Below are 127,911 nucleotides of genomic sequence, written 5' to 3' on the forward strand. Positions count from 1 at the left end.
ATTAACTAAAAATTTTGTTTTTCTTGAAAATTCAGAAGACTAAAAAATATAAACAAAAGGTTACAGAAAAGATTTATGAAAAGTTTAGTTTGCTACTGATGTTCTTATAAAAGCATTTGTAATTCTCAGCCTTAGGTGTGGTGACAGTCAAAATCGTGTCATATCAGTGTCCAAGCACACATCCATGTCCATGCATGCCCACATGGATACGTTGACCAAGAAAAAGTGTCCACGTGATTCAGTTTCTAACATATCACATCCCATCTTTGTCAATCTTGTGAAAACAAAATCAAATAATAGTTGAAGATTAGGATTCCATGCTCATAAATTATAAACAAGTATAATGAAGTATTGAACATTCTTATATGAGAATGGAGCTTTGAATATGCAGTAACTAGGTTTTTTATGAGATGTGAACATGTCTGCAATAAATAACAATGGAGAGTTTTGTGGTATTATATGCCAGATTGTAGAAACCTATTGCAGTTAGATTCACTACATGTGCTCTGGAGGGAGTGAGAGAGGGCATCAGGTTTGGGAATTCTTATTACTGTAATACAAACTAGTTTTAGTATCCGACAAATGTTTGTCTGAGTTATACTTTTTCTTATGGTCCCAGTTAAAAAGTCAATTTTTATACTATACGGTACTTCTTTCTTGCCAGAAAACAAAAATCGTCCCGATCAACAACATTCATATTTTTAGTGGTAAATACCCAGATGCCCTTTAACTTTTGAAATTTTTGTTGAATGTGCAATGTATACTTTGATTGAAGTACTTGTGAATGCCCTGCCAGGTTTACTAATCCAGTGAGGAAATGGAAACATAGACCAGTTCATGCAACCACCTTTGCATTTGGGAAAAAGAACGAATTTAAGCAAGAAAACACAATTGGTCCATACCCATGTCTGAAACGGCTATTGTTTTACTTTTCTGTGTGATAGGGAGATCCTGTAATAGAATAGGCCATCTGTGGTGTTATTCTTACTCTAAACTCTAAAGGTAATTTTTGAAAATTTATGATTACTGCTGGAAGGGTTGATGTATTTACAAGTAACTACCTATTGTGTTTGAGAAATTACAAAGAGCCACCTGTTTTATAGAATATTTCACTAAAACACACCTTTTAAATAAAGATATTACAATATATTTTAAAGAACTATTTTGCTTTTAAAATAAAACATAACATAACATTTGTTAAGTCAATTGCTCTACAATTTCACATCCCTCTGTCTTTGTCATGCACACACACACCTTTTGTCTCTACAATCACAAGGAAAAAGCAAAATTATGGATTGTGGAAAACTCTTTACTTGCATTCCTCCCCATAGGGTAAAATGCTCTTTCTGAATATATTTTCATGTTTTCTATTCATGAAGTGTGAATTGAATTATGTTATAAAGTGAGGCAGTTTTTTGTAATTTTTTAAATATTAGGAGGTTATTTTAGATGTCATAAGTTGAGCAGTGAGTTTGTAAATTTCTCTTACTTTCAGGTGATTAAATTTAAATTCTATGTTACATGATACCGCAAAATCCTGTGTCAATGCAGCTGAATATGGTTGCAGCCGTGCAGGAACTTAAGTTGAAACCCAAATATCCATAAGAGTCTAAGACATGCTTGCCATGATTATCTGTGAAAATTTTAAGTGTGGTTACTTTCTACATTTGGAATTGAACCTTCAAAAACCATTTGTCGCATTTGAAGATAACAAGATAGACTTTTTGTCTATGCGAAGAAAGTGTAGAGCAATTTACAATATATTTGAGGACTAAGTATGACTTTTATAAGCAAAGAGATAAAGAAAAAAAAATTATACCAAAATGAAAAATGTTTTAGGTCATCAGAAGCAGGTGTATAAGTTGGCAATTATCTATTTCTTATATGCTTTAACATATTGTATGGGATAATAGAAGTTTCATACATCTCAAGTGTGATGAGAGTTGCTTGCAAACACTCTCGTGTCTAAGAGCTCGAGATGTAGTGGGGGGCATATATATGCTTGAGTCCAGTACTATCTATTCCCTGCTTGATAGCCTTTTTTTTTTTTGGTAGGGATCACAGCTTGGCTGTAGGGCAAGTTTTGGCAAGTTTTGATTTCCAGACTGGATATTTGAGTCAATTATAGGTCCAATCATTGTGATATTAAGTTCATATTTGGTGCCTGGGATCCAACACATAGAATGGAAATAAGACAGAAGGGAAAAATTAAAATTAAAATAGTAAGCAGCTGTACCTACATACACAATGTCATTGTCCTACATACCGACACAGGTACTTGGACCTTTCATATGTACCTGTGTGACATAGGAATTGAAGATGTATTGATGACAATATCCACATGGTGGTTTCTAGTCTTGCTCTAACATATAAGACATATGTGCCTAGTAGTGTTGTGTTATTTTTCTCTTTTCACAATTTCTTTTAACTGTGTATACATGTTTTGTCTGACTATATGTTGTGTACATGTTTTATTGTGTGTAATATATCTGCTTTAACATTTGGAAATATGTATTATAATTTATAAATTATTATTTTTCTTGTGTTGAGGAGTGTATGTCTGTGTGTGTGTATTTATGTGTCCTATCAGTGACTTGGAAGGACTCAGATTTACTAGTCCTGATTACTCCCTTTCAGGTCTTGATCGGACGATGTCCAACTTCTGATTTTGACAACTACACCATGCTACATGATGTTTTGATTGAATGTAGTTGGCTAGCAGTGGATTTGCATGCATCAAACTCACCAATGGTGTCAATTTCAAAATAATCATAATTTCAATCTTAGAAATGTTTGAACTGCAAAAAGAAAAAGAGATTTGTGAATAACTTTGTTATTAAAAGAACTAGGCGCAGCCTAGGCAGTGTAACACCCCAGAAGTTTAGTCATGTATCGAAGATTGTGAGGGATCTTCAAGGACTTATAAAGGGAGGCCATTAATGAGATGATTGTCCTGGTTCCTAGCCTTTTTAGGATTGGGACCGAAACTGTTGGGGGGCTGGTTGGGATCCGTCGAACCAGGGGCCCGAGCCCGGGAGTGGATCGGGTTGTAGTATAGCGGTATCAGAGCAGTTTCAACACTCGGACCTGGGGCCCCTCACGCGTGGACGCGTGTGCTTTAAGGGGGTTGCATTGTAACGCCCCAAATGTTTAGTCCTGTATCGAAGATTGTGAGGAATCTTCAAGGGTTTGTAAAGGGGGTCATTAATGAGATGATTGTCCTGGTTCCTAGCCTTTTTAGGATTGGAACCAAAACTGCTAGGGGGCGGGTTGTGATCTGTCGAACCAAGGGTCCGAGCTCGGGAGTGGGTTAAGCTGAAAGGGCTGGGCATCGAAAATTAATTAACACCACTACCATGTTAGTACTTCATCACATCATTAAAAGTTTGACAAAAAACTTAACAATGTTGATAATCAAAGTTTAAATGTTATAGAGCACAAAGACAGCAACTTTACTTACTATTTCAACCACTTTGTTCAGAAGTTATTGAGGATGTTAAATAGTCTTATTTCCTAAATATCATTAGATCTCTAATTCTACAAGTCTACTATTGCTCATCTAATATTTTTAAGAAAAAGGGAACATAAATCTTCAACATAATCACATCCTCCCTGTTAGCGTTTCTCGCCATAAAATGACCTTCTATCACCATTCTAATAAGCTGAATAAATAAAAAGGTAGTACACACAACACTAGTGTGCTTCCCAAAGGAAAAAAGAAGAAGAAGAAGAAGAAGTAAGACTCAGATCATGAAAGATGAAGAAGAAAAAAGAGCAACTGTCAGTCAATAGAAGAAAGAATAAGAAGAAGAATCTACGTTGCTGAACAAACAAAACTGAAGAAGAAAGAGCAACTGTCAGTCAATAGAAGAAAGAATAAGAAGAAGAATCTAGGTTGCTGAACAAACAAAACTAATCTGTTAAGTGCTCCTAGTTGATGGCTTAAGCATTCAAAGATGGCATGTTACTTAGGAACAGACAGCCTTGGCATCCAGCCAAGCCTGGGGGCCCACGCATGTTTCGTACAACATATTTGAATAGAAAGTAGCATCTTGAAACATCATTGAGCACTTCCGATGGCAAGCTTGCAACTTTCATGAAATGAATCCTTTTGACTGTTCAAATAATGTACATATTACCTTTTTCAATGTAGTGAAGAATTAAAGTTGATATTGAATAAAAGAAAGAAAATGATGGTATGACAATTATGACAAGAAGATTCTGGCCATAGACCATGCACTGTTTGTGTTTGCATGAAAGGAACAGTTGCATTTATGCAGGTGTGCTCCAACGACTTCCACTCATTTGAGTGGAACGCGTGATTTGTTAGATAAGGAATGAAAGAAGCATGTTATATGTCCAATGTTTGCATTTCGGTTGGGGGCCCATTATTTTGCAGTGTTCTTGGAGTATGGTATTATGCCAAAGTAAACGAGTTCTAAGGATTTTCTGCTATGTTGCATGGAAACATACACAGGTGTTGGTGTTGGACATGGATATGATGTATAGGATGTGAAAAACCTTAAAAAAAGGAAAGAACACTTGGAGGCAGCTATGCATAGAAACATTATGCATTGTTGCTTGTTCATAGGCCACATTGACCATTGTCACAAATATCACCATTTAAAGATAAGCTAGAAAAAAAATGGGAAAGTAAACGAAAAAAATGAAAAAAATCACAATATTTGAAAAAATGCCACAATGGAAATATCGTGTTTTCATATACACACACACACACACACACACACACACCATCATTGTGCCTCCACCGCCACTCAACCCCTGTGAGATATATATATATATATATATATGTGTGTGTATGGATATATCTACCCCCCCCCCCCCCCCCTCTTTGTTGCGCCTACACCTGCACCCAACACCTGTGTAGACATAGTTTTGAAATGCTGAATAGTTTTATATTCTTCCAATTTGAAAAAAAATGGTATTCATATATACCTAAGCCTAATTACTAGCTTTTTTTTTTGGTCATAACCCTTTGGATGCTGAGCTAAAGCGTGCTTTTGAGTTGCTTGGGATCTGCAGATCAAGTGCTCAGATTAATTTGGGCTAGGTCATTATATCATGTGTTTGAGTCATGTTCTAGGGACTTTAAATCATAATCCGTATTCCCTTCAACATTTTTAAGCGACACATCATATGGTACATGCAACAGACAGCTGGTTTAATCTCAAATGAGGCTAGTTTTTGAGGTGTATCATTTAACTATAAAATCTGCATTGCACCATCGAAATTAATGGCATTTTTCTAGTGGTTATTTTTTGAGTTTTAAAGACGTTGCTTTTCAATTTGAAGGTCAAGTTTGTAAAATATAGCTTTTGATAGATATGTTCACATTCAAGGGACCTACTTCGTTTCTTTGGGTACTTCTCACATGTAGAAGCAGGTTGGAAAGGAATGCCTAGTGCGGTTTTTACTGGACCTTGATTGTGTTAGTTCAGTCATTTACTTATTTTCAAGTGTGTGGTTGTGGTTATTGTCAACATCATGAAATCTGACCTTGTCACTAGTTGGCTTTCGAAATAGACTCTATTTCATGGTAAGTTGGGGCTCCAGCCTCTAACTAGTGAGCATTAATCTAGGAGGCAGTCTTACGGCAGGTTTCCAAAATAAAAGGAGCTATGTGATTCCCTAAATTTACTCGTACATGCCCTTTCTTTACAGCTTGTTTTTCATGTACTTGTATCTATCTTTTTTAAAATATTGCCAGGCCCCTAGACTGTCCAACGGTGGTGTCTTGGCTTGCCTTGGCACTTGATTTCCCCTTGTCTTTTGCTTGTGACTTGTGAGCAAATATTTTTTTCTTTTTCTTCTTTGAAGTATTTCGTTCTTTTATTCTGTTTTTATTAAGAAATTTTTTTCCTTATTTTTTTTATGTTGCTCTAAAGGTTTGCTGGTCTTTCTAATACTTTCTCTTGTTTATTTGAATTATAGTAGACGACAGTTTTATAACAAGCCATGTTAACATGGAAGTTATAATTATGTTGAGGATGTATGTTCATTTGGGAAAAAGGTTTGATCAATAAAGTTACTTTTTTGGTTTAGGATTTTATTTGTTTCATAAATTAGATTAGAAATTTAGTAGTTAGTGTTTCTGAAATTTGTTTTTTGTGTGCTTTGTAATATTGCGAGCAGTGGTGCTACATTCTGAACTTGTTGCTCTCTTTATGCCATGTAACCATTAAAACTTAGTTCAACTTTATTAAATTTCTCTCTCAAAACACTTACTACTGAATTTTCTCTATTATGATAATGTGGAATGTTCAATGAGTCTTATTATGCATTTTGCTTGATTTCTTTCAAGCTACAATAACAAATGCTTCTGTTTTGTTGTTAATTTAAAAAAAATATATTATTATTATTATTATCAATGTTGTCAAAAGCGTATTATAAGCCGTATCGGTCTGGCTTTAAGATACTTTGTATCGTAAAATATCGTAACGTATCGTAACTGTATCGTTTTTTTTTAATAAATCATAAAAAATAAGAAAAAAATTCAAAAAATTCATAAATAATCAGTAAAAAACAAGAATAATATGTTCTTCATAAAAAACACATAGATTTATATGTCATAAGGTCCATAAGTCTATGAGATACCACATCAAAAAACAAGTTTTAGATGTATGATAATGAAATTGTGAAAATGTTCAATGTCAATACATATAAAATGAAAGCACTCTCGACTCTCATTCATAATCTTCATCATATTCATTCTCACCCTCATCTCCATCTTCTTCTTCATTTTCATCTTCACGATTTAAAAAAATGTCTTCGTCTTTCCTCCCAACGAGAATCAGCCACCCACGCATAAATCCATGGTTTAATCAATGATTTCATTTTGAAAATCAATAATTTCCCTCCACGGCGACACAATCTCTAGGTTAAAATTGAAGAATGGCCGGGTTTTTATAAAAAAAACTCGAAAAGGGGGGTTCCAGCCCCCATTTTTTGAAATCGATACGGGGCGTATATCGTATCGTATTTTGTAAAAAATATGTATCGTATCGTACGTATCGGCCACGTATCGTATGTATCATACAACACTGATTACTATTATTATTTTGGGGGTTTTTGTGGGGGGGTGGGGTGGTGGAGGAGGGGTGTGTGTGGGTTGGTGGGGCATAGTGCACAAAGTCCGCGTAGGGTTTGAGTTGACTTGTTGCATGGCTGAGCGTAGTACCTTAACAACGTAGCGTTCTCAACTTCTATGACTAGTTTAAACAAAATGTTTATGGCCTTGATGAATATGTATTTTTTTAGTTTTAGACTAAGAAATGTTAAATTTCATCAAAAAAAAAAAAATGTTAAATATTTTTCTGTTATTAGTTTTGTCCCCCCCCCAAAAAAAAAACACACACACACACACAACACGTGTACACTGGGGTGTGCTTTTTTAGGTTGAGACCTAGGAATGGTGCCTCTATAAAAACATTTTCAGCCTCAATCGTGTTTCTGTGGATGAATAATTTAATAGAAATACATTTATTGAATGGTGAAATCATGCTTGCTGTTCATGTTTCAATCATTCTTGTGCTGTCGTTGTAGAAAACGCCTCTTCAGCATGATCAATGATTTGCCAACTGTCTTTGAAGTGGTGTCTGAAAGAAAGCCAGCAAAGGAAAAGCTAGCTGCTGATAGTGGAAGCAAACCCAGACCATCGACAAAGGTAAACAGGAGCTATGGTTCTTTCGTTCTTTAGGTCGATGTATCAAGTTTAACCTGATTCTTGTTTTCAGCGTTCAAGTGATGGGATGGTGAAAAATAGTTCAAAGCCGGCAGACGAGTTAGATGGTTATGATGAAGATGATGAAGAACACAGTGAGACTCTTTGTGGAAGTTGTGGAGGTAACTATAATGCAGACGAGTTCTGGATTGGGTGTGATATCTGCGAGCGGTGGTTCCATGGCAAGTGTGTGAAAATAACACCTGCCAAAGCTGAGAGTATAAAGCAATACAAATGTCCTTCATGTATGAAGAAAGGCAAGTAGAAAGCACAGAAATGACATCTTCGTAGCAAACGTGAAAATGAGAATTGCACTGATTGGATTTTCTAAACTCGAGGTTGACAGATTACTATAGAATGTTTTTGTGCATTATTTAGAATTAAAAAGAATCCTGTTTCTACTTTTAATCACTTTCGGATATTTTTCTAACTAATGATGCTGGGCTAGGGGTGGATGGGATCTATGGAAAGTTTTCTGGTGAGTTACTGTGCTTCATGGGTAGTGATGTGTGACCGTCCTGCGCTAAGACGTTTGGACGATTGAGCTTCACCCTATTTGTCCACTTGCTGGAGTCTGCAATGGATGGCTCTGGAAAGTAGTGAGCTTATGATTGACATTTATAATTCTTTTACTGTGTTTTTCTCCCAACTCTGCACGCATTGTAGTTTGTGAAAGCTATTCATATGCAGCATGGACTGTCGAGGTGGACGGCTGCCTGAGATCCTCGTCGGTCTTTGTCATTTGTTTGATTGACATTTGAAAATCTTTTGTAGTATCGTTGGCAGTGAGGAATGTCTGCATAGAGTAAATTGAGCGGCTTTCCGCTTTTTGACTGAAACATATTTGTGCGGTAGCGTACATGATCTGGTCCTCGAATCTCTAGGTTATATGACAAACTAATTATTTTTCTATTTAAGTGGGCAGCCTTTTCCAAGTAAACAAGGCGCTCGTTGCAAGAAAATAAGTATTTCACCTGAAACGTTTGGAATATAGTATTTAAATTTTTTTTTTAGGAAATTATCTAATAGCATAGTCATAAATAACATCTCCGATTTTTAAATGTCGAATTTTTTTTTGGGTACATTACGGCGAGTTTGAAAAAAAAAAGTAGTAAATTTTAAAAATTTTTAAAAAACTAAAAATTGGAGGAAAATAAAATAAATGAGAAACCACAAATAAAAATAAATGTATCAATTGCAACAAATAAAAAATGAAAAAAAAATTCTTTGACATTAAAAAAGCTGAAAAACAAAACAACTGGAAAAACGTGAAAAGAACGTGTTTTTTTTTAATTTTTTTTTTCAAAAAATGTGTTTCTTTTAAGTTACGGCTAGTTAATTTACGCCTTTTTTGTGACTATAAATAGTGACATAATACCACAAGATTATCTTAGGTTTTTGCCATTCTTTATGGTTTAAAGGCATATGTATCTGTATCTAGGTAGTTATTGACAAATCTATCCCGTCCATTTATACCTTCTTAAATATCCCATGTCACATGTGGATCAAGTAGAACCATTTTCATTACGAAACAACTAAAACGGTGAAACAACTGATAGTATCCTCAGAAAGAGAAACGTTGGAGTGGTCAAGATGCTAATAAAGGAGTGTATTATAAGTGGTGGTAGGTGTGGCGATTAAAGTGTAACTCCAAAATAGCTTTGATACATCCTAATCAACATTAGCACAAAAAAAGATGTTAAGATGCTTCAGATTTGCACTAGTCTCCACCATACCGAATGGGAAGGTCCATTCAATCAAAAGGTGTTTGCTTAGGCATATGGAGATATGTAAAGGCCTTAACCCTAAACTGGTCAAACTCCATCCGATTCTTAAGCTAAACTACAAAGCGATCAAGCAAAAGATCTGAAAGTTAGACCCCACATTAGAAGACAATGTCAAGGGAGGCTGAGTATGTGGGTCAGGTTTGTTTGAACAATTGATTATCTTAAGTGGTTGGCTAACATAGTTGTGATAAAAAAAAAAAAAAGGGGCAAGGTATGGTTCTACATTGACTTTAAGCACCTCAACAAGGTGACCATTAGGGTGACTATCCTTTTCCAAATAGTGACTTGCTAGTCGATAGTACAGCTGGACATACTGTGTTCTCATTAATTGATGGCTTCTGGCTATAATCAAATTAAATTGCCTGTCGAGGATCAACTAAACACTTCTTTTACACTCTAATGAGAAGGTTTTGTTATTTTCTTATGCCCTTTAGCCAGAAAAGTGTGGGGGAACATGGCAATAGGACACAACTACTATTTTCCACAATCAGATGCATAAATTTATGGATAAAATATAAAATAAGGAATGATCATATTAGTATTTTTTCAAACCTTTGCAAGTTTATTACTCTGTAAGTTTACCTTAACCCACAGAAGTGTGTCTTCAGGAATGTTAGGGTATATAGTAAGAAAAAAGGAAATATAAAAACATATTCTATGATGGATAATACTTGTCTTGCTTTAGTTTAGATGTGTCAAAGGTTAACGCACTATCTTCTGTTTTGTAAGGTCAAGAGCTTATCAAGGCTCAATTCCATGAAATACATCATTGAACGACTGTTCTTTAGAGGACGCATTGGCAAATAGTAGGTTTTATTGATGCAGTTAAGCAGCCTTCCGTTGACAAAGGAAATCAAGGCAGAAGATTACTTTTTGGATGATCATATCTGAATAAACTCAGCCCCTTATTCGGAGTCTATTCTTCGATGGCTCTAAAAATATTCAAAACGCAAGAATCAAGCTTCTAATCATCTCGCTTGAGAAAGAAATGATCTTGTACTATATCCAGTTGAGCTTATACAAAGCTTTAACAAGGGTTATATATTTTGCTGGAATTTTAAGTTAGCAAGAATCCATGCTGTTGAAGATTCCCTACTCACAATTAACCAAGTCAAGGAAGAGTGGCATATTAAAGGCTCAAAACTTATACCCTAGTCAGGTCATTGCATTGTTACATATCAAAAGCTTTGACAAATTTTAGATCTTTCACATCCAGTCAGAGTATAACCAGATTGCAAATGGTTTAGCTAGCTTGGGGTCCATTATTTCTTTCATATGCAGAGAATATTTCCAATCTATTGAGATATGAAAGCAGAAGCAGCCATCTCTCTTTGTAACATAACAAATCAATTAGGTCCAAACAAAGGCAAAGCCTTGGTATAAGACATGAAGAACTATTTGGAAACAATGGGATTCTTACCTGACATGTCAAAGAGGGAAATGTTGGTAATTCAAAAAATTTCAGCATGATAATTTATTCTAGTGAGAGTTCTTTGTAAAATGGAATTTAGTTTAGAATATACCCTATATGTTGACAAGGACAGCTGAAAGTCACCAAAGAGGTCCGTGATGGGATCTACAAAGTTGTATAGGCTACCAAACTTTGTTCAAATAGATCATTCACCCTAGATAGCACCAAAATACACTGCAACAAAACTACTATATTTATATCAAGAGGTGTATTAAAATGCCACATCCATGCATCAACCATTCATGCACTGTTGGCCCACTTAGCTCAATAGTATCTCTTGGTCATTCTTTATGTAGACACTTGTATGGTAGGTCACATCAATTTGTCAACATCGAACAATCACAACTACTTTCTAGCAGCTCTCATGTACTTGTGGGTAGAAGTTGTTACCCGCATAACAGTTGAAAGAAAACATGTTGTCTTCTTCATTCATAAAAATATTATGTATCACTGCAGGGAACCATAATATTATATTTGAAAATTGCATCCATGGTAAGAATAAGAATATGAAAATCTTTTGCATAAAATTATGTAAAGTACAATTTCTTAGCACCACACCATCCATAGGGCAACAAGTAGAACACAAATAAAAGACCTTATCCATATTTTAAAGATGACAATAAAAACAGGGCAAGACGAGCATGAGAAGATCCATGATGTATAGGCATACCAAACTACCATTCCCACTCATACAAGTGCCACTCTACTTGAATTAGTGGATGGTATAGACACTGTTATATCATTACATGTACAAATGTCTGCTCTTAAGTTTACATCATTGGTAGAACTACCACTCGATCAATACGATAAACATATATTGTACAGCTTGACGTGTTGGATGAGAAGATGTGGAATTCAGTTGAATATATGGAAGCGTATCATCAATTGGTAATTCACTATTTTGCTCAGTTAGTTATTGAGAGAATTTTGATTTAATGACTTGTGCTAAGATCAACTATCCTGCTGAAGAGTAGACAACACAGAAAGTGGGCTCCCAATGGAAGGTCCTTGTGCAATTAAAGAAGACCTATCAGGCAACTCCGACAAATTAATTAATACTGATGGAGTAAAAGAGGGATAAACAACCAATGAAATACAAGCAAATTTGAAATTGGAAATAAATGTTCATATTGGCTAGAGTTAGGTGGCTGATTAACGTATGGCACATGCGGATATAGGCCTCCCATTGGTCGAGTTCTTATGGGCAGCTACAAATGAGGAGCTTGCCATTTTGCAAAGGGCAGGCAGGCTTCTAGTGTCTCAACTGTGGTGGCACCACGTGGTACCTGTCTGGTTGGTGCCACATGCTAAGTGGAGGTGTGTTGGTTAAAGGTGGAAGTCCACACAAGCAAGGAAAGTGTGTCAGGCTTGTGGCTTTCGTGCACAAAAATATGATAGTGCAAGTTTGCACACATGTAACTGATGCTAAGTTGGGTCTGCTAGTGGGCACGAGCTAGGTCTCTAGCATCCCGGCCTTCTCCCACATTAGGCTTGGGTCCCTGGTCTGACGAATCCTAGCCTATTCCTTAGCAGCTTTGGTTCCAATCCTAAAAGGGCTAGAAACATTACAAGAATATTGATTTTTAGTGGCACTCATCAAGTGTTCATTTCATGGGCAAACAATGGGCTGCTGAAAGGGCAATGACAGTATAGCAAGTCATTCTTCTTAGAAGAGTCTTTTAGCGGCATCTTCAAAATGCCATGGATGGCTTGCAATGGTAAAAAAAAATGTTAGCGAATAGTTGCTTGTGGTAAAGAATAAATGCCATGGATGGCTTGCAAAGTAAAGAAAAAATGTCAGTGAATAGTTTCTTGTGGTAAAGAATAAATGCCACTGACACATTTAATATGTCATCATCAATGGTCTACGGCAAATAGATGTTGTCATGAAAGGTTGTTTAGTGAAACACATTGTATGCCATTGTTAATGTTCAATGTCAAATAAAATATGCAATAAAATCTTTCTAATGACATATATTTATATGCATTGTTGATATTCTATGGCAACTCAAAAGTGCCACAAAATTCCCTTTAGTGTCAAACCTCATATGTCATTATTTACATGCGATGGTGGATAGAAAGTGAACTAAAGATCTGGTGGTGGCACACATTTATATGCCCTTCTTGATGTTTTATGTCTGAACATCCATTTTGATGCACATAATTGATTAAAGCGCTAACTAAAAACTTGCATGAATACAATCATTACATCATTAATTCCAACATATCAAGTGATTCCAATAAAATGACTTAATTTGGATTTTCAAAAATTAGGCAAAGGCAACTTACACAAAATTTGTTAAGTGAAGTAAAGTTGGTCTCTTCATTCAAAGTACAATGTTTCGGAACTAACATAGCAATACTGCAACTGAGATCCTAATGACTTGAACTAGACTAACCATTGCAGTAAAGAACTGATGGTCTTTGATGACCTCCTGAACAGCTTCACATCATGCAAGGGAAACATGAGCATGGCTTGCCTTGAGGCATGGCAGGAAAGCTGCTTCATATCTGCAACCATTAGATCTTAGGACTGAAGAGATAAGTCTAACAAAAAAGCAAGTTATTGTAGTGACCTTATGGACTCAGGGAGACTGATTATGAGATTGTTCAAATCTAAGGGCACGAACTGACCTTGATTAGAGGAGATACTAACAAGACATGGAACTTGGGGTTGTTGTTATCAGCATCATATTATACTCCCTATTCAGCCTTTCTTGCAACAGACTTTAAAAAGGAAAAAAATATGATCTTCAAGAAAGATCTTTGAACTCTTACCTCTATTGAATTAGAAGACTTTAAGTTTTTAGGTGGTCCTTTACAATATTTAATAATTAGGAGTTCTTTTTAAACATTCCTCTATTTTTAGTTAATGTAATTTGTAAGTCTCTACCTCTGCCCTAATCTCTTTATTATGGAGATTAGGGTTAGTAAATCAAGGAAGATTCTTTCTCTAAGACTGTCGGCTGCAACATAATATCAGAGCGGGCAACGTGAATCTAGCGACGTGACTCAGGCTGTCGATGACCATCCTTCTCTTCTCATGTGATATCTCTTCCTCTTCTTCTCCTCTTCTTTCTCTCCCTCTCCTCTTTCGTCTGTTCTGGTCGACGACCATCAACAAGGAAACTGTGTGAAGGAGTCTGTTCAAGCTCTGAAATATGCATGAATAGACTCCAGCCATGGATATCAATAGAAATATATATTGGCACAACTGTTTGGGAGTCTGTGTTGGTTAATGTCTTATGGACTGACATTGTTCTATGATCAAAGCAGCCAAGTGGAGGACTGCTCTCTATGAATGCTGCTGCGTTCAATGCTGCAATTTTTTTTTTGTCGTAACTCATGATTCGTGGAGGATAGGCAACAATAATCTACTGATGCATCAGCATTAGATGCATTAAAAATCAAGTCTTTGTTGGAGGAGATAGCACAAGTGGTTGTGGATTGGTCATGGTTATTCATGGTGTGGCTGTTAGCAAGTGGACAGCAATCTGTTGTGCAGTGTTGCGCATTCTGTTAGCAGCTGGACAGTAATCTGTTGTGGAAGTATTTATGCTTGTTTGGAAGAAGTGTTGTTTCATCCACAGGATATCGTTTACTTTTACTGTCTGGTTATTTATAATTTTGTTTGGAAGAAGTGTTGTGCATCTACGTGATAGTGTTTGCTCCTATTGTGTGGTATTGGATGACTGTTTATTTCTGATCAGCCTCATTCTACTCTATATATTTCTCTCTATTTTTGGGTTGAACTCTTGTGGACAGATTTACAATGGCTGAAAATCCTAAACCTGATTCCTCCCATGAGTTTAAAATTAGAGGAAATCCATTCTCTTATGGTTCTACTGTAAAGTTAGATGGATCTAACTATGAGATTTGGTCTCGTGTGTTGATGATGTCTATGATTGGACATAGAAGGAGCATGTTATAGAAGGAAATGAACCTGTAGAGAAAAGTAGAAAATATAGTTCATGGAAAGAAGATAATAATATTTACATGTCATGGATCATGAATAGTGTGCAACCACAGATTACCTCTAATATTGCATACTATACCTCTGCCAAACAAATGTGGAATTTTTTGAAAGAAACATACTCTAATGAGAAGAATGTTAGTAAGAACTTGTAGGTGGAGGATGAATTACTTAATTTGCAACAGGGCGACCAAAGTATTGCTCAGTACTTTGCTTCCATCAAGTCAATCTATGAAAGACTTAATGCCTTATGTCCCTCATGCCCAACAATCCATAAAACTCATGGTGAACAATCTATGGTTACAAAGTTTCTATAGGGTCTCTCTTCCGAATACGCAGTAGCAAAAGTGAAGATGTTGACTGGAGCAGAAATCTCTGACCTAGCTGAGGCTTACAACAGACTCAACCATCTTGTTGTGACCTTTTCTCTGCCTTTTAGTGATGCTCCTGCCTCTGCCTTGGTGGCTTTAGGAGGCCATGGACGTAGTTTCTCTAGGGAGAGGGGCATAGGTTGAGGATCAGGAGGAGGTTCAGAGAGATTTTAATGCACCTACTATGGAAAAATAGGGCATTTGGAAGACAGATGTTGGAAAAAACATAGTCGTCCTTCCGCGGCATCCCTAGGAAGAGGTGTTGCATCTAACCAGGGCAAGAATTTGTTATAGACTCCTATTGGATCTGTCTAGGCAGCTTCATCAATAGGAGATGGGCCTTTATCTTCTTCCCATCCTGAGACTGTGATTGTGAATATCAAGTCAGAGTATGGGCAGTTCTTAGCACACAGATTTATTCAGCCGTCGGCCTCTACAGTTATGATAAACAATGCTATCTATGTCAATACTACTTCACATGATACATGTACTACTTGGATTATTGATTCAAGAGCATCGAGACACTTTTGTAGTAGACCCTCTATGTTTACCGTGCTACACACACCTCAGACACGTCATGTGAGACTTGCAGATGGTAGATGGTTCCCTATTATGGGTTATAGAGATATTAAGATTTGTCAGTTCATGATAGTTCCTAATGTGTTATATGCCCCTAAGTTTCTCACTAATCTTTTATCAGTCGGACAATTGACTAATGATTTATATTGTTATGTTATATTTGACTTTGTTTTATGTTCATTTCAGGACTTGCAAACTGAGAAGACGATTGATAGAGGCTATGAGAAAGGGGGGCATCTACATCCTAGCTGATTCTATGGATATTGCAACCTTCTCGACTTCTTCATTGTCCTACTCCTTTCAGTGGCATCTCAAATAAATCTCTATGTAACTCACCATGTGTTTAGTTGTGCCACATGTAAGGACATGTTCAGCCAGAAAAGCAGAGTAACTACCTTTATTTGAAAATCTTGAGTGAACAACAAACACAAATTGTTGTGAGTGCAATAGACAGTTCAAAATTGTAGAATTTGGTGAACTCTAGGTATCCTTAACAGAACCAAAGTTTATGGTCCTCATTTATGTAATGCCACTTTGTTTAGTTATTCATATATTACATGCCACAATGCATATTCTTCAATTAAAGGCATCACTTTGAATTTTGAAAGAAACAATCACAAAGTTGCTGAAAATATAGCCCAATAGAAAGCATAGAGTTTCACCAGGAAAAAAAATTACAAAGATTTTTTCATTGAAGAGTAAATTGACAATATGATAGTTTTCTCTTCAAAATGTTTAACAAGTAGCATAACAGAAGCAAAAGGCTAGCTTAACTTTGACATAATTAGCATGTTCTGATAAGCATCTTAAGAAGACAAACAAATTATATGCAAAAGCAGCAAAAAGTGTGAAATAAAGACCCTTGACAAAAAACCAAACTCATAGATTTGCAGCATCAACTCAAAGGATACAAAAAAACACTTTTTTCACAACGTTAAAAGCATTCTGCATTTTTAATGCATAATTTGATATTGTTATTATTTTATAATTTCTTTTCATAAAAATAAGAAAAAAAATCCTAGTAAACTAGAAACATTTGTGACTTGAATTTGAATTTTTTAGGTCCCAAAAATACTGCACACTAGAAAATCTTTATTGAAGTTGATTTTTTTGTTTCCATTAGATGATAATATTATCTACTGAAAGGTCATAGGATTTAAATGATAAAAACATGGTAATGATAGGTTGTTTTATCTTGCACATAAATTAAATGCAAAACTTCATTATTTTTATAAATGATTTCTTTCAAAACCTTATAGATCTTGAAGCACTATTTCTAACCAAAGAATGAGGAAGAGCATAGAGAGGAAGTGCACAGTTGCAAGAGGAAAGTCAAAAGAGCAGAGAGGGGTATATTGGATCATCTGAGATTGTCTTCTTGAGTTATGAGTCAGATAAAGAGTCCAAATATATGTATCCACCATAAATTGGAGGCCCCCTATCTTGGCTGTTTTCGATGTGGTTCTACAATACCTTCAATTGGGCAAGATTGTCATTGGGAGAAATCTAAAGTGAATAAAATGGAGTAATGCATCAATCATTCAATTCCATTCAAATAACTGAACCTTGAGAAAAATAAACCTAAAATTGATTTTGAGTTGTTTCATCTTGTCTTCAAGTTTTGCAATCCACTTAGCTTTATCCTTGTAAATTTCATTATAGCGACACAGATGCTCCTCAAACAAGACTGTGTTGATGACAGTGGATCCACATGACTCCAAATTATCATCAAAACTTGATACTTGATGAATGAGGCAATCCAGAAAACTGTAGAAAACTCCAGTAACAAAGACAAGATGAATTATCAGGGAGAGAGAAAAAGAGAAAGAGTGGCAACGGTTGGTACCAAATTTAATATGGATTTAAGTTACAAGTAAATATAGGAGCCCACAAATGAGGAATGGCACTAAATTTTGTAGCCTCTTCACTGGCGATGCCTTAATGAGAGAAACCGTGGTCTATCTTCAATGGCATCAGGCCTCTTCAATGGCAAACAATGGCCATCCTGTCTTTAGATCCTCATGGCGATTATTCCCCAAACACTAGAAACAAAGTGGACAATTTCTTCTTGGCCTCGATGTCAGACAAAAAAGACTCTTCAATGTTAAACATGCGTTCCCATGTCAAAAAGTCATATTCTTATAATAGAAAAAACATGTGAGAAAAAGGGATGTTGGTGAAAGGTTACTTTACCAACATTCAGCTTTAAATGTCAGTGAAGATCAATTTTTACCGACGTTCGGCTTTAAATGTTGGTGAGTGGATACTTTTACCAATGTCCAGAACATAACGTCAGTAAAAAGTAGTCTCCCCTGATGCGTCCTGCTTGGATGTCATTGAAGTTGAAGTTTTACCAACGTCCAGCTCGAAATCATCACTAAACATATTACTTTTACCGACGCGCAAAAGAGAACATTGGTGAAAACGCTTTTACCAACGTCTGTCTCATAGGCATCGATAAAAAAGAAGTTAGTTTTACCGACACATGGTCATACTCGTGTCAGTGTAATTGTTTTTTGGTGAAGAATTACAGACGTCCGCTCACACGTTGCTAAAGTCTCTTTCACTAACATGCATCAAACGCTGGTAAAAGTTACCGCACAAATTTTATTGTCATTTTGCTTTTACCGACTATTCCCACTCGTCCGTAAAGGCTTGTCCGACTTTATAACTCCTTCCAAGCACTTCTTTTCCTTTCTTCTTCTTTCCTCTTTTCATGTCTCCTCACTCTTCTTCCTACCGGCATTTACCAAAGTTTTTGGGTAATTCCAAGTATTCTTCATCAGTTTTTGACGTTTAAATGATAAAAAGGTAGGTTGCTCAAACTAATGAACCACGTGAGAAACTCTTTTATAAGTTCTCTAATATTCTTCACAATCTTAGATGAAAGACTAATCTTTAAAAGTGGAGTGTTACAATTTACCTCCTTAATATACACATTTGTGTGTGTTGGACTCTAGATTCAAGTTATTAACTTGCTTTGATATTACTATGACAACCAGGTCTACTCTTGGCTTGGTAGATTCCAACATGCCTCTTAACAGTTTCAGTTTGAGCCTTTGAAAAGATAAGAACCAAAGCAACCAATCACTTAAGTAATCACTATGACTCCCTTATAAATCCTCTAAGACTCTTCACAATTTAGATATAGGGCTAAGCTTTGTAAGCAGGGTGTTACATGGTTTAAGGTGGCTAGGGCTTAGGGGCACTGCTCAGGTTTGGCCAGATCTCTTACTATGCAATGGAGTGGTGGACGTGGGTTGTCAACCATGGATGGACTGCAAGAGCTAGAATCGGCCACGATCAATGCAGGTGCAAGCTAGTGCTTAATGGCATGCAGCATGCAGCTAGCTTCCTCCTAAAGCTCGGAAGCATGATATAGTAGGGTGAGGTCTGCATCACCCCAAAAGCCCCTTTCCCTCTCGCCCTCTCCACTACTGGTGTCCATCCCTCTACCAAAGCTGCTGATGTGCTGCTAGTCTCTCATTCAATCTTCTTTTTTTCCCCCTTCAATGGCCATCGACAAGAGGAGGGATTTTGGGTAGAGGAAGAGGAAAAAGGAGGGAGAGAGCATAGAGCCTTTAGGTATGGAGCAAGAGAGAGAGAGAGAGAGAGTAGAGGAGAGAAAAAAATGATATGTTTGTCGATCCCGTGTGACTCAACAAGCTGATATTGTTGAGAGGCTTCTTGTTGGCATTCTAAGTCAGCAATCATTTCTCTTAGGGGCCGTTTGATGGCTGAAAACCATGGAAACGAAAAAAAATTTCCAGAAATATATTTCTGGAATTGAGAAATAGGAAAAAAAATTTCATATTTCCAAAACAAGCTTGTGTTTGTTAAGTAAGAAATATTTTTCCGGAAAGAAATTTCGTCGTTTGGTAAAAATGGAAGAAGGGAAGGAAAGGGAAAGGAAGGGAAGGAGGAGGAGGAAGAAGGGAAGGGAAGGGAAGGGAAGGAGGGAGGAGGAAGAAGGAGGACGTGGGGGCGGTGCCATCGGCGGCGGCGGCGGCGGTGCCATCGGCGGTGGCAGGGGACGTGGGGAGGTGCCCTGGCGTGCCCTCCTCCCCTTCTTCCCCTCTTCTCCTTCCCCTTGCATGCCCTCCTCCCCTTCTTTCCCTCTTTCCCTGTTCTCCCTCTTTCCCTTCTTCCCCTCTTCTCCTTCCCTCCTCGTGCCATCCTCCCCTCTTCTCCCTCTTCCCCTTCTTCCCCTCTTCTCCTTCCCCTAGCGTGCCCTCCTTCCCTTCTTCCCCTCTTCTCCCTCTTCCCCTTCTTCCCCTCTTCCCCTTCTTCCCCTTCCCCTCGCGTGCCCTCCTCCCCTTCTTCCCCTCCTCGTGCCCTCCTCCCCTACTTCCCCTTCTTTCCTTCTTCCCCTTCCCTCCTCGTGCCCTCTTCCCCTCTCCCTTCTTTCCCTCTTCTCCTTCCCGCCTCGCTGTGCCCTCTTCTCCTTCCCTCCTCACTGTGCCCTCCTCCCCTTCTTTCTCCTCCATCCTTCCCTTCCTCCTCCTCCTCCTCCTCCCTCTTTCCCTTCTTCCTCTTCCCTCCTTCCCTTCCTCCTCCTCCTTCCTCCTCCCTCCTTCCTTCCCTTCCTCCTCCTCCTTCCTTCCCTTCCTCCTCCAACGGTCACAAAAATATTTCCTGAAAAATTTTTCCATCCCTCTGGCTGGAAAAAATTTTCCAGAAATATTTTGCCGTTTTCACTTTTAACGGTAAAAAAAAAATTCTAAGTTTGATGAGAAGGAAAAATTTTAAAATTTTGAAATTTTTTTCCACTGCTACAGTGGATTTCCAGGGCATCAAACGGCCCCTTATATATATGTATATGTGTGTGTGTGTGTGTGTGTGTGTGTGTGTCTTTGTGTGTTTGTGTGTACGCTCCAATGATTTTGTGGAACAACATCACTAGTTGAGGTAGAACACAACAATACAACCTACAACAAAATTTGCCGAAGCAGAAGCAACAATGTGATTTCTGATGTGAAAAGAGCATTGGTCTTTGGGATTTTTGTTGTATATATATGTGTGTGTTATGTTATGTTGTTGCGTGTTGGATGTTAACCAGATGACTAAATTAAACTCTGTTGTAGAAAGCACCATGAATCATTATTAAAACCACTATGAACAGTTTACTACATCATAAATCATCAGTAATTCTCTTATAGTTGTTTTTTTCTAGAGATATTTTTTTACTTTTATCATCCAGCAACATCCGACTCATGATAACATATAACCCTCTTTTCTATTTCTCTCTAAGCATAACCTTCCCCGATTGGGTCAAGGGGCTGCGATGGCACCCTCCTTCCCTGCTCCACTCCACACTCACTCTCTCTCTCTCTCTCTCTCTCTCTCTCTCTCTCTCTCTCCCAATATGCTTGAAGGAAAAGAATGTGAAGGTGCTTAGAATTAGTTTAAAGCTGCCAGCAAAGTTCGAAATGTTTACTCCTTGGCATCCAGAACTTACCAACCTATTTGTTGCTTAGTTCCAATTAATTACACTGCATTGGCAACTTGATGTGTGTTTCTTCAAGCAATTGAAAATGGGTACTAGTTTTTGTCTACTCCAGTGAAATCAATTTCTCAACGTGGTTGAAAAATGAATAACTCTACATGCTCCTCAAAGCAGTTGTGTAGAAGATAATATAAAGTTCCCAAATCCTTATCATTGATAACCTGTCAATAATATGACATACTAATAAAGAAGCTGGCCCTAAGCATTTGTGCATATTACAGTGATATAAATTAAATATTCCTATTTTATGTGAAACTTGAATTCCAAAATCAATGAGTTGAAATTCCCCAAAGTATGTAAACAAGTGTGAAGGAAATTTAAATACAATGTGTTCTATAATGCTTCAGTTTCACATGTTCATATCCATAATAATATCTTTATATTTTAATATGGCATTTTATTTAAAAAGGTCAAGAGATAAAGCATGGTTAATTCCTTTGGCATTGCAGCAGTAGGCTTCAAATTCTTCATCCAACCAAGAATTAATGGAAACCCTTTTCTACATAGTTGAAATTTTCTTAAGTTCCATGTTTAGGAAACATTTGCACAAAATTATATATCCTTGCATTCAGAAACGAAGTACTAGATGATTTTTCATTTCTAGCTATACGATGGAAAGCATTTCTAGGTATCGATTTCAATATATTAATAATTTCTCCAAAAAAAGTAGCATTGATTCCTGGCATTTACTATTTATGTGGTTACTTACACCTCTACTTGTACTCATTCTCATGGCATTGTTTGGCCCCAACATTAATCTCACGATGCAATCTATCATATCAAATATCTCAAACCAACTTCTAGGAATCATGCTAATTTTTGCACTCCACTTTATGGATCTCACTATGGCATGTTATTTGTCTCGCTGCAATTCTATTAGCGTGCAAGTTCCACACTTGCCTAGACATGGTAAGCAAATGACCAGTTTTAGCTTCCTTTAGATTTTAACATCAACATAATAGACAAACGGTAGCCACAAGGGGTGTACAATAGCTTGGTATGGCTGGTGGTTCAGTAAAATCTTGGTCGTCAGTTTGATTCCTATGGATGCAACCCTTCTGGATTACAAATGGTGAATGCTCTGCACATTAATTGACAGGTATTCTGTTTCCCACGCAGGTTCCGAAGTAGCAAAGAACCCCATAGGCAGGTGAAAAGAGGGGCAATTTTGACTTCTTATTTACTGACCAACTTAATAAAAGACAAAGGGTGTGCATATTTTCTGACTATAGGAGACAATGTGAATGAAACATTCCCCGTAATGAGCTCTCTGATGTGAAAATGAGAAATCTAACAAGGTTAGAAGAAAAAGAGTAAGAAATCACACAAGAGGAAGGAAAGAGAAGACAATAAGAGACTAATGTGGTGCGACTCTAAGTCTATGTCCATGGTTCAAAGGTTTTCACTCTCACTCTAATTGAATTATGTTTAGAAGAGATGTTCCCTCAAATAACAATACATCCCATATCTTTCTCCTTAATTTTACGAGATATACATAGTATCGTCCCACCCTTTTCTAACTTGTTGCTTGCTCTTCTTTCTTTATCATTGTCATCTTTTCTGTTCCAACACTTGCCTTTATCGCTAACGGTTTCCATAGTTGTAGTTAACATACCACATTTGCTTTGCGCTCTAATATCCCCCCTCAAGCTCAATGGCTAAAGTAAGGTGCTGAGCTTGACTCTGAGAATTGCAAACTGAAGGGGACATAATGGTTTGGTCATAATATCAACAAGTTGATCTTTAGTATGAACATGAAAAACCTGAATGTGGTGATGTTGCACATGGTCACCAAAAAAGTGAATGTCAATTTCAATGTGCTTAGACTGTTGGTGGTGAATAGGATTGGAAACAAGATGAGTAGCACTCAAACTGTCACATAGAATAATTGGCGTTGTGGAGAGAACAACTTGTGACTTCTTTAAAAATGAGTAATGGAAAGGACTTCTGCAACTGTGAAGGCCAAGGCACGATATTTTGCGTCAATGCTGAACCAAACAATTGTGTTTTGCTTACGAATAGACTAGGAAATGAGAGAATCACCAAGAAAAATACTGAAACCACTTGTAGATCTCCAATCATCAACATTACCTGCCCAGTCAGCAACTAAGTAACCAGTAATATTGAAGGAGGATGATGGGTGTAAAAGAAGTACATCTGTAATACAGCAGAGAATTCTTTTGACTGCATTCCAATGATATGTGGTGGGCTGTTGCATGAACTAACAAACTTTATTAACAGCATATGCAAGATCAAGTCGTGAAAGCATGAGATATTGCAAGGCACCAACAACTTAATGATAGGATGTAGGATGTGTGAGAGGCTCTCCATCATATTGGACAAAGGCAACCCCAGGAGCAAGGGGTGTAGAGGTAGGCTTAGCATCGAGCATATTAGTCTGCGTAAGAAGATCCATCATATACTTATGTTGTGTGAGAAAGAGCCTTCCAAGTGTGTGCTGTGCATCAATGCCCAATAAGTAATGGAGAAGGTCTAATTTTTTCACAGCAAATTTTGAGCTTAGTTAGTGAATGCAGGAGGAAAGCATAGTAAAGGAGCTGCTTGTGATCAAAATATCATCCACATAGATAAAAATGAACAACGTACATGGTGTAATTTTTAAGAATAAAGAGGTAGCAATCTTGGAGCCAACAAATCCTATAGTGAGAAGGAATGAGCTCATTCGGTGGAACTATGCTTTGGGAGCCTGTTTGAGACCATATAAAGCTCGATTGAGCTTACACACATGATGCAAAAATCGAGAATCATCATATCCTTGTGGTTGAGCCATTCTTCAGTCAACTCACCATGGCAAAAAGCATTATGGACCTCTATCTATTGAACAGACCACTGCTTAGAGATAGCAAGTGTAAGAATAATGTGGATACTGGTAGGTTTAACCACAGGACTAAAAGTTTTTGAGTAGTCAACACCCTCTTCTTGTCTATACCATTTAGCAACAAGTCGAGCCTTATAACATTCTAAGCTTTCATCAACTTTTCTCTTGATTTTATAGACCCATTTATTTCCGATTACATTATATTGAGGAGCAGATGAGACAAGAGTCTAGGTATTATTTTTTTATCAGTGCCTGCTAGTCAACATTCATAGCTTCACGCCAACAACACTGTTTAAAGGCTTGTCAAAAGGCAGTAGACTCTTTGTCTATGGTGACTTCACTAATGAACATAGATGGGAATGAGTGTTTCGAGGTATATTAGGTTTTAGGTTTGCGGGAACCAGTTTGGGATCAGATAACCATGGTGGGATTTCGTATGGGTGGTGGTTGTATTGTGGAATTTTCAGGTTCAGGGATGTCCTCACGGCTAGGTTCGACATTCATTGGAGGTGGTAAGGGAGAGGGTGAGGGTGTGAAAGGAGAAGTGCTTGAAATTGGTGTAGGTTTGGATTGTAGAAAAGGCATAGATATGGTGATTGGTAATGGTGATGATCTTTTTGTTTCCATAGGCATTGGTTGTTTGTTGGATAGTGGCCATTGAGCCCTATCTGGATATCTCGTAACTGTCTTGCAGTTACGAGATTCACTCAAAACTTCTCACGAGATAAAGTTCATCTTTATCTCAACATTTTCCTAAAAAATCTCTCACGTTAACCGCTGCTGGGATTTGGAACCTAAGGGGCTGGCTATTTATACCCAGCAATGGTTAATGTTTAATCACTCTCTAGAAGAGGATCGTGAGGAGACCCTTAGAAAGAAACCCATAAATTTGACTTACTCTTCTTCTTCTTCCTCCTCTTCCTCTTGCTCTGTTGTTTTCTACAGGGGACAGTCACTGCTTCTCACTTGAACACTGGAGCCGTTGGTGAACTTACTGCGCAGGCGATGGCTGCAACTTCCGCTATGACTTCAATTGTTCCAACAGTGGTATCAGAGCCATACTTGTTGAACACCAGTAAGTGGAATTCGATCTCTATGGTGCCTGTCAAAAATATATTACTTGAGTATGCATGTGTCGTCTATGTGTCAAGCATGTATCATGCTATTTGAAAATCTATTTCTTGAAAGTAAAGCATGCTAGGCTATACTGACTTGAAGCGTGAAGCATGCTTGTTCTAATTGGTATTGAACTCTCTGGTTTCTATATCATGTCGCTCCTTTTTTTCTTTCTTTTCCTCTCGGTTTCTGCGAGAGATTGAGATCAAAGCTCAGCCTAAAACTGAGCAGGCATATCAATGTTAAAGACTTTGTCAGAGGGTTCCGAACCTAATGTAGGGAATAATCTTATACCCAAACCCTCATAGAGGGTCTGTCCACAAACGCACCATTGCTAAAAGCAAACTAAAACTGACCTACGCCTTCATCGATAGTAGCAGAGCATGTTCTGCTCAATATAAAACTCTCGACCACTCTGTTTTTTGTTTCCCTTTGTCAATAAGTAATAGATGCACACCGAACTAGTCGTCCTCTGTGTGGTGGGAGCAGAGTGGGAGTTCGGGTAGACCCCCAGGATGGAAGGGTGTCCGCACGTAAAGCTCATTTTTCTTTTTTTTCTTCTCTCTAATGACCTCTCTCACAACGACCCAGATGCCCAAACTAGTTGAAGTTTTTCTTTTGTTCCCTGCTGCCTGCTGAGGATAGCTCCATCCATCTATCCCGCAGAAAAGATCTTCTGGCTGCTGTGGTAACAACAAAAGATTGGGAACTTGAAAGTCAATGGCTAAAAGCGCCGAACTGCGGAAACAATAACCCAAAACCCAAATGGAGGAATAGATGCCTCATGTTGCTCGCTGCCAGTCGGACTTGGCTGCTGCCGCCTTCTGTGTAGTAGAGTGGAGGAAACCGGGAGAGGCACAGTGGTGGCGGCAGAGGCGGGATGAGGTAAGTCTTAGCGACGAGGAAGAACAATGGTCGGCCAAACCCTAGCAGAGCAAAGGTTTGGCGAGCGAAGAGTCGAGAGGAGAGAGAGTATCAAGCAGGAAAATGAGGAAAAATCGAGCGAAAGGGGCTTTATAGTCTAAGTTTGAAAATTACAAAAATAGTCCACCATTTATGCGTTATTTTCAAAAGGGCAGTTACATTTATCAAAAATTAAAGTCGCAGCATTTTTGCTAAAAAGTTTTTCAAAAAGAGGCTCGCGAAAGTCATTTTCATGAGAAACCTGGAACTTTATCAGAAATTACTTTGGGGTAACCTTAGAGTTATTATAAATTGCTAAAAATGGGTTCCAAAAAATTATATTTTGCAATTTCGGTGAAAGATTGCGCTTTTAAGCAAAATTATGTATAGCACTCTCTAGCTTGTTAAAAAGTGTAGAAAGAAGGTTCTGAAATAAACTCTGAAAAGAGATATGCATGCTCTAAATTTTAATATAAAGTCTTCTTGTTCTAAATGTTATTTTAGAATGTTGTTTGATATTGATGTACGTGCTCTAGAATATTTTCTTTAAGACCTCTGTGATATTTATTGTGAATTTTTCCCTTTCGTTATTGTTGTTCTTTACTTGCCATGAGAAATTAATTTAGAAATAACATCAAGAGTGAGAGCCTCAAAGTTAGCTAAGACAGAGAATTTGAATGGGACAAACTCCCATGCATGGAAACATAGGATTATGTTGACCTTGACTTTGGAAAGACTCATTTATGTGATCAACCAGCCTTCTCTCACTTTAGGAGATAAACCTACAGATGAGGAAAAAAAGGCATATGAATCCTTTATCACTGATGACCTGATGGCTAAAACCATCATGTTAACTTTCATGGAAGATGATCAAATTAGGGTATTTGAGGATTGTCCAATGGCTAAGGAAATGTTTGATACTATTTCTTCCAAATACGACACTACTACTGCGATGCACGTACAGTTACTGTTAGAACAATATAATTCCTATAAGATGAAAGAGTCAGACAATGTAATAGACCATGTTAATAAGATGTTGATCATGGCTAAAGATTTAGCCGTGGTGGGAAATGTTATATTTGACAATATGCAGATTAACAAAATCCTGAACAGCCTACCTCCTTCTTGGGATATGGCAGTTACTGCCTTGAGTCTCCAATTTGATAATCTTACTTTAGAAAAGCTTTCTATATAGTTAGCTTTACAGCAATAACGTCTGGCCAAGAGAAAGAATGTAGAACTGATGACAGCCTAGGAAAAACCAGCTAGTAGTCATGTGCTTGTAAGACCCAAACATTTTAAAAATCGAAACAATGGCAAGTTTAAGGGCAATTTTGCAGGTACTATGAAATCTCAAGAAACTATAGTAAAATACTACAGATGCAGAAAACCTGAACATATCAGGAAGAATTGCTGGATAAAATTCCCGAATAAAAAAGATAACAATGGTTAGGACCACAACAACAGAAGGAAGCCACAAGGGGGCTCCGAAAAAGAAGTCATATGTGTCGTGTCAGAATGTTTGTTTGCAGATGGAGATTTGACTGGTTGGTGGGTTGATTCAGGAGCTACTCGTCGCATTGCAAAGATAATGGAAGGCGTGATTCACATGGAAGAACTGAGTCCTAGAACAGACAAGGTCTACATGGGAACCAACTCATACTGTGACATCATGGGAATTGGGGCATATCGACTAAATGTTAGGGGTACTAGTGTCCTACTCAATGAGGTTTTGTATGTCCCTTCCATGAGAAGGAATCTTGTGTCTGTTCTTGCACTGACTAGGAAAGGTTGTAAAGTTCGATTTATTCTAGATAAAGTAACCGTGGGAAAACATGGAAGGTCCATGTTCCATGGAAATTTTGTAAAAGAACATGGTATGTTCAAACTTAATGATATGAATGAAGCTTCTAGTTTTGCTTATTACGATTGTGCAATGAGTGTCAATGTAAACTTATGGAATGAAAGATTAAGTTATATAAGCATAAAAAAGATGAAGAATCTAGCACAACAGGGTTTAATACCTGACATAAATACAAATGATTTCATGAAATGTGAGTCATGTGTATGCGAAAAGATGACAAGGAAATTGTTTTTGTCTGAAGTAATTCAGACCACTGAACTATTGGAGATAATCCATACTGATATATATGTGGACCTTTTAGAGTTTAAAATCATAGTGGCAAGTTATACTTCATAACATTTATTGATGACTTCTCAAGATTTGATTATATATACTTGCTTAGACACAAGTCAGAAGCACTTGAGAAATTCAAGGAATACAAATCTGATGTCGAGAGACAACTTGGGAGATATATTAAAGTTGTAAGATCTGATCGAGGAGGATAATACACATCTAATGAATTCTTCGAATACTGTAAAGACCTTGGTATTAATAGGCAAAAGACAATGTCTAAAACACCACAACAGAATGGTATGGCTGAGACAGAACCCTCTTGAACATGGTGAGATCCATGTTGACAAGTGCACAATTACCAAAAATTTTTTTGGGTGAAACTGTGTTAACAGCTAGGTATACAATAAATCGAGTGCCCTACAAAGCAGTCCCAACCACTCCTTATGAGAGATGGACTGATGTAAAACCAGATCTGAGGTATCTAAGGAGATGGGGATCTGTAGCACACGTGAAAATTGTAGATCAAAAAATGGATAAACTAGATAACAAATCAGTAAGATGTGTATTTATTGGATATCCAAAAGGATCCAAGGGCTACGGATTGTATCATTCAACTATAGGACTTATCGAAAGCATTGATGTAGAGTTCATAGAAGAACTCAATAACAAAGATTTTGATCCAGTTGAATATCGAAATGATACGTTGGACTATCCGATTTATTCAGAAGAACAGTCTGGTAACCGACTGGAGATCAGTTTGGCAATGAACCAACTGAGCAGGAATTGTTTAAGGAACAGTCTGGTAATAAACCGACTGAAGATCAGTTAGGTAATGAATCAACTGGTTTGACTACCTCGTCATCTCAGACGTTATCAGGTCATAAAAGACCTAGAGCTCCTCCTTCATATTTGAATGATTATTATGTATATTTGGCAGAGGAGCTATGCTATTCAATAGATATTGACGAAATGTCTGACAATCTGACATATGACGAAGTCATAAGCTCATATGAATCGTCAAATTGAATGAATGCTATGGATGAAGAAATTAAATCCATAGAAAAGAATAAAGTATGGGAATTAGTAGATCTTCCTAATAATAGAAAACTCATTGGATGCAAATGGATGCTGAGAAAGAAATATAAAGCTGATGGATCAGTGGAAAAATTCAAAGTCAAACTGGTGGCAAAAGGTTTTTTCTAAAAGGAATGAGTTTACTACTTAGAAACCTATTCACCAGTTGCAAAGTTTGCATCAATTAGAATAATTTTGGCTATCGCAGCATTCAATGACTTGGATATTTGTCATATGGATGTGAAGACTGCTTTCCTGAATGGTGAGCTGAAGGAAACTATATATATGACTCAACCACATGATTATGTCATCAAGAGAAAGGTAGACAAAGTGTACAAACTGAATAAATCATTGTACGGATTGAAGTAGTCGCCGAAACAATGGTATTTTGCTTTTCACAAAGCAATTACAAAACTTGGGTTTGTTGCAAACCAACTAGACCATTGTATACATGTCTGGAAAAGTTGGAGTCTTTTCTGTATTCTATCATTATATGTTGATGACATATTACTAACAGGAAATGATAACGACATGATATTCAAGACGAAGACATGGTTAAACATGAACTTCGAAATGAAGGACTTGGATGAAGCATCTTATATATTAGGAATAAAGATCACTCGAAATAAAAACTCAGGAATCCTGAGTTTAAGCCAAGAATGATATATTGATTATATCTTGAAGAAATTTCGTATGTTACACTGCAAACCAATTAGGACTCATATAGCTAAATAAGCAAATTTAAGTAGGAGTGATTGTCCTAGTGAAGGACAACAAAAATTAAATGTTCCACATGCACAAGTTGTTGGCAGTCTGATATATTTAATGTTTTGCACTAGACCAGACATAAGCTTTTCTATCGGTCTGGTAAGTCTTTATCAAAGTAATCCTGGATGGCCTCATTGGGAAGCAGTTAAAAGGATTTTTCGATACATTAAATGAACAAAAGGACTGAAATTATCCTATCAAGCAGATGAGCTAACTTTAGTTGACTATTCCGATGCATATTTTACAGGCTGCAAAGATGACAGTAAATCCACTTCGGGGTATGTTTTCCTCTTTGGAGGTGGAGTGATAGTCTGGCTCTATAAAAAACAGGGATGTGTTGCTCAACACACTCACGAAGCAGAGTATGTAGCATGTAATGTTGCAACTACTTTTGCTATCTGGATAAATCGGTTTTTGAAAGACTTGAAATTAGATCTTGTTCATGAAATAGTTCAACTGTACTGTGATAATCAGACAGCAATATCTCTCATGAAGAATGGAGCTATTAACTCAAAGAGTAAAAATATAATGGTGAAATACCATTATGTTCATGAAATGATCGAGAAAAATAAAATCTCAGTCGAATATTTGTCTACCAATGATATGGTGGTTGATCCCTTAACTAGGGGAATATTTAAAGACTTGTTTACAAAACATGTAGTTCATATGGGGTTAAGATATATTTGAAATGTTGCGAAAGACAAACCATTGAATGGAAAATCTCGCTGTAAACCTTGGATAAAGTTTGGGTTACGATGGATAAACCAATTATGGAAAACCACGTAACTAATTAAATAAAGAAAACCCACATATAGTGGAAGTAAACTGGTGGTCTCATGGCCAAGTGGGAGATGTTGGATAGTGGCCATTGAGCCCTATTCGGATATCTCGTAACCACCTTGCAGTTACGAGATTCACTCAAAACTCCTCACGAGATCAACATTTTCCTAAAAAATCTCTCACGCTAACCGCTGCTGGGATTTGGGGAAAACCTAAGGGGCAGGCTATTTATACCCAGCAATTCTTAATGTTTAATCACTCTCTAGAAGAGGATCGTGAGGAGCCCCTTAGAAGGAAACCCCTAAATCTGACTTACTCTTCTTCTTCTTTTTCCTCTTGCTCTATTGTTTTCTACAGGGGACAGTCGCTGCTTCTCACTTGAACACTGGAGCTGCTGGTGAACTTACTGCGCAGGCGACGACTGCAACTTCCGTTGTGACTTCAATTGCTCCAACACTGTTTGGTTCTTGAACGGAAATTCCTACTCATCAAATATAACATGTCGGCATATAAAGAGTCTTATAAAGTCTTGATCAAAACAAAAATAGCCTTTATGTTATTTACTGTACCCCAAAACAAGCATTTATGACTTCTAAAGCTCATTTTGTATGGTTGCAAGTTTGGCTAGCAAGCACACTCAAAGGTTTTCATAAAGTTGTAGTCTGGTCTCTTGTGAAATAAAATTCATAAGGAGTCTTAATGTTCAAAGTAGAAGGGAGTTTATTAATCAGATGATTCTGTAGTTAAAAAGGCAAAATCGCAAATTTATTGGGCATATGAACATGAGCCAACAACGTGAGACCTATTTCCACAATGTGTCTGGGCTTGTGATCTACTTGTCCATTTTTGTTGGTATGTATGAGGGCAGATCAAGCGATGTTCAATACCACAAGTCTTCAAATATTGTGATACTTGAACTCTCCTCCCCACTTTGTAATATCTTCATTTTCTTGTTCAGCTGTCGTTCAATCATACGATGAAATGTTTGGGGCATGGAAAGCACTTCAGATTTATGTTGAAGAATAAATATCCAAGTAAATCGAGAGTATCCATCAAGCAACGACACATAATAGAAATGACCATGCAAGGATGGAACGGGGCAGGTCCCCACACATCTGACGAAATGAAATCAAGTGGTCCATCCAGACGGCCTACTGATGATGGGAAGGGTAGTTCATGTTTCTTCCCCATCTAACAAGCTTCACAAACAGAGGAAATTTTCTCATGAAAAACAGGTAACCCATGTTTATTGACAATATGTCTAGCTATTCTAAAGGAAGGATGGCCTAAGCGGTGATGCCATTGTTGTAAGGTTGTTCTCTCACCCACAAACATTCTCCATATGATTTTTCTTGATCTGTCCAAGGTCCAGCTTGTAGAGGCCATTGTCATGCTTGCTGGTTAGAAGAACTTGGTTGGTCTTGGCATCCTTCACACAACATCCATCTGAATAAAATTTGAATAGCACATTGTTATCATTAGTAAAACTGTTGCACAGAATAAGTTCTTTGTCATCGTGGGAACATGCAGAATATTTGGCATTAAAAATTCTGAAGTGCGATTAAAAAAATATGGCATTACTAGTATGCTTTATCTCCAAACCTGCACCATTCCCTACTTTGACCTGTTCACTTCCATAATACCCTTGTAATGATGAGAGATTATTAAAATCTGCTGTAACATGATGTGTCGCTCCTGAATCGGGGTGCCAACCATTGGTATGAACAGCATGGTCAATAGATGAGGCATGAACTTCTGATTCAGTTTGTCTGTTTTCGTTTAAAAAATGATAATTTCTGCACTTAAGCACCCCATGTCCTTGCTGCCTGCATGCCTGACATATTGTTTTACAATTTGATACAGTGTGCCCACGATTACCACAAGAGAAACAACTTGGCCCATCTCCACTAGTGTTTCTAAGTCCATTCTTTCTATATCCACCACGATTATTGTTTTGGCCACGCCCATAACCCAATTGATTTCGATGGTTTATTTGTTGTGGCTTCACCAAAAGATTTGCCATGGAACTAGCAACCTGGTTTAGGTTAGTTTCTATTTCTAAGAGCTGGGCCTATTGGACCAGAAGCATAGCGACAAGTTCATCAATTTCAATATTCTCAACACGACTATTTAAAGCTGCTTTTAATGAACAATACTCAGTGTTGGGCAAATCAGCAAGTATGGATGAGATCAAATCATCTTCTTCTACAGGCTTGGATGCCAAAGCCAATTGATGTGCAATATTCTTAGCTCTGCAGACAGTCATTTATAGATTCGGATCTCTTACGCAGGATTTGAATTTGTCCCTTCATATGTTGTACCTGTGCCCTGGATCGGACAGAACATCTTCTTTAGAGAAGACTAAACAGCTTGAGAAGAGCTTAACCCTACAACCTGACGATGTACATTGTCAGAGAGAGAGGTAAGGATCCAGCCCAATAGGAGTTGGTCCATGAGGTGCCACTCATCATAGTCTGAATTTCTAACTCCTGAAATGTGCTCATTGGGGCATGGATTTGTTCCATCGACATATCCCACAAGGTTGTAACTTTCCAATAATGGAATGAATTGAGATTCCCACAGCAGAAATTTATCTGTCTAACTTAATAGCAAGCAGGTGTTGGAGATTTGTGGGAGCCGGTAGAACGGGAAAGACCAGACCTGTAGATGTATTGCTGTTTCCATTGTTTCCTCATCTGGATGTATTTGAAGATCTACCTCTGCTGTCCTGTCTCTGCTGGAAATGTTTGAGAGTCCTTGATCAGAAATTCCTCAGCTCTAATACCATAAGAAATCACAAGAGGAAGGAAAGAGAAGATATAAGAGATTAACGTGGTTCGAGTTTATGTCCATGTACACGGTTCAAGCCGCATTGTCACAAAAAACGCTCTTTTTTTAAAAAAAAACGCGTATTTAACGTCAAAAACAGTTCTGCCATATAATACCCGTACTATTCTCGTTTTTAAAAAAAACGGCAAAAAACAAAAAACGCATATAATACCCGTTTAATACTCGTATTATACGTTATTTTCTCGTTTTTTGCCGTTATTTTCCCTCTTTTTGCCGTTTTTTTATTAATTATTATTTTTTATAATTTTTAAAATGTATTAAATGTTTAATTTTTAAAAAAAAATTGATGAACTTTTCCCATTTTTTTTCTCGCTTGTGACAATGACTTCAAGGTTTTTTCTCTCATTCTAATTGATTTCTGTTTAGAAGTAGATGTTCCTTTAAATAAGTTTTTAACAATACATTCTATATCTTTCTCTTTAATTCTAGAAAATATACATATTATTGTTCCACCCTTTTCTGACTTATCGCTGGCTCTTCTTTCTTTATCAATAACATCTGTTCTGTTCCAATACTTGCCTTTATCGCTAACACTTTTCATAGTTATAGTTAACGTACCGCATTTGCTTTGTGCTCTAAAGAGTATTTATGACCTTTGATGGAAAATTAAAGCCTCAACTTTTGTTTTCCACAAATGGGAACAAAAGAGCTTGCATAAGTCTAACTTCTTCGAACAGGTCTCTTTTACTTAGTGATTTAGCTCATATCTTTCGCAAATGCCCAAACTAAAATATTTCACTGCAGATTTCTGACGCACGACGCACCTAGGAGTTCGAGACACATAGGCACTCAACACTCAAAAGAATCTGCCGCTACTCCGTACTGTTAAATTGAAAGTTCATCTAGAAACTCTGTGCTGGTTTGATGGGTACTCATTTTCGCTGGGACAGCAGATCCCTTGATTCACTTTTTAGAAGACACATCAAGGCATCAAAAGTACTGTAGTCTACGGTATGTTATCAACCAAGCAAGAGGTCAAAAAAGTTAACAGTCTGTCTATCAATCAAAAAAATAGGCACTTCAACTAATTCAGGCTGCATTTTTGTTATTTTCTTTATACGTGCAGCCTGCTGGGTGATTTATTTTTGTGATGAATCACTGATGCTGTCATGACCTTTCTCGAATTTTCCTTAGTGACACCAACAAAGGAGCAGGCTATGTCCCAACCTCAGCAGCAGATTTAAACCAGTTTTGAGCATCTTTATGTTAATCTTTAAATTACGACAAAACGAGTTAGTGAAGAGAAAAACTCCTTCTGCCACGGAAATGTGGCACATCTTCCCAGCATATCCAGAAGCATTTAATTGTAGTGCCGGATGGATCATGCTCCCCTAGAGCTACCATTCATCATTTGATGCATTCTCCAAATTTTCACAAGCAAATTCATGGGTGGTGCAAACTGCCATCTGAACTTCATCACCAAGATTCACAATCCACCAGTTTCAGGCTCTTCATTGTCCTACGTAACTTCAGTTGCGTTTCCTTGAACTTCATATCACAATCTCCCCTCCCTGAAACACCTCACAAGTTGATAGGAATAGAGGAAGAAAAGGATAAGAACGAGTCAACTTAGCTTCCACAATAACATCCTTAATCCCAAAATCAACACTCTGTGTTCTACCATGACAACACCCTCTAAGAGCCAAAACTGAAGCCCTCTAAGAGTCAAAACTGAAAGATGATTCAAAACTAAAGCCGTAGCTACATGTCACCCAACCCCCCACCAATTGCACTACCTATCTTCCGGGGGAAAAAAAAAAGTGGAGAGGGGCCGTGGAAAGAGGGAAACCGACATCGAGGGGAGGAGGGCCTGGACGGCGATTCCCTTTCGACAGATTTAATCGTCCATCGCATCCAACATCCACACAGAAATACGCAACAATAGAAGCAGCAAAGTCGATCAACTACAATTTACATCTCTTCATTAGAAACATACAAATATGGAATGGAATATGAAAGCCCCAATTATCAGGACAATTGCAGGCTTTGAACGCCTAAATTTTATTGTGAAAGAAAGAAAAAAAGAAGAAAAAAAGCATCATCGTCAGGCGCTTTGCCCCGTTTCCCTTTGCCTCCGTCGAGCAGCGCCTGTATGCTTTTCCCTAAATAACCAATAAATATTAACGAATTGTTAAGTTTTTCCAAAATAAAGAAATCTTGGCAGCAAAGGTGAGCGGTGGACTGCGGTCGGATCAAGCCACCATCTGTTCCTGCTCCATGTACAACTGCTCAACCCACGGCGCGAACGACCCGCCGGAACCAGAGACGCCCGAACCTTGGAAGCTGTTCTGCACACCATCTCTGTTGTGCCCGAAGCCTGGAGGTACGTCCTTCACCAGCGACTGCACCCACGACACATCCGGCTCCTCCTCCTTGGGGGCAGACGCTCCGCCGCTGCTGCGGATGCCAAAGGACGCTGACTTCCTCAGCTTGTTGAGCTCTTCTCCCTGAACCCCCCAATCGAGTTTCCCGTTGGGGGAGCTCCAATTTGACAACTTTGACAATGTGGTAGGTGTCGTCAGGCCAACCCCCGCCGCACCGCGGTCGCAGAAGCTCTGGCTGCGCTTGGCGAAGGCGGCGGACCTCGAAGAGTTCATGACCGCCGTGGCCAGGGCAGGGGACATCATGGGCGAAGACGATCCGCAGCTAAGGTCGACGCCCAGATGCGGAGAAGAGGCCCTCACGGGAGAGGAAGGGATGCCATAGCTGACGTTTGGACGCATCGTCGACTGCATCTGGGCCATGGCGGCCGCTGCTTTAAGCGACAGGATGGAGTTGTGATCGAAGCCGGCGGAGTCCGCGGCTGCCATTTGGGAAAGTACATCGGACGCGAACATGTCTTCGAGGTTGGCTGAATGCATAGCAGACCCAGAAATGTTCCTGAATTTCCCACTGCGGCTGCCGGCGGACGCAGCAAGGGCGGTAGCAGCGGCAAGGGAGCCGAGCCTTGGTTGCTGAAGGGGTGGTGAAGAGGATGCGGCCACAGCAGCGAGATCGTCCAGAAGTTGCTGATGTCCCTCCAACTCCACAAGGTCGTCAAGGGTCAGATCGCGAGCGCTGAGTGCTGCCCTCAGCCTGCTCGCCTGGAGGCCACCGGCGCAACCGCCAAGCTGCTGCCAAGAGGATGAAGAGCCGATGCTGGCGGAGGGCGACATCGGTGGGGTGCCCAAAAGAACAGAAGGTGAGTTAAGCGTCAACGGGTTGAGCACAGGAGAATCGAGTCCCATCGACCTCGGGGAAGGGAGGGCAGAGCCGGTGGAAGGGTACAAGGATCGGAGCTCTTCTGGTTTGTGGGCGAAGAAGCAGACGCGTCTGGTGCAGTTGGTCTCGTCCTTGCACAGCCTGGTGCGGTATTGGGCAGGGTGGAGCCAGCACTCGAAGACGCCATGAGCATACTCGCAGGCATCTCCCCGGCGGCAAGCACCCTTCCTGAAGTCAGGGCAGGGAACGCAGCTGTAGTGGTATCTTCTGGGGTCTCTCCGCCTCGCGTTCTCGCCCGGATGAGCGAAGGGGCACTCGGTCCAGTCATGGGAGTAGGCCCTGGAACAGGGCTTCACCTTGAACGTGTACATCCTGAACTCATCCGTGCTGTAGACGCCGTTCTTGATGTCAGGCATGGAGAGATCCACGGGGTACTCCTTCTTCTCCACCCCGGATTTGAGCGTCCGAGCCACCGGAGATGACTTTCCGTCGCCGTTAACGTTCAGCAAGGACTTGAGATCGTCTATGGACTTTGATAGAACAGGGGAAGACGTGGGGATGAGGTCTCCCGGCCGGTTTCCTATCGCATCGACGGAATTAACATCAGCCGAGGCCTCGAGCAGAAGCTTGACGAGTTGGGCAGAGGCCGGGGAGCCACCAGACGCGGCACAGTGGAGCGCGGTGGCTCCATCAGAAACAGACGCACGGTTCACGTCGATGCCGCATGTGGAATAGGTGGAGATGATGTACTTGAGGACGTCGGTGCTGCCGAAGAGCGCGGCGATCATCAGCGGCGTCCTCTGGACGAAGCCCATCTTCCTGTCGGAAGACCCCCCGTACCAGAAGCTGGCCTCATCGATGGCGGAGCCATCCTCTTCGACGGCCTGCTTGAACCCAATCAGGTCATCGGAAGCAGAGAGCTCCAGGAGAGCGGAGCAGGCGGTGGTAACCTTGCTGACGCCAACGCAGAACCCTGCGTCCTCCATCCCACAACGCAACGCCTGTTTCTTCAAGCCCTCTGGTCCTCCGCACATACGCGACCCTCTCACCCTGCACAAGAAACCTAATCAGACCAAACCATCAAAAGAACACACGCAAACTCCTTTTCCCCTCTTCTTCTTCCTCCCCAAACAGGAAGGGGGTAAACAGGCAAAAAGACGGCGGTTTTCTTCAACAGATGAACGGAATCGTAAAGGGTGAAAGGAGGAAGATGGTGGGTGGTGCCCTGGCGAGAGCATAAAAGGAGCCACCACGTCGGTTCGTGAACCTAATCCACAGTGGACAGGAAGGAAAGAAAACGATAAAAATGAAAAATTGATGACCGCCATCTCCTGCTCATCCAGACAACCAATCCATTGAGTAGCAAAGCAAGAAACTTTACTTTCTAGACAACCAAAGCACTAAATAACGCAAGACCACCATGAGAAGAATTTCTAATTTCCACGATTTGTAAGAGAGACACATAGATGGCTTACCTACCGAAGACTTGAGCCTATGATCAAAAGCGAGAACGGGAAGTTCTCTCTCCTCCTCTTCTCTATCTGCCTGTCAGAAGCGTGCTCACACTGGCTTCCTTCCTCCCCTTCTTCTACCTCAAGAGCGGAGGGAAGCAGGGAGGAAGGAGAGGAACCGGGGGGCTCAAAAAAGGAGAGCCACCAAGAAGGATCCCTTCGTCTTCCTCTGTCTCTCTCGGTCAAAGAATTAAGAAAAATAAAAAACTGCGAGTATTACTATTATAAGAACGGGAAAGCACTCGGGATTTTTCGAAGTCAAATTTAAAGCATTAACAATTATCCCATTCGTTGAGAAAAAATACGAAGTATTATAAGAAGGGGGAAGCATTCGGATATTTCGAAGACAAATTAAAAGTATTAAGAATTATCCCATTCGTTGAGAAAAAGAAAGGAGAAGAGGGAAGGAAAGCGACGTGCAGAAAATGGGGCACGGGAACCGACTTTTTGAAAAGGACGGGCGAAAAGCAGCGCAAATTCAACCGAAATTAAATGAAATTAAACCCGGCGCTCTTTTTCTCGTTGAGAGCCCTTGTTACTCACGCGACTCGCAAGCAAGCCGACTAAGTTTTTTTAATATCTTACTTTTAATTAAGTACTTTAAGCTGCGGAGTTCATACGGCAGCAGAAAAATGGGTTGAAAGCGCAGTATATATATATATATATATATATATATATATATATAACAATATTTACTTAAAAATAAAAAAAATAACAGTGCCCACACTAGTTATCATGTGGCTCCACCATTACCATACAACATAGTTCAGCTCGGCCATTAAGATCATAGAAATATGTGACATTAAAAATTATAAAAAGGTTTCTACCCTCACTCGAGTGATATTTTGTTCTTTAGAATTGAAGAGCCAACATTGCTTACACTAGTAAATTGAGACATGTTATAAGGCACATCAAACCATGAGAGTGATGAGGATAAGTTTATACACACAAATTGAAGCATAGGAAAATCTCACTGTTTGGCCGATGGGCAGGGGCAGCTATGAACAAAGGAGAGAAAGAGAAAAAAAAAAAAAAAGAAGGGGCTGCGGCTGTCATTGAAGCCGTCAAATAACTCTCCTCCTCACTCAAACCAAACCCTTCGGATTTAGTTTGGTTGGTCTTCTCAAAGCGCCATCTGGTTCCGAATGAATAAAATATGTTATGAAATGGATACTGAACGCGTTAAGAGAATGAGTTGAAGCAGGTTACCCATTATAAAACGAACGGAAGGAAGCACAACCGGTTATTCTTACATAAATTTAATTTTTTCCAAACGCTGTTGGAGAAAGTTGATTTGCTTATTTTTATCGCAAAAACACAAACGATGTAATTGTTTATGAAATACATGAATGGACAGATGTGACAGGATTTGTGAGAACAACACTACACGCTGCCGGCACAGAAGGTGTATTTTTTAAGTAGTAAAATTGCAAATTGCCTCTTCCAAACTCCTTTTGGGCATGGCAAGTAGATAAGGGTCTCGTCAAATTGATTGGCAGTTGTTCAGAACAACTTTCATTAGTTTTCGTTTGTGACAAAGTATACATGTCTCATGTGTACACGAAGTTTAGATATTTAAAATTAAAGCTATGAGAACCACACTGAAATTTTGATCATTGAAGTAATATGGCCCGAATGTTTAAAGTCCATAGTTACAAAAAAAAAACGTGTTTTTTCGAAAAATGTAATAAATTAAATTACCATTTAAAATTAAAAAAGTGTTTTTTTTGAAAAAAAAAATTTTAGGAACAAAAAATAACATATTTTTTTTGCTTTTTTATTTTTTCATTTTTTAATACCAAACAGTTTTTTTATTTTTTATTTATAAGAAATCTACTTATCTTTTGATGTTTGTGTTATTGTGTTATTAGTTTTTCAGTTAATTTATCATATTTTTCTCTTATTTTTTTTCAAACTCATCCTATTATACCCAAAAAAAACCTAAACTTGAAAAAGTTATTTAACTATAGCTTAAACTGGTCATTGTCATTTAAACTTACAAAGTCATTTTGATATATTGAATTAAGTTATTTGATCAAATTGGTTGCAAGTTATCATATTTTTGTAGCCCAACTATTGTACATATTAAATATGAACTAATTTATATTTATTATATGTAAATAAAACATATTGAATACATGTATATCGAAAAAATATTTAACTGGCGTTTATGATACAGGATTTACCTCATGTAAACAAACAAAATCACTCAAAATCTGCTTGCTAAAGTGCGGGCAGAGTGGAGCGCGATCATGAGGCGGAGGTTGGGCGAGTGGAGCGGAGCTGAGCCGGGCCGCCGATTGCTTGCTCCACACACGGCCCGATACGTGCGAGTGGTCATACCAATTGTGAGGAAGGGAAGGTCTCGCGTGGGGCCCGCATCGCATGGTGGTTGCCAGCCCACCCTCATTGACCGCGTAGGTCGCGGTGTACGCGACAAAGCACACACGCGCTCTCTCCCTTCCTTCCCTCTCTGTCCTCGAGAGTTCCTTCACGGTGACATCACCTTCCTCCGAAGATTCAATTGCGGGATCCGATCCAAGCTTATTCATTTGGCCCCCCCTATCCCACTTCTTCTAGTGAGAAGAACTTAAATAAATTGGGTATATCATATCTGGGTGGCCCGTTTAATGGAACATCGCTACTTTGGATTTCATGGCCGACCTTTTTTTGTGACACTTGAGTTGAAGGTTCGCCAATTTTATCTAAAACATAAAATAATTTTAGACATACATGGCCTTAGAAAAGAGAAAAATTTTATTTTGCTGCATTCATTAATGTGGCTCGCAAAGTTAGAAATTCTAGACTAATGGACACTGATTAAAACAATTTTAGATTCTTGGGGGCACCCATATATAAAAGGGCAAATTGTTGCGAGATCTATACATAAATCATGAAAATTTATGGGCTGGTGGGGGCAAATGCCCATATGTGACTCCACTACTTATCAGTGCCTTCATGTGTTAATTTTGTTTTGTTTTCTCACCACTTTGTTTCTTTGTTCTTCGGGTTTCTAGTTTATTTATTTGTGCTTTTCTTGTTAAATATTTTGTTTATTTTACCTTTTTTTAAGTCTTTTAAGCTTCTTCTGCATCATGTGGATCTCTCTCTCTCTCTACCTTATAGGAAGAAAACTTTCTCTCTACCTTATAGGAAGAAAACTTTCTTCATTGTGACCAATGTTAGCATATTGATTGTGTGACGTTGTTATAGTACATAAGTCGAAGATAAAATAGTTTCTCTTTTTCATAGTTTTCCTTTTTATCTTCGACTGATTGATTTCTTAATTATAATGGATAAGAAACTGTGTCTGAATACATATGCTTTTGAAGATAATGAATGGACTTAATCTTAATTAGCCTTTTAAATTATGAGTAAATCATTGATTTAGTTGGTTTTATTTTTTTGTCCTCAGCACCTTGAAGATTCTCAAAGCATACTTCTTTTCCTGTGATGCATCCATTTGGTAAAGGAATTTTAAAATTCTATTCTTAGTAAAGCACAAGATGAGGAAAGTGAACCATTTTGGCAGCCATTCTCATGATACAAGAATCAAGATCAAATTATGAAGAACTGCAGGTTCAAAAAATTGAGCACTCCAAATGATTCCCTCTCTTTATTACTTTCAAGAAAGACAATCCTTTTAAAAATTCACATAATAATAATCTTATACTTTTTTACATGTTGGCAAACCACAAATTTTAGAAAACCAAATTCAATAAACCTTTGGATTGACTCTAAAATAATTCTATACTTTCAAATTACAAAAGCAACCTCTAGTAAAAAACATGTGCAATAACAAAGTTAAAATAAAGCTACTAAAAAGACAAAAGTATGAAGCTAAAAATCACGAAATTTTAACAAATCCTAGCCTACAGTGTGAGGAAAAAATATGAAAAACCTGTGGAAATTGTATGAAATTGATCAAGATGGAAAAGATTAAAATCACCTTTATTTGATCAAAGTATGAGAAGAAAGACGTACAGGTCACATGTTTTATGACAAAGCTAAAGGCTAAAACTGGGTTCTAACCATGTACAAGTCAAACAAAAATGTTTTTTATATTTTTTTGAACACTATGTCTAGCAATCATTTCAATGATAATGCACAAAATTTTCTACGTAAAACCTATTCAAACATATCTACAACAAGGTACATGGATCTCATTCTGGAGAACATGTCTGGCTGAAATAGACCTACACAGATTTTGAATTTGCTTTCCAAACAAAAAAACTTAAGAAATCAAAACATAAAAATTTAAGAAAAATATTTCCTTACATTTACAGTACTCTTTGATAATAAGGAAAAGTTAAGAAGTACTAAACTAGAGTTTCTAACGTAGATCATTAGATAGAGAAAAATTAGATTTCTATTCTATTTACAACTAAATGTTGTAGGGTCTAAAATAGATTTTGATATTTTAAAAATCTCTCAAAGTACCATTTTAGTTGGAAATTTTAACCTCAAATTGTAGACAAAATTTCAAGATCACCCTAAAATGTTCAAATTTAATTCAAGTTAAGAACCAAAGGCTAAATTTTGACAAGAACTAGTTCTCTCATTTGAACATCATGTGCCACTTGGCCAATTAACTGATTCACCTTTAAGAATCGAAACACATATATCTAATCTAACATATGAAAGTTAACAAACGAACACATAGAAAATATAACACTCAAAGACTAAATCCAAAAATAAAAAACATATAAAATTAAGACTTGCTTCATAGATCAGACTTATGAAGGATGACAAACCATATCTTAAGGTTTTGAGCGTAACTTTAGATTGAGATCAAAGTTCACTTTAAATCCAGTGTAAGAATTAATAACCTGTACATTAATCTAACTAATCTAAAAAATGAAATAGAGAGAAACTTCTATCTAAAATAATAAAAAATGAAATCATCAAAATCTATGCTATAGAAAGAGTGAAGAATCAAGTGTTGACTTTGCAAGCTTTGACTTAGAAGAGTTGAAGAAAAACAGCTCATGGCCAATTGATGATAGCATCTAATTTCGAAATATGGAGAAGGGTCCGAATGGCACCTCATTGCCACCCAATGCTCCATGTCATGGGAAAGAAGAAAAGAAGAGAGAAGAAAACGAAGAAAAACGAAAAAAAGAAGGAAGAATAAGAGGACCATATAGAAGAATAAAAGAAAGAAGTGAATGAGGAAGGATCAAAGACAATAAGAACAAAATAATGGAGAACTAGGACCAAAAGAGCATTGAAAGAGAGAAGGTTCAAGATTCAAGATTCAAGTGATTGGATGCTCCCTTTTTCTTCATTTTAGGTGCGCAAGTAGAAGAGAGTGTGGGGAGCTCAATTACAAGTCATAAGTTGAGGCTAAGAGGCGATAAAGAAGATTGATGGTACTAGACATTGAAGGGTCAATGGGATACAATGATGGAAGTAAAAAAAACAGAAAAGGAAAAGAAAAAATGGAAGAGGAAGGGACAAGGAATGATAGGTAACTCAGGTCTGGTGCTTGCAGTTTGGATGCTAAGTTATTCCCAGATCCAAGATCTTGTACTTGTTTTAAATCTAAATCAAACCCTGATGTGAGATAAGATATGAATCAAGAATGTCTCCATTATTTGTTCTTCCAACTTGTAAGCCACCCACAATGGACATTTTTTCATCCATTTGGTCCTCATTCCTTTAGTGCTTGAATCATCTATATTATCAAATAAACCTTCTTCCTAGACCTTCTCTATTCACTTTAATTGAGCTCAAATACTTTGAAATAATAATTTCAAAAATGGAGTTAAATCTATTTAATAACGAAAAACTAAATATTTTTATTATATAAGATGCATCAAAATGAGTTTATGAATTCCCATATAGTTCATGCTGCATCACTCCATCTTCTAAGCAACCTTTTTTTCCTATATGTTTTCTGAAAATACCTAACCTAATCGTTAATGTTATATGGATTGGGGGTCAGACATATAGTGTGAAAGTAGCCATGAATCCAGTAGTTTATAAGTTTAAGAATAGACAAACATGATAAAACATATGATCATTTGGATGCTATAGTATTGAGAGATAATGCCTATGAAAAGCACATAACAATCATAACATCCTAACTCTTGTTTTCTTCTTCATGCTCATGTTGTGTTCAAGTAGTGCCATGGGCTATTAGATGTTCTTTGCATCGTGAGCTGGTTTCAGCAATCCTCATATTAGTCCTCAATAACATTGTCAAAATATCCTACAATTCCCAAACCCCTAATCAATCTTCACATTTAGTTGACAATGTCCCGCCCACGAGAAATCTCTGCATATCCTCATCCTCCTCCAAGTCTATACCACAAACTTGTCGGTTTAAACCAAATTAAGTCTTGCCTAGCCTGTGAACCTGGTTATACTAAACAACTTGCTTTAGGTATGTCCTGTGCTAAGAAGCTAAATATTCTAGTAGGCTACCCTCTTTGGTCATAATCTACTACAATGCCTTCTTCTTCAAAGGGATAGAACTATTTAACAGAAACTCCTAACCCTCTATCATTGTACCAACTTGGGTTCTCTTGAAGATCACCATCACTAAAATTATAGATTTAATTATTCCATAGCTTTGGTCCTTAATTTGCACAAGCAATTATAGGTTTCATGATTCTACACTTTTTTGGATGGAGAAGTCCCAAACAAAATGCCTAAGGCAGTATGCCTTGACATTCTACCAGCCTCACTATGGAACTTAGACTCTACAATAGTTGGCACTAAATGGTGAAGTTGGTATGATCTTAAAAGTTGCCACTATGATGGTTATGATAAAAGGAAACCCCACTACAAAAAAATACATATATTACTGATAGCCAGTAAACTTCCACAAAGGTGGTCCTAGCATCGGCAAAACTTTTACCGATATTTCCTCTAGATGTCGGTAAAAAGTTTTTTAGTGAAAACTATCACCAACATTTCCTCTCCACATGTCAGTGTAACCTGTTCACCGATGCTTGCTGAATGTAGTTGAATAAATTATTAGTCGACGTTTTGACGAGTGTCAGTAATAATATTAGCGAGAGTAGACACACGTTGATGATAATCCACACCAATGCATATTAAATGTTAGTGAAGATTATTACCGACGATCAAGTGGACGTTGATCATAGCTTTACCCATGTGTCGATAAAAGTTTGAACGACATTTTACTTTTGCATCAGTGAAAGTATTACTAACGCAGTATCAAACATTAGTAGAGATTTATATTTTTTTTTCAATTGATGATTGCTTCAAATTCCAAACATCAGAAATATATCTGTAAACAGAAATTTGCTTACAATAAAGCCATCCAATGTTTGCATCTATCCACAACTAAACAAATGTATTAAACAATAATATTGTTTAATGTTTAACACCAAAACTCAATAACCATGGTTCTAAGTTACAATGATGTATTAAATGAAGTTATATATGTATCCATGTTCCTATAACCTAAAACTAAAAAAAAAAAAACTGCAACCAAAATATCATCACTGAGATGGAAATTGTGCAAAGTTAAGTGGTGTTAGCATGTCTACAATGAACATTAAAAAAAACAAGTTAAAAAATAATTAATATTGTGTAACAAATAGAACCCATAACTAAAAGGTTTATGTAACTCTAATTGTTTAGATGTTGTGTGATAAACTGATGAACCCTTGCCTAAAAGTCATGGAATTGGGACTCAAACGTGAAAAGCTTTTCTTTTACCACAACATTTTCTTCTTTCAGGGCAGGTATCTTGCTCGTAGTAGAGGAAGAACAAAACTGAGAAGACTAACACCAATCTTCATCATTCATATTCTACAATGTCTTTCTTGTCCCATCACCTTGGAATAGATATTATTATTTTTGGATGTATATTGTGTCCCTTCAAGCAATGTTTGAAGCTATACTTTTAATTGATCCTACAAAATAGTTTAATATATATCATGAATTCATATTCGCAGCTGTTAAGATAGAAGAATGTAATTATTTGAATGACACTTACAATGACACTATTGGTTTCTAGGTTTGATTAGTTTGGGTTCCTACTAGTTCTAGTAGTAATGAAAAGTTCATCACATGATGGTTGCTCTAAACTTTCCCCAAGCTGTACATTGCAAAATAGGTTAAAAAGTAATATATTCAGTTATAGAATATATGAACTATGAAAACATTTACCTCATTCTCCTTAAAATGTGTGAAACTCTGTGTGCCTATTGCATGTAGATATTTCTGTTTAGCAAATGTTTGTGCTTTTTTTTTGCTAATTTTTTGAAACATTAAAGCACATATATTTTATATGGACTCCTTATGTGGTATACTCAATAGTATACATAATTTATTTGTACATTCGACTTATCTTCAGCAAAGTAATTTGCAATTGACTCCGAATGATTTTATAGAATGTTGTATTTATTGATGAATTTTACAAAACTTGTATTAGTTTGACAACCTGCGGGTAGTTTCAATATTTTTGTACATTCATGTTTCCAATACCTATACAGGCGTGCATATTCATGCATGATCTATTTATGCAGATGTGTTGTTTCTTCACATAGAAATTTATATTTCTCTTGATTCTATCAAATAAATGTTAAAGAACCTACTAGAGGTTGTCTGGATGTCAAAAATTAAAAGAAAAACAGTATAGGTGCCAAGAATCTGCAGTCATCGCTAGTGAAAGAAGAGAGAAGAAGGAACAAAAACTCCAGTAAAGTCAAAGAAAGCTAGGCTAGCTTTTATTGACGCGTGGAGGATGTCGTTAAAGAGTAAACTTACAAACATCGATGAAAATCAAAGGGAACTTTCACTGACGCGTACTGAACATCGGTGAAAATGATTTTCATAAACATCTAAATAGAACGCGTCGATGAAGGTATTAGTGATATCAAAGCCCATGCTGAACGTCAGTATTGTTCACCGGAAAGTTCTTTCACCTATGCGAGTACTAAGTGGCGCTGCTAAAATCATTATTTTTACCAATAGCCATGGCCTGGCCATCGGTGAATGAAAACTTTCACTGACATGTTATCCCCAGGTGCCGGTCAAGGTCAATCTTCATCAACCCTTTTTTCCGAACATCGGTGAAGGTCCATCTTCACTGATGTCCAGCATCAAATGTCGTTAAAAATTTACCTTCACCAATCATCATCCCACCATGTGTCGATGAGTCCATTTTTTTTATATAGTGCCCCTTTAAGAATTGTTAGTCTCAACCTCAATTTGCAGCCTTTGAAGTGGCTTTTGTATATTCTAAGGGTGTGTTTGTTTCACCACTTATCTCAAATCCCATAGTGATATAAAAAATCAATAGGATCTCAGATCCATGGATTTAAGGTCAGACCCCTCTCCTTCCTACCTTAAATCCAAAGTTTTTTACATTTAACATAGTTGACATCTTCAGTTTAAACAAATTGAGGATCTTCCAAGCTCACCTTTTATTGCAGCATTAGATCATAGATCTGAAGCAATCAAATGCAACCTAGGCATGTATGCCATGACAGCATATCTGGCTTTGCTAGAGCAGTCTTTGCAAAACCTAACAATGGTGGCTACAATGTACATGGATTGAATGACTAGTATTTTTTGCCTACTACATGAGCTCCTGCCAACCTCTTCTTGTTGTTGCCTAGAATTTTTAATGTTTTAGTCAGGCTAAATCAACAACCAATCCCCATCAAATAATGCCCACACTGATCTATGGGGCTTAAACATCAATCCAATGTTATCAAAATCAGTTTTTAAACAAATCAGGCTTCTGGCTCTAATATATATATATATATATATATATATATATATATATATATATATATATATATATATATATATATATATGGTTGTATATCACAAAAAAAAAACAATATTATATATTTTAATCAAAAGACATCCAAGGCAAAGTTCTAAGGGATCAAGTAGCATTCTTTACACTACAAAAAAAGATGGATTCACCGACGCGTGGGAAAAAAGGACATTGGTGAAAGGTTACTTTTACCAACATCTGACTTTAAATGTCAGTGAAGATTAATTTTGACCAATGTACGACTTTAAATGTTGGTGAAAACATACTTTTGCCGACGTCCAGAACAAAACATCAATTAAAAGTAATCTTCCTCATGCGTGCCGCTTGGATGTCACTGAAGTAGAGGTTTTATCGACGTACAGCTGAAAAATGTCACTAAACATATTACTTTTACTGATGTCCAGAAGAGAACATGGGTAAAAACCCTTTTATCAACATATGTTTCGTAGACGTCGATAAAAAGACATTAGTTTTACCGACACGTGGCCATACTCGCGTTGAAGTAATTGTTTTTTGGCAAAGAATTACCAACATCTGCTCGCCCGTTGCTAAAGTCTCTTCCACTGACATGCATCGAACGTCGGTAAAAGTTACTGCACAAATTTTATAGACATTTTTAAGTATTGCTTTTGCCGACGCCTCCTACAGGTTAGTAAAGGCTTCCCCGACTTTATAACTCCTTCTGAGCCCTTCTTTTCATCTCTTCTTCTTTCCTTTTTTCATTTCTTCTCCCATTTCTTCCCACCAGCATTTACAGAAGTTTTTGGGAAATTCCAAGTGTTCATCGATTTTTGAAGTCCAAATGATGAAAAGGTGAGCTGCTTGAACTTAATGTTAAGTTTTTTTTCTATTTGAAAAATATTTACATGTAATTTTTAAAAAAATTCATTTATTCCTATGTAAAATTTTTGAAAAATTATATTTAAACCTTTGTTAAAATTTCAAAACTATAGTTTCCCCTTAATGAAAAATTCTTGACTCCACCCTTGGTTCGGGCTAAGCACATGCTCAAGTTTCCTGGATCCAACCGGTTTGCAGCCCTAGAATTGATTGGGGGAAAAACAACATGTCTCATGTTTGAGCTTGACCAATTTGGCAGCACAAATATTTGAGAACGGGTAGAGAAAAACTAACCGCTATTTTTCAAGAAGGGTATCTCTAGAGTGAAATAATGACCAATGATTGTGATGCTTCCATGAAAAGTAATCCTTTATACCTCAATGGAAGGCAACTTAAAATCGTGTCGAGTAAGGGAAATGTGAATCGCATCAGGACATTCATCTGAATGTGCTCTTTTATGGTGCTGTCTAGGTTAGTGGCGGGAGAATCCCACCACCCGAGTAAAAGCTGCAGCCCCACTCTCCTCTCTCCTTATCAACAGGATCAAGTTGGATTTTTTTAGTAAGATGGGCATTGGGCGGGGCTTGTAACCTAAAAAAGGCATAGTTGGCAAACTCTTGACTCGAATCGGCAGATGACAGGATCACTGGATCAGCGACTTGACTCTCCGAATCAGTGACTTGACTCTTCGACTTGGTTGAGCATTCAAATGACCACACTGCAGCTGAATCGGGTGATTCTGAGCGAGTCAGAGGCGAGTCACTAAGTCAGGTCCAGTCAGACTAAGTCAGGGGTGAGTCACAGAGTCAGGTCGAGTTAAGGGCGAGTCAGCGTAGGGCCAGATTTTTTCAGCGATCCAAGTTGATTCGGGCGATTCTCGAGTCAACAAGGCGAGTTTGCCAACTAACCAGTGGTGCCCATACCAGCTTCATAAAATTAGTTTAATATATATGTCAATGTTTCAATATATTTGATTGTTATACATATAAGTGCCCCAAACAAATTAAAAGTATTGAATGAGTACCTACCGGAAAAAGTTTCTGGCTCCGCTAGGGGCCCAACAATACGTACATAAAAAATTTTTTAATATATTTTTCATTATAAGTATATATATATATATATATATATTAAATTTAAATTTGAACTTGACCCACCCGGTGGACTAGGCCACACTCAACCTTACTATTTCTCGGTGGTCTTAGGGCTTTTGGAAAAACAAACCGAACGAATGGAGAGGAGTCGATGGCCACCCACCTTCCTCCTCCTTTTTCTGTTTTGCTCTTCACTTTCTATTCCTCAATTCCGGTTAGTGCTCTCTCCTTTTTCCTTTTTATTTTTTTATTTTAAAGTGACGTCAAACAAGCAGAAGGGAACGCAGACTTTTGCGGCTCGTCGATTTCTTAAAATATGTGTGTGAACAAGAAGGCACGATTCCATGAACTCGTGACAATTCCTTGAACTCGGTCAGTGGTAGAGACTAGAGCCACAAATTGTTAGTTAAGGGCATTGTTTTAAAGATTTTTCCTCCTTTTATATATATATATATATATATATATATATTTGTAAGCAAATAATTGTAAAGTATCTATATAAAAATAAAGAAAAAAAATTGAGAGTTGCCCACACCAGTCAATATTACTGATATTACTACCAACGGGTTGAGCTGAATCCCCGTGCTCTTTGTGAACCCCAAAACTTAAAAAAAAAAAGATTTTAAAGCTTTTTTGGAAAATTCTACTGAAAATTCACACATACTATAAAGTGCTTGCATATCCAAAGAGCAGAAAGAAAATGTAATAGGGAAAATCTGCATATATGATATATATCATAGATAAACAGAATTGTTCATTAACTTTCATACTTAACTTATTTAGGGGAAGCCAAAGAAAATCTTTCAAATAACAAATAAAAGTTTTGCTTAAAGAAATTTCCACCTTATTCAAAATAGGTTGAAAAAGGTTCATCCCAAAGGGAGATTCAACTTTTTACATTAGGTTGAAAAGCAAACAGCTGGATGGCCCTAGCGCCCCTGTTTCCACCAGCCGCCCACTTCAAGCCCAACATTTAGACCGTTCGTAGCTTTTGCAAGTGCTTGAAACCCAACGAAATGTGGCCGTGTTTTTGGGGAGGAATACCAAATATGTGTATTTTTACCTAAAATGCATGCCTTTGAACATATTCTCAGATATTTAGTGTGCTTATACATAAAACCTAAACCTCTGTATAAATATGTGTATTTTTATCTAGATGCCCTTCAACACAATATCAGATATTTAGTGTGCCTTTACTTAAAAGTTCTGTATAAATATGTGAATTTGTACTTAAATGCCCTTGAAGACCTTATCAGATATTTAGTATGCTTTTACATAAAAGCCCTGCCGTGTGCATTTGCCCGGGGCATCGTCTAGAGGCACACCCATGACACGAGCCAGGAGCCTGCAGGGGTCCTGACGCACCCCTCAATTTTTTTTTTAAATTTACATGTAAATTTTAAAAAATTTCACTTGTCTTATATAAAAATTTTGAAAAATGATATTTCAACTCTTGTCTAAATTTAGAAACTTTAAGTCGGTCTCCTTCATGAAAAATTTCTGGTTCCGCCCCTGACATGAGCTCCCCTCCCCTGGCTTACCTCCACGTTCAGGGTGCACCCCAACACATATAGACAGCTCTGTCAACGAGCTCTTTGTAAAGCAGCTCTCTCAAAAGCTTCTCTTTTCTCCCTGGTTCTTCAACTCTTTACAGAGTGAAAAAGAAAGGGCTATGCCCTTTATTTGTTACCGGCAGCACATCCACCATCGACCTCCCATACGTCGTCATCATCGACCACCAAAGCAGAAGCGTTGTTCATCATTGAGGGGCAAAGCTATTGAATTTTTTGGGCCAGTATCAATCTTCCAATTGAATGTGAAAAAGCAGTAAACAATACTATTAGACTATGCATTTTGAGGGCACTGAATTTCTCAGAAGGGCTTGTGAATAGAAGCACACACCGTTGGGTTGTCGATGACATTCTCCATCTATTTATAGGTCATTTTTGGTTTTCCATTAACTTAGTGGGAAAAGGTTCATTGAGTGGACACACTCGTTGTGAAGAGCCAAACACTTTGGAAAAGTGCCCATTTGAGAAGAGGTGCATTTTTTGGGAAACAGCTTTTGTAAGAAATGCATCCTTTCTAAAAACAAAGCTTCTCAATTTAAATATTATTTTTTTTTTAAGTTATGAAATAAAGATGCAATTCTTCATGTGACTAGAGGAAGTGGCAAGCTCCCCTCAAGCCATACTTGACCCACAGCAAGCCATCATGGGGACTTGCCGATTAAGATGGGTTAACATCTCCCATTTGGTAACCTTGGCAGAAACACAATGCATTTGTTTACTCCCATTGATGAGGTTATCCAGATGTATTGCATCATCAATTTCAAGGTTTTTATTTTCAACCAAGTTTGTCTATTGCAACCAAAATATGTGAAATATTCAAATATATCCTAAACCCATATGATAAACATGTTTAGAAAATAATTCTACTGATATGTGTTATGTTAGGGTCTGCAATCATATGATTTGTAGGCAGACAATTGATTATAATTTCATTTCTTTCAATCATATCATGGATGTAATGATATTTCAATATTACTTGCTTACTTTTTGATTTATCAACATTACTTTTCATGAATGTAACAGCAGATATATATTTGTCATAGTAAATTAGAACTGGTTTGTTGGTAATATCCAACTTCAAGCATTTTATGAGGTGTTTTATATTAGGCTATATACTTTGCTTCATGTGTATGTTGGTTACACAACTATGTTTATTACATGACCAAGAAAATAAACCACCTCTAGACAAGACAACATACCCAGAGGTTGATTTCCTATCCCTTCTTGCTTCCTGCAAAGTCAGCATCAACGTAACTAGTTACTTCCAATTCATCTTCCCAATAGCACAATTTTTAAACCAACTACAAAACTTATATCAGGTCTTGAACATATCATACATCAACCTCCAAACAGCTAAGTGACATTTAATCTTTCTTGTCCTTCACATGGACAATTACTTTTGCTTAACACAACTTTTTTAGCTACAAGAGTGTTAACTGTCTTGCTGTCACACATCTTAAATATTTTCAGCATGTAGTCAATATATCTTTCTTGATGAAGGGATAAACTTTTGAAATCCTGTTTCTTGTAATTTTTATATCAGAAGGCATATGATGCTTCTCCCATGTCTTTCATCTCAAATTGAGAACTCAACCATGACTTGATTTTGATTCATTGTTGTTTATAGTCCAAATAATATCATCAGCATAAAAAGATGATATTTTAAAGTTATTCAATTTTTTAAAAATAATCACACTGATCATGTGCATTAGCCATATATCCAATCTTTATTATAACTTTATCAAAATTAAAATACCGGTGTCCTGGTGATTGTTTAAGTTCATATGGCAATTTTTGTCAACCAATAAACATTGTCTTCTTGACCCATAATTTTATAACCCTCTGGTTATTGCATAAAATAGTTTCATTTAATTCATGATTTAATAATCCTGTTTTGACACCCATTTGATGTAAATCAAAATCTGAATGTGCAAATATAGTGAGAGTTATTCTTATAGAAGAAAAATTAAGCCATTTTTCCAACGGGAGACCATATATCTACATAATTTATCTCATTACATGTTGAGAACCCTTTAATGACTAATACTTTAATTTTTTTTATGCTTCCATCAGACCTGTATTTCATTATCAAACCCATTTACACCCAATAAATTTTTTTTCAAGCAAGTATATTAATTCCTAGTCATAATTTTTCTCAGTAGATTCAATTTCTTCATCTATAACTTTTAAGTTAAATTACTTGTTAAATCATCCATGTATACTGAGTAACATAATTATTCAGACAAATAAGCATAATAGTCATTTAAATATGATGAAGGATTTTCAGTTCTTTTATTCCCATTGAATCTTGGACAAAAATATTCATTACATCTCGACTGATTTATCGTTATAGAATTGATCAAATGATACCGTCATAATCATCAATTAAATTGTATCTAGTTAATAATGTCTGTGGGGGTGTTATGATCATGATGGTATTTCTTTTCTATTTTCCGTTTGTGCTGGAGTGCAAAATTTCCTCTACTTATTGAAATGGTGATTGCAGAGTGTTATTCTTATTCTCTTCTATTTGAATATGAATTGGAGGTTTTAATTGAACATATATGGAAGTTTTATTGTGTATTAATCATAGAATTGCCTCACACATTTAGCACTTATCAAGCTTCCAAGCATTGTAGCCATTTATTTAGAAAAATCCAATATTATGTTTTGGAAAGGACAAATGCAATTCACTGTTTTACCATTTTTTTTTCCTTTTCATTCTTAAATGTCAAATCAATTGAATTTTTGTGAGCCTAGTGTTTGCATCTCAAAATTTTCATTGGTTTTGGAATGCTTCAAAAAAATGTGATTTGTTTTGAAATATGAAAGAAAAGGGACTCGCCCATCGGTACAAGGATTGACCGTTCCCGGCGCCTTTACCGGGGCTAATCAATCCAAGGGCTATGTTCATCATTGATGCATTTCGTTTTAACTTAAACATCATTTTGATTCTATATGCGGTGTAGAAAATATTGAAAGTTTGATGTTTCAAACTTTTAAAAAGACTCATGAAGAGTTGCTTGAAAATGTGAAATATTTTGAGAAAAAAGTGGAATTAGTAAATATCATTTGAAAAGCTTGTGAAACCATTAAGTAGGTTTGAGATTTTGCTCTAATTCGGTTACCACCTAGTTAGAGCTCCATCCCCTCTTGCTTAAGTTCTTTTGGAGATGTGCTTGTGATCATAAATGAAATAAAGTGGGTGAGAATGCATGAATGCATTTATCCTATATGATTGAAAGAATGTAAAACATTCCTACTACAGCATTCATCTAAAGTCATTCCTACCACAACATACATCTAAGATTTTTGTTTTTGTAAATATCACATATATGAAAGAAAAGAGTTTGAAAATGGATTGAGATTGTAGACCTATCAAGAATGAATCCAATATTGGATCATTACTTGGTTTGTGGTCTTGATGAGGTCGGCAAATGAAAAATTAAAATCTTAAATGGTAAGATATTGAAAGAACGAAAAATATGAAAGACTACATCCCAAGAGAGATATAGAAAAAGAGATCTTGAAAATCATAAAATCAAATATTTAAAAGAAAGAGAGATATGTATTCATATACGTATATATATGTATATATATATGTATATATATATATATGTATATATATATATATGTATAGATACGTATATAAAAGCTTATAGAAAATGATGTTTAAATCAAATAGAGAAGAAAAAATCATTTTCGAAAGAGAGAGAGATTTAAAAATGGAATACACGTATATATATTTATATATACGTATATGAGAGTTTGTAAAAGAATATGTAAAGAGAATGACAAAAAGAAATAGTCATGTACACATATACATATATAACATGTATATACGTACTTGTCTTCATGATAACTAAAATCAAGAAATGAATTAAAAATAGCCAACTTCAATTTTTTATCTAGGTCGGAGGGGAACTTAGGCTCATGCAAAAACCTAAGTTAAGTCTCCAAGGCCGCATTAGAAAAGTTTCTTTTGAAAGTGTTTTGAAAAATATGATTCATATCTAAACATGGAATGTTATGATTTGATTTGCCATAAGGGATATATTTCTTCCACCGTTGGGTATGGAAGAAAATCAAGCAATATAACGAGGCACTCATTAGGGTTCCTAATGGGGTGATTAGGAAAGAAACTAGCGCAAAATGACATGCAAATGCATATTAATATGTACATATTTCGTGAAGGTTTTCCCTGGGTTGGACAAGTCTCAACCTCAAAAACCACAAGAAGAAATCCCAACCCCAAACACTCACTCTCATCTTGCATTGGGTCATATAAATGGCTATCTTGCATGACTATGGGGAGATGGCAAGAGGGAAATGAAGATATGAAAAGGAAAGATTGCATGATCTAAGCATGAACATAAAATATCATCTCATTTTCTTATGCTCCCAGTGCATTTGAGCATAGCCTCTTGACTCTAAAAATATAGATTGAGGGCTATCTCATATGGTCATGCGGAGAGAAAGAAGAGAGAAAAGGATGGAATGAAAATTGAGGTTTACATACCTCGGATATGAATAATATTGGAAATGCCATGGAGAGAAGAGAAAATGAAAATAGAAATAGAGGAAGATTAAATACCTCGAATGTGATTGATATTGGAAATAAGTCTTCTTTTGAATGATTTTGGACTTACCTTGAATGAAGCTCCCAATATGTTGAAGATTAAGAAAAATGGAAAGAGGAAAAGGGAGAGAGGAAGAACTCAGGAGAAACCCTAAGTCTTCAAGTGAGAATACTCTAGGGTTTCTCCCAAGGCTAACTCTTGCCTAAGAAATGAGAAGTGAGGGTATTTATAGAGAATTTTGGAGCCAAAATTTGAAATTTGAATTCAATATTTGAATTCAAGAGGGAAAACTTTTTAGAGCCAAAATTCGAAATTCAAATTCAAGATTTAATTCAAGAGGGAAGAGTTTTGGAGCCAAAATTCGAATTCAATATTTGAATTCAAGAGGGAAGAATTTTAAAGCCAAAATTTGAAATTTGAATTCAAGATTTGGATCCAAGAGGAAGGAGTTTTGAAGCCAAAATTCAAAATTTGAATTCGGCTTTGGAATTTGAGTTTGGAATTCTCGATTTGGATCTAAACTTGGATTTAAATTTTACTTTAAAAATAATAGACCCAAAATTTTAATAGCCCCCCTTTTTTGAAAAATTTGGGGTGATTACACCTAGCATTTGCATAGAAATTTTTGTAGGAATTCATTGTTTTCCTATGATAAACAACTAAATTTAAATGTGCCTTGTCATATGCTTTAGTATTTGTTCTCAAGAATATGTGCAATATTAGATAATAAAAAAGTTCACCTTAGTTAACTGTCTTTTATGTGCTTCATTTCTCTCCTACATGTTCAATATCCTGGCTTTGATGTTTTTTTCTCATTGTTATTGCAGATTGAATTTCATTGTTTCCATGTCATTTTAGATCTTAGTTGATAAATGTAGTTGTTAAAAAAATATATGCAACATTGGACTTCTACAAGTGCACCTTATCCTGAAGAATTAGTTTTTTTATGGTTGTTTTTCTCTTACATAATTTCAAGATACATATCGATGTGCATATATGAGTTTCAATATTTAGGGGTTTGTCACTCTTACTAGCTGCACATTTAGTGACATATGCAGGGAGGAGCTTCTGTTTGGAATAAATCAGTTTTCAAATGTTTCTCATGTCAATTGGAAATGATTTCCAACATAAAAAGCTAAATTACAAGTTTTCATAAGTTGATCGCACATGTAATCTAAGGGTGCATGACAATAATATCATATCACATTTCTGTTATCAACATATCCACCCTACAGCCCAACATGCACTTTTACAATATATTTATGACCATGCATATTGATGCCAATATGTACTTTGGACTTATCTTAGCTTCAACTATCATTTTCAAAGAAAATGTCATTTTGTTGATTTTGTTTGAACTAACTTGTAATGTAGTCATGGGTTTTGTTACTCTTTGTGGTATATAGATTTGTGAAAGAAAAACATCTTTTCTTAAATGGAATGTTTAGAAAGAAAAATTAGCTGGTCTTACTGTCTATGCAATTCAAAACTACTAAAATTGTGTTTTGGCATGATGAATAATGGGGAACAGTTGCTTGTACTTTGCTTTCTTCATTTGCTCTACGGAATGGTTAAAATTTTGTCTTCTTTGCACTCAGCTGGAGTTGATCTTTCTGTTTCTCTCTTTCTACACACACACAGAGAGAGAGAGAGAGAAACAGAAAATGAGGTTCCATATACGTATTTCCTTTTCACATGTAATTTCTACTGCTCAGGTTCTCTCATAGAAAATTGATAAGACGTGTTTCTTCTTTTATGCATATTTTGCATTTATTGGTTAGTAATTGTTTTCCAATTTTGGTTTACTTACCCTATTTTCAGTTTGAAATGTCTTGGGTTATTGCATATGGCTTTTGATGTCAAAGGAATTGACATCAAAATTTGGATAACTAGACATGTCAATGGAGAAAAAATTGAGAAGAGGCTCTTTCAGCCATTGATCAATGTATCGCTAGTTTTTTTTTACCTTTTTTTTTCAAAACTTATTACTTGTTTCCTAAAAGCAGTTATTGATGCATAATTTAAAGCTATTATGTCTTGGACATAACAAGTGAAAACTCTTATGCTTGCATGTTTTGAAGTCATGTCATTTTCATCTGCAAAACAAAGTTGAGTGGTGAAGACTCATACTTTTATGTTTTGCCTTCTATTTTTTTAACACCCATAATTAAATGATTGGCAAAAAGAAGTTCTTTTCATATCAGATGTCTAGACAATTTCTTTTTTTATTATGAACTGGTGGTGCCAGTGGAAGGGAGTGACTGGCACTAGTGTAGGGCGGCAAGCAATGGTCGGACCAAGCCTTGTGGACAAAAAGGAATGAAGAGAGTTGGTCTATGACACCACCAGTTCATAACAAGGTATCATAAATTCAATGGAAGTACAGATGGTGAGGTTCACAATTACAAGGAACTATAATCCCACAAGTAAAAACAAGGAACAATGTCAAGCAGGTAGGTAAGGGGTTGGTTTTATATGGTAGCTGACACAGCTGCTCATGTCTTACAAACTTGCTTTTCATGCATGGGTACATCCAAAATTTTCTTTTGGGCCTTCAATTCAAAATTTGAGGTGATTGGACATCTTAGAAAAAAAAATCAGTATTTCATATCTGTTGATTCTCAATAAAAGAGTCAAGTCAAGACTTCTTTCCTTCTAAGTTAAAGCCTGCAAAGTAGATGGCATCCACAACATTTCTAGTGATACATCAAGGCACATTTCTTGAGCTTTAACCACTCAAAGACAGCTGAGCTCCAGCAGTCCCATAGTGAAAGAAAGCAGGTAACTACCCATTGTTATTAGAGATGCACACCTCAGTAAATGAAGCATGTGCCTCGAGCGATTCATTCAGCAAAACGCTTCAAAGCGTTTGAGTGAAGCGGCCCTGTCTTGATGCGCATGCTCCAGGGCAATGTCAAAAACAGCCTCTTCTGGCGCTTTTTGTGGCCGGTATAAGTCCGGCTTAAGCCTTTCCCCAAACGATGGTAGCGCCTCCGCTCTCCAAAGAACTTCCTCTCTTTAACGACCACCAATTCCTTGGCATATCTATTACAAATGAGGACAACCAATAGTCTTTCCCTTTCTTTCTTTGTTCTAACTTCTAATGAAGGCTGCAACCTGGCAGCTCTTGCCTTTCTCTCTATTTTTTTCTAAAATATTGTTTAATAGATTAGTTTTTTTCTTGATATTTTTGCTTTTGACATAGCTTACTTTCTCTCTTGTTGTGAGATTCTAATTTTCATCATAGTGTGTCATTGTGTGTCCAAGTGGTCCACTATAAGAAAAGTCGTAATCATTTTAATTTTCTTTTCTTATTTAAGTTTTGATTGTTTATACGTTCTCTTGATTGAATTCATGTGATTTTCTATTGTATAGTGTGTTAGGTAAGAGCCTAGTAATAAGCTATGAACAATAATCAGCATGAGTTAAATGTGTTTTTTTGTTTATATTGTTGTTGCATAGTAGTTGTTGTTGCTTTTTTACATTATTTTATAAATATTATATACTTAATAGTTTTGGTCGTGAAGCTTACGCTTTGCTTGGCTTCATGTCTTTTTGCCTCACATCATAGCCTCAACACTTCCCTTTGCCTCATCGCATCTAACAATGTTGTAATTGCATAAACCTTATACATCAAACTTTAATGGAAATAGTCTGGGCCATAAGAAGATCAGATGGTAGAGATTAAGTTACAAACATAATAGTTAAACAATGTTTTTAGAGTCTAAATGTCCTTCAAAGGAGAGAGAGAGAGAGAGAGAGAAAGAGAGACAAGTCAGAATGCATTAAAGGAAGTTGGAATTCAAGTTCTTTTAGTAGACCTGACAATGACAAAAAAATGAATGGGAAGGGGAACAGAGAAAGATTGTTGACGTAAAATACCTTGATCCAATTCTGATCCAGATGCACGTTTGGAGATTTTTGGGGAGCTTGCTTTAATTTCATTAATCGTCAGATGATGAAAATTAAGATGAAAATATATAAATTAACCGAGTTGTTTTTTACAAAAAAACTGAAATACCGATCAAATGAGGCAAGACGAGTACTCATTTTGTGTGTGTGTGTGTGTGTGTGTGCTTGCGCGCGTGTGTGGTTGATGGGCAGGCAAAGAGATATCATCAGTTCATTATTGTGTGCATTAATCTAATTAGTACAGCTGTGTGCATTAATCTAATTAGTACAGCTGTGTGCATTAATACAATTAAGGTCGTCTTTAATTTATGTCTTTCTATTCTTTTAGTTAAGAATGAGAAATCTTTCACATTTTGAAATTTTTTCGGCAAAAACCTCCTGAAGGCCTCAAAATTCCTGTTGGCCAAACTTGGCCACTGGACTCGCTTTAAAAATTACAAAACACCAAAATAGTCAAAGATTGGAGGAAAGTGTGGGAATGCATTAAAAGAAGTTGGACTTCAAGACGTTTCGGTAGACTTGACAGAGACAAAGAGTGAGCGGCAAGGGTTACAGAGAAAGGATGTTGAACTGAAAAGGCCTTGATCCAGTTTTGATCCTGCGTGTTCAGAGATTTTTGGGGAGCTTGTTTTAATTTCATTAATCGTCAGATGATGAAACTTAAATTGAAAATATATACATTTCTCTCTCTCTCTCTCTCTCTCTCTCTCTCTCTTTGGTTGATGGGCAGGTTAGAGGACCTATCATCAGTCTTGCGTGCATTAATCTAATCAATATAATTATTTTTTATTTAAAAAAATGTGAAATCATTCACATGTTGAACTTTTTCAGAAATTTAGCAGAAAGTTCCTGAAGGTCTTCAAATTCCTGCTGGTCACAGTTGAAGTCAAGATTAAAAATCTTCAAAACGCCAAAATAGTCAAGATTGGAGGGAAGTGGGAATGCATTAAAACAAATTTGAATTCAAAGTCATTTCAGTAGACTTGAGAGAGACAAAGAATGAGCGGCCAGGGAAACGGAGAAAGGGTGTTGAACGGAAGGACCTTGATCTTTAGGGGGCAAATTAAATTTTCTAAATTTTGATTAGAGCCGAAATATTATTTTTTTTAAATTTTTATGTAGAATAAATCAAATTTTTAAAATTTATATGTAAATTTTAAAAAAAAGTGAAGGTGAAGCCCAAGCTCATGCGGACCTTACCTTTGCTCGCCCCTGCCTCCGGGTTCACATAATTTTGGGTAGTTTGCCTTTAATTTCATTAATCGACCATGTACACCTGTCAATCTGCGCCTTGACCTTTTCGATCACAAAAGAACCTTGACATGTGCGAAGAGTCTCGTCATTTGAAAAATCTATCGAGATCTTAGTTTAGTGTATTCTGAAAATTGTTTGGCAGTTCCAATTGCACAATTTTCTCTCTTCCTTTTCATTTTAAAGTGTTATGTACCCTAATATCCTACTAGAAACTAAAATGTTAAAAATTATAAATGTTTTATCAGAAATAAAGAATGTTAATTATTTATATATGTTATATTGATTTGAAAAAAATGTGTAGATATGTGCTCATCTCATTACAGACGAACATAACATAACATAACATGACTGTCAATTTAAAATCCACGGGCAGATCTAACAAGGCATGCTTCTGCTGATGCGACAAAAGATCCAGGTAAATCTATGGTTTATCAAACTAAGGATTTTAATCTGATTAAAAATCCTTAATTTACCTAGAAAAATTAGGCAATTTAAGATCTTAGGTAGATGTTCTTAAATCCAAGGGTAGCCAAACGCCCACGTAATATCCGTTGAGGTGCACGGGCCCCAGCGCGTTACCACATAAGACGGGTGCCTAGTCAGACACTTTGTCTCATGTGGGCAAGTTGTCCCGCACGGAGAACAAGTTATCGCACGAAAATGCATCACATATACATCACATATAAGTTCCGCGTGAGAGCAATTCAAACTTCAAAGTCACAAGCGCCGAAGTTTCAGCGTGGTCTTAGCCGACAAATTGGAACCGCTGTGCAAGAAGTTGCTTGATTGCCCGGCCCACTTCTTCCCTATGTCCATAATTTAAGTCGCACGAATGAAATACAATCTACTTCTTTCGTCTTCAATGGCTGTTGGGTCCCTAAAACATAAACTAATACTATCAATGACAAAGTTGACTGATCGACTCTATGACTCGCTCTTAGTCTGCCAAGTTTTAGTTCATCACCTATGTCCAAGCCAAAAATGGAGTTCCCTGTCCACCCCGTGACTGTCTTCAAATAAGGTCACTCTCTATTGGAGCTTGTTTTATGGAGCTCGACTTGGCTCGTGTGGAGCGCTGCCGTCCTACCCAAGGGCGGAACCAAGGGGGAGCAGCAGCATAAATAAGGTCACTCTCTATTGGAGCTTGTTTTATGGAGCTCGACTTGGCTCGTGTGGAGCGCTGCCGTCCTACCCAAGGGCGGAACCAAGGGGGAGCAGCAGCATAGGCCCTGGCCCCACCTCCAAAAAAAAAATAATTATATGAAAATTTTAAAAAATTTCACTTGTCCTATATAAAAATTTTGAAAAACAATCGACTCCTGTCAAAATTTCAAAACTTTAATTCGACCCCTTCACGAAAAATTACTGACTCTGCCCCTAACCTACCTACCTTGTCAACATGAGAACCATAGGAGTTCTCTATTGAAATAGCACACGCACATATAATGGAAAACCCAACCAGATGTCGGTTTGATAATCTATACTACATTAATAGTTGCTCTCTCTTCACCAATCTTGAGTTGTATTTTGTATAAAAAGGTGGGATCCATTGTTGTTGTTATTTGTTTTATCTGCCCATTTGCAACAAATAATTTCCTTAATTGGAGGTTGAATCATGATTTCCCTTCTGTCGATCTTTAACCTTACAATTAAAAATTTTCATGGGCTTCATGCAGTTTAAAATTATCCTCAACTTTCTAACAGCTGTAAGGCTCGTCATTAAAAGTATAAATTGGTCTCTCCAAACATTCTCCACGACAAAGGTTTGGCACCGTCAAACACATATAACCTATAAAATGTGGTGCAGTAAAGGAGTGAACATGTATTTGAAAAATTTTTGGCCTACATAGTTGGCATGGAGCTCCACCTGTTCCACAGCATAGAATAGTAACTGCCTGAACAATTGGCATATAGCACCATCTGTCCTAAGCAGATAATTATCTTCTAAACTATTGTGCGTGCAACAAACAGAATAATGTATCGTGTATGCATGGCATACATCGAAGTCACGCCCAGAGCATGAGAATGGAGTTTTAAATTACACTATAACACCATTAATAATAAAAAATCAAATCCATTATGAGCGCAACCACTTGTCTGGTGGGTATACCTGAAAGGGAGATCGAATACAAACGCCTGATCTCTCCAAGTACGACCTAATCTTCATCGGCCAATAGTTCAAATAAATTACGGGGCTCTAATAAGGGTTTGTCGATAGGGTAGGCGTGAATTATGGGTGCATCTGTGAATATGATGGTGTGTCTCATCTATCATTAGTGTAATGATGTCAAATGAAGTGGTGTGGTAGGGTGATAATTAGAATGGTCAACAGTGGCAATCCCCAATGTTCCTCTTTTCCGTAAAGGTCATAACTCAATTACATAATAGAATTAACAATCAATATGCAAAAAATGCATTCATGGTAAACAATATAAGCTACACATCAATGAGGAGTGATGCACATAGAGAACACATCCCAGTTCACATGTAAATACTGCCCTTTGTAGTGGTGAGTGACATGCTCATATAATCTCAACCACAGTAAAAAAAAACGTGTTTTTTTCGAAAAAAAAAACATGATAAATTAAATTGCCATTTAAAACTTCCCTGATGAAGGTGAGAAGACCAATGCATGAATGAATCTTGAAACTAAGATTTAAAGTGCAACAAGGAGCATCTAATCACATGAAAGCACTTCGTGAGACAAAGATTAAAACTCTAAATATAACAGCTTGACTCTGATTCTAGCCACATTCCCAATGAACTTACCATTTCAGGAACTAAGCAGACCATTTACACATATTTACTTGATAGAAACTTCGCAGCTTCCAGATAAGAAAGTAAACCAAAAGGCATACACAAAGATTTTTTAGGCATTTAATCTTTGTACTTTACAAATTCAAAGATAGAAAAGAAAAGATAGTGAAAATATAAAAAAAAAAACTGCTAATAGAAATCCCAACTAATAAAAATAAGGAGAAAATGCATGGAAATCAAACATAGGAGAGGAACATTATGGCACTCAAGATGATGAAAGCAATCGTTTGATACCCGCCTTCTGCTCTGCAGTAAGCCTGGAAGGAAACTTGATATTGAACTTGATTCTTAGGTTGCCTTTCTTTGTGGGTTCCTTAGGGATAGGCATTCCTTCACCTCGAACGATCTCTTCATACCCAGGACTAATTACAGAATTGATGGGGACAGTGAGAGACCGACCATCTAATGTTGTCAATTGGACCGTATATCCAGTAAGAGCCTCTACAAGTGACACCTTCTGAGTCATCACCAAATCGTTGCCATCTCGCTTGAATGTGGCATGGGGCTTCTCATCAATGATGAAGACCAGATCAGATGGGATCATATTTTTCTGCTCATTTCCTTTCTCAGGGAAAGTAATCTTTGTACCTTTCTTCCAACCAGGCTTTATCTCAATTGTCAAGATTTCCTCGACCGTAGCTGGCCTCCTGTGCAGGAAAGAATGTGGAATGAGATCTCTCTCTCTCTCTCTCTCTCTCTCTCTCTCTCTCTTGCAATACATAGACGCAAACACACCAGGAACTGAACAAATTGAAGACAGGGTATAGAGCATGACATCCAGCAGGTAGGAGCATACATGAAGTACCTACCTAAACAGAAGTTAAAATCATTTTTCTTAGAATCAGAACAATCAAACCTATAATTTGACAAGCAAGGTACATGAAGGCCTCCCATCGATGATGAGGGGGAGGCACCAGCCTTCACTCTTGGACAAGGGACAAAGAGTCTGAAAGTAGTCCACCCAAAGCAATGACAAAATTGAACAACAGAGCACTCTTCATCTACAAATACTGTGTAAGGCAGTCCCACATAAAATGTAAAAAGACACATTTTCACCATCTTAGGTTGAATATAATTCATAGAACACTGGGTATGAGGCCATCTGAAGCTTGATATTAACAACTACTGTAAATCCAATACTTGGCCTGACAATGAACAAATTGGTGAATGGCAATTTTAACTGAGAATAAAAAGCAGCCAAAATGAACTGCCAACTAAGCAAAACACTATACTAACACTGAAAAGACCAAGTTATTTGGATAGACAAGAATAGGCATATATCCGTTATCAACAGGTGTTACATGTACATTCAATGACGTTTCAAGTGTGTGTTGAGACATTGCAGTGACTTGGATCAGAAATGACGGCATTGAAAACGTGACTGCAACAGACACTAATGAAACATATAGCAGAAATAGGCACTAAGGCGAAGTAAAAAAATAATCTTTATTCAAATGAATAGAGAAATGTTGTACACAAGAGCTTAAATCTGTACAAAGAACAGCATTCCTATTTATACGAGAGGGAAGACTGAACTAGCCGTTGGGACTAATTTCAACGGCTCATAAAAGAGCCATTGGGACTAGCCAACGGCTAGAACAAAAGAGAAAAAAAGAAAAAAAATAAAGATGTAAAACCTAACTATGATAACATCTAACTAAGGCATCCTAAATACAAATATTAACCTATATTCATATATGTATTATTCATACATAAACATAGGTAATATCTGTATACATTGTAGACACACGGGCACAGAGAAAGAGAATACGAGGAACACGATGTAACGTGGAAAACCCTCAACAATAGAAAAAAAACCACGGATGAGGAGGAGCTGGTTGCCCACTAGCCGTCAGACTCTCTCTCTCTTAAGATTTCATTAACCATAAGGATTAGGGTTACACGACTTAAGTAATGCCCAACAAGGGCTACAAGATGGATCGGGTATGGATCCGGACCCGGTCCCGAGACCCGTCTAACATACTTCAACACTCCCCCTCAAGTTGGGCATACATATCAAACATGCCCAACTTGGATACATTTCTCTCGAATGAAGTTGAAGATAAAGCTTTCGTCAGAACATCAGTTGTTTGGTTTTCAGATATTATGTAAGGAAGTACAAGTTCTTTAGCATCAATTCTCTCTCGAATGAAATGTCGATCAATCTCAAGATGCTTTGTTCTGTCATGAAGCACAGGGTTGTTGGCCAAGTTGATTGCAAACTTGTTATCGCAATACATCTTCATTGGTTCTTCAACCTTTATACCAATATCCGTCAACAATACTTTTAGCCACAAAAGCTCTGAAACTCCCATAGCCACTGCTCTGTATTCTGCTTCAGCACTGGAACAAGAACACACATCTTGCCTTTTACTTCTCCACACTACAATAGCCAGAGGTGGACCTCCTAGTGTCAATACTGCCGGCCCAGTCTGCATCTGAATAACCTTCAATCCCAAGAGTGTCTTGCTTGACATACAAAAGACCTTTGCCAGGATTTCTCTTCAAGTAGCACAAGATCCTGTCAACAGCCTTCAAGTGGGCATCCGTGGAAGCATGCATGAATTAACTCATCACATTCACAGCAAAGGTAATATCAGGTCTAGTGAGAGTAAGATAAATCAACTTCCCTACAAGACATTGATATCTTCTTTTGCCTCTTCACAGAGAGGCTCCCCATCTCTAAGACTTAGCTTATGGCCGGCATCTAGAGGAGTAGAAGCTGGTCTACACCCTAATTTCCTGGTCTCCTTTAACAAATCTAGGGTGTACTTCCGTTGATTTAGCACGAGGCTAGTCCCAGACCTAGCAATTTCAATGCCAAAGAAATATTTCAACTTACCAAGGTCCTTGAGATCAAACTCGATCGCCAACAGTTTCTTTAACTTAATTATTTCATCTTCATCATCACCTGTGACAATCATATCATCAACATATACCAACAAAATAGTAACCTTTTGTTTATTTCTCTTCACAAAGAGTGTATGATCTCCATTCCCTTGATGGTATCCACATTGTCTCATGACAAGTCTAAGTCGTTCAAACCATGCTCGAGGAGATTGCTTGAGCCCATATAAAGCTTTCCTTAACTTGCAACATTTTCCAGGTTCCTCATATCCTGGAGGCACACATATATACTTCCTCTTCAAGGTCTCTATTGAGAAATGCGTTCTTGACATCAAGTTGGTACATCTTCCACTCCTTCATCACAGCTAAGGAGATAATGACTCTGACAGTCTTTATTTTCGCAACAGGAGCAAAGGTCTCCAAATAATCAATCCCATATTTCTGACTAAACCCCTTGGCCACAAGACGAGCTTTGTATCTTTCAACACTTCCATCTGGTTTGTACTTGATGGTGTAGACCCACTTAGATCCAACGAAGTGAGCCGCCTCAGGAATCTTTATAACTTCCCATGTCATGTTTCTTCTCAGGGCTTCCATCTCTTCTTGCATTGCATAAGTCCACTTGGAATCACTTTGAGCCTCAACAACATTCCTGAAAATCATAGCCAAAGAAAGAGAAGATACAAAACATTTGTAGTCCTTGCTCAGTCTAGAATATGAAACAAAATTACCAATAGGATGTTGAGTACATGACCTGACACCCTTTCGCAGGGCGATAGGAAGCTCTTCACTTGCAATAACAGTCTGAATCTCTTCTTCAACAGGTTGCTTCTGAGCACGACTTGGGTCATCCAGTGAAGGACTAACTGGATTGGGAGCAGAATTCTCACCACCTGTCATCTCCTCAGTACAGACTCTTTGCTTAGAGTAAACTTGCCCAAACAGACGATTGCATTCCTCTCCTGCCCCAGTAGAACATTCTCCATTTTTCTCTTGTTCAAGCACCTCAATAGAAGGACCATTGGATTCACACATGTAGTCTAAAAAATCTATAAACAGAATTTCATGACTCGAAGAATACTCTTCCTTTGACATAGAATTCTCCCCCTGAAGAGGATTCTCACCAAAATAGAAAGCATGTTCAAGGAAAGTGACATCTTTGGTAACATAGGCACGACCAGTGGAAGGGTCCCGACACTTATACCCTTTTTGAGTTGGAGAATAACCTAGAAATATGCCCTTAATAGACCTTGGATCAAGCTTTTTAATGTGAGGACTATGATTGTGAATAAAGCAAACACAGCCAAAGACTCTTGGTGGAAGAGAGAAAAGTTCACGACTCCCCGGTAACATAGAGTGAGGCGTCTGCCCATTCAACACACGACTAGGCAAACGGTTTATAAGATACGCACTGGTCAACACAGCATCCCCCCAATACCTTTTTGGAACATGACGTTGAAAAAGAAGAGCTCGAGTCATATTCAATAACTGACGATTCTTTCGTTCAACAACTCCATTTTGAGGAGGAGTATAACTACAGGAAGTCTCATGAACAATTCCCTTTTTTCGAAAGAAGCTATCAACAGACTGACACATATACTCACGAGCATTGTCAGATCGAAAGGTCTTACCAGATGCTCCATATTGAGTTTTCACATAAGCAATGAAAGTCTCTATGGCAGTAGGAACTTCACTACGGTCTTTCAACAAGTAGACAATAGTGTTACGAGAACAATCATCTATAAAGGTGATAAAATACTGAAAACCATGATAAGAAGGAATCCCTAAAGGCCCCCACACATCAGAATGAATCATGGCAAATACCTCATTAGACCGATGGCTAGACAAAGGATATGAAGCTCTAACATGTTTGGCCAGGTGACAGACATCACAGGACACCATAGTCATATCTAACCTGGAACATAAATCAGGAAACAGCTGTCTAAGAATTCCAAAAGGCAGGTGTCCAAGGCGCTCATGCCACCGTAGAAGCAATTGAAGGGAGTCCTCTCTGTTCTTCGTTGCTTGACTGACTGCCGTCATGAGAGCCTGAGCAGTACGCATAGGTAAGCGATATAGCCCGTCAGAAGTCAGACCAATCTAATCCTCTTCCCTGTCACCAATCACCAAGTCCTGCATAACACAGCGATCAACAGAAAAAATTAGTTCGCAATTCAACTCTTTCGTAATCTTGCTAACCGACAAGAGGTTCAAGGGAAGATGGAGAACATGTAGAGCATTGTGGACAAAGAACTTGTTCAAAAGTGGGAGACTCCCTTTCCCAACCATAGAGATAGAGGAACCATCAGCAAGAGAAACACGTTCCTTTCCTGATGAAAGCTTATACCCATGAAAGACTTTAGGATCGCCGGTCATGTGGTGAGTAGCGCCACTGTCGATGATCCACTCTCCCATAGGAGAATCCGCCATCACGTCGATCGAACACCCAAATTTCTCCTGCAGTGACAAAGGGCAGCCGCGGCAATTGGGAGCACGCAGCAACTGGCGTGAGCAGAGAACTCTGCAGCAGATCCCGCAGGAGAACAATGATACAGGGAGTAGAGGCAGCGCTAGATGGAAAGGCAACACCAGGAAGCAGGTCGGGCGGCGGAAGACGTTGCTGGTCAGGCGGAGCAGGGAGCAGGTCGGGTGCCGATATCGATGGCGCAGAGGGCGACGGCAGGGAGGAAGGGGGGCGACAGCAAACGGCGGCAGCAATGGAGGGCACCACTGGAGTAGGGCCGACCCAGAAGGCAACGACGCAAAGGACGACGGCAGGGAGCAGGGCGCGACATCAGGGAGCAGGTCGACGGCGCGGCAGCAAGGGCGATGACACGGCAGCAAGGGCGGTGACGCCGACGGCGGCGGCGGCGGTGGAAACGACGACTGTGACAGCAGCGACGGCGGGTGAAGAAAACTCCACGATCACCAAAAAAGTGCCAATCTCGTGGGCTCTGATACCATGTAGAAACACGGGCACAGAGAAAGAGAATACGAGGAACACGATGTAACGTGGAAAAACCCTCAACAATAGAAAAAAAACCACGGATGAGGAGGAGCTGGTTGCCCACTAGCCGCCAGACTCTCTCTCTCTTAAGATTTCATTAACCATAAGGATTAGGGTTACACGACTTAAGTAATGCCCAACAAGGGCTACAAGATGGATCGGGTATAGATCCGGACCCGGTCCCGAGACCCGTCTAACATACTTCAACATACATAAACCATATTTCTTAACACCCTCTCTTAAACTTATGGTGCTATCACTAAAAGTTTAATTAAAAGAAAGTTGAATATGGGAGAACAAAGAGGCTTTGTGAAAAAATCAGCCAGCTGGAACTCTGAGGAAACATATAGAAACTTAATTGGTTCCTCAAAAACTCTTCACGAACATAGTGACAATCCACTTCTATATGCTTGGTTCGTTTATGGATGTTTGATTCTTGGCAATGTATATAGAACTCTTGTTGTCGCAACACAAATCAGTGGGTTCTTTTATTTTTGTCCCCATATCGAGGAGCATTTGATGAAGCCAAACAATTTCCATGGTTGTGGAGGCCATGGCTCGATGTTTAGCTTCAGTAGAAGAAAGAGAGACCTATTCCTTTTTGCACTTCCACAACATGAGTGATTCTCCTAAAAATGTAAAACCCAGTAGTTGAGTGTCTATCATTTGGATCTTTTCCCCAATCAGCATCAGCATAAGCAATCAAGTTTAGAGAGGAAGAAGAAGTCATAAATACTCCCTTATTTATTGTCCCTTTGATGTATCTAATGATACGAAGAACAGCTCCCATATGAACCGTTGATGGAGCATGTTGAACTTTACTTACCCTATGAACTGCATGAATAATATCAAGGCGAGTGATACTAAGATACATTAAGGATTCCACAAGTTGTCGGTAGGGAGTAGGATTAGTAAGAGGAATTCCATCATCGAGTTTCATTTTGCTTCTTACTGCTTCAGGAGTTTCTGTAATTTTATCATTTGTTATACTTGGGTTAGCAATAATCTCTACAGCAAAATTAGTTTGTGACAAAAAATAACCTGTAGTAGAATATGCAGCCTCAATTCCCAAAAAGTACCTCAATTCCCAAAAAGTACGTTAGAAAACCTAAATCTTTCATTTCAAAAGTTTTTTGCAGAAAATTTTTACATTCTTTAATTCATTATTTGTCACTAACTGTTATGATCATGTTATCTGTAAATCAGACCCAAACTTGAGAATGCAAATGCTTCAAGAGATACACTCTTGAAGATCCCAACAACTTCAATAGATAATACAAAACCAAACCTCAAACTTGAGGAGAAAATACCAAATACATTAATCTCAAGAGAAGAATACACAAGAGAGGCCAAAAAGCCTTAAAATAACAAGGGTCCCAAGTGTCCTATTTATAGAGGAAGTAAAGAAAAAAGGAGGAAGAGGAAGTGGCTGTCTCCAACAGCTAGATTTCTAGCCGTTGGGAACTCCCAACAGCTACTTCCTTTCTAATAAAAAAAAGGAAAAGAAAAAAGTTTAGAAAAAGGCATGAAAAATAAAGAAAAAATAAATACAAAAAGTCCTATGTATACACACATATATTTATATATACAAATCATACATCAAACTGCTAGGAGTTTAAGATATATAATAGTAGATACAAAAACATGTATGTATACTTACATTATAAATTCTAACACCCCCCCCCCCCTCAAACTTACGGTGTAAGCACCGAAAGCTTGCCAAGAAGAAACTGGAATCTTGCGGAAGCAAGTGCTTTGGTGAAGAAATCTCCAAGTTGATATTAAGAAGGAACAAAAGATAGATCAATTGTTCGGCTAAGATATTTCTCTCTCACATAGTGACAATCCATTTCAATATGTTTTGTCCTTTCATGAAAAGTATGATTGCTAGCAGTGTAGATGGCACTTTTGTTGTTGCAGCAGAGCTTGGTGGCTTCATTGAGGTCAATTCCAATGTCCTTCAATAAGCTTTTCAACCATACAATCTTCATGGTGGTGGTAGTCATGGCACGATACTCTGCTTCAGTTGAAGATAAAGAGACTTTATGTTGTTTTTTGCATCTCCATGAAATGAGAGAGTCACCTAGAAAAACACAAAAACCGGTGGTGGAATGCCTCTTATTAGGATCTCCACCCCAATGAGCATCAGTATAAGCAATCACATTCAAGTTTGATGAGGAGGATAGAAAGTCCCTTAGTGATAGTGTGTTTGACATATCAAACAATCCTCAATGCAGCTCCCATGTGTACAGAAGTGGATCTTTGTTGAAACTGACTTATAACATGTACAGCATGTGATATGTCAGGCCTTGTGATAGATAAATATATAAGAGCTCCCACCAATTGACGAAAGGAGGTGGGATTTTCTAGAATTTCTCCATCACCAATCTTCATCTTTACTCCTAAAGCTTCAGGAGTGTCCACTACCTTGTCATCAGTGATTCCTGATCTGCTTATAATGTTATTGGCAAACTTCATTTGTGAGAGTAAGTATCCTCTTCTACTATAAGCAACTTCAATACCAAGGAAATATGTTAGTTTACCCAAATCAGTCATTTCAAATTCATTCTTAAGGAAAGTCTTTACCTGCATAATTCTGTTAGCATCATTACCTGTAATAATCATATGATCTACATATAAAAGAAACACAATTGTTCCTATAGTTGTGTTTTTAACAAACATAGCAGTGTCAGAAAAACATGATTTAAATCCTTGTTTAAACATAACATTGCTAAACATATCAAACCAAGTTTTTGGAGCTTGTTTCAAACCATACAATGCCTTTATAAGATAAAGAACTTTGCCTTTAGGTAAATCTAGCCCAAGGGGTGAGTCCATGTATACCTCCTCATTTAAGTAACCATTCAAAAAAGCATTTTTGACATCTAATTGATATATGGACCATTGTTTAATAGAAACAACAGCAATAAGAGCTCTAACAGAGGTCATACGAGCAACAGAGGCAAAAGTTTCTTCGTAATCAATATCATATTCTTAGGCATATCCTTTGGTAACAAGTTTAGCTTTATACCTTTCAATTGATCAATCACTTCTAGTCTTGACTTTGTAAACTCACCTACATCCTATTGTCTTTTTCCCGATAGGAAGAGACACAATGTCCCAAGTTTTATTATCTTCAAGGGCTTTAAGTTCATTGTTCATGGCTTCAACCCAATGTGGGTTAGTTTTGGCTTCAACATAGGATGAAGGTTCATCAAGAGAGTGAATAACTAACAAGCAAGCTCTATGTTTTGGAGAAAAAGACTCGTAGGAGACAAATTTTTGAGGTGGATGAATATCTCTTTGAGATCTCCTAAGAGTACGTTGAGACTCTTGAATGTTTTGTTGAGACCTTCTCTTATAAACTATTACTTCACTTGGTGGTGGTCTATTAAAAGAAGTGCTATCAACCTCATTTAGAGCATCATCATATGAAAATGCAAAACATCATCATCATCATTTATCCATAAAAAAGAATAATCATCTTCATGCTTGGGTTTATTTTCATTAAAGTCATTTTCTTCTTCTAAAAATATCACATTTCTTGAAACATAGACCTATCTTTTTCAATATTATAACATATATATCCTTTTTGAGTTTCAGAATAGCCAATAAAGACACATTGAATAGCCCTAGATGAAAGTTTATCATTTTTGTCATTTAGAAGGTAACATTTGCAACCAAAGACTTTGAATCTTTTATAAATTGGCTCCAAATTAAAAAGTTTTTGAAAAGGTGAAATATTTTCTAAAACTTTAGAAGGCATTCTATTAATCAAGTAAATGGATGTTAGAATCGCTTCAGCCCAAAAATTTTTTGGAGCATTTTTTGATATAAGGAGAACTCTTGTTGTTTCAAGAATATGTCTATGTTTTCTTTCGGCGACTACGTTTTGTTGGGGGGTTTTGGGACAAGACTTTTGGTGTATAACTCTCTTTTTCCTTTAGGAATTCTTCAAATTCATTGGAAATGAATTCTCCTCCGGAATCACTTCTAAAAATTTTAAGGTTTGCATCAAATTGACTTTTGATCATGTTGTAAAAGGTTTTGAAATTCATAAAGACTTCCGATTTGCGTTTAAGAAAGTAAACCCAAGCATAACAAGAGTAATCATCCACAAAAATGACATAATAAAGTAAACCACCTTTAGATATAATAGGAGCGGGACCCCATACATCCGAATGCACTAATTCAAAAGGTGCTTTGCAACAAAATTTCTATTTCCAAAAGGTAAACCCTTAATTTTAGCTTTAATACAATCATCACATGAGATCATTTCTTTACATTTCTCTTCCAAAAAAGGGATACAAGACATTTTTCCTAAACTTGAATGTCACTCTTGACTACATTGCAAGTTGGGTTGGAAAGATCCAAATAATCAACATAGTAGAGATCATTTTTCCTAAAACCTTCCCCAATCGTCTTCTTGAAAAGATGGTCCTGTATCAAAAATTTATTTTGTGAGAAGACAATATTACATCCATGATTTGTTATTAGAGAAACCAACAAGAGATTTAAGTTAAGTTTGGGAATAAATCTAACTTTTGGTATTTTGAAAACTTTTGAATTAAAATTTTGATCAATATTCCCAACACCTTTGATTTCAAGAGGAGTTCCATCAACAGTTTTAACAAAAGGGCACGATTCCTCCTTAGTGCATTCAGTAAGTAATGAACTACAAGGGGTCATATGAAAAGAAGCTCCGGAATCAAGCATCCAAGAGTACTTACTTGATGATGTAGATGCCACCGTTGCTCCGAAAATTGGAAAAGTCCCTCCTCCTTTGAAAAGTGGTTGAAGAGCATCAACAAGCTTTGGTTGAAGAGCACTTACAAGCTTGTCTAGGTCGAATCGATTGCTTTCTTCATACATTGTCCCAGTCACACTTGTCTTTTTATCAAATCACCTCAATTTAGGACACCTAGGTTTAGTGTGTCCTTCTTGACAATGGAAACATATAATCTTCTTGTTGCCATTATTCTCATAGTTTCGATTAAAATGAGGAGGTCTATAAGTTCTCATATGAGCGCCGGGTCTTGAAGTAGCAAGAACACTTTCACTCTTTTCTTTGCAAAAATTGAGTATATTCTCCTCCATTTGAAGCTCCGCTATGGCTTCATTCATAGATGGCACCTTATGTCTATCAAGCAAGGAAGTTTTGACTCCATCATATTCCGGTCCAAGACCAAGAATGAATTTATAAAGTTTTTCCCTTTGGATTTGTTTTTCCCTTACTCCAATGTCTCTTGGATCATACCATTCGGGTTCAAATAGGGCAAGTTCGTCCCATAATTGCTCCATTTCTCCAACGTATTCCTTAATGGACTTATCCCCTTGTTGGAGACTTGCAATCTTCATTTGAAGATTGAACATGTAAGCCACATCCTTCATAGTGTGGGTTTTCTTGAGGAATTCCCAAGCTTCATGAGCAAAATTATGTTTTGCGATTTGGCCCATAGTTGTAGTATCAACACAAGCAATAATCCAAGTGATAATCTTGTGATGTCCTATCTTCCACTCTTCCCATTTTCTCTCGTATTCACTCATGACCTTGTCTTTTTCAACTTCATCTAGTTCTTGGGCTTTACCATCTATGGTTTTGGTTAGGACTAATTGAGGTTCACTTTTAGACCCATCAACAAGTCCCCATAAGTCTTTACTTCTAATGAAATGTTCCATAGGTTTTGCCCAAGAAACATAGTTTGATGAAGTTTAGGGAGAGGAGTAGAAGAATTTCTTTCATCCATAATGTGTACCTTGTACAGGAGACGTTGAGGTAGTGCTAGGATGAAAAACAGCCACAAAAATAGAAGCTTTTGATGCGTCAAAAACTGCTACAATCTTCACCTCAAGGAAGCTTTATCCCGTCACAAATATCACCAAAGAAGGCCAACAAACAAACAGCACCCTCTTGTGTCAAATCACAGCTGGAAATACATCGAACACTTGGAGTGCTTCACAGCTCCAAAGAAAGAGTAATAGCTGGATCTTCATGCTTGAAAAACAGCAAGACAAAGAGCCAAAACCTGGCTCTGATACCATGTAAATCAGGCCCAAACTTGAGAATGCAAATGCTTCAAGAGATACACTCTTGAAGATCCCAACAACTTCAATAGATAACACAAAACCAAACCTCAAACTTGAAGAGAAGATACCAAATATATTAATCTCAAGAGAAGAATACACAAGAGAGGCCAAAAAGCCTTAAAATAACAAGGGTCCCAAGTGTCCTATTTATAGAGGAAGTAAAGAAGAAAGGAGGAAGAAAAGAGGAAGAGGAAGTGGCCGTTGGAGCTCCCAACGGCTAGATTTCTAGCCGTTGGGAACTCCCAACAGCTACTTCCTTTCTAATAAAAAAATGAAAAGAAAAAAGTTTAGAAAAAGGCATGAAAAATAAATAAAAAATAAATACAAAAAGTCCTATGTATACACACATATATTTATATATACAAATCATACATCAAACTGCTAGGAGTTTAAGATCTATGATAGTAGATACAAAAACATGTATGTATGCTTACATTATAAATTATAACAAACATATAATAAGAGGATTCAAACAAAGCAGTGTCACTCAAACAGGAATGAAATCCATAATTAGAGACAACAGAATTAAAACAATTAAACCAAGCTTTAGGTGCTTGTTTGAGACCATATAGAGTCTTCTTAAGTCTAAGAACTTTTCATTGTGGGAGAGACAAACCTGGTGGTACTTTCATATAAACTTATTCCATAAGATCTCCATTTAAAAAGGCATTTTTAACATCCATTTGATAGATACTCCAGTTTTTAATAGATGTTAAAGCAATAAGAGTCCTAACAGTAGTCATTCTAGCTACAGGAACAAATGTTTCCTTGTAGTCAATACCATATTCTTGAGTATAAGCTTTAGTAACAAGTCTGGCTTTATATCTTTCTAGAGATCCATCCCTTTTTGTTTTCACCCTGTATACCCATTTGCATCCAATAGTCTTTTTTCCTACAGATAAAATCTTGTATTTCTCATGTTTGAGTTTTTCTCAAGGTATTCAATTATTTTAACATAGCGTTCTTCCACTCAATATATTTGGAGGTTTCATTAAGTGTAGACGATTCAAAGTGAGTGAATGACATTGATTCTAGTTTTATGCGTTGGGGTAAATGTCTCATATGACACAAACCTATTGGGTTGTCTTACGTTTCTAGTGGATCTTCTAAGGTTTTCTTCACTTGAAGTTGGTTGGAGATCAATAGTTTCGTGATGTTCTTCTTCACCAATGTCTTGTTGCCCGTTTCTTTTATGATATGTGATTATGTCTTTGGCTGCTCCACTGTCATCATTATCATTAATGTCACTATCATCAATATCATATATTTCATCATCACATTGAGAAAGATACTGGAATAGAAAAGAATAATCATCGTTGTGTTGTGACTCTCCAAAATTTTCGAATCTATTTTCTTGTTCACTAAACTTTACATTCCTTGAAACTATGATCTTGTCTTTGACTGGGTCATAACATTTGTAGTCTTTTTGTGTCTCAGAATAACCAATGAATGCACATTCAATAACCTTTGAACTTAGTTTATTAGTCTTGTCATTAAGAACAAAATATTTGCATTCAAAAATACGAAGCCAGGTAAAATCGAGTTCATACTTGAACAATTTTTCAAAAAGAGTTATATTATTTAAAACTTTTGAAGGCATTCTATTTATGAGATAGACAGAAGCAAGAGTTGTTTCAGCCTAAAAGTTTTTAGGTATATTTTTTGCAATAAAAAGAGTTTTTGTTGTTTCAATTATGTGCCTATGTTTTCTTTCATGAAGTCTATTTTGTTGAAGTGTTCTTAGACATGATTTATGATGAACTATTCCATAGTTTTCCGAATATCTTTTGAATTCATTTAAAATATGTTCACCTCTGGAATCATTCCTTAACATTTTTAATTTAGCATCAAACTGTGTTTGTACCAAGTTGTGGAAATTTTTGAACATCTCAAAAACTTCATATTTGAATCCAACAATATCTAGTGAATCATCAACAAATATCACATAATACGATAGTCCTCCTTTTGACATGATAAGAAATGGCTCCCATACATCGGAATGAACAAGCTCAAAGGACGTAGACGAAAAGAAGTTTTTGCCCAAAAGATAAAAATTTCATCTTTCCATGTATGCAATCATTACATTTAAAATTCTCAAAACAAATATCCTTGGTAGGAGTCATCATAGATCATTTTCTAATGTTTGGATGACCTAATCTTTGATGTCAAACATTGATGTCCCCATTTTTGATATGGTAACAAAATTTTTCTTTGGAGATACATAAATTGTTCATGTAGTAAAGGTCCCCCTTTCTAAAACCTTCCCCACTCAATCTCCTGGTTTGGTGATGCTGCACCAAACATTTATTTGATGAGAAAACTATATGAAACCAAGTTCTGAAATTTGAGATATAGAAAGTAAGTTAAGATTAAGTCTAGGGACATAACGGACTTTTGGTACAAAGAATTTTTGTTTTCCAAATTCTTTTTCAAAATTCTCAACTCCCCTTTAACACTCAAAGACGTTCCATCAACAGTAACTACATTTGATTTTTTCTTGCTTGTTCAAAATTGGTCAAGGATGATATGTTATGTCATATGAAAAGATGCAACGGAATTTAGAAGCCAAGGAATCATAGTGAGAGTGTTGGAGGTAGATGTTGTTGTTGCTAGTGCTCCAGAATGTGACTCATTTATTATGGATTGAAGAGTCGTCATGATTTGGTTCAATGTTGTGGAGATTGACGTAAGATCATATCCTTCATTTTGAACATTTGCAACCTTCCTTTGACCAAATTGTCTAGGGTTGTGTTGCCGCCATGATGATATGAAGCTCCTTAGTTGTGTTGCTCGCCTTGAGGATATGAAGCTCCTCCTTTGACCAAATTGTCTAGGGTTGTGAATTCCCTCCATAATTTCGTGATTGTCCTTCATTATTGTTCAACTTTGGACAACTAGGCCTTATGTGACCCGGTTGATGACAAAAATGACAAAGAACCTTATATTTCCCTCTATTTTGATTTTCAAAATGAGGGGGTCTAAAAGATCTAATGTTGTTTCCAGGTCAAATAAGTGGCTAAGACTTTTTCTTTTTCTTATATTCCCCAAGCTTAATGGAGAGGATCCCATCAATTGGATATATATAACCAATGGGTCTCGCACGTTGTTCTTTACTTGGAGGGACCAATGAAACATTGGTACAGGTGGATCATCACGTAGCAAGGGAAGCCGCCATGGAGGGCTTTCGTGGAGACACTCAAGGTGAGATTCGGACCCTCAGCTTATTTAGATTATAACATTGAATTGTCTAAAATCAAATAGAAAGGAAAAGTGATGGAGTATCAAGTAGAATTTGAGGAGGTAAGCAATATGGTGTGTGAGTGGCTTGTCGAGGCCTTGATTGGCACCTTCATAGGAGGATTTAAAGAGGAGTATCGCATTGAGGTGCAAGCAGCCAAACCCCAAAGCCTCTAAGAAGCCTTCGAGCTGGCAAGAATAGCAGAAGAAAAATCGAACAAACTCCTCAATGGCTGGAGGGAGGGTAGAACCAGCAGAAATCTGCCGAACAGAAACCCCCCAAGTCATAAGGGACCTACGTGAGGCCCAGCCAACATGCAGAGGAAGCACAGGGAACAAAAAAAGCTGGTCAAGCGACTGAGTCTACAGCAGATCAAGGAACAACATAGGAAGGGACTGTGCTAGGATATGCTTGTAAAAAGCTACATATGTACTTAGTAGACGAGTCTGAGGATAATTTTCAAGAGAAAGAAGAGGGAATAGAATAGGGGATGTTAACATAACATGTATAGGGAACCGGGTCTGGATCCAGACCCGGTCCCATGGGCACGGGTACCGAGAGTGGCTCGGTATCCTAGGCGTTTTTCCCTCTTATTTAATCCCACTTATGGTGTAATGGTTGATTAAGTGGAATAACATTTTCTCTCTCCTAGGGTTGCGGTTGTGCACCTAGGTCAGAGCTTCTCCGTGGTTTTTCACCTCTCTTTGAGGTTTTCCACGTATATTGTGTGTTCCTTTTCTTTCTCTCCATCTTGGTGTGTGTTTCTATATGGTATCAGAGCCAACGCGTGAGAGATCGTTGGTGTGATAGTCGTGTTTCCGCCGTGTTTCTTTGCCGCTGCTGTTTCCGCCGTTTTTTTTTCTGCCGCTGCTGCGCCGCCGCCGTCCAGCGCTGCCAACTGCGCCGCCATCGTCCAGCGCGGTTGTTCTCTGCTGCGTTGCCGCTGTCCAGCGCCGCCGCCGTCCCGCGCCACCGCTGCCCACCGCCGTCGCTCTCTTCCACACCGCTGCTGTCCAGCGCCGCTGCCTCTTGTTTGTCGTCTCTGGTGCTGGGTATTCTTTCTCCTTGGTGATTGTGATGGCCGAGGAGATGTCCCTCAAGATCGATGATGCCCTAGACTCGGGCAGCAATACCAAGAGCGAGATCTTGCCTGTTCAAGTCACCTCCATCCGGCTGAACAAGGATAACTATCTCTCTTGGTCGGCTGCCCTAGAAATTGGGATAACCAGTCGTGGTCGCCTGCCCTACATTACTGGGGAGAAGCCTGCACCTTCAAAAACCGATCCGCGATGGGCTACTTGGACGTTGGAAGATAGTCAGGTTAAAGTATGGATTATTAGTTCTGTTTCTGCAGATATTCAGCCTTTGATCTTGCGTAAATCGACTGCCTACGACATGTGGACTGTGCTTGCACGGATGTATGGCCGTAAGAAGAGAGTATTGCGTACGTACCAAATCAAACGTAGCATATACTCTCTTAAACAGGGTGACTTGTCTGTAGCCGCCTTCTTTGCAGCCCTAAAGACTAAGTGGAAGGAACTTGATTACCATGTGAATGATGACTGGCACTGTGGGTCTGATCATGCCTTGTATTGGGACAAAGAATGGATGGATCGGATGTTTCTTTTCCTCGGAGGCTTACGCGATGAATTTGAATCCATTAGGAGCCAAATTCTTAATTGTGACGAGGTCCCCGGAATTGAAGAGGTGTATGCCCGTGTGGAATCTGAAGAACAGCGTCGACAGGTGATGCATATTGAAACCAGTCAGGGGAGTTCTCCTTCAGCCTTTGTTAGTCGTGTTTCTGGGATGGGACAGCGTCCTGTTCGGCGGTGTAGCCATTGCAACAAATCAGGACATTCTGTTGATTTTTGTTGGGATCTTCATCCTGAGAGGCGGCTTGTCCGGGGTCGTCCTCCTTCTAGCCGCCGGAGTCCTTCTGTGCCTGAGCCTAGTCAGAGTAGTCCGTCAAATGTTGCCAAATCTAAGCTTTCCTCCGATCAAATCAAAGAACTGCAAGCGTATATCAGCCGGCTGTCTACTACTCAGGAGGATACTTCCACATCTAAGGGGGCTAAGTTAGCCCAAGCTCTCGTGGCTACTAGTGACCAAGGTAATTCCTCACATGGTGATTGGATTGTTGACAGTAGTGCTACGCATCATATGACAGGGGACCCTAAGATGTTCCAAGAATACAAATTGTCTTCGGGGCAGCAACGTGTATCTATGGCTGATGGTTCTTCTATCTCTGTGGCTGGAAAAGGGAGTTTGTCCTTGTTAAATAAATACTGTCTTCATAATGCTCTTCATGTTCCCAATATTCCTGTGAATTTGCTATCTGTCAGCAGTATTACTAAAGAACTGAACTGTAATCTGATCTTTTCTGCTGATCGGTGTTTTCTGCAGGACTTGGTGACGGGGCAGAAGATTGGGATTGGTTCGGCTATTGATGGACTCTACAGACTGCCTGTGCAGGTTGCGTCCGCTCTTATTTCAGCCACTAGTGGACAGTTGTCAGGCGTAGAAGACAGATCTACTATTATGCGATGGCACGAGAGGCTTGGTCATCTTCCGTTTCCATTGATTAAGAAGTTGTTTCCTAGTTTGTTTCATTCTGTTTCCATGGACTCCTTCACCTGTGAAGTGTGTCAGTTGGCTAAACATGTTAGGGCCTCGTACCCTATTTCATTCAATAAAACCACTCGTCCATTTGCTTTGGTTCATTCTGATGTTTGGGGTCCTTCGGGAGTACCCACTTGTCGTGGTTTTCATTACTTTATGACCCTTATTGATGATTACTCCCGTTGTACGTTCGTGTATCTGTTGAAAGAACGTAGTGAAGTTCCCGTTATTGTCAAAAACTTTGTGGCCTTTGTTGAGACTCAGTTTCAGACGTCTGTCCAAGCTTTTCGCACCGATAATGCTAGAGAGTATGTCTCTCAATCCCTAGATGATTTCTTGAAGAGCAAGGGTATTGTTCATGAAACGTCATGTAGTTACACACCTCCCCAAAATGGCGTGGCTGAACAAAAGAATCGCCATTTGCTTGATGTTACCCGGGCCCTTCTGTTCCATCGTCAGGTTCCCAAGCGCTACTGGGGTGATGCGCTTCTCACTAGTGCCCACCTTATCAACCGTATGCCTACCCGTGTGTTGCAGGGCCATTCCCCGTACTCTATGCTTTGGCCTACTCAGAATCCCTGGCCTCTTACTCCTCGGGTGTTCGGGTGTGTCTGTTTTGTTCATGACCATAGTCCCACCCTCAAGAAACTTGATCCTCGATCTGTCAAGGCTGTCTTCCTGGGGTATTCCTCCACTCAGAAGGGATACAAATGTGTTGATCCTACCACCTCTAAAGTCTATGTTTCCCGGGACGTCACCTTCCATGAACATGAGGCATACTTTCATGTGAATCCTCTTCAGGGGGAGTATCTAGGGCACAGTAGTGAAGAGTATTCCTCAAATCAGTTGATTCAGTTTACGGATTTCTTGGATTACAAGGCCAGTGACAGTGTGGCAGACACAGTCAGAGATGATAGAGACCGTCACATGGACGAGGGTCTTGTTGATAATCAGCCTACAGCCCGTGATCATTTGTTTGGCCAGGTGTACAGAAGGAAGAAGACAGATGTGATTGAAAATGTTGATGTAACCAATCTCAATCCTGTGAGCTCCCCGGATGACCCAAGTCTAATCAATGAAGAGCTTCCTATAGCCCTGCGCAAGGGCACCAGGTCTTGTACTTTTCATCCTATTCAGAGATTTGTCTCTTATGCGAAATTGAGTAAGAATTACAAATGCTTTATAACATCCTTGTCTAAGTCTGTTATTCCCAGGTGTGTGGAAGATGCTAGAGAGGATCCTAAATGGCTACAGGCCATGACGGAGGAGATGAATGCCTTGGCAAAGAATGACACTTGGGAAGTTGTGGATATTCCCAAAGGGACTCATTTAGTTGGTTCAAAGTGGGTGTTCAATGAAGTACAAACCAGATGGTACTGTGGAAAGGTATAAGGCTCGGCTTGTTGCAAAGGGGTTCAGCCAGAAATATGGTATTGATTATCTTGAAACCTTTGCCCCTGTTGCCAAACTGAAAACTGTGAGGGTCATATTAGCTCTTGCCGTGAAAAAGGGGTGGAGCATGGATCAACTTGATGTTAAGAACGCATTCCTGAATGGTCATCTAGAAGAAGAGGTCTATATGAGTATGCCTCCTGGATATGTTCAAAGCGGAAAATGCTGTCATCTCAAGAAAGCCTTGTATGGATTAAAGCAGTCTCCTAGAGCATGGTTTGAAAGACTGAGGATAGTGATGAAGACAAATGGATACAAACAGGGAAATGGTGATCACACCCTATTCATTAAGCAGAGAGATGGCCTGGTGAGTCTTCTTCTTGTGTATGTTGATGATATGATAGTCACAGGTGACGATGAAGAAGAGAAAAAGAAGATGAAGGAGAGGTTAGCTGCTGAATTTGATCTTAAAGATTTGGGTAAACTAAGGTACTTTCTGGGGATAGAGATTGCTCGGTCAGAGACAGGGTTGGTTATGAGCCAAAAGAAATACACTCTGGATCTTCTAAAGGAGACAGGCAAACTTGGGTGCAGACCCTTTCTAACTCCAATGGAGTCTGGTACAAAGATAAGCATCAAAACTGGTAACATCCTAGATGAGGAAGGAAAAGGGCGGTATCAGAGGCTGGTTGGTAAACTCATCTACCTTACTCTTACTCGCCCTGATATTACTTATGCTGTGAATGTGTTGAGTCAGTTTATGCATGCTCCTACTGATTGTCACTGGAAGAGTGCAGAAAGAGTGTTGGGGTACCTAAAGAATGACCCAGGAAAAGGATTACTCTATACTCAGCAAGACCAACTTAATATTGAAGGATACTCTGACGCAGATTGGGCAGGATGTACTGATACTAGGAGGTCTACCACAGGGTACTGCATCTTTCTGGGGGGTAACCTGGTTGTTTGGAGAAGTAAGAGGCAGGAAGTATGCTCTAGATCCAGTGCTGAGGCTGAATACAGGGCTGTGGCTATGGGAGTTACAGAAATGTTATGGTTAAAGATTCTCCTAACAGATATTGGTGTTGAAACAGAAGAGAAGATGAGGATGTACTGCGACAACAAGTCTGCAATTAATCTTGCGAATAATCCGGTTCTGCATGACAGAACTAAACATGTGGAGATTGATCGCCACTTCATACGGGAACGCATAGATTCAAAGGAGTTGATCCTACCTTATATGAAGTCTGAAGATCAAATTGCAGATGTTCTAACCAAAGCCCTATGTACATCTCAATTCGAGAAAAATGTAAGCAAGCTTGGCATGTTTGACATGTATGCCAAGCTTGAGGGGGAGTGTTAACATATCATGTATAGGGAACCGGGTCTGGATCCAGACCCGGTCCCATGGGCACGGGTACCGAGAGTGGCTCGGTATCCTAGGCGTTTTTCCCTCTTATTTAATCCCACTTATGGTGTAATGGTTGATTAAGTGGAATAACATTTTCTCTCTCCTAGGGTTGCGGTTGTGCACCTAGGTCAGAGCTTCTCCGTGGTTTTTCACCTCTCTTTGAGGTTTTCCACGTATATTGTGTGTTCCTTTTCTTTCTCTCCATCTTGGTGTGTGTTTCTACAGGGGACTGATGACAGTATGGAAGAATTAATTCCAAAAATGTCTCTTCATGCCCTAGCAGCAGGTAATGTTCCCCAATTGATGAGAGTTGAAGGTCAATTGAAAGGGAGGACTATCAGCACATTGGTTGACATGGGGTCGACACATAATTTCATTGGGGAGAAGAGTGCCAAGGTATGTGGCTGCAAAATAATTGAGCAATCAGAATTTAAAGTGGTGGCAGGCAACAATAGCTCGTTCTGGTGTAAAGGATGCTGACCAAAAGAAGAAATCGAGATCCAAGGACAGCGATTTGTGGTGGAATTATTTCCCCTAGCTACGAGAGGAGCTGATTTGGTTTTAGGAACTCAGTGGTTGAAGAAACTGGGGAAGGTTTGGTGGGATTTTACCACCATGATAATGACATTTAAGGTGGCAAATGGAGAAAAACGCATACAGGCCTAACCGACAGCATTCTTTAGTGGACAGGATGACACACACACACGAATAAGATCAAACATGGAGAAGAAGGGTTGCATCTTCTCTTAATGTCTATTGAATCTAGCAGTCCACAACAACAGGCTACATCTAAGTTAGAAGTCTCAGCCTTCTTACCTGTTGTTCTGGCTGAATATGCTGGTGTCAAGCTATGAATTCGACCATCATATCGAATTAAAAACTGAGTCTAGACCAGTCAATTTGAAACCTTATAGGTACAGTCACATTCAGAAAGGTAAGACAGAAAAACTCATAAAGAGTATGTTGTCGGAAGGAGTGGTCCAGCCCAGCTGAAGCCCTTACTCTTCTCCAGCATTGTTGGTCTGAAAAAAGGATGGAACATAGAAGTTTTGTGCGGATTACAGGGCACTTACAGTCACCATCAAGAAGCGGTATCCTATACCAGTTATAGAAGAATTGTTGGATGAGTTGCAAGGGCCGGAAGTCTATTCCAAGCTATATCTAAGGGCCGGGTATCACCAAATTACTACATGACACGGGTACGTGGGTTTAGCCCACGTACCCGGTACGCCGATACGTGGATCAAGGTACGGGAGAGAGGTTGGTACAGGTCGGATTGGGTCTCCGAACCAAAAAAAAACGAAAATCAGGTATAAGGAGTTAAATCCTTAATTCTGACATACTACCTAGTATTGAAGATGTTTACTCTCGTGTAGAGGCTGAAGAGCAACGACGCCTTGTTATTACTGGAAAAAAGGGGGATCACATCTCGTATAATGGGAGGTCTGCCCTTATTAGCCGTGGTCCTGTAGGAGCTGCCTGACCTCTAAGTGCACTCACTGCAAGAAGACTGGTCATACAGTGGATTTTTGTTGGGACCTCCATCATGAAAAGAAGAATAGTCGAGGGAAACCTTCCAGTGGGAAGAAATCTACTTCTGATGCTACCAACTCTAGTGGAGGGAAAACCTCTATCTCAGCTGAACAGATTTGTGAGCTTCGTGCTTATCTAAGTCAGATTAATGTTGGTCAGGCCGAAGTGTCAAATAATGTGAAGGTTAACCATGCTCTGGCCATTTCTGGTAAAAAAGGTAATTCATGTATGGAAGAATGGATTGTTGACAGTGGTGCCACCCATCACATGACTGGCAATCCTAAGTTTTTTCATAAGTATAAGCTATCTTCTGGAAAGGAACGTGTTTCTCTTGTCGATGGTTCATTTACCTCTGTGGCAAGAAAAGTGGGTCTTTCTTTGTTAAACAAATTTTTAGTGCTTGGTGCCTTACATGTTCTTCATCTTCCTTTGAATCCATTATCTGTCAGCAAGATTACTAAGGAATTGAACTGTGAACTCATATTCTGTGCAAATCGTTGTGTTTTGCAGGACTTGGTGACAGGGAAGAGGATTGGGATTGGTTTGGTGTCTGAAGGCTTATATCGTCTTCCCATCCTTGTAGCCAATGCTCTTATGACAGCAGTTAGCAGGACCGAGAAGAAGAGAGAAGATTGTCTTCAGTTATTTTTGTATAGGCATGAACGCCTTGGACATCTCCCTTTTGGAGTTTTGAAACAGTCATTTCCTGAGTTAATTTTGTGTCAAAATTAGTAGATAACGATCATGTCTCAATTGAATTTACTTCTTCCTTTGTGCAGGTCAGGGACCTTAACTGAAAGAAACATTCGCTAAAGGAAAAGGGGGCCCAATCTCCGCACTCGTACCCACATCCACACCCACGTGACATAGCTTATTCTTGCCATATTCTCTTGTTTTCTTTATCTGCCACAAGAACGTATGAGTCCAAACCCAAAAAAATGAACTTGGATATTGGATGGGATTTGATACTATCTTCTCCATTTTCTGGATAAGCATTCATTTTAAAGCATAAGTTTTCATGTCTTAGGTAAGTAACTCCATTGGAGTTTTATTTAACATGGTTTAGTTTTTTAGCATTTTTGTAATTTTTTGTCAAGAGATCAGCTGTCCTTTGCATGGTGTGTGACTGTGTCTCTGTGTGCATGTGCATGGAAAGAACCATTTCAAAATATTCAATAGAAATCTCCCTATATCAATATCACAGTAGTTCGTGAAGTTTAGCAAAGTACATGGTCATCAATATTTGTCAACAGAATTAATATTTCCATGTCAGTCTTGCATCGGGTTCTTCCTCAACTACAGATTGACACAAAAATATCGAGTAGACAAGAATTGGTTTAGCATAATTCACAAATAACGAACACAACAAACAAGGACATCAGTGATCACTGCAGAATGAAAAGAAGGAAACCATGGCGCTCACAGCACTAATTGAACACTATGTAGTGAATTAAACAAAAACACTTCTACAATGAAAGCATATACAATAAGATGGTTCAGAAAAAAAAATAGAATATGTCATAGTCGGAACACTTCTTAACCGAGCAGGAAAAACAAAATTAAATGCTCTGGAAACAGAGATCCGCTCAATAACATAACTACACACCTACAGTAAATCAACCTCATGTGGCAGGAGAAATATCAGACAAGGTTGAAGCAGTACCTAGTCCCAGGAAAAAATGTAAATAATGGAAAAGGGGAAACGAAACAACCACATACCCATTTGAATCCAGAACATCCCTAGAAATCTTCATCTTCTTGGTGGTCCCTTTGTAAAGCTCCTCCAGGCTACAAACGAGAGTCTTCTCAATTGGAGGACCTTTTCTAGGCACATTTCCTGAACCTTCTCCTCCGCCATATGATGAGAAAATATCTTCTCCAAAAACGCTTCTAGGGAACCTCCCGCCAGCACCTCGCGAACCCATATCACCCATTGCCCCAAACGGGCTTGAAAACCCAAAGAACTCGGAGAAGATATCCTCTGCACTTCTCGGATTGAATCTGAACGCGTTGGGCCCGCCAGAATCCGACGACGCCGAGAATCCAGAGGGCCCCTGCGGCGGAACCTGCCCCTTCAACCCTTCTTCGCCGAATTGATCATAGACCGCACGTTTCTGTGCGTCGCTCAAAACCTTTCACAATGCAATCAAAATAACTAACACACTCAAAAGGAAACACAAGACAAAAAAAAATTGGGCATTCGAGTTTTCTTCATCACGGTTTCTCATCTCCCATCCAATAGAAACAAAAAAAGAAAAAAAAAAGAACAGACGATGTTGGGCTCCCTATAGTTTTTCCCCATTCTCTGCACAACCAGAGGTCCAGAACAGAGAATATGCGCGACCCATATACTATCTCTCGAAAGTGGATGCTTAATAAGAAGATGGACAGGTCGCGATTGTCGATTTAGGTACCTCGTAGGCTTCGGATATCATCTTGAATTTGGCTTCTGCCTCCTTCTTGTTCGTGGGGTTCTTGTCGGGATGCCATTTCATGGCCAGCTTTCTGTAGGCCTTCTTGAGATCGTCGTCCTTGGCATTCCTGTCTACCTGCAGTACCTTGTAGTAGTCTACACCCATTCTTCCTACTCTTGCTGAGCTTCCTGAGCAGACTTGCCACCGGAGGCAGATAGAACCACCCTTATGTTGCCGCAGAAGCCTCTCATGTTAACGTGTCTGTTTTGCATGTGACAAATAATAATGGTAGCTCTTGCTTGTCCTTTTAACCACCGCTTTGTGCCCTTGTTCATGCTAAACCTTGGGGGGGACGGGAAACTGAGGTGAGTGAATTATGTGGTTGGTAAACTTGTTCTGGTACTGGCAACGGCGGGGACTTCAACGGCTTCCAGTGTTTCCAGATGTTGATTGAAACTGGTCGATGAGATCCAGCAAGGGAATAATGATTGGTGCGATCCACCAAGGGAACGGGAATTCCAATAGTAATGGAGCCGAATTTGGAAAGTAAAAATTCAAATTTTTTTTGTGTATCTAACTCAAGATCCCCATTAGTTCAGGGTGAGTGAGAGGCTTAAATAGGGATTTTAATGGGTCCAATTTCAATTGGACGTCCTTTTAATCATATATGTTTTCTTGATATTCATATATTTGGGTTTTGATGCCAATGAGGAAAAGTTATATATGAATCCAAATCCAAAATCTAATTTTATAATTAAATTTGACTGAATATAATATTTGAATTCGCATCTCAATCTGAATCTAATTTTAAATGGTATCCGGTGGATTTTCAAGATGTGAAAGCATTGAATATAAATATTTATTTAAAACTAAATCTAATCAGAATCAAAATTTAATTATATCTTAATCTAATTGGATGTCATTTTAGATCTGGTTCTTTCTTAATTAGATCTTAAACTTTTTTACGCAACTAAGTTTTTTGAAATGGCATGGTCGGAGACTCGGATATTCGATCCAAATTAGATATATTGATACTGCTAGGTTTATGACCCAATGCTTGAAAAATATCCCAAAGCCCCCTAGTTCTTTATTAATTCAGACAATGCATGGCACAAAAATAAGTATTTACAAAATAAGTATTTACTAATGCATGGAAAAGGTCGTGTCAGTAAACAGATATTTCCATTTGAAAGTTAGTAATGAAGAATCATTACCGTAAGTAAAGGTGCGGCCATTCCCGAAACTTTCTTTTTTTAATTGTTCAAGCCTATAGTAGTGCAATTGGCAACAATATAGGTCTTTGGCGGTGAAAACTTTCAATGACACTTAAAAAAACATCAGTGAAGGTCAATAACTATTGACGATACTTAGATCACCTTAGATCACGTTAGTAGAGGTGTGCATCTATAGGGATCTGCGTCGCTGGGAGGTGGTGGGAGTTCCTACAGCGGTGAAAGTATTCACCCGTGTAGGTAAACCTCCATCGACGCAAAGTGAACATCAAGAAATATATTATTTTTCATTTGTTTTTAGCAAAATCGTTACCAAATACATCAGTAAAAATCTCATTAGTTTTTAGTGATATTTCCGTGCTGACCTTTAGTGATGCGTAAACGTCAGTAAAAGTTTTAATTCTTGATCACTTTTGCATTTCAAGAAATGTAGTCATTAGTGACGTTATGCTTCACATCAATAGTGGTTAAATTCTTAAATTCCTCTCGTCCTTCCTTGACCGCCCATATATAATTTTACCATTCTCGCGAGTAAATCTCCACTTTATTAAAATAGATGTACGCTCCTCGCCTCCGTACTCTCTATTCTCTCATTTCCTCCTTCCCACTTGCTGAAAGTTATGCCTCTCTCTCTCTCTCTCTATATATATATATATATATATATATATATATATATATATATTATATATGCCTAATTTTTTTATGCTTCTTTTTCCTTTTAGATTATATCTTGAAAAAAATTGATGCCAAATGCCACTCCAACTGTAGATGCTTTTATTTGTCCTGAGTTTTTTTTGTTTTCCTTTTCTTATTTCTCATTTTCATTATTCTTAGTAATTTTATTTAGTATTGTTTTTCTTTCTTTTTGCTTAAGCTGCCAACCAAATAGCCCAGGACATAAAACTCCTCCATAGAGAACAATCGCTACACAGGTTCCTTGTTTCCAGTAATTCAAAAAAAATTACAGCGGTGAAAATCTTTCCTGTTAGAGGTCTGACAGCATTTTGCAAACGCAAGCATCACGCCGCTATGAGCGTCAAAACTTTAGTGATGAAATTTTCGCGTCAGTAACATTGGCAAAAATAAAACATCAAAACCGATATCCAGTGACACTTAACCTTTCGCATTAATAAAAGTCAATCTTTACTGGCATCTTCTCTCTGTGTCAATAAAAGTATCAATCACATTGCTTTTACTGACATTTTGCCAAAATCCCTTTCTTATAACAGTGAGTTGAATACAATAAGAAGTTGCTTATCATAGTGCCACACGATCCTAGTTAAGGCAATGGGCTCGGGACCAGGCTCGGGCCAAAAAAAAACCGGTTTGGGCAGGCTTGATTATTATTTTTATTTATATTTAATAATAATATTTTTTTAATTATTAAAAATATATTTTATATTCAAAATTTTTAATTTTATATTTAAAAATATTTTTTTATTTTAATCAAGTTGGGCTCGGGATCATGTATCCGGCAGCGGGTTTCAGGAGTCAGGTCAAGCTGGCCTGATGCTCAAACCGGCCCGATGCCGAGGTTTAATCCTAGTAGGGTTCCAATAAAGGAGATTGTTGTGAGGTATGCTTTCTTTTTTCATTCAAAAGAGATAATATATACAACAAGACAGCCAAAAAATAGGATGCAACCACTTCAGCAACATGGAAGCCAGCTTCCTCACTCCGTAGCTCCGTCGCCCCCATCCCAAAGTCAGCCAACTGTGAGAAGCCTTATTATCCCTACCATCCAGATAACTATATCAGGCCTGCCTTCAAAGTGGGGAGGTCATCCAAAATAGTCAAATTCTGAACATTCTTTTTAATTTCCTGTCATCTGCTTGGACATCTCAAGTTTTCAACAATACATGCCATGACAAGTGTGTCAGTTGGATTCCCTAAATTGTCTTAACAACAGACAGGGCAGGAGCTGGTTTGGATCAATGGATGAGGCAGGGATGGCAGGCGGCCAATTTTCATTTTGAATTTGCAGTGCGTCAAATTATTCTTGTGTAAAAGGGTGGATACCAATATACAGGTTGAAGCATTGTAGGGGTGCCACCCAAAAGCACCAAAAGTATATCTGATACCCAAAGGGGATGGGGGGAAGGGAGGAGATTTCCACCCATGTTTTGGGTGGTAGAATGAAATACTCCTTCTATCCACTCAACCAAAATTGTCCCGGACACTTGAAATAAAATCAGGAATCTAAGTAGTTCTGTGTTTTCATCACTGCCATTTCAACAATTTTGAACTTGCAGCCATATCTTATGTTCTATTGGACAAGGAAGATACATGCCCTTTGCAAGTTTAGATTGAATTTATTGGTTGGAGAAAGCATGAAGAGAACTCGTCCCAAATCCTATAATTCAAGAGAGAATCTTATATGCTTTTTATTTTGTACTCAAAGTCCTTTAATTAAAGCATATTTCTAATAAAAAATGGGTCTAATTATTGCATATGGCTATAACTAAGTAGAAAACACAACATATACACAATATCAAATAAAAGTCATCAAAAATTTATTTTATGCTTTAAGTTTCTTCTTCTTTCTTAATGGCCAAATTTTTTGGGTCTTTCCTCTTCTTGCTTAAGCACATCAAATCCCAAATTGTTAAGAGTGATTAAGCACCTGACAAGACTACCAAAATAGAGCTGTGACTCCACAACTTTTTGTCGGATTTCTACTTCTAGGGTTTGCCCAAAAGAATTGAATTCTAACCTTTTTATCAAGCTTATCTTCACCTAAAATGAAATTTTATTTTATTTTATTTTATTTTTACTTGGGGTGACCTGAGAAATGAGTATAAATCATACTAATGCTCAACGACAACATAATCTTGGTGAAAAGGAAAATTATTATGATGTTAAGATGGTTATGATTGAGGTACGAAGTCCAAGATCCAAATGGAGGATGTGATTAAAATTCCATGAAAGGGTATTTTGGAGACTTTAATTAAGCAAAAAAAAAAAAAGAATTTTTAGCCAATTAATGTGTATAAACTATTGTTGAGAGTGTGGAGACAAATTACTGAGCTAATGCTTAAGGGCTAATTGAAGGGATCAGTTAATTGAATGAACTTTGGGGGAAAAAACCTGTAGAATTAATGGTGAATCCAGATTACGGTCTGGATCCGGACCCCATTTATCTTTGGTATGTATTATTGTAGTGCTAAAGTTTGGAGGCAAGAAGGGCGTCTAATGCTATGAAGAAGAAGAAGAAGAAGAAGAAGAGAAAAAAAAAGAGGGCACGAGAGAGAGAAGGAGGTGGAAGAGAGGACTCTCTCTCTTCTCTCTCTCATGCACCCTCGGTTTAACTATTGATTGGCAACAGATTTGGGGGGAGTCATGCAATTTTATTTCCCTAATCGATCACATTGAGTTTGGATTTGTAGCAGTCAATTTGGGATGTATTTACCAGAGTTTCCAGCAGCTTATGGGTTGAGCATGGTTTTGGGAGACGGCTGGAACTTCATCAGCAGCTAAAAGATTTAAAATAGAAGGGTGAGTTGAGTAGTTTTGTGCATTTTAATAAATCTCTCTTCAAAGGTTGTGGGAAACTATTTTCATTGACTGTGAAGCATGAGATTTATGTGGGCTGCTGAAAGTGATGATAGAAGTTTAGCCCCATTATGGGCAGTTGGAAGAACCATATGTTTTTCTAACCATTTATGCCTGCTTCATGTCCCAGCTCCTTTTCCTATTTTAAGAATAATTATTTGTTGATGAGAAGCATGATTAAAAAGCTACTAAAAGAGTTTTAATAAATGGGTGTCAGGTTAGACTATAAAATGCAGTTTTTAAACAGTAAACGGAAGTTTCTATTTGCCTTTTGAAGCTTGAAGAATTCATTTGTGCTGCCTGCTCCATGATTGGACCCTTTGAAACATGTTAAATGTAATTTTTAATTGTAGGGGTTCTATGATTTTTTAGGGTTTAAGTTGAATAAACACAGGCCTGTTTTAAGTAAGCGAATAAGATTATTCTTTTTGAATAAATTGATCTATAGTACAAAAAAGAATTGGTGAGTTTAGTGTTGTATTTTTGTTAGATCTTTACTTATGCCTAATGACATCAATTTATTTGACCCTGAGCCGCTTGAAACTAGCAATCAATTAGTGCGCACTACGGTTAGTGATTGGTGTAAACATGTGTGGACGTAAAATAAAGAATATATATATATATATATTGGGAACTCATATTTGACGGTAAGATGTTATGATAAGCTGAATTAGTAGTGAATAACTGCTTAGAACAGCTTAGGTTATCAAGTTTCGCGCCTCCTTGAGTCCGACCCATGCATTAAAAATTATCCTAGAAGTATTAATTGATTAGGATTGGCCTAACACAGATCGCCACGATTAGGATAGTTATCAATGAGGATTTAAATCACATGGAAACCATTGCTAAGTTTACCGACTATTGTTAGATGTTAATTTGTGTGCTCGAGGAAAATTGTTGTGCATGAGAGTCATGGTGGCATCCTCTTTATATCAAAGTATCCCAATGATTACTCGATGCTTAGCCGTGTAACCATTGGGGTAGGGCTGCTAATGAACCAGTTCAAGCAAGTTGAGTCAGCTCGAACTCGGCTCGTGTGTCTTGAAAGGACCTCAAACTCGACTCGAGCTCGACTCGTCGATTCATTAGCTCGAGCTCGACTCGGCTTGAGTTATTAAAACTCAAACTCTGCTCAATTAAGTTCGAGCCGAAGATTGGCTTGAGCCGAGCCAAGCATTTGAGCAATCTACCTTTTTTGATAATTTTAGGAGACAAATTTTAAATATTTCTTTTTCAAGCTTAACCGAGTTTAAACGAGCCGAGCCCACTTAACTCAAGCTCGACTCATTTAGGTTGTCGAGTTCATTTCTTAACTTGAACTCGACTCGTTTAATAAATTAGTCGACTTCGAGTCAAGTTTATTGAGTGAGTTCGAGTCAAGCTTGAGTTAGCTCGACTCGTTGAACAGCCCTACAATGGGGTCATGTTGCATGGACGGTAGGGTGGGGGTGTCTGCCTTTGAAATCTAACATGAACGATTGAAATGGTATTTAATGGCAGGATTCTGAATGAGATATTAAATAATATATGTGGCTACTTGAGTAAGATATTTCATGTGAATGCACCCCTTGTTCTACTGGTCGGTCTACTCAAAGTGCAGGTTGTACAAGGCCCCCAAAGTATCATTGAATTGTTCTTTTGGAGTGTTCGGCTCCCACCTCCTGAACTTGTGTCCTAGAGTCTCGAACAAGTTTTCCTTATCGGACTGCTCCCTCATTGCAGTGAACATTATGCAGCTGTAGGGCTTGCAGCCACCATGTGAGTTGCATCATGACCCGAGGTCGCCCGGTCGTTCGTGGTGTACATGTGTCTATCCGTACACCCACATAAGCTATTACGTAAAAATAGAAATATAAATGTGTCGTGATAGGGCTGGGCATCAGACCGGAGACCGGTCTGATTCAATGTCAGCTTTGGCCGGGTTGGGCCCAAGCCCCACCATCATGGATCGGGCCCTGGCCTGGCCTGGCCTGATTCAACTTTAATAAAAATAAATAAATTATTATATTTTACACATAAATATAAGAAATATATATAAAAATATATTTTACAAAATAATATTATTTTTATCAGGCCCAGAGCCTACGGTTGCCCAAGGCCCGGCTCAAAAGCCCGATGGGCCCCCAGCCCGATGCCCTGCCTTAATCATCATGAATTGTACAAGTTAATAACTGGTGCAAGTAAAGACCAAGAGCCTTAATTGGAGCGCTAATTGTGTGAAGTTGTGAAGTATAACTTTTAGAGGTGGTTGTGTAGATCCTTTCATTGGGTTTCTATACAAGGATATCGATTGATATTTTATCTTCGTACCTCTTCTCACTACATGCATATGTGGTTGTGTTCCTTCACGTCTTAGTTTTTATATTTAAAACCTTCATTTTAGATTAGAGGGTTAGAGATTTAACTAGTTTGTTGTTACTCTCTATTTTACTTTTTTCTGGTACATACAGATGCGGGTAGTAGGCGGAACGAAAGGCGAAGAGGCTTGTGTCCCTCATTCTTTTTGGAAAACTCGATGTTTTAATCTTTTTTGTGTAATGGGATCCTTATGGTGATTCAATTTGTTCTGAATAAACGAAACATGTGTTTGAATGGAGGGCTTGACCCGATTCTTATTTTGCAACTTATGTTTATGTTCTAATCATTGTGAATATCGCACCCCAGTGTTTTGTATTATTTGTCTGTCTTAACCGATGTTTTTTTTAAGGGTAAATTTTGGGGTGTGGCAATACCTATTCCTACTTTTCAAAAACTTAAGGCCTGATTGGGAACATTACTATAAAGTAAATTTTCACGCAGGAAACGACTTCATACTCGAAGTAGCCTTCTAGAGGAAATAAAGTGTGTTTAATTGTAAGCTCAGATATTGACTTTTGGGGTTCATTTTCACGAGATGAAAAAATCTGCATATTTTGGCAAAATGTTATTGTCTTGGATGCAGAAAAGGTTATGGTTGTGGTGGTTTTATAAATCTCATCATGTAAATATCTTTATTTTTTTTGTACATTTGGTATCATTTCGTGAAATCTTCCTCTCTCTCTCTCTCTCTATTTTATATATATATATATATATATATATATATATATATATATATATATATATATGTGTGTGTGACTGTGACCAGTGGGGTTTCTAAACTAATAAAGGGTAGGCTTTTGACATGCCAAAAAAAGCTATTTAATCAATTTATAGGCCCTACAATTAGCATATCTTCCCATGCTTGGCAGAGATGCATAAAAAGTAAGCGTGCGCAAAAGGCCGAGTACTCGATGGATAGTTGGGTAACCGGCGGGTGAGGGTTTGGGCTAGTTAACTAATATATAAATATAACAATTAGGTCAGGGACATAAGCCAAACCCTTTAATTTTTTTTCCTAACAAATTATTTTAATTAAAATATAAACATCCTAATATATTTGTGAAAATATTTTGATACAAAACATGCTTTGAATCAAGTTGTTTTTATGAAAAATGTTGATTCTTCTATTATCAAAATTTGATGCTATGAGAACCATCCTTCTCTCTTATTAAACCCCAAAAGATAATCAACTTAATATATATATATATATATATATATATTTATTGCATCAACTTATCCCTAAGTTCATATTGGTAAAGTTAGATTTAAAAAAAAAGAACTTTAGATATCATATTAAAAAGGCTTGGTTTTTGTCCCTGACCTGTTTATCTAGTTTCTACCAACGATGACTAGCCATGAAACCCAAAACGTCTATATGAAGCAAATAGATAGTTAAAAAAAAAACAAGAAGAAAAAGATGATTTTATAATAAATGACAAAAATATCCATCACCTTTCTGCCTTTATTTTTCTCTTAACCTTTTAACATAATAGATCGAACAACTAAAAGGCCAAAAATACCATTCAGATATATATATATATATATGACCGGACCATTTGTGTAAGGGATAAAAACCTAACCTCTTAAATTCATGTTAAAAATTGTTTTAAACAAAACATGAACCTTCTAATGTGTTTATAAACACTAATTTAACATAAATCATGCTTAGTTCAAAATATTTTTTGGAAAACAAATTGATATTTATACTACCAAAATTTTGATGTTATAAAAATCGTTTATTTTTCAATTATTAAAAAATCAAAATTTAAGAAAACAACTAACTTGATATTTTCCATCAAATCACTCTTAAGATCATATTTAAAAGGTTAGATTTCAAAAAAAATTAATAATTGATTTTAATAACTCTGGTTTTTTTTGTCTCTTACCCAAGTGGTTTGGTTTTTATCAATTTTCATGTATATAATAAGCATGACACCGACAGTCTTTTGAGTCGCCAATAACTCCCATAACAACTTTTGACACGTACACCAAGAGTTTCATAGATAAAAATATAAAATGTTAAAGGTTTCAAATATAACTGAACATCAAACCAGACACACTCGATGAGCATAAAGTTAAAGGTTTCGCCCAACCCAATAACTAAACAAGCCCGACTTGGGCTGCCAGCAAGGGCTTGGCGCCAGCCCAGGCCTGGCTTTGTGAAGCTTTTGGCTGGCCGGGCACCATGCCCAGCCTTAATATAAAGCAAAAGCAGAAGAAATATTTTAGGAATTTCGCATATAATCGCTACTCGTCTTATACAAGTTGGTCTAATAAGATGCCATCCTAAAGCTAGAGATTGCCGAACACTGAACAGATTTCTGGAAAAATTGAAGGCAACGTCTATAAAAACTCTCTAAGATAGTTCTCAATATAGGTAAGACATGAATTTTTCTGATTTTACACACGGAAACCACAACTTAAGATGAGACATCCTATTCGAGAGATGAATAGGACCACACCGGCCCTTCTCATTCCCAAAGACAGACTTGCTTTGGCTTATACTGGGAGCACGTCAACCTTCAACCATAACAGTTGTGAGCAGCCTCACTACACAACTACACCCTCCAGGCATGCAGGACATAAACTTATCATCTGCGAATCTGATTTTTGACAATGTCATAGGAGTGTTCCATACTTTCAGAAATCACAAAGCATCAACGTTTGAAACAGCAACTCATTAACAGGCTGGTCAGATCAAGTTGAGATCCAACAGAAACAAATCCACAACAAAGACTTGCTTCAGATAGAACAAAAGGGGCTAATATGGGGACACATTCATGACCAGCCTCCTCAAAAGTTGCACGCTCAAGAGGACAAGTGATTTTACATATCAAGAAGCAAGAAACTTCATCAACTGCCATTAAACTTGAATTTTCTTTCAATAGTCCAATGGTCTTCCGAACATATTATTGATATCAGCAATTGCTTCCTTGGTGGTAATTGTATGCTCAAACAAATCAAACTCTTGAACAGATCTTTTAGGCAGATGAGAAGTGGAACCCACCAAATTCTCATCAACTAGAACTGTAAATCCAGCAGTAGATTGCTGTTTCCCCCTAAAATCACTCTCTTTTGGCTCTGTTCCATTTGTCTCTCCGAAATCTGGGGGCCTCTTAATGCTGTTTGTGTCACTCTTGGCTTGCTCCAGGTTTATCATAGGGTCCACCAAACCATGGCAGCATGCATCTGACTCAGTCTCACCTATATCCGTAGTTTCTATGAATCTGCACGCACTTCTGTCATCACCCTTTCTCATGGTTGAGCAACTTTCTGTATGAGAACCACATTGAAGCCTATTCTCCCAATCAAAATGTTTGTATTTATCGTCACAATAACCATCCTCATCATCATCGTCATCAGCCAAGATTGTCAAGACACCTCTACAAGGATCGTCTCCATTTTTTGTTTCTTGTTTCTTGAGTGCATCATACTTCTCAAACTTGGAATCACATCTGAGCTGAGATTGTGAGAGAATGCAGGCTTTTTCATTTCCAAAGCAGCTGTTGGCACTGCCAGAGTCAGCATCGTCAACCAGTATCTCAAGTGCCCCTCCCGTCAAATGCATATTTGTGTTATGGCCCGTCCTCTTTTGTCTGACTGATGGTTTCTCAAATTCAATAGGCTTACCAAACATTGAATTGATATCTTTCATGGCTTCCTTTGTGAAAAGGGTAGGTTCAACCAACCCATGATGGTAAGCACCTTCTGGCGAATCAGACTCATCAACAAGTGCTGCTTCTGTGAATCTGCAAATCATAATTGTTTCATCACCATGTGTCACTGGACCTAATGACAAGCCATCGTTCTCTGTGTCATGACTAGAAATACCAGTTTCACCCAAGCATTCATCTACAAATATCTCAATTTTTTCTTGCTTCCCAACCTTCTCAACCTGAAATTTCTGAGGCTTCAGCCTGTTTTTGACTTGTATATCCAAAGGCTTTTTGAACATGCTGTTTATATCATCCATAACCTCCTTTGTATTGATTGTTGGGTCCACCAAACCATGGTGGCAAGCATCTTCTGCTTCAGACTTTCCAACAATAGCACAGCCTACAAACTTGGACACTACAATTGTGTCATCACCACAAAATGAAGAGAATTGATATGCCTCCACATCACCTCCATTTTGTAGTTCAAGCCCATTATCTGTGATTTGTTCAGTTTCTTTTGAAGCACATAAACTAGTAATGATACCAGAACCATTGCCATCATTCCTAAGTTCAATGTTAGCAGAACGAGTAAGATCAAGATCAACATCCCCTTTCAGTGCACTTGAGGTGGGAGCTGAAGAATAATGTAAACCATTTACTGAATACAATGACTCTTTACTAAATTTTGCATCCCCTGCATTTTCAGAAAGAGGTTCAATAGGAACAGTGGAAGGTGGACAAGATTCAGCAGATAAAATCATCCTCCTACCAACTTTATTATTGGATTGCAGTGGGATGTCAACATTTGTAACCAAGTTCTCTTTCCTACAAACAATTGCTGGCAATTTGGCTCCATCAGCACTCACCAAATCAAGAGCTTCCTTAGAAAGCTGCACCTTATCAGTTGTTATTGATCCAACTGCAGTTAAATACAGTTGCATTTGAATGAAGATTTGCATATAAAATAGCTGATAGCAAATGTCCATTCAATGTGCAAATCACAAAAAACTATATACCTTTATCAGTAGGTTCTCCGTGACCATCAACAGTAAGGCCCTCGCGTTGCTCCATGGTGACAGTTGAAGCATTAAAAACCCTCATCTGCCGGCAAGTGACCAAACATTGTCAGGAATCACAAGAAAGGAGTAAAAGGCAAGCAGCAACTTACTTTTGACTTGCGTCTTTTATGAGCATGAATGCGGTTAAGGAACTGCTGATAAGATTTCTGCAACTCCTCTGTTGGAACTGCAAGACTGTTTTAGGTTATGAATCAGGTTCATAATAATGTAGGAACAGCAAGTTGTACGCTGTCAAACAGATCCAAAAGAATGCACCAATAGTAGGTAACCTAGAAAGCAAGATATTGAAGCTAAAGTTATTTACTTATTTAGAGCATATGAAATGGATACATTTTCTTTTTGACTAGTGACCTGTTAGAAAGATGCCAAAAAGATTATGCCAACAGAGACATTCCCAAGTATTTAACTATTAGCATTCTTATCTATAAGTTCAAGCTCCAATTAGGATGTGGAGCTCTTGTTGGTGAAAAATGACACCAGTTAGCAACACAAACTCCATACGCTGTTAAAGATATATCTTCGCTTTCACCTTGGCAAGGGACTATAGCACCCATAAATAGAAATTTGGGGTCGCAAATGCCTGGATATTTGAAAGACACTATTTACACACATGATGTGTAACATCCCAGAAGTTTAGTCCTGTATCGAAGATTGTGAGGGATCTTCAAGGGCTTATAAAGGGAGGTTATTAATGAGATGATTGTCCTGGTTCCTATCCTTTTTAGGATTGGAACCGAAACTGCTAGGGGGGGGGTTGGGATCCATCGAACCAGGGGCCGGAGCCCAGGAGTGGGTCGGGTTGTTACAGTGGTATCAAAGCCGGTTCAACACTCGAACCTGGGGCCCACACGCGCGGACGCGTGTGCCTTAAGAGGGGTGGATTGTAACACCCCAGAAGTTTAGTCCCGTATCGAAGATTGTGAGGGTCTTCAAGGGCTTCTAAAGGAAGACTATTAATGAGATGATTGTCCTGGTTCCTAGCCTTTTTAGGATTGGAACCGAAACTGCTAGGGGGCGGGGGGTTGGGATCCGTCGAACCAGGGGCCGAAGCCCAGGAGTGGGTCGGGTTGTTACAGTGGTATCAGAGCCGGTTCAACACTCGGACCTGGGGTCCCACACGCGCGGACGCGTGTGTCTTAAGGGGGTGGATTGTAACACCCCAGAAGTTTAGTCCCATATCGAAGATTGTGACGGATCTTCAAGGGCTTATAAAGGGAGGCTATTAATGAGATGATTGTCCTGGTTCCTAGCCTTTTTATGATTGGAACCGAAACTGCTAGGGGACGAGTTTGGATCTGTCGAACCAGGGGCCCGAGCCCAAGAGTGGGTCGGGTTGTTACATGATGCACAATCACCTGGTTTATTTCTGCTCAACTTCTGATCTTTCACATGCATCTTTAGCATAGAATGGCAGAGTTACTCTTCAAACTTCAATTGATGAAAAAGGAACCTTTTCCCATTTGGCATGGTAAATATGATGAGGTATATTTTCCCTCAGCTACATAGGCGTATATATGGATGCAGGCGCAAGGACCTGATTCCAATCAAGGACAGGTAAGAAAAGTACTCACGGTAGCCACCACAGAGTAACAGGAAGCAAAACAGAGAACATTTAGCAATGGTTCAAGAAGCACCTGCTAAAACAAAGGAAAGTTAACAGTATCCAAGGACATTCTAGGACTGCAAGTAAAAATAGTTTCTCACACACCTTAGTGTGCCATGGGATTTGCAGGATCCAACTGCCAATGTTTCTCTGTTATTTCCCCTAGCATGTTCACCCATAGCATCAACACATGCACACATCTTAGTGATAAGACATAGTTGGACAGGATGTGTTTTGGATCTGGGTGCACTTCCCTGTTATTTCAGCATGTGCAGAATTGTTTCATTAATCGCATGAATTACAATTTTTATCATTGTAATTGGTGTTGTGGTCCATAGTGTAAATGATGTTTAATATATGCAATTAGGGTTGAGAGGACTGATGTCACTGATCTTAATGTCAGCCTCCTTCCTTTCAGTAGCTTCTCTCCTCTCCCTTGCCTCTTTTCTGCAGAATATCACCATGCTGGTTCAATCAATATCTGATATTGTGAAATCTATTATTTAGTTGTCAAAAAAGGAAGTCAAACACAAATCACTCAAAGCCCTAAACAAGTTGAGATTAATCAGTTTGAGTTGCTTCAAATTGGTTGAATTTTAATAAGGAGGGTTCACAAAACAATTTGGATGCATATCCTTATTAAGTTATAGTTTTCGTGTTTTACGTGTGTACTTTTGGTTTTCTAAAGACATGAAAGTTCAATTATGCAAATTGTTGACAATGAGGCAGTTTTATTATTTTTTAATATCTTTCTGGTTTATAATGTAATCATGTTTTGTACCCTAATTCTCCCTTAAGTAAGGGTTAGGGTAAGTAATCAATAGATTTTGAATTTGTTCACTCTCCAATGTCAACATGGTATCAGAGCCTGTGGCATGATCCCTACAGGCAGCCGGCGACTGTCATACTTCCGGGGACCTCCTCTTCTCCTTTCTCTCCTCCATTCTTCTTCTGTCTGTTCTAGCCTGCTACCATCAGCAAGAAGTGTGTGTGAAGGAGTCCGTTCACGCTCAGAAATATGCATGAATAGACTCCAATCATAGATATCAACAGAAAAAAAGTGGCACAGCTGTGTGGGAGTCTGCGTGCGTCGTCTAAACTCTTATGGACTGACGTCGTTATATGATCAAAGCAGCCAAGTGGAGGACTGCTAGGTGAAGTACGTCTCGTGGACATGATCATCAGAAGTTATATGGTAACAATTTTGTAATATTGAGACTGTTGGTGTAGATGTTCTGCTGCTTGCACGTTAATAAACAGAAGATAAAATCTGTTGAGTGAATTTTAGTAGATATATATATGTGTTCAGCCTGCAGGCCATGCACATTTATATTATTCCTGGTTCAACAGTCTACGTAAGGTGTCCAGATATTTTGTTTTAATCTACACCTATGTCACACGGATACGGGTACGGGTGTCCTACGGATACGGGTACGCGGACACGGTAATTTCAAAATTTTAGGATAAGCGGACATGGCGAATATTATATTTAAAAAAATTAAAAATGATAATGAAATAAAAAAACATGAAATTTATAATAAAAAGACTAACGTCCCTCTTTCTTTGTCCATACTTTGTCTGTCCTCAGAGACACAGCCAAAGAAAAACCCACTTTTATTTTAAAATATTAAAACAATTTAATTTTTAAATATATATATAAAATAATGTTGATAGAAAATGAAGTTACAGTGAGTTTGCAAACAATTTAAAATTATAACCGTTTTTGTTTAAATAACACAAAATTTAGGGCCATTTTGAAATTTGTTCAAATGAAAGCTATAAAAGGCCCCTTTCGTTCGAAACCCTCATTTTCACCCTTCGTTTCTTTCTCTCTTCACTCATCCTTCTCTCCCAAATCGCGACCTCCACGATCCTTCTTCTCCGGAGGCCAACATGCCACCAGCGGCTCCAAGGCCGGCGACGTGGTAAGTATGATGCAGCTGACCGGCTGGTGACCCGCCATGGTAGCAGGAGGATGGGTGCTGAGCCATGAAATGGTGAGTTTTTTTTATTTTGAATCTTTATTTCTTAATTTATTTGTTATTTTCTCACTCTCTAGGTTTTCCCTCTAGGCTGCGGGTTGAGCGTTCTGGTGGAGGGAGACAGAATCCAGTGGATGAGATGGAATGCACTTCAAAATAAAACAGAAGACGTAAAAAAAATCGAGGTTAAAACGGATTATAAAAGTGGTTCGGATCGGGTCTGACCCAGACCCGATCCAAAACGTATCCGGCCGTATCGCCGTGTCGGGTTTCCCATGTCGGCGTGTCAACACCGGTACTCAACCCAATCTGCCGTATCCGTGTGACGTAGATCTACACTATGGAGAATAGGGATACTACAATTGATACGCAATGAGAATATAAAATATCAGGGAATCTTCTTTCATTTGGGTCTACTGTGAAGCTAGACGACTCAAACTATGAAATCTGGTCTCGTGTATTTATGATGTCTGTTAAGGGGCATAGAAAGAAACATGTTATTGAGGATAACTAAGTTAAGAAAATATTCTACATGGGAGGAAGATAACAATATTGTTATGTCATGGATGATGAATAGTGTGCAGACATACATCACTCCTATTATTGCATATTATACTTTTGCCAAACATATGTGGGAATTTTTGAAGCAAACTTACTCTCACGACAAGAATATGAGCAAAATTTTGCAGGTTAAAGAAGAACTTCTTAATCTCCAACAAGGTGGCTCAGATCTTGCCCAGTATTTTGCTTCAGTAAAATCAACCTATGAAAGACTCAAAGCGCTATGTCCTTCTTGTCAGTCATACTACAAAACTCACTTTAAGCAGCACATGATGGAAAAATTTTGATCTAGGTTATCTCCTGATTTTGCAGTTGCCAAAGCCCAAATGTTGACTGTGGCTGAGATTCCAAACCTTGTTGAGGCCTATAACAGGCTAAGTCGTCTGGCTGTGACTCTCTCTCCATCCTCAACCGTTGCACCCTCTTCAGCATTAACAATCTTAGAAGGCTGTGGGCAGGCCTTCAGTAGAGGTGACAAATTTTATTGTTTATTCGCTTAAGGAACCAATCTTTTTGAAGTGTGTTGATGCATGTAGGGAGTACAAAGATGTTGAGTATTTAAAAGAGCTATTTATATAAGTCATCAAAGAAGTGAGTGAAGAAAATGTTGTGCAAATTATTACTAATAATGCTCCAGTTTGCCAACAAGCAAGGATGAATTTGGCAAGTGATCCCAAGTATAGTCATATATTTTGGACTCCTTGTGTGTCACACAGTATAAATCTAACACTTAAAAAGTGTTTGCAACTCATCAAAAGTTGCGAACACTGTCAAATTGTATTCATGGATTGAAGAGCTTGAGCATGATGTCAAAAACATAAACCACCACAATGTTCATGTTATATTTAATAAGCATTCTGATTTGAAATTGTTGAAGGTAGCAAAGACTCGTTTTGCATATATTAGTGTTACAGTGTAATGATGAAAATAATAAAGCAGGTGAAACATACATTAACACTTATGGTGACTGACAATGATTGAGAATTTTATTAAAGTGGTGACATTGAGAAGACTCAATAAATTAAAAAATGTATTTTAGATGATGAATGGTGTGACAGAGCCTATTGGGCAAATGCTAAGAGAAGTTGATAGAGAAGGGCCCATGCTACATAAAGTTTATGATATGTGGGATAACATGATTGAAAAAATTCAAACATCATTTTCAAACATGAGAAGAAGAATGATGCACTTGATGATTCTGAGTTTTTTGATCATGTGCATAAAATATTAGTAAGAAGATGGAATAGAAGCAATAACCCTTTGCATTGTATGACACACTCCTTAAATCCCAAATATTATGAACAAACATGGTTGGCAGGAGGTATTAGTCGTATTCCTCTTAATCGAGATCCTAAAATATCAAACAATAGGGAGATACATTTGAGAAGACTATTTTTTTATTCTCATTGATTGAAGATAATAAATCATGAGTTTGCGAGCTTTTTCGGTGGAAGAAGTGATTCATTGCTAGCTGCAATGACAAGAGATAAAGAAGATCCTGTTAATTGGTGGTTATGTTTTGGAGCATCGACACCAAATCTCCAATAGCTTGTGTTGAAGTTATTATCTCAACCTGCAACCTTTTTATGTTGTGAAAGAAACTCGAGCACTTATTCTCAAATTCACAACATCACGGGAAATAAGCTAACTAGTAAGCGAGTAGAAGATTTAGTTTATGTCCACTCCAACCTATGCTTCCTTTCACGTACTTCAGATGATTACAGGTATTGCTTTCTTTTTTATCTTTGATATGTATACATTTATGATTTATGCATTATATTCACTGTTTGAAGTTCATATTAACTTAAATCATGTTGTGGTTGTGTTGCAACTTGCAGTTCAGGATCATCCAAGTATTAGGATGTTAATCTAGAGGACATTGACCCAACTTGAAGGAGAATATGTTTTGCATGCTCTTAATATGGACCTTACGGAACCTGTTGTTCCTTCTAATCTTGATGATGCGACTAAGGAGAATCAACAAAGCTGATATATTTTGTATGTTAATTATTTCCATACATTGTTTAGTAGTATCTATAAATTTTGGATCATGACTTATGAATATTCTGTTTGTAATTTTTTGATATATCTGTGTGTGTAAGGCCGTACCCCGCACCCAAGTGTTTTGAAAATGGTCTGCACCCATACCCACACCCAAACCTATCTAACATCGCATATAAATGGTGATCGAATTTCTCGATGCTTAAGAATCCATATAATCAAAGGCAGGAATAAAAATAAGAAAGAAAAAAGGAAAACAAAAAGGTGCCGGAAACTCTTACATCTCCACTCCAAGTTGATAAATTTTTTCAGCTTCAACATATCTTTTACGTTTCTCGTAGTACAGAGCATACGCCTGGTAAAAGAGAGCCCTCTTCGTGCCGATCTTACAGGATTCCATCATCTTTAACAATTCCCCTGGATCACCCACGAAATCCATCTATTCATTCAAGCAAAGAAATGGACAGTTATTCCAGGGAGGGAGACAATCGCATTATCTGAAGGAAACATCAGGACACACAGGCTCTAGGAAACTACCAAACCGACGCAAACTTGCACGAATCGGGCATCGTTACGATATCGCTTATCGTCTTTAAAGGCCAGGACGCACTTCTGAAGGAACCGAGGGAGCTTCTGCTTCAAGAGATCTGGCGCAAGAGCCTGCTTCATCATACGGATCCCTCTAGTTGTGCCGTCCACCCCCAACAGTAAGTACAGATTAACAAGCAATAATTGAAGCGTGCGAGAGAGGGAGAGAAATCGAGAAAGACACACACACACACAGGTGGAATCGAGGAAGAACAAAAGCAATGGTGGTGCTTCGTACCGGAGCCAAGGAAGAAGAGGGTCGCTACCCTCGTAGTTCTTTATCTCAGCTATCAAGGAAGAGAAGAACTGATCGTTAGCGTCGGTCATCTGTCCCCCGAAGCCCAGTCTGTGGAAGGAAACCCCGATGGGAAGCGAAGGGACGAGAGAGAGAGAGAGAACGAGCGGGAGTCCGAGTAGGAAAGCCTCAACTTGAAAATTTTGAAGCCCGCCGTTGGGGCCCAACTGGCTGCCAATGCGCTCGAGAACAAGCGATCCTAATATATACCACTAAAGGCAAAATAATCATTTCTTTTTAATCCATTACCCATGCCGAATGGCAGAACTACCATTTCATATTCAATAACGTCATTATGCACTTAGGTTATATGTCACATATAACTAAGTTTACAATATTTGAAGCATCAATTATAAATCTTGGTCAACATTCTTACATCCATAAGCTATTGTCAATTAGATCTTTTATATAGAATTCTAATTCAAATCTCTTATTCACATTCAAGATCCATTTTCTATAACTTTTCTCTAGATTCAGACATTGATTTGAATCTCAAAATCAGAATCCACTTTCAAGATTTTTTCCTAGATTCCTGTCTTAATTTGAATATCAAAACCATGTTCCAGTACAATGTCCACACACACACACACATATATATATATATATATATATATATATATATATATATATATATATATATATATATATATAATGTACATACATGTAATAAATGTCATACCCAATTTCATACAATATGTAAGATGTCAACATATGGAATCAATACCCATTGGGTACCCGGTACTCAGCCTGATCGGGGCGGGGTTCGGGCTGGGAAAACCGGGTCCGGTCAGGCCCGATCCGGCCCGATAATAAAAAAATATTTTTTTTTAATTTTTTAAAGTTAATAATGTATATTTTATTATTAAAAATATGTTTTATATTATTAAAAAATATTTTATAATTTTAAAAATATTTTTTATTTTCAAAAAAGCCGGACCGGATCATGCCCGAGCCAGGACCAGGCTATCGGGCCAGGACCGGGCCTGGGCTTCTGGGCCGACCCGGCCCAGCCCGGCGCCCACCCCCCCTAGTTTGTATGGTTCCAGTATGAATATTTTTCAATTTCAATGTCTCATAATATATGAAGGTTTTAAAGCTTTAACCTATTGCTTGCTTAGGAGGGATACATCTCCAAAGTTTAGTCTTACATCTAAAGTTGGAGAGAAGCGTTCCCCCTCTTGGTCACTATAAATACCTCTTGAAGGTGGGGGTTTATGAGACAAAATTCAAAGGCAAGCTTGAACAAAACATGGAAAAATCCCAACGACTATTTTTTAAAAAGCTACACATTCATGAGGAAGGACGTTTGGTCTTTTTTTTTCCCGTTATTTTAGGTCCTAGTCTAGGTTAGAATTCCAGTGTAGTTGACGATATGGTCATGCCAACATAAGGCATAGGTCAGGAGGTCGTCATTTTAGGTAATTCCCTTCGTCTTTTTGTTTTCTTATTTGCAATTTAATGCTTTATTTTCTTAGTTTTCTTAGAAGTATGTTTAGGTTTTTATTATTTTTCAGCTTTTGCTTGCATAATTTAGTTTATTTTTGCTTTATTTCTTACATTTGTTGAACTTTTTAACCAAAACATGCTTTAGTTTAGTTAATTTTCTTTCAGCATGTTTAGGATAGTTTATTTCAGTTTTCCCTTAGCTTAGGTTTTAAATTCTTGCAAGTTAGGATAGACATATTGGCCAAGTATGCCTCCTTCTTCCCTCTTCTCCTTTTAGTTTTAACTTTAATTCAATTTTCATTTTCAAGTATTAGATATACATTGATTCTATTGTTTTCCATGTGTTAACACCCTAAATTTTCCCAATTTTTTTGTTAGTGTCAACCTTGGAAATTCCATAAAAATATTTCAGGCAAAATTTGAAAAAGACTCACTTCTATGTCTACCCAATCCAATCCTAGACCCAAGTCTAGTAATCACTTGCCATTTCAGCTCTAAATCTACTTAGGATTATGAATTACAAAATCTTTTTTTTTTCAAATTTGAACGGGAATTTAAATTCAAATTCAATTAAAACTAAAAAGAAGTTATGAAATTAATCCTGATCAAGACCAAGGAGCTAAGTCCAAAATTAAAAAATAAAAATCCCAATGTAAACTAAGTTAAAAAGACAACTTAATCAATTTCCATGTTATAGGAACTATGGATTGAAATGTCCGCGTCAATCACCAAGAAACCTTAAATCAAGATCCACTCAAGTCCAGTTACACAATTCATGATACGTGGTCACACTATTCAACTCAAATAAATCAAAGAATTTCGATTTACTTAGTAATTCAATTGCACTCAATAAGAATTTAATCAATTTCACACACACTCGTCAGAAAGAGCGTCCTTCAAAAAGTCTATACTCTAGAATAAATCAAGGAACTTTGATTAAATTCACGTAGGCCACACTTACAGGCTAGGGAGGCCCCACCAAATTTAGAAATTGTCAAAGGAATTTGATTCTCTCACTATGATGCTCAATCCAAGAATTTTCAAAGTGAAAATCAAATTCTCTTTAATGGGTCAAAATCCAGTTAAAAAGAATTTGAATTATCGCTCGATTTCATTTCAAAACAAAGTCCAGTCATTTAGAGAGAAGCTAGTTCGATGTGACTCACTCTCTCTCCATTTTCTTCCTTGGACTTATTTTAGGAAGCCCCACTTTTCTGAAAATACCAGACAAAGAGCTGCCCAAATAAGGCCTGCCCTTGTCATTTCCAAAAAATTTTCAAAACAGACCAGCTCAAATAAGCTGGTCTGTTTAAAAAAAAAAAATTAAAGACGCAGCTGTGAATAGCCTGTTCTTCTTTAGATCTTCTTGAAAACCCTCAAAATCTGAAAATGGGGGACAATCTGCTTAAAAGATAACATCTTTTTCAGAACCTACTGGAGACCCAGTCTCTGATAAGCATGCCCCTTTTTACTTCCTTTAAACAAAAGAGAAATTGCTAGGGAAGGCAAGGAAGTAAAAAGAAATGAAAATCAAGAGCCGTCTAGCTTGGGCGTGCTCTTCAAACTAAGCCTGGGCATTCGCTCGGCCTGGCCAGGCCTGACACCTGGAACCGGGGTTTGAGTCTGGTTCGACCTAAGTCTGCCTCTAATAAATTAAAAAATATAATTTTAATATAAAATAATGTATAAAAGTGAATAATCATAATAAAATATTATATTCATATATAAAAATTAATAAAATAAATATTACAAAAAATATCGGGTCCCCTCGAACTTATCGGGCCCAACCGGTCCGGCCTGATAAATTATCGGGCCAGTCGGTCACTTTTTTTCAGGCCCGGACCCGAGTTGGGCCGGGTACCGAGTACCCGCCGGCGGCTTGGCGGCTTGGCCTGCTGCCCAAACTTACTTCAAACCTCTCTTCCAAGGAACCAAAGGCAGTTCCTGCTCCAATCTCTCATGAACAGCAGGCTCATCTAATCCCAAGGCCTATCTCGGGTAGGCAGAATCAGGCTAGAATGAGAAAATCTAACATGAATGGCGTGTTCCCCATTTGATTTCCTCTTTGGAAATCACCAAGACTGACTAGGGTCAGCCTAATCCAGGCTCACCCTCCCTTAGGAAACATAGAAGGGAGCAGCCTAAGAGCAGGCGTCCGTCCTTCTCTTGATCTCTAAGTAGCAAAAAAAAAATAGTGAAAAGCTGAAATCTGGTTGGTTGAAGGGGAGATACAGCGAGCATGCATGATGCTTTCCTGCTCATGCTTAATGAGAGATCTTCCCCTTGATCTCACTTGGTCCCAGAAAAGGATCTTCCCCTTTTGCTTCAGGCGTTTTGGTTCTCCCTTTCAATGCATCTGCAACTCTTCCATTCCAGACATCCAGACGTTCAGCTCCAATCCGGATGTTCAACTTCTGCTCAGACGTCCTAGCGGAGGTCCATCTCAAACGTCCGCTGCTCAGCTCCAGCTCAGACGTCTGAGCCGAGCTCCATCTCAGATGTCCCCTCCTCAGCTCCAGCCTGGACATCATCAATTTTTAGCCCAGTCACTTCGTGTTGGACCAGACAATCAGCCAGGCATCTTCAGCCTCAGCTTAGGCATCCCAGCTCCATCAGAGAAGGTGTCCTTGGCCCTCCAGCTCGCGCCTACTTCGATCCTTCTAAAAGAATATCCAGAACGAGGAAGAGAGGAGAATGTTACACAACAAAGGCAAGGCGATTTACGTGGTTCGATCAAATTGATCTACGTCCACGGGATGATGGCTTCCTTGATTTTGAATTTTCTCAACTCTTACCCTTACAGATTTTCCACTTTGATTTAATACATCAAATTCTAGACGTTGGTGAATTCAACGTCTCTTTTAATAACAAGATTTTGTTTCCCTTCATAGTTGGCTTCAATAGGAAATCTTGCTTTGTTTCCTCCATTGCTGTTGTATTGTTTTCTTCAAGGGTATCGCCTTCTATGGAGAGAGACGTTGATCCACCTTCCATCTTGGGGAGAGACGTTGGACTGAGAGACGTTGGACTTTTTCCATTATTCTCGTTAACATCCCTCGTCAATCTCATCCTGTCATTGATAGGGTTGAGATTGAACTTGATGACCTTTAACTTTGGTGTTATTGCTTCATGCGTCTGCTTCAACAACGGTTTGGTAAAGATATCAGCAATTTGATCCTTCGTTGAGATGCACTTGATGACCAATTCCCCTTTTGCAAGTTTGTCCCTAACAAAGAGAAGATCAATTTCTACATGCTTGCATCTATAATGATATACTGGATGAGATGCTAGATATGTGGCTCCAATGTTGTCATACCAAAGAATTGGTTCTCGAGATGATTTTATTCCAAGTTCTTGTAATAGAAATTTGATCCAAGTAACTTCAGCTGTAGCATTAGCGATGGCTCTGTATTCTGCTTCAGTACTTGACCGAGACACAACATTTTGCTTCTTTGAACTCCAAGAGACAAGATTTTCCCCAAGGAATATTGCATAGCTGCTAGTGGATTTTCTGTCATCCGGGCATCCAGCCCAATCAGCATCACTGTATGCTGAGATATCCATTTCCGTACACGGCTCTAGACTTAGTCCATGGTCAAATGTTTGTTTTAGATACCTTAATATTCGCTTCACGGCAGCCCAATGGGTGTTTGTTGGATTGTGCATATATTGACAAACTTTGTTCACTGCAAATGATATGTCTGGTCTTGTTATTGTTGCATACTGTAAAGCTCCAACTATGCTTCTATAAAGGCTTGGATCAAAAAAAGAAAAACCTGAATGAGCTGCCAAAACTGGAGATGTAGCCATGGGTGTAGAAATCGGTTTTGCTTCTACCATATTTGTTTTCTTTAGTAGATCCAAGATGTATTTCTGTTGAGATAAGAACAAGCCTTGAGGAGAATGCTTTGCAAATTCTGATTTGAAGGCGGCAATGAGTTTTTGAATGTGCATATCTGAGCTTCCTGTTAATATGATATCATCCACATAAATGAGAATGTACATGACCGTCTTTGCATCTTTGTAGATGAAAAGCGAGGTATCTGTTTTGGCTCCTTGGAAACCCATCTTGTGAAGAAAAGTACTTAGACGAGAGAACCAAGCTCTTGGGGCTTGCTTCAAGCCATAGAGCGCTTTGTGAAGCTTGCAGACGTGATTGGGATAGTTCCTGTTTTCAAAACCAGGCGGTTGAGACATATAGACTTCTTCTTCTAGTGTTCCATGGAGAAACGCATTTTGAACATCCAATTGATTGATTTCCCACCTGCGACTCAAAGCAATAGTGAGAATTGTTCTAATGGTTGTGGGTTTGACTACCGGCTGAAGGTTTTAGTGTAGTCAATCCCTTCCTTTTGGCTATATCCTTTGGCTACTAGTCTCGCTTTATACCTTTCCAGCAAACCATCAGCCCTCCGTTTGATTTTAAAAACCCATTTACATCCTACAGCATGTTTGTCACTAGGAATAGGGACAAGACTCCAAGTTTGATTCTTGAGAAGAGCGAGATGTTCACTTTCCATAGCTTCCTTCCAATGCCTACAAGCAAGAGCTTCTTGGAGAGTATTGGGTTCGGTCTCAATAGTCAAATTCGATGTTGTAGATAGGACCAAAGGATATTTTGTAGCTGAGTGAGTTTCATAGGCAGTATAGCTAGTGTTGGGCTTAACTATACCAACTTGGGACCGAGTTGTCATGCTATGGATTCTAGTAGGCTCAATGATTGGCTCCATATTTTCAATTTGGACCCGGTCAGCATGGGAGCGAGTTATCATACTATGGGTTCTGGTAGGTCCACTGTTGGGTTCGACACTTTCAGGTTGGTCTTGGTTTTCTTGATTCTCATTTGATCTAGATTGTATCAAATCAGCTTGCTCATCATGGTTGGAGAGACTTGGTTGAGGGTTGGACGTGGCATGGTTTTCCTCATTATCACTTCTATGACCATTGGTGTCTCCCGAGTGGTTGATGTTTGGAAAAATTGGAATAAATTGAAGCGGATGTTGATCACTAGAAACAGGTTGCTCATTGACCTCCTCTTCCTTGAAAGGGAAGGACTTTTCATTGAAAATGACGTGGCGAGAGGTAAAAATCTTTTTATTTTTAAAATTTAGGCAGTAGTAACCTTTGTGTTGAGAGGCATACCCAAGAAAAGCACATCTTTCAGATCTGAAATCAAGTTTGTGACTCGCGTAGGGTCTTAGGTGGGGATAACATTCACAACCGAGGACTTTAAGAAAGTTGTAATCTGGAATTTTTTGAAATAACTTTTCTAGAGGTGAAAGGTAATTGAGAACTTTGGTGGGCATGCAGTTGATAAGATATATAGCAGAATTGAAAACATAAGGCCAATAATTTTTGGAAAAAATATGCATCAACAAAAATAACATAATAACGATAACCATTTGTTCCCATGATCGGAGCAGGACCCCAAACATCAGAGTAAACAATCTCAAGAGGTTTTTGAGCTTTATAAGAAACAGCTTGAAAAGGGAGTTTATGACTCTTAGCCTTATGACATGCTTCACATAAAGTTGAAGGGAACAAATTATCATAGCATAAATCAAAATTATTTAAGACGCGCCTAACTGTAATGAAAGCGGGATGGCCAAGTCTCCAAAGATGCTGATTCCTTGCTGTAGAACCTTCCCGGCTTGCTCCTTAACAAAACACGAGTTAGGATGAAATTCAATATAAACATCATTATCCTTACAAAATTTCTGAACAGAGAGCAAGTTCCTAGTTATATTTGGAACATGTAATATATCATTTAAAAACAGATTTCTAGTAGGCATGGATGAACCAATGTGGAGTATAGACAAACCTGTTCCATCGCCAACCTTCAGAGTGTCTTTCCCACGATAGTCTGTATGTATAGAAAGTTTGTTTATACCAGTTGTCATCCCCAATCGATGATTTTGAAGAGTTTTCAATGGCAGCATGAAACGCTTGAGGATTTGGGCTGTTGTTTTTGACGAGATTCAAATAGGTATAGCAATTTTTGGCAACATGCCCTGTCTTCTCACAAATCTGACATATTGATCTTTCTTTGCCTTGAAAATTTCTGTTTTTGTAAACAAATCTTCCTCGACCACGATAAGTATGTTGTCGCTCATTGTGCCCCTTGAAAACATTATTTGCAGTGGGCAGAAATTCATCATCGTGACTCTTTTGATTTGCTTCTTGCATAAGAAGGAGGCCATAAAGTTCATTAAGACTAACAGGTTCCTTTCGTGTCTCCATGCTTATCTTGAAGGCAAGATACTCGGCTGGCAGACCTCTCAAAATATATAAAACCAAATCATCTTCATCTATCGGTTTAGATGCTATAGCTAATTGATGCGCTATAACCCTTACTTTCTGAAAATATGCATCCATAGACATACTGCCCTTTTTCAAATCTTGTAATTGAGACTTCAACTGCATAACTCTTGACCGTGAATGAGCGGCGTAGGAATGTTTCAACGCATTCCAGACCTCTGCCGAGGTTTTCAATCCAATAATCTGAGCATGGACATTTTCAGATAAAGATGACTTGATCCAACAAAGAAGGATTTGATCTTGTCGCAGCCAATTGACATAGTCTTGGCTTATTTCTGTCATGCCAGATTTATATTTTTCTGGTGCGGGTCTCGTTCCATCAACGAATCCCATCGGATCACAGGACATAAGTATGGGTGTGAATTGAGATTCCCACACCAAATAATTTTCAGTGTTCAATTTTATGCCGAGAGAGAGTTGAAGATGATTTGGGTGTTGCAGCAAAAAGGAAGAAGGAGTTTCCATACCGTTGCCCATTTGGTTGCTGTGTGTGTTCTTGCTTTGTTTCCTCCATTGCTGTTGTATTGTTTTCTTCAAGGGTATCGCCTTCTATGGAGAGAGACATTGATCCACCTTCCATCTTGGGGAGAGACGTTGGACTGAGAGACGTTGGACTTTTTCCATTATTCTCGTTAACACCTTCCTTCTCTCAGGTTAGTTGCTTCATCCTAACATCCATTTCAAGTTGCTACTAGTCGCCAAATTCTGCTTGAATTTATGGCTGTTGTTGGAACCCAACTGGAAATCTAGCTCTACAGAAAAACCAACTGCAGACATGGTCGGTTAATCCTAGTCTGTGGTTTAACTCATAAACACCATGACATTGTTGCTACTACCTTTTTCTAAAATGGAAGTCATGGGTTCAGATTACCCTGGTTCACAACCTACAACTAAGCCAGGCCATGTCTGTCATATCAGCCAAGAGCACTCACGCCACCAAATTGTTTCCAACTAAGGATGGCTTGGCTGTTCTCCAGCTCCTGCTATATGACCCTTTGAGCCGACCCTAGATAGCTTTCCGATTCCAGTTTATGGTAGCCGGCATCGTCCAAATCGATGGCCAACCTTAAATCGATTTCACCAATGCAGCACCGGCCTTGCTCCAAATCAAATTTAAAATGACAGCTTTGTTCGTGATCTATAAGGCCCCTTTTGATGGTAGGGAAGAATTTAACGTGGTAAATTTATCATAAAAAGAAATGCTGGAAAAAAATACAGGATGAAATTTTTACCTCTTTCAATTTAAGGCCCAGTTTGATGACATGGAAGAATTTAACATGATAAAATTAACTGTGTTTGATGCACATGGTAGTTTTTTGCATGGTAAAATTAACTGTCTTTGGTGCACATGGTAAAATATATGAGAGACTTTTTTCAAGACCGTTAGTAGTAGTTGTTTTTTTTGTTTTCCTCCAATTTCATGTGGGAACAAATTGGAAGATTATATTCCAAAAAACAAATTGCAGAGGCTTACACAAAATACATATCCACTTCAACATCATATCAACTTGACCATATTCTCCAAATTCATCGAAAAGAAACCATAATAGAAACACAAAAGCAAACGAGCACCCAACTCAAGAAAAAACGAAACAACAGACATGCTTGATACATTCACAAAAAATAAAAAAATGTTTTAAACACTAATCCGAACCATGGAACATGCATAATAAACCGTAAACAAGATATCAAATAAAGCAAAAGGAAGAAGCCAAATTTCCTATTGTAAAACAAGTAATCCAAGAGGCAGTGAGACAGGAAGAGAGGAGAGGAACGAGAGAGAAGAGGCAGCGAGAGAGGACAGAAACGAGAGACCGAGAGAGGAGAGGGGAAGAGGCGACAGAGGGGAAAGAGGAGAGAAAATGAATTTTTTTTGAGGGCCCTAAAAAAGTCTGACCTCTGAGTCGGACTTTTTTGCGAGTTAATTTTACCATCATTGTACACATTTTGCGGGTGAAGTTTTGCAACGTTTGATGCACACACCACTCACCGGGGTAAATTTCCCTTCACCATACGTTTTTCACCCGATGCACATGATTTTTCCTGTGCATCAAACAGGGTCTAATGGTCAGACTTGCCCGTTTGCGTCAAAATAAGCGGCGTCAAGTTTGGAAATCCCTGTCTAAGAAACAGACAACCCCTATCGCTGTCTTCAAACTGGAGTTTGTGGCGTGCCCTCTTCCAATCTTAAAACTCATATAGTCGCGACAGTTTTAGATTCTCTTCGACCTTGCTGAAACAAGCTATGCATTTACACAACTCTATCTTGTTTAAAGTCTTGCACAAACATATAGGAGAAACAACTTGCCAAGCTTGAGAAATCTTGGACCTTGGACTGATCACCCCTGCCAAAGGTGGCAGTAACGGTCGGACCTCATGCCGATGGCAGATCCTTTCTCCTAAAATCTATTTCAAATAAGTAAATATATATATATATATATATATATATATATATATATATATATATATATATATTCAATTTTACTGCTTCGAGCAACTCCCTGTTAGCAGGAGGGGTGCGAACACCATGTCAGTTAATATATATATTTTTTAGATGCAAGGTCATGCATATCTGATTTTAAACAATGCATATACACATATCAATTATACATTAATGAAAATTATAATAGACATGTCATTTTGACGGTAGCTTGATCACATAAAACTCTAATTCAAGTCAAATTCTAATTGACAATAACTTTTAAAATCATAGATTTCAAAATAATTTTCTAAAACTAAAACCTTTTTTCATAAAAGTTTTCCAAAACCCCTAGGTCCATACATGATTGACACGTAGTCTAGAACTCACCCATGTTTTGTCTTTTAGGGTCTAGCAGAAACTGGCCCTTGAACCTACTACATGGAACACAAAAGTCTTAGATGTAACACCACAAAAATTTAGTCATGTATTGAAGATTGTGAGGAATCTTCAAGGGTTTATAAAGAGTGTTATTATATAAATGGTTGTCCTGGTTCCTAGCCTTTTTAAGGTGGAGCTGAAATTCCTAGGAGGTGGGTTGGGATCCGCCGAACTAGGGGCTCGAGCCCAGGAGTAGGTCGGGTTGTTACAGTGGTATCAGAGCCGGTTCAACACTCAAACTTAGGGTTCTACATGCATGGGCATGTGTGCCTTAAGGAGAGTGTTTTGTAACACTCAAAAAATTTAGTCTCGTATTGAAGATTGTGAAGAAGCTTCAAGGGTTTACAAAAGGGGTTATTACATAGATGGTTGTCCCTCATTCCCCTTTTTGAGGTGGAGCCGAAACTGCTAGAGGGTGAGTTGAAATCCACCGAACGAGGGGCCCGAGCTCAAGAGTGGGTCGGGTTGTTACATTAGACATAATTCATCAAGTCAACCCCTAGTAGGTCTCTCTCAATGCCCAAAAGTAAGAGTTTGTATCAAGTCCACTACTATAAACATGACCTTGCCTTAGTATACAAACTAGTCAGATTGATTTCACCTTAACTTAGACCTTAATCAAGTTGATGTTGACATGATCAACATAAAACCACAATCAGGTAAGTTCATCTTAAAGCCCTAAAATATTGCTACATAGAATTTCAAATAGAACTTTGTGAATAGATCTTAGCACCTAGACAAGCCAATATTGAATTTTAAAACTTGAAGATTGGACCTTACTAAAATTGAATTGGATCTTGATTTGAAATATTGAAACTAGATAAGGTCTGATTATGATTTGGACCTTGACAATGATATTGGATAATATAACTTTGATCTCAGTTCTAAAAGATTTGAAGTTGGACCATAGAACCTTTAATTTCAGATATAGACCTTGAAGATTTGGATTTTAACTATGGATTCCACATCCTCAAACTCCAGCCATCTGCTAGGAGAAATCTTGAAAAAAAAATTGATAAAACGAACTTTGGATCTCCCTTTGCAAGCTAAGAATTTAGATAATGAATTTGGATTTCAAACCATGGATTTAGTTCAAGCTTAGATTGTCTCTCAACTTGAAGCTACGTTCTATAAAAAACTGGATCTGAAATATGCTTGGCCTAGGAAGCATGCATCATGCTGGTTTAGGATCACATATGCAAAGATCAATGATGAGCTAGATGTGAATCAAGTCTTAGAGCTTTTTTGGTTCACAAATCATATTTCTAATGATCCACCTAAATTTCAAACTTGCAAATTCAGGATACTTTTACTTTTCATGTACATAGGATGAGGATGTCAATCATTAGTTAAACTATGGAACACAAAGTCTAATCTTTGGTTTGATTACCTTGGTAAGGCACTAGAAATGATTAGACTTCATACCAACAGGTCTGGTTCAGTCTCTCAGATTTACGCATGAGAAAACGTAGATGATGTTTTGACACCAATTACACATGTTCTAGGCATAGCATGCCCTTTCTACCATGTGAAATATAGGAAACTATTTTTTAAGCAGTTTTCTAGATGGTAGAAATTTGTCTTTTGTTCTCGATTCCATGGCCCACAAACCTAGACAAATCTCACAAACTTCTAAAAGACAAAGTTGTTCTCTTATGTTACCTTTCCAATCAGTCATACTTTGCATGTTTTGGATGTTGTTTGACCCATCAGTTAGTTGAATTATAGAGACTGGTTTTCTAAAATCCAAATTTTGGCAGGAGTACAGACGATGAGAAAGAGCATGCTGCACTCTTGATAGTTTTACCGAGAGTTGTTTACATGACATTTTTTACTAACATGCATGTGTTCGCATCCCCAAAATTTTTGGTTGGTTTTGGAGTGCTCTAGAAAAATGAGTTTTTGTTTGGAAATAGAAAAGAAAGAGACTCGCCCGTCAGTACGAGGGTCGACCATTCCCGGCGCCTTTACCGGGGGTAATCAACACAAGGACTATGTTTATTATTGATGCATTTCGTTTTAACTTGAACATCTCTTTGATTCTATATGTGGTGTAGAAAAATATTGAAAGTTTGATGTTTCAAACTTTTGAAAAGGTTTTTGAAGAGTTGCTTAAGAATGTAAAATGTTTTGGGAAAACTAGAAGGAAATCCTTGTGAATATCATTGGAAAGCTTGAAAAGTCATTTTGAAAACATTTTAGTGTTCTCTTAAGACATTAAGTAGGTTTGAGATTTTGCTCTAATTCGGTTACCACCTAGTTAGAGCTCCATCTCATCTTGCTTAAATTCTTTTAGAAATGTGTTTGTGATCATACGTGACATTAAGTGAGCGAAAATGAATGAATGGATGCATTGATCCTATATGATTGTAAGGGAAAATCATTCATTTCTACCATAACATTCATCTAGATGCATTCCTACCATATCATACATCTAAGATTTTTGTTTTTGTAAATATCATATATATGAAGGAAATGTTTTTGAAAATGGATTGGGGTTGTAGACCATCGAACATGAATCCAATATTGAGTCATTACTTGGTTTGTGGTCTTGATTAAGTTGGCAAATGAAAAATTAAATTCTTAAATGGTAAGATATTGAAAGAATAGAAAAGATGAATGACTACATCCCAAGAGGGATATAGGGAAAGAAAAAGATCTTGAAAATCATAAAATCACATGTTTTGAAAAAGAAAGATATGTATTTGTATACATATATGAAAGCTTATGAAAATGATGTTTATATCAAGTAGAGAAGAGAAGATCATTTTAGAAAAAGAAAGAGAAATTTTAAAATGGAATACACGTACATATATATATTTATATATACATATACAAGAGTTTATAAAAGTATGTTAAATCATAGAAAGAGAAACAACAAAGAAAAATATTCATGTGCATGCATACGTATATAACATGTATATACACATACGTTTTCATGAATATGAAAATCAAGGAATGATTTGAAAATAGCCGACTTTAAATTTTGATATAGGGTGGAAGGGAGCAGCTTGGACTCATGCAAGAGCCTAAGCTGAGTCTCCAAGGCCGCATTAGAGAGATTTCTTTTGAAAATGTTTTAGAGAATATGATTTATATAAAAACATAGAATGTTATGATTTAGTTTGCCACAAGGGATATATTTTTTCTACCGTTGGGTATGGAAGAAAAAAAATCATACAATAAGATACTCATTAGGGTTTCTAATGGGATGATTAAAAGGAAACTAACGCAAAATGTCATGCAAATGCATATTAACACGTACATATTCGTGAGGGTTTACTCGGGTTGGACAAGTCCCAACCTCAAAAATCAATATAAAGATAAAGAATCCTCAAATCACACTCTCATTCCCACCATACGTTTACATATAAATGAAAAACCAAACAATTATGCATGAATAATACATAGACAATATTCAAGGAAGGAAAGAGAGAGAGAGAGAGAGAGAGAGAGAGATGGAAAGAGAAAGATTCAACTAGGAGGGAGGACATGTAACTATGAAATGAAAGATCATCTCATTTTTCCTTGCTCCCGGTGCACTTGAGCATAACCTCTTGTCTTTAAAAAATGAGATTGAGTGCTATCTCCTTTGGCCATGGGGAGAAGAAGATGAGAAGAAAATGAGGAAAGCAAAAGAAGTCTATATTCAAGAAAGGAAAGAGTAACAACTACAAGATTATATTTGAGAAAATGAATAACATGATTTAATCGTAGAATGAAAGATTATCTCATCTTTTCATGCTCCTGGTGCTTTCGAGTATAGTCTCTTGACTCTAAAATAGAGAGTGAAAGCTATCTCATATGACCATGAGGAGATGAAGAAGAGAAGAAAGAAAATAAAGAATGGAGTGAGGTTTGGATTACATACCTCTAAATGAGAAAGGCTTAGAGAAAATGAATATCTTAACTTGAAGATTCTCTTGAGTGAAGCTCCAAGATGATGCCTCCAAGAGGGTTGTAACTTGCTCCAAGTTGGAGAAGAAGAGAAATAAAAAGAGGAAGAGGGAGAGAGAAAGAGCTCAAGAGAAGCCCTAAGTTTTCATGTGAGAATACTTTAGAGTTTCTCCCAAAGGCCACTCATGCCCAAGAGGGGAGAAGTGAGAAGTGTTTATAGAGAATTTTGGAGCCAAAACCTAAAATTTGAATTTTTTTTTGTAAAAGACCAAAATAACCCTTTAAAAGGAGGTTTTTTGTCAAAAAAGAGGGGCAAATGAGTCTTGTTTACCAAAAAGATCAAAATTACCCTCTAAAAGGAGGTTCTTTGTAAAAAATGAGGGGCAAATGGGTCTTGTTTACCAAAAAGACCAAAATTGCCCTCTAAAAGGAAGTTCTTTGTAAAAAAAGAGAGACAAATGAGTATTGTTTACCAGAAAGACCAAAATCACTCTCTAAAAGGATGCCTTTTTGTTAAAAGGAAAGGCAAATGGGTCTCAAATGCTTGATTTGGATTTGAACTTTGGTTTTTGGATCTAATTTACATTTGGATTGTGGTTTTGGACCAATTTAGATCCAAAAATTGGGTTTTGTGTTTTTAATAAAAGAGGACATTCTTTTTTTAAAAAATTTGGGGTGATTACAACATGTAAACAACCATTTGTAGATGGGGGATATATATTATGAAAAACTATCTCTTAGACGTGAAGTTATGGCTTTTGTAAGTCTAATGAAAATTCTTTTTTCATTTGGACCACCCAATTGAACTGAAAAGTCCCCACATTAGTACTGAAATGAATAATAGTCCCAATTATATCGATGGGTAAACAAAGAGAAATAGAGAGCCTCAAAGCATAAATAAACCTGAAAATGGCCAATACCATGATTATGGTATGATAACAATTCTGACCTATTAAGGACCTCAGACTGCTTTCAAAAAACAATAGAATTCTAGGAAATGATTTTTTACTTCCTTCGATTGAGTGAAGATTTCACCTTGTCGCATTTCATTCCCATCAAAATGTCTAATAGAGTCCACCTTCTTGTGTTTAGATGGATTCTTCAAACTCAAACAATATTTTTCCCTATGACCACATTCTCTTTGGTAAATGTCAAGGCCAATCAATGCTTCATACCTTGCCAATCAGAGTATACCTACTACAATGGTACTTGTCATTGTACCCCATTTTCTTGTGTATGTTTCCAAACCACTTGAATTTTGAAGCATTGTGGGCTTGAAGAATCCATCAGCTTAGCGGTTCAAGCCACATCGGCAGTTTGGTCCATGCAACTGCAGAAAAATGGAATCCAAAAACCATTATGCTTTGGTTTTCATGGGGTGAAATAACAATCATCCTAGACAAATTTTCTAACATCATGGAACTCCTTGAGCCGGAAGGTGATTCGAGAGGGCCGATTGAAAATCAGTTCCTCGTCAACCAAGTGAAAGTCAAAATTTTAGAGTTGATGCACATACACACTGCAAAGAGGAGTTGGCCACTTCTAGAACAAGAAGGACACCAATTTATTCAACTGGATAGTTTCAACAAGAAGCTTTCGCAACATGTCGATCCAACCACCCTATCTAGTAATGCTTCCGACAAGTACAAAAATTCAATAATCACGTGCACGATTGGACTCATCTTCTCCCACAACATGGAGCAAAATATGAATCTCAAGATTACTCACCTCTTTACAAAGTAGGCACACATTAAAGTCTACCATCGGTCAATAGCCATGTTAGCTCTTGCCTTACTATAGAGAGGGCTTTTTAACTTTTCAATTGGAGATGCAAACTACATTGAACGTCTTTGCCCTATGACCTTGGTTATACATATATGTGAGATTATAATTCAACCATTTTCAAAATCTTGACAAAAGATTGTTTAGCACAGAACACTGCCAGAAAAAATGAAACAAGTGGCTGAAGAAGGCATTATATGGAATTTCTTCGATAGGCAGATCATCAAATCAAGATATACATACAACTCGGACAAAGGTTGCCTACTCCTGGGACTCCATTCCACAGTGGAATAACATCTAGAACGTTGCCTTCATCAATTTTTGTAGTGGCAAAGATAGGTCCACGAGATTAGATCCATAGGGGGTCATCATGGAACACGAGCTAGATACTTCAAAGTGGTATGGAACATAAGCCCTATCTCAACAACGATTAGGGCATTTTGCTCATATCTACCTTGCCTTCAGTTCAGGTATGAGTCCTTCCTATGCCAAATGGTGGGAAGATACCTACCCATTAGTCACCCTTAGTTAAAGGTCAAAATTTAGTCTGGAAGCATTCTGATCGAGTTTCCAAAACAACTTTGTCTAATATTGACATTGCAATGATGAATCAAGCATGTTTTCATTAAATGTCTCTCATCAAATCATTTTTCAAAATTTCTAAACCGCTGTCATTTTTTTCCTTCACTCAAGTGAACATCCAGTTTGTGGTGGAATCCATAAGCCAAAAGAAAGGAAGAATAGACATGGAATCTGAACAACCACTTCCTCTCGAGAAAATTGGGGAGTTATCCTCAAGTTCTAGCACTTCCTCAAAAGCTCCTGAACCCGATAAGGAGGAACATAGGAGGTTTCGCAAGTTCATGCTCAGATTTAACAAGGAGCAAGCAAAGACAAACAAAATGAAGAAGAAGAAGAAGAAAAGTAAGGAATCATCATCCAGTGACAGTGATACCTCCAATGACACCACTACAGAAGCTAGAAGTGAAGAGGATGATAAAACCCCCAAATGGAGAATGAAAACGAGAATCTATAAAAATCAAACTCCAGGAAGTAGAGAAGAAGTTCAACATCGTTCAACTCAAAGGAAAAAATAAACACAATTTCACTTGAAAAGATTTCTAAGAAAGCTTTGAAAATGACAAGTATATCAAAAACCTACCAAAGAAATTCACCGACCAAGGGGATCCAAAAGCTCATTTGGCGATGTTCTTCGCCAAATGCTACAAATTCAAAAACAACCATCGTGCTCTTTTTCTCTATTCTCCATGAAGTCTAGAAGACATAGTAGCACTATGGTGCCAGGAACATGTCAGCCTGGTGGAACTCAAGAACTTTGACAGAATAATCAATTTGTTCATTGAATGGTTCACTCAAAACGTGGAAACTGCTCCAACAGTAACTACTTTGTGCAAATAAAGACCTGGGGAAAAGGTCAAAGACTTCATCCGAAGGTAGAGATTGGCTTGTAACAAAATGAGGGACCTGATATCTCAATCTTATGCCTTGGGATTGATAACCAAAAATCTTTCTCAACCATTCAGAAGCTTGATTTTGAATGCTCCTATAAAGTCATTCATTGACTTAACAAAAAAGATTGAATGCATGGAAGCCAGTGTACAAAATGAAGCTTTTGATGCCATCATGCCAGCCAAACACAAGGAAGAAGCCAAAAAGAATAAGGTTCAGTATGTTCTTACCAATGTCATTGCAAGTGCAAAAAGAAAGAGAAAAACGGTTCCAATCACAAAGCTGAACCGGGCACCAACAACAACACTAATAACAAGAACAAGCACCTAGGCTGGAGTTGTGTAGAAAGTTCACAACCTTGGAGCAGACTTGCAAAGAAATCATAGAAAACTGATAAAAAGGGACACATTATGATTGCTTCTAATGGGGAGAAATAAAATCAGTTCTGCAAGTTTCATTGGGCACCAGGACACGTCACTGAAGATTGCCTCGTACTTAAAAATATAATACAAGATAAAATAGATAAGGAGTTGATCAAAGTAACTCCTGGACAACCAGAAATAATCACCAATCCTATTCCGAAGCATAGAAAGGAAACAACATCAATGGTCAGACACACCTCTACCCCATCCAAGCGACAAGTCACAGTGATCGTAGGAAAGAAGCCCCTGTAGACTTCTTCAAATTGTTGGCAAGAAAAGATAAAAGGACAACAAGGTTTAGAGAGCATGGAAAAAGTACTACCGGTGGAAGAGGTGTTTGATCCAAAACCTTCAGAAATATTTTTCAATTGGCAAGATTTTATGACCGAAATTAAAACTGAAAGTCCAATCTAAATAGAGGTGATTAATGGGCCTATAGACTATACCAAAATGGCCCGATATCCTTCACTGATATGGATCTCCTCAATGAAGGTGCCTTGCACAACGATGCTCTCCATATCATAATCAAGACATTGGCCACCACTGTTACCCATGTGCTAGTCGATGGTGGGGCAAGTTTGAATATTTGTCTAGTTGAAATGACATAAGCACTAGAGATACGAGGGTCAGATTACTCACTACTCCAGTCACAATCCATCGGTATGACAGACAAGGTCAACCCTGCCTAGGACGTGTGTGTCTGGAAGTAGAAATTGGAGAAACCATATTTGAGGTTCTATTCCACATAGTGGACATAGAGCCATCCTTCAACATGTTGTTGGACCAACCATTGATTCATTCGGCCAAAGCAGTTCTGTCAACCTTGCACCAATGTGTCCAATGGGCCACAAGAATGTAGTAACCATAATGTATGCAAATGATCATCAAGAACGATACTCCCACCCGATGTTGCATGTAATTACATATACTATAAAACTGCCGAGTGTATAGGTTTGCAAAGAATATGAATTAATTTAGAATTTCAGTAAGATGTCTTTGCATAAACCAAAGAAGCAAATGTGGGTGATCAAGGGCAGCAAGCCTACTTAGTATGGATTAACCTATAATGATCACCCTTTATTCAAGCAATTTTTCAAAATGAAGGGATTCAAGCTCCTTCTGTGCCAAGAATATCAACCATTCACTGGCCTCAGAAAGAACTCTATGGCATTCTGGAATCGGTCACATTTCGAGACAAAGGGGCACTCATGCTATGAGACGTCACAATAATGAAGAAGTGGTGGAGGGAGAAGAACTGAAGCTGATACCATTTGTCAAAGGGACCACCATGGGCGTATGTTCACCATCAACCGAAAATCAGTCATACCACTTCTTTTGTTTTTCATTTTTCAAGAAAATCATTATACTCTTTTGATGACCAAGCGTCATATTTTGCAATATCATCGATACACAATGATAATAATTTCAATCAATATGATTTGTTTTGTTTTCAACCCTACAATTTCATTATTTCACTAAGGATCGCAACTGGAGGTCAACAACCAACATCACTAGCAGAAATAAGTTTGAAACTCTTAGAGATAAAATATCCAGAGTTCACTCAAATAGAAAAACAAGATCAGCCATTGCCTTTGGTTATCTGATTGAGGAAATTAATATAGACACAACAAACAATCCAACAATACTACAAATTGGAACTAATATCAACTGAACTGATTGAATTCCACATGAAACATCAAGAGGCATTCACGTGGACCTATGAAGACATGCCGAACCTTGACACCAAATTGGTTTAACCCCAGTTATGGTAGCTTGAGCACATAAAACTCTAATTCAAGTCAAATTCTAGTTGAGCATAC

At 38.0% G+C, this 127,911-nt stretch overlaps 4 protein-coding genes across 6 annotated transcripts in view; 1 reads left to right on the top strand and 3 right to left on the bottom strand.

The window, feature by feature from the left end:
* Nucleotides 1–8,149, top strand: part of LOC116254331 (PHD finger protein ALFIN-LIKE 1-like) — a 10,083-nt gene extending 1,934 nt beyond the window's left edge. The window contains exons 4-5 of the mRNA XM_031629669.2: nt 7,564–7,684; nt 7,755–8,149. Coding sequence (XP_031485529.1) covers nt 7,564–7,684; nt 7,755–8,006 — 373 coding nt within the window. The 3' untranslated portion in view covers nt 8,007–8,149. The remainder of the gene's footprint in view (nt 1–7,563; nt 7,685–7,754) is intronic.
* A 27,630-nt stretch (nt 8,150–35,779) lies between these two features.
* On the bottom strand, nt 35,780–38,815 carry LOC116254507 (zinc finger CCCH domain-containing protein 66-like). Of its 2 annotated transcripts, none has more exons than XM_031629941.2 (2): nt 38,576–38,815; nt 35,780–38,146 (listed from the first exon to the last, which is right to left on the bottom strand). In XM_031629941.2, the coding sequence occupies exon 2, from the start codon at nt 38,128–38,130 to the stop codon at nt 36,088–36,090; it is 2,043 nt and encodes a 680-aa protein (XP_031485801.1). In that variant the 5' UTR covers nt 38,131–38,146; nt 38,576–38,815; the 3' UTR covers nt 35,780–36,087. The 2 variants fall into 2 exon arrangements, with proteins under 2 accessions (XP_031485801.1, XP_031485800.1); XM_031629940.2 differs by having other exon boundaries at nt 38,572–38,783.
* A 25,650-nt stretch (nt 38,816–64,465) lies between these two features.
* Nucleotides 64,466–89,308, bottom strand: LOC116255176 (uncharacterized). Its single transcript, XM_031630955.2, has 3 exons — nt 88,990–89,308; nt 88,295–88,707; nt 64,466–65,088 (listed from the first exon to the last, which is right to left on the bottom strand). Exons 1-3 carry the CDS (start codon nt 89,152–89,154, stop codon nt 64,647–64,649), a joined length of 1,020 nt encoding a protein of 339 aa, XP_031486815.1. The 5' UTR covers nt 89,155–89,308; the 3' UTR covers nt 64,466–64,646.
* A 9,079-nt stretch (nt 89,309–98,387) lies between these two features.
* On the bottom strand, nt 98,388–108,057 carry LOC116254108 (uncharacterized). Of its 2 annotated transcripts, XM_031629214.2 has the most exons (6): nt 107,840–108,057; nt 107,551–107,695; nt 107,295–107,452; nt 100,956–101,040; nt 100,804–100,888; nt 98,390–100,706 (listed from the first exon to the last, which is right to left on the bottom strand). In XM_031629214.2, exons 1-6 carry the CDS (start codon nt 107,926–107,928, stop codon nt 99,013–99,015), a joined length of 2,256 nt encoding a protein of 751 aa, XP_031485074.1. In that variant the 5' UTR covers nt 107,929–108,057; the 3' UTR covers nt 98,390–99,012. The 2 variants fall into 2 exon arrangements, with proteins under 2 accessions (XP_031485075.1, XP_031485074.1); XM_031629215.2 differs by lacking the exon at nt 107,551–107,695 and having other exon boundaries at nt 98,388–100,706; nt 107,840–107,978.
* Between the last annotated feature and the right edge of the window lie 19,854 nt (nt 108,058–127,911).

The sequence above is a fragment of the Nymphaea colorata genome, chromosome 5, assembly GCF_008831285.2.
Source record: "Nymphaea colorata isolate Beijing-Zhang1983 chromosome 5, ASM883128v2, whole genome shotgun sequence".
Lineage (NCBI taxonomy): Eukaryota > Viridiplantae > Streptophyta > Magnoliopsida > Nymphaeales > Nymphaeaceae > Nymphaea > Nymphaea colorata.

Bases quoted from the DNA above. Each gene is read 5' to 3' on its own strand.
- LOC116255176 (XM_031630955.2), bottom strand. From the start codon at position 89,154: ATGGGTGTAGACTACTACAAGGTACTGCAGGTAGACAGGAATGCCAAG. The intron at 88,708-88,989 runs GTACCTAAATCG...GCATTGTGAAAG, and splicing joins TGATATCCGAAGCCTACGAG to GTTTTGAGCGACGCACAGAA. The intron at 65,089-88,294 runs GTATGTGGTTGT...TTTCCTGCACAG, and splicing joins GATGTTCTGGATTCAAATGG to GAGGCCAGCTACGGTCGAGG.
- LOC116254108 (XM_031629214.2), bottom strand. From the start codon at position 107,928: ATGACCGACGCTAACGATCAGTTCTTCTCTTCCTTGATAGCTGAGATA. The intron at 107,453-107,550 runs GTAGTTTCCTAG...TTGAATGAATAG, and splicing joins TGCAAGTTTGCGTCGGTTTG to ATGGATTTCGTGGGTGATCC. The intron at 101,041-107,294 runs GTAAGAGTTTCC...AACCTAAAACAG, and splicing joins TATCAACTTGGAGTGGAGAT to TCTTGCAGTTCCAACAGAGG.
- LOC116254507 (XM_031629941.2), bottom strand. From the start codon at position 38,130: ATGTGCGGAGGACCAGAGGGCTTGAAGAAACAGGCGTTGCGTTGTGGG.